The sequence below is a fragment of the Ceratotherium simum genome, chromosome 33, assembly GCF_057802395.1.
Source record: "Ceratotherium simum simum isolate JZ-2026a chromosome 33, ASM5780239v1, whole genome shotgun sequence".
Taxonomy (NCBI): domain Eukaryota; kingdom Metazoa; phylum Chordata; class Mammalia; order Perissodactyla; family Rhinocerotidae; genus Ceratotherium; species Ceratotherium simum.
In genome coordinates, this window is record NC_141932.1 from 9,745,489 (window position 1) to 9,887,537 (window position 142,049).

A 142,049-nucleotide genomic window follows, 5' to 3' on the forward strand; every position below is an offset into this window, starting at 1 on the left:
TTGAGTTTCACCATCCACTGGATTTGGGTCTGCAAATTCTTTTCTTTCTTGAATGGTTTTAAGAAAATTTAAAGTTATTCTTTTCCAGAATATTCCATGGTTTTCAGCTGGAGGGGGCGGGGGTCCCATCGAATCACCCGACTAGCCCTCCTTCCTGTTTTCTAACTGCTCTGGCCCCTCGGCGACTTCACTCTTGACTTAGACCAGCATTTGGAAGGTGATCATTTCCAGATTCCTGTGTGGACGAGACTCTTAATCTCTGGGGACCTCGGGATATTCACCTGCAGCGTCGGGTGAAGGGAGAGGGTGGGACAGGATGGTTTCTGAGCCCCTACCTCCCTCCACGCCCTGTGGTGTCCAAGTTCCCCTTCCGTGGAGGCTGCAGCTCTCCCTTACCCACTGGCTTCCTTTGGGGCTTCCTCGGCCCCACCCCACGTTCGGGGCATTTCCTTGCCTGACAGAGGGAGCTGGACCTGGGCTCTGCCCTGGCGCCTCGAGGCAGACATGGTGCCCCTGCTGCTGCTGCCCCTGCTGTGGGGGGGTGAGTGGCTGAGGGATGAGGGACGGGACTGGTGGGGGAGGGGCTGGAGCTGCAGCTGAGCCTCTGTGTCCCCCCAGGGTCCCTACAGGAGTATCCAGGGTACCAGCTCCATGTGCAGGAATTGGTGACAATGCAGGAGGGCCTGTGTGTCCTCGTGCCCTGCTCCTTCTCCTACCCCTCGGGTTCCAGCTATGGTAAACTCTACATATACTGGTTCCGGGATGGGGACAACAGGCGCCTCCATAGCCTTGTGGCCACAAATAACCCAGAGCAACAAGGGAATACAGAGACTCAGGGCCGGTTCCTCCTCCTCGGGGACCTCAGGACCAACAACTGCTCCCTGAGCATCAAGGACGCCAGGAGGAGTGACACAGGTGTCTACTTCTTCCGAGTGGAGAGAGGATATTATGTGAACTATAATTACAGAGATAAGAAGCTGAATTTGCAGGTGACAGGTACGGCAGGGGCCCCAGGAGAGGACCCTGGGACATGGGGACCCTCGTCTTAGAACAGGAACAGGACACTGGAACATTCTCTGCTCCAGACCTTTGGGCTGGGATGGTCAGAAGGATACAGGACCTAAGGTCAGCTCAGGCCCTGAGGCTCTGGTCCCTCTCAGGGTCCCCACCTCCCTGGGGCCCAGGCATCTCCCTGTTTCCTCCTCAGACCTGACAGAGAAACCCGACATCCACTTTCTGGAGCCTGTGGAGTCTGGCCGCCCCACAAATCTGACCTGCAGCCTGCCAGGGTCCTGTGATGGGGGAAGACCTCTCACGTTCTCCTGGGTGGGGGATGCTCTTGACTCGCTGGACCCTGGGACCCTCCAGTCCCCGTGGCTCACCCTCACCCTGAGGCCCCAGGACCACGGCACCAACCTCATCTGTCGGGTGAAACTCCAAGGAGCTCAGGTGACCACGGAGAGAAACATCCAGCTCAATGTCTCCTGTGAGTGTTGGAGGGATGGCTGGTCCCTGAAGGCAGAGGGGTGTGTGTGTGTAGGGAAGGGGAAGAGAGCAAGGGCGAGCTGACCTGTGAACACTGGTGCGTGGATCTGGAGTCCAAGTGGGGAGTGGGCAGGATGGACAGCAATCCCCACCTTCCCGGTTTCTACCACACTCCTTGGATGCTGGGTCCACTTCCTTCCCACTCCTCGCCTCTGAAGCAGGGACATATCTTTCTCTCCCAGATGCTCCACAGAACCTCACGATCCGCGTCTTCTCCGGAAATGTCACAGGTAGGAAAGATGCTCTCTTCTCTGGGGCTGTGATGGGAGTGGGGCCTCTGCCAGCTCACGGCTTGGAGAAGAGACCCTTGACCCTCACTACTCAGCCCCCTGGGTCTGGGTCTGCCTGTCACCCACCCTCACTGCCATCTCATGTCGATGGGACCTGTATCGTTGTTGGCTCATCCATGTTCTTTCCTCTAGCTTTTATTTATTTATTATTATTTTGAGATATGATTGACATATAGCATTATATTAGTTTGAGCTGTACAACATAATGATTTGATATTTGTGTATATTGTGAAATGATCACCACAATAAGTCTAGTTAACAGCTATCACCATATGTAGCTACAGAATTTTTTTTCTTTTTTGGTGAGGAAGATTGGCCCAGAGCTAACATCTGTTGCCAATCGTCCTCTTTTTGCTTGAGGAAGATTGTCCCTGAGCTAACATCTGTGCCAATCTTCCTCCATTTTTGTATGTGGGATGCCGCCACAGCATGGCTTGATGAGTGGTGCGTAGGGCTGCCCAGGATCAGAACCTGCGAACCCCGGGCTGCTGAAGCGGAGAGCGCGAACTTAACCACTATGTCACTGCGTCAGCCCCTAGCATTTTATTTTCTTGTGATGAGAACTTCTAAGATTTATTCTCTTAGCAACTTTCAAATATGCAACACAGTATTGTTAACTATAGTCGCCATGTGATATGTTACCTCCCCAGGACTTATTTATTTTATAACCGCAAGTTTGTTCCTTTTGATCCCCTTCATCTTTTCATTAGTTTTTAAGATTATTTTTAATTGTAGTTAAGAACACATAGCATAAATTTTACCATGGTTGCCATTTTTAACGGTACAGCTCAGCAGTGTTAAGTACGTTCACAGTGTTGGGCAACCAGTCTTTTCTTGCAGAACTGAAACTCCATACCCATCAGACACTAACTCCTAATTCCCCTCTCTTCCTCCCAGCCCCTGGCGACCAGCATTCCTCTTTCTGTCTCTGTGATTTGGACAACTCTGGGTTCTGCTCCCTTTTCTTGAGTTTGTCTGCTCTCACCTCCTATGATATGTACCCTCTTTCATCTCTGATGTGATCATCTTTTCCAGAAGCCTTGAATGCTCCCATTCCCCATGGCTCCACCCTGGTCCCTTGTTTCATTCTCTCTCCCCTTTCCTGGGCATATTCATTCCCTTCCATGTCTCCCCTTCAGATCCCAACCCTACCATGATGCCTCCATAACTTTATATCCAACCACGGATCTACACATTTAGCCACCTCTTGCTGATGCCTCTCAACTGCCCCCAACCAACCCCTACTTAACCCAGAAGTGGTGTGGACATAACGCTAGACGCTCCCTTTCTCTCTGCTGCACCTCACGAGTCAGCGAGTCTCCAGGACTTCACTTCATAAATTACTTCCCTCTTCTCCTTGCCCTTGGCCCAGACCCAGCTCCTGTCTTTGTCCTCGACCCTGGACCATTGCCTCAGCCTCCCTGTCTCCTGTCCATCCCTCGCTTCCAGGCCTCACTTGGCCCCGGCAGGATCTTTCTAGACTCAGCACTGATTCTGTGTTTCCCCTACTCACAGACCTTACGACTTTCCCATGAGCACAGGACAAATGCCCTCAGCCTGGCACTCAACACTCCAAAACATCTGACTTGCTTCTCTCACGTCACTATCGTGTGTTTGGTTTCCTGGTCCTCCCTGCAAGCAGCAGACACAGGTGCATCCCATCATCTGCCAGCCTGACTCAGCTCTGGGTGCATCTCCACCTGAGCTGCACACACATTTCTCCTCATCCTTCCATCTCAGCTCAGCCCCCTTTTTCTGGTACCCTGAGCTGACCATGAGGGTTGTTGCCCCTTCAGCCACGATTAACCCACCTCTTGCTCTTGTGACATGGCCCTGCCTTTCTCCTTCTGGCTCTGTAGGAAGAGCGAGGGGGAGACAGACCCCTCAGCTCCCCCTACCTTGCTGTGTTTCTCTCACCCAGCCCTGAAGACCCTGAGCAACAGCACATCGCTGCCTGTCCTGGAGGGCCAGTTCCTGCGCCTGGTGTGCGTGGCTGATAGCAAGCCCCCTGCCAGGATGAGCTGGTCCCGGGAGGGAAAAACCCTGAGCCCCTCCCAGCCCTCAGCACCTGGGGTCCTGGAGCTGCTCCAGGTCGGGGCTGGAGATGGAGGGGAATTCACTTGCCGAGCTCAGAACCTGCTGGGCTCCCAGCATGTTTCCTTCAGCCTGTCTGTGCAGAGTGAGTTGCAGGACAGGTGCTGGGAGCGGGCAGCCTGGTCAGCTGTTTGGCTGTGGGAGGGGCTGGGGTCTGGGGGCAGAACTTCACTCTCTCCCCTTCCCCAGGATGCCCCTCTTCATGCAGCTGTGTGACTGGGGAGCAGCAGTGCTCCTGGCCCCTGGTCCTCACCCTGATCAGAGGGGCCCTCATGGGGGTTGGCTTCCTCCTCACCTATGGTCTCACCTGGATCTACTACACCAGGTGAGGAGGCCTGTCCCTCTCCAGGGAAGTCCAGTGACTGGCCCCTGACTTCCAAGTGGGCTGAGTTGTTCTGCCACCTGGAGTCAGAGTTAAAATGACCGAATCTGATCTGAGACCCGTGTTGGCTCTGCAGGTGTGGAGGCCCCTAGGGGGCAGTGCTGAGAGGCCTCACTAAGGATCCTTCCTTCTCAAAGTGGGACTGAGGTGTGGACACAGAGTCCAGAGGGACAGACGTGGGGACATCGCTGTCAGCTTCTCCCGGGAAACACTCGACTCAAACTCTATCTCATTTGTACCCACGGATTTCAATTTGTGGAGGTGACTGAGTGACGACATGGACAGTTCAATGCCACTGAAAGATTTTTATTACTTACATTTCTGGAGAGGAGGTGGCACATCACTCCCTGCAATGCCACAGGGGAAGCACCAGGTTTGGTCAGGAGACAGAAGCAGGCATGGGGGAAGCCTAGCCCAGGGCCTTTATTGGGGTTTCCTCAGGAAGGAAGTTAGGGCAGGCACATGGTTTAGGATTAGCTGGTTTGAACAATTCTGGGCGGCTTTGGCTAATAGGGGTGGTCTCTAGTTGTCTGGTACCTGGTCTTTGGTAATTAGGGCAGAGGAAATAGTGGTTTGGTGGGTGGGAGTTAGATCAAGAGTGTGCCTGGGGGACATGGACTCAGGATTGGTTGGTTTGCATCTGAAAGGTGTCTCCTGGCAGAGCCCTTTGCGGTCTCTAAGATTTGGCTACTCCTCAGAGTGGGGCAAACTCCCCCTGGACAGAAAGCTTTTATGATGTCAAAACATCATAAGATACAGAAAATAAGAACATGATCATTTCACACACACCCCACTGACTGCCCCCTTGTTTCTGCCTGCTCCTCTCCCCATCTCTTACCAACCCCTCCTTGTTGGTCCTGCCCACCGCCCCTCCCACCCTCCTCTCTCTCCCTCCCCAGCCCTACTAAGGGAATGAACTTGGAGCCTTACCTTCCTTTACCCAGAAGTTACCTGGTTAACACCTGAGTTTCTGGTCTCCCAAACTTCCCCATCAATGGAGACATCCATACACAGCAGAGTCAGGAGCACGGCTTTTCTTTCCCGGTTTAAAGACGCCCATCTCGTAATTATTATTATAAAAGATGACAACGTTTATTTATAAATAAAAGTTTTAGTAAGCAATACAACTTAAGAAGCAATCTTACCATTGAGTGTCTCCGTGGGAGTTTCTAGAGCAGAATTATGTGTGGATCTCCTGTTCTTTTTTTGCTGAACTTGTTTCCACTGCAGCTTTTTGTCTATTCATTGTTTTCTTGATGCCTAACTTGTATTGAGTAAAACATGCAAATCTAAAGAGAACAACTGGAGGAATGTGTATGTATGTGCACACCCACACTTCCACCACCAAGCTCCACATACACGTTCTTCCCACCCACCCCTGTGGTCAGGTCAGGCTACCAGAGAGAAAGGGGCTGAGCTGAGCTGAGGTTGGAAGGATGAGAAGTGGGCGGGAAGCTTGGGTGGGGACGTGCCAAGAGCTGAGCCAGCCTGGCAGGTGAGGGGTGCACCTGTGTCTGCCGCTTGTGGGGAGGACCAGGAGAACCCAACACACATGATGGTGGGAGAGAAGGCAGCTCAGATACCCAGATACAGCCTTGAGTGCAGGCTGAGGACACTGGGCTTTGTCTTGTGACCCTTCAAGTCAGCACAGTCCCGAATGTACCACCTCCCTCTTTCGTGTCCCTAGTGTTTGTGCTTCCTAGAAGTGGAGTCAAACTTTATATACACTCTAGTGTCTGGCTGCTTTCTCCCAGTATTATGTCTTTCAGATTTATCCATGTTGTTCCATTTATCAATCACTCATTTTTGCTTTTGGTATCATTTTTCCTTTTAATATTGTATTTTATGTGTGTATATAGTTCCAGTTATTTATCTATTCTCCAGATAAATAAATTCAATGGCATTGAATTTGTTTCCAGTTTATGGCTTTTCAAAAATAATTTTGATATGAATTTTGGGATGAAAATGGGAGCACTAGCACTTTCTTCCTAGTGGTTATGTGGGTGCTCTGTGGTAAGGTAGGCATGTATTTAGCTGTAGAAGATGCTATCAAATGGGTCTCCTGAATGGTCAAGTGAGTTTACATCCCCACCATCACGTATGAGAGTCCTCATCTCTCTACATCCTTAGCCGCACTTTTATTGTCTGCACGTTCACTTTTAATCATTGCAATCCCTTTGTGGTGCTATCTTACTGTCGTTTTAATTTGCATTTCCCTAATGAGTCATGATGTTGAGACTTTTTCATATATTTCTTAGCCATTTGAATATCTCCCTTTGTGAAATGCCTGTTCTGGTGTCTTGCCCATTTAAAAATAAAAATTGGGCTATCCGTTTTATATTGATTTTTTTCAAGTTCTTTATTCTGGATGTGAGTCCTTTAAATTGTGACTCTCTTTTCCTACTTGTCACTCTCTTTAGTGATGAGCAAGAGTTTTAAAATTTTTAATGAAATCTCTTTTGTCAGTCTTTTCACTTATGTGTAGTGCTCTTGCTGTCCTAGTTACGAAATCTTTGCATATCCCAGTATCTTAATGGTCTTATCAAATATTTCCATTGCTTAATTTTTATTAACTTATCATCTAGTAAAATTTATTTATTTTTTGATGTACAGTACAATGAATTTTAATGGATATATGGATTTGTTTCACCAACACCACCACAGTTAGAATATAGAACAATTTCATTTCCCCAAATACTCTCTTGTGCTGTTCCTTGATAGTTACACCTTCCAACCAGCCTTAACCCCTGGCAACCCCTGATCTGTCCTGCATCTATTGTTTTATCTTTTCAAGAATGTCATACAAGTGAAGTTATGTGGTGTGTATCGTTTTAGGGACTGGCTTCTTTCACTCAGCACAATGCCTTTGAGATTGATCGTAGTTCATTTCTTTATACTGCTGAGTAGTATTCCATTGTACAGAAGTACGATATTTATTTATCCATTCACCTGTGAAGGACATTTGCATTGATTTCAGTTTTTGATGATTATGAATAATGCTTCTCTAAACATTCATGAGCAAGTCGTTGTGTGGACATGTTTTCATTTCCCTTGGATAGATTCCTAGGAGTGGGATTACTGGGCGATATGGGAAGTTTATATTTAACTGTATAAGAAACTGTCAAACTGTAGTTTGTGGTTTTCCTGGAATTGGCCCATTTATTTAAGCTGTTAAGTTTATATGCATAGAGTTTCTAGTACTAGTCCGTTGTTATCATTTCAATATCTGTGGGTTAGGTAGTGATGTCCTTTCTTTCATTCATGATATTAATAATATGTATCTTTTCACCATTTTGTTTAATCTTGTGAATCTTGTTAGAAGTCTGTCAACTTGATTGCAATTTTTAAATTGCCAGTATTTGCACTCATTGTTTTTAAATTGCTTTTCTCTTTTCAATTTTCTTGATTTCTGCTTTATCTTCATGATGCATTCTGCTTGCTTGAGTACAATGTATATTCTGCAGTTTGTGGGTGTAGTGTTTTATATCTGTAACTTAGGTCACATTGCCTTATTGTGTTCAAATCTTTCATTTCTCTATCTATTTTTTTTGCTTGTTCTATTAGTTACTGAGAAAGTCAGATCCATCAACTTGTGCTTTGTATGTTTTGAAACTATGTTATTAGGTGCATATAAATTGAGAATTATTGTGTATTCTTGTTGAAGTGAACTTTCTCTTTAGAAATACTTCTTGCTGATATCCTTATAAGTTTTTTGATTACCATTAACATATCAAGTCCTTTTCCATTCTTTGTTTTTCAGTCATTCTGTGTTCTTATGTATGAAGTATGTGTGTCAAATAGCTAATGTTCTTTTTTAAAATCCATTCTGGCAAGCTTTGTCTTCTGTTTGATTTGTTTTGTCTTATTACAGATATTGTAATTTCTGATATAATTGGTGCTTCCAGGGACTAGAGGCAGAGAAAAATGGGCAGTCATTTTTTCACAGGTACGGAGTTTCAGTTTTGCAAGATGAAAAAATTCTAGAGATCTTTGCACAACAATGTGAATATTCTTTTTTTGTGTGTGTGAGGAAGATCAGCCCTGAGCTAACATCTGGTGCCAATCCTCCTCGTTTTGCTGAGGAAGAATGGCCCAGGGCTAACGTCCATGCCCATCTTCCTCTACTTTATACGAGGTGCTGCCACAGCATGGCTTGACAAGCGGTGCATCGGTGTGCACCCGGGATCTGAAACTGTGAACACTTGGGCCGCCAAAGCGGAGCGCACGCACTTAACCACTGCGACACCGGGCCATCCTCTGAATATTCTTAACTCTACTGAACTGTATATTTAACAATGGTTAAGATGATAAATTTTGTGCCATAATTAACAATTTTAAAAAAATCATTTTCTTTTCACTTGAAGAACTTACATTAGTATTTTTATAATGAAAGTCGACTGAAGTTCATATGTTCATTTCTTTTTATCCTGAAATATTATTTCAATTTACTTTTTGAAGAATATTTTGTTTGTGTGTGGAATTCTGGGTGATATATATATATATATATATATATATATATATATATATATATTTTACTCTATACATATATTTTATTGACACAGATTGATTACACACAAATCAAGTCAATTATTTTTCAGTGAAAATTATAAATTTGCTATCAAATTTTTAAGTGTGAGCAACGGAGAATAAAAAGCTTGTGAACAAAAAATTAAAATGGGAAATAAAAGATAACTTTGTTTTAAATACATGGTACAAGAACTAGAGTAATATGAAAAAGTCAAAATACAGTGATAAAGTACCACAGATGATCATAATAATATTATGAAGTCTACTTATTGTGATTTTAATAGCATGTAATTATAAATTCTTTTTTTAAAAATTGATGTCATAATAGTTCATAACATTGTGAGGTTCCAGTTGTACATTATTATTTGTCAGTCACTGTATAAATGCCCCCCTTCACCCTTGTGCCAAGCCCCCAACTCTTTTCCCCTGATAACCACCAAACTTCTGTCTGTCTGTATGTTAGTTTATATTCCACATATGAGAGAGGTCATACAGTGTTTGTCTTTCTCTGTCTGGCTTATTTCACTTAACATAATACCCTCCAGGTCCATCCATGTTGTTGCAAATGGGATGATTTTGTCTTTTATTGTGGCTGAGTAGTATTCCATTGTATATATATACACCACATCTTCTTTATCCAATCATCTGTTGATGTACACTTGGGTTGCTTGCACTTCTTGGCTATAGTGAATAATGCTGCAATGAACGTAGGGGTGCATAAGCCTCTTTGGATTGTTGATTTCAAGTTCTTTGGGTAAATACCCTGAAGTGGGATAGCTGGATCATAAGGTATTTCTATTTTTAATTTTTTGAGGTATCTCCATACTTTTTTCCATAGAGGCTGCACCAGTTTGCATTCCCACCAGCAGTGAATGAGGGTTCCCTTTTCTCCACATCCTCTCCAACATTTGTTATGTTTTGCCTTGGTGATTACGGCCATTCTCACGGCTGTAAGTTGATATTTTAGTGTAGTTTTGATTTGCATTTCCCTGATGATTAGTGATGTTGAACATCTTTTCGTATGCCTATTGGCCATCTGTATATCTTCCTTGGGAAAATGTCTGTTCATATCCTTTGCCCATTTTTTGATCAGGTTATTTGTTTTTTTTTGTTGTTAAGATGTATGTGTTCTTCACAATGGAATACTACTCAGCCATAAGAAACGATGAAATCCAGCCATTTGTGACAACATGGATGGACATTGAGGGTATAATGCAAAGTGAAATAAGTCAGAGGGAAAAGGTCAAATACCGTATGATTTCCTTCATTAAGTAGTAGATAATAACAACAATAAACAAACACATAGGGACAGAGATTTGATTGGTGGTTACCAGAGGGGAAGGGGGGAGGGAGGAGGGTGAAAGGGATAATTCGGTACATATGTGTGGTGATGGGTTGTAATTAGTATTTTGGTGGTGAACATGATGTAATCTATGCAGAAATAGAAGTACAATGATGTACACCTGAAATTTTTACAATGTCATAAACCAATGTTACTGCAATAAACAAAAAATTAAAAAAAAAAAGATGTATGTGTTCTTTATATATTATGGAGAGTAACCCCTTGTCAGATATATGGTTTGCAAATATTTTCTCCCAGCTGGTGGGTTGTCTTTTCATCTTGATCTTGGTTTCATTTGCCTTGCAGATGCTCTTTAGTCTGATGAAGTCCCACTTGTTTATTTGTTCTTTTGTTTCCCTTGTCCGAGTAGACATGGAATTCGAGAAGATCTGTTTATGACCAATAACGAATAGTGTACTGCCTACATTTTCTTCCAGGAGTTTTCTAGTTTCAGGTCTCACCTTCAGGTCTCTGATCCATTTTGAGTTAATTTTTGTGTATAGTGAAAGCAGATGGTCTACTTTCATTCTTTTGCAAGTGGCTGTCCAGTTCTCCCAGCACCATTTAATGAAGAGACTTTCCTTTCTCCATTGTATTTTCTTTGTAAACACGTTCTTTCTTTCTTTTTTTTTTTTCAGATATGAGGGCTTCCTTGATCAAATCTTCTGGGGGGGGTCTTGTGGCAATGAACTCCCTCAGCTTTTGTTTATCTAGGAAAGTTTTTATTTCTCTATCACATCTGAAGGAGATTTTCGCTGGATATAGTATTCTTGGCTGAAAGTTTTTGTCTTTCAAAATTTTGAATATATCATTCCACTCTCTCCTAGCCTGTAAGGTTTCTGCTGAAAAATACGCTGAATGCCTGATAGAGCTTCCTTTATTGGTTATTCTCTTCTGCCTTGCTGCCCTTAATAATGTTTCTTTATTGTTGACATTTGCCAGCTTTACTAATATATGCCTTGGAGAAGGTCTTTCACATTGATGTAATTAGGAGTCCTCCTGACTTCTTTTACACGTAATTTCAGCTCCGTCTCCAGGTTTGGGAAGTTCTCACTTCTTATTTCTTTGAACAAGCTCTCTGCTCCTTTTTCCCTCTGGAATACCTATAATCCTTATGTTGCATTTCCTATTTGAGTCAGATATTTCTTGGAGAATTTCTTCAATTCTTTTTAGTCTAAGTTCTCTCTCCTCCTCCATTTGAAGCATTTCTGTGTTCCTATCCTCCAGATTGCTAATTCTATCCTCCCTATTATCAGCCCTGTTGTCTAAGGACTCCAGATTTTTCTTTATGTCATCCATCGTGTTTTTCATCTCTAACAATTCTGTTTGGTTTTTCTTTATAGTTTCTATCTCTTTTCTGAAGAATTCTCTGTTCAGTAATTTGGCTCCTGATTTCATTGAACTGTCTTTCAGAATTCTCTTGTAACTCATTGAGTTTTCTTATCATGGGTGTCTTGAATTCTTTGTCATTTAGATCGTATATTTCCATGCCTTCAGGATTGGTTTCTGGGTGTTTGTCTTTTTTTTTTTCTTTTGTGAGGGCGATCAGCCCTGAGCTAACATCCATGCTAATCCTCCTCTTTTTGCTGAGGCAGACCAGCTGTGAGCTAAGATCTATTGCCAATCCTCCTTCTTTTTTTCTTCCCCAAAGCCCCAGTAGATGTCATAGTTGCACATCCTTCTAGTTGCTGTATGTGGGATGCAGCCTCAGCATGGCTGGAGAAGCAGTGCGTCAGTGCCCACCTGGGACCCGAACCCCGGCCGCCAGTAGTGGAGCGCACACACTTAACCGCTAAGCCACCGGGCCGGCCCTGGGTGTTTGTCTTTTTCCTTCCGGTCTGGAGTATTAATAAATTTCTTTATACCATTGGATGGAGTGGATTTGTGCCAGCGCATAGTGATAGTTTCTGGATGCAGGTTCCACCTGCTGCCACTTGGCGCGAGCAGGAGCTGTGCAATCTAAGCCCGCTGCCATGATCCCTGTTGGCTGTGTCTGTCTAAGCCTGGGTCACTCCTTGGGATGACAGTGGCCCTGTGGGGTCTCCCACTGAATGGGAAAGTAGTCACATGGGTGGTGCAGGGCCATTGCCACCTGCTCCCACTGACCCTGGGGGTCGTGCTCCCTGCTTCTGGGCCACAGTGGTACTATGGGTGTTCACAGCAGCTGGGAGTTTGTTTGCCCTGACTGGGATCTGAGCCACCTTCTGCTCCTAGGTCGCACCAGCTGTTGTGCTTGGTGGGTGGGACTTCCCCTCCGGGACTGAGCCAAAGCCACTCCCTGGGACTGGGTGGCATTGTGGGTTCTCCCACCAGAAAAAAGAGTGATCACATGGGAGCTCAGGGCTACTGCCACCTGCTCTCACAGTCCCACTGAGATACGCTTCCCCCTTGGGGCCAGAGCAGCACTACGGGTGTTCAAGGCAGGTGGGAGCTTGTTTGCCTGTATTGGGATCTCAGCCGCCCTCTGCTCTTGGGTCACACCAGACATGGTGCTTGGTGGGCGAGACCTCCCATCTGGGAGCGAGCCAAAGCCATTCCCTGGGACCACAGTGGGGTTGTGGTTTCTCCCACTAGATGAACGAGTGATCACACGGGGGCTCCGGCCACTGCTGCCTGCTCTCATAGTCCCTCTGAGACACGCTTCCCCACTTGGGGGCTGCAGCAGTACTATGGGTGTTCATCGCAGCCGGGAGGTTGTTTGCCTGAGCGGCAGCTCAGCTGCCCTCTGCTCCTAGGTAGCACCAGCTTTTGTGCTTGGCGAGCAGGGCTTCCCCACTGGGTCCAAGCCTGTGCTGCTCTCTGTGGGCTGCATGGCCCTGCGGGCTTCCCCACTAGATATGGAAGTGATCACACGGGGGGCTCAGGGCTGCCGTCACCTGTTTCCACAGTTGCGCTGAGGTACGCTCCCACCTTCAGGGCCACAGTGGTGCTATGATGGCTCCAGCTGGGAAAGCAGTCGCACACGTGTTCTGGGCTGCCTGGCGTCCAGAGGGTGCTCACCTATCTCCACTACCTCCTCAGGGTGGGGTAGTTCATCCACTTTCAGATATACGCTGCTTGTGTCTCTCAGATGTCCTGGTGTGCTGTGTGGGTATTCTCCACTGATCGATGAATGTTCTTTTGCTTGTAGCTCGAAGGGAGAGAGACACAGGGAACAGCTCACTCTGCCGTGTTGCTGACGTCACTTGCCTATATATATATGTGTGTGTGTGTGTATATATATATATATATGTATTTTTTTTTGTGAGGAAGATTAGCCCTAAGCTAACATCTGTTGCCAGTCCTCCTCTTTTTGCTGAGGAAGATTGGCCCTGGACTAACTGCCGTGCCCATCTTCCTCCACTTATATGGCATGCTGTGGCAGCATGGCTTGACGAGCAGTGCATCGGTGCATTCCCGGGATCCGTACCTGCGAACCCCAGGCCACTGAAGTGGAGTGCAAGCACTTAACCACTAAGCCACTGGGTCGGCCCCTGGGTGATGTATTTTTTAATCCCTTTAAAGATATAATTCCATTGTCTTCTGACTTATAGTTTCTTGTGTGATGTTATCTTCATTATTATTGTCAGTCCATAAAGGCAACTGGTTGTAATTTTTTAAAATATTTGCCCCCTTTTAAAACTTTCCTATTGTCTTTTGACAATAAGCCCCTACTGCTAAGTGGAATGGGGGAAGGGATGAGGGTGAGGGGTTCCGGTGGAGGTTGAGCTGGGCTTGCTGGCTGCCTCACTCCCTCCAGGCAATGGGTGCAAGTGGGCCTGCCTGACTTCATGCTCTATACCTCCTCCTACCCCTGGAATTCTGAGACTGACTGTTGAAACTAACAGTTCTTGGCCAAGCCTTTCATGTGTGCGAGCAATGAATTCCATCATCTCCTCTAGTGGCTATAACTGACTCTAGAGCCAAACGTTCGGAATAGAATCCAAGTCAATTTTACCACTTTAAGATCACCAAACCAACCACTGCTCCCTGAGGATCAGCATCTCTCAGATTGTTGGGGTAGGGAAACCGGGAGGTACTTGTTTCTCTTAGAGAAAGTCTCATGTGAGATGTACTCTGGACTATAAAAAAGCTGATGGCACCTTTTCCAGCAGAGGGTGGCCTTGGCCATGCTTTCCTTCCAGGCTTGGGGTGACCCAGACCCTTGCTGAGCAGTTCAATTAAAGAGACACCCTTTGGCCTGTGGGACTTTTGTTTGGTGTGTGCATTCATCTTTCCAGGAGCCCCATATCAGATTCCTACAAGTGCAAGGCAGGTATGGTAGGTGAGTTTAGTAGGTCTAGTGTAAAGAAAATGATAGGGAGTGTTGTGATAAACAGCCCCTGAATTTTGGCCTGAGTGCCCCAGAGACACCTGCACACAGTATGGAGTGTAGCAAAGTAAAAGAGGCTGCCCTTGGTCATCTCCAGCTGATCACTGTCATGAGAGAATGCCATATCTTCCAATCTCTGAAGAAAATTTAGACTTTCCTATTATTCTAAGAGACTTCCCAATATTTAAATGTTGGAAACTAATTCGTAGTAATTATTAGGGAAATACAAATCAAAACCACAATGAGATACCACTTGACACCTACTGGGATAATTGTTACGTAAAAAGAAAATGAGAAGTTTTGGCAAAGATGTAGAGAAATTGTAACCCTTGTACATTGCTGCTGCGACTGTACAATGGTGCAGACACTGTGGGAAACAGCATGGTGATTTCTCAAAAAATTAAGCACAGAATTACCATATGATCCAGTAATTCCACATCTAGGTGGATGCCCAAAAGTATTGAAAGCAGGGGCAAACATATATTTGTACACCCTTGTTCAGAGGAGCATTATTTACAATAACCAAAGATGGAAGCAAGCCAGATGTCCATCGATTGATAAATGGAAAAACACAATGTGGTCTATAAATACAATGGAATATTATTCAGCCTTAAAAAGGAGAGAATTTTAACACATAGTGCAATATGGATCAACCTAGAAGATCTTATGCTAAGTGAAATAAGCCAGACACATAATGACAAATATTGTATGATTCTATTTATATGAGGAACATGGAATAATCAGATTCCTAGAGACAGAAAGTAGAATGGTGGTTGCCAGGGCTTGGGGTGAGGGAGAAAAGGGGGGTTAATTTTTAATGAGGACAGAGTTTCTGTTTCAGAAAATGAAAAGTTCTCGTGATGGATGGTGGTGATGGTTGCACCACCATGTGAATGTACATTAGCCATTGAACTGTATTCTTAAAAACTGTCCAAATGGTAATTTTTGTGTTATGTATATTTTACCAAAAGAAAACATTTTATAAACACTTTCAGTCAAACAAAATAGAAATACAAACTAGACATAACCTATCCAATGGAAGCCAAATCAAAGAAAAACACTTCACAACCACCTGAGTCTTCTCTCTGCCCTGGAACCAATCATCTTTCCTATGGTCCACACCTCTCCTAGTTGGAGCCCTTGATAATCACCTCCACATATTTCCTGCCTCTTTGAATCATACCACATACTCAAGGGGGTAGTAACTTTTTTCCCACTTCTTTCTCTCCATTTCAATTTTATCAAAATGGTACTACACCAGCTGATATTTTCCAGGATAGTAGTAGCAGATTTCACTTTTTATGGTACAAGCTGGTGGGCTTCAAATCCAGCATCCTTCTCACATTTTCATATCCACAGGAAGTAACTGGATCTCCCACGCTTACTAATTACAGACAACCCAAAGCTGCCAACCCACTGCAATATGTGGGAGAGTTCCTGGGAGTGATGGGGGATCATCATACGCAAGCTGATGTCTTTTCCCCCAACATGACAACAAAGACGTGTTTCCTGCATCTCCTCAGCACTAAATACAAGTGTATTTTGTGTTACACTCTTCACTCAGGGTTTGGGGACAGCAGAAGGGAATGGCCCTCCAGGCCAGGAAGCAGTTTAAATTGGATACTAGGCTTCATGTTGCAAAAATTCATCATTTATCCCCAACATAGAAAGTCTTTTCCTGAATGTCTCTCTCCTGTCACCATGCTGCTGGGGCCAAGAGGCCATCTCCCAAATCCTCATCCCATTGTCATGGAGTCTAGACCTTTCAACAATGCTTTTTCTCTCCTCCACAAGGGGGAGCCTTATGGTTCATGTTCCTTTATCATCCAATGTCATTTTAGCTTCATGTTCATCTCGTCCGCCAAAAGTTTACATCCAAGATGATCATTAGTAATTTTATGTCATGTGACTATCACCTCAATAAAAATATTATCATTGGTTGCTTTGAAAAAATCTCTATGTAAACACACTCCTCTCCCTAAGAAGAACTCTGTAACTCTTCTTAATGTGAAAATGGTTGCTTCTTTCCCCCAGTTCATTTGTTCGGATTATTTTGATTTTACTAGAATGGGCATTGTGCTGCTGAAATGGGCCTGCTTGGCCGCCTGCCTGTCCTTGGGGCTGGTCTCTCCTGGTACAGTTATGGAGAAATTTCCTCGTCTGCCCTTCTGTCTATACCTTGCGGCTTCTGGTTGCAACTTCCTCTCCTCTCAGCCGCCTCATCTCCTTCTCACTTCTATCATACAGGACACAGTATGGGGCTTAGGGGAGTGAGACTGCCCCAGGCAACATCTGGAATGTCCAGCTTGAGAGATGCCTCCAGTGTTCGGTGAGATGAAGCCTAGGATGTGGGTGGAGCTGGCACTGCAGTCATCTCTGTCTCTCACCCCAGGGAACAAGTGACTAGAAGCACTTGACCTTCTCCTACACCTTGGATCCTGGAGTCCTGAGACTCACTGTCACCACATACATGGTTACTCTGCTTTAGCGGCCACACATGAACAGGATGGAAGTAGAAAATATAATTCCCAAGGTCAATGTCACCTCCTCAGTTTCCCCTAGAACAATAACTGTGCTCTGAGCACCAGGGCATTGCTGATGGGCATCAGTGGGAAACATATTAAGAGGATTTGGTATAACATACAGCTGTTTACCTATGGAGTCACTGTGAGAGTGATAGGTGGGGCAATTCTCCAAGCGAGGGCTAGAGGTAGAGAGTGGGATAGAATCACAGATGGGGTGAAGATGGGATCTTCTGATAGTCATGGTTTGGAAGGGACCCTGGAAGCAAATGGAGAGGAACCACCCATTACCATCTCTCAGACAGCTGCTGCCTTCTCCTCTCAGGGTCTGAGATCCGTGACTACTTGGGGGTCATCTTCACTCCTTGTCTTAGTGGTCACCTTCTCTTCCTCTCTTCAGGTTCCCTTTCTGGAGCTGGAGTAAACATGGAGAGAACCATGATGTCCAGGTCCTGAGGAAGTAAGACTTCTGGATTTCCAGGTCCTAGGGTAGGATGTCCAGGTCCTATGGAGGCAAGAGCTCTGAGGGGTAGTGGCCAGTGCATGGATCAGGGGCAGGGGCATTGTTGATGGTCAGAGGATTCCTGTAGACTCTCCTAGTCCAGGAAAGTCTGGATCTCAGCACCCGCAGGCTCCCTGCACATGTCCCTGACATTTTTGGTGCAGATTGCGAGTCAGGGGCTGGGGAAAGATTGTGTTAGTTCTGTGAGGGCATGGAGGCAAGGGATGGGGCTGCAGTCTAGAGATAGGAATATTACCTCCACTTTATCCTCCTCTGATGTGGCCCTGCCTCCTGTTCCTGTACCTCTGGGATGCAGGTTGCTCCTGGTACTCACGGTGCTCAGGGGAAGCCCTGATGGGCCCATCTTCCTCCTCACCCGTTGTCTTAACTTGATGGACACCAGGTGAGCAAGCCCTGCCAAGCTCCATATAATCAACTTCTAGAATCTTGTTTCTTCCTACCTTGAATCTTAGAACTGAGTCACTGAAATTTCACTTGGAGACACACCTGGGATGCCAGACTAAGCTCCCCTCTTCCCTGTGGATTGAATAGCCCTGGAAGGATGTCCTCTTAGCTGTTCTCAGCCTCACTCTCATCCCATCCCAAGCCTTCTTAGCTTCATCTTCCTGCCCCATCCTGCTCCCCTCCCCAGACCCCTTCCCTGTTCCCCCTCCACTTACACCCTCAATCAGGGCTCAGAACATCAAATCTCTCTTCTGTATACTGAAAATCCATGTATCACTCTGTCTCCATGGGAACCCAAACCAAGGCATATTTGATCCCTGGAGTCTCCTAAGGACCATCCTTAAACCAGTTCCTTTTTCTCTCACAGTTCTCCATTCTCTACATGAGTCTTAGACGTCAGGATTCAGGGCTGGGTGTTTGGTGGAGGACTATCCATAACCCTCTCCACTCTTGTCAGAGAAAAAATCAATTACTATTCGTTCTTTTCACAGTCCATACCAGTTAGCCTCTCTTACCTAGATATTCTGAATCCTAACATGAGCTAAACCAACTATACAAATTCATTATTTTTGCATTTTATTGAAGTAGTGCATTATAAAGTGTATGTATTTAATGTAGTGTGATAGATGATAGATAGATAGATAGATAGATAGATAGATAGACAGATGATAGATAGATAGGTGATAGACAAATAGATAGACAGACATACAGGTACTGATATAGATATAGATATGTAGACACATATTGCCGTGAAACTACCACCATTTCAAGACATATGCTTTAAATATATTCCATATTCTAGATGGTTTTTCCATGCAATATGGGCTGTACTACTTCTCAGTCCACATCCTCTACACTTAGAGAAACCATTATTCTGATATTTGTCATCACCAATTAGTTTTTTGCTTGCTAAGAATTTCAATATATGGAATCCTGCAGCATGGAACTCTTTTGTACCTGTCTTCTTTTCCTCAACATGTTGTCTGTAAAATCTAGCCATGTTCTTAAGCATGTCTGTAGTTGACTCTTTATTGCTGTGTATTATTTCATTGTATGAATGTACCACTATTTATTGATCTCATTTTATGTAGATGGACATTTGTGTTAATTCCAGTTTTGGGCCATGATGAATAAAGCCAGTAGAATATTTTTGAATCTAAGAATTCAAAATTTCAAGAATTAAGCATTTCTGAATTCTAAGTCATTTTTCATTTTAATACTTACAGTTCACTTTAAGTCAGCAGTAGCGGTGCCCTTCCAATTTTTTGATCATGTGTTTATTTTTCATATTTATTCTGAGATATAACAAACATCCAAAAGAATGACTGAAGCGTATTTGTTCTGTTTGAGGAATAATTATAAAGTGGACCTCACGGAATCCCTACCCAGGTTAAGAAATAGAAGATGGCAAGAAGCCCCAGAAGCCAGCTTTGTGTCCCTCCCCACCAATCCTCCTCAAGGACCTTAATATTTCTTTTTCCCTTTACAATTTTAGCATTATGAATATATCAGTAAACAGTACACTTTGGTTTTGTCCTTTTTAAACTTGATATTAATGGAATCGTACTAACATATGATTTTGCTTCTTTCCCTCAAACTTTCAAAAGACATTGTTTTGTGTGGCAGTGTTTAGTTGACAATTGTACACCTACAACACAATGAACACTTTTGACCATTGACAGACATTTATAGTGTCTCCAATGGGGTTATTATATACAATGCTCCTATGAGGGTTCTTGACTATCTATCGGGTGCACGTGGGAAACAGTTTCTCTAGACTGTCACCGTCTGATAGAAATATAATGCGAGCACCCAACGTGAGCCATATGTGTAATTTAGAGTTTTCTAAATGCCACATTAAAAAATTAAAAACAAATGAAGTTAACTTTAATGATCTATCTGATTTAACCCATTCTATCCAGATTTTATCATTTTGAAATGTAATCATTATAAAACTATTAATGCAATAGTTTGCATTCATTTTCTTGTACTAAGTCGTTGAAACCGTGTGTGTTTTACCCTTTTATAGCACATCGTTTAGCCCCTTGCAGCACACATCGTTGTAGCCACCTTTCCAGTGGTCGACTGCCACCTGTGGCGATTGGCTACCATATTGGATGGCGCTGCTCTAGAACATAAATCCAGGAGTGGAATTGCTGGATCGTAGTGGAAGCCCACCCTCAGTTGATGTGTCATCATCCTCAGATGATGCTATTTTCCTCTGAAGTGCTTGTACCAGCTGATATTTCCACACCATTACTCACAGTTTCACTAACACTTGGCATTTTCAGATGCTTTAATATTTGCCAACTCGGAGCACCTGAAATATCTTATTATTGTTTTAATGTGCATTTTCCTGATTGCTAATGAGGTGAAGTTGCTTTTCATTGGTTTACTGGCTAGTTGGATGCTCTCCTTATGAGGCATCTGCTCATTTCAGCCCATTTTTCTGTATTTCCTTTTTCTTCTGTATTGGTAGAAATTCTTCTATTCTGGATACTGGTACTTCAATGCTTATATGTGTTGTAAATATCTTTTCTCATTTGATGGCTAATGATTTAGCACTCCCTATGGTGTCTTTTATGAAGAGCTCTTAATTTTAATATAGTTCAAGTTTTCAATGTTTCTCCTTACAGATAGTGCTATTTATGTCTTGTTCCAGAATCCTTCCCTCTCAGGAGGTCATGGAGATATCCTGCTATATTGTCTTTTAACAACTCTGTTGTTTTGTCTCTCACACAACAGTAGGTCTTCAGTCCACCTCCACTTGAGTTTTGTGCCTGTTTGAGCTAGGAGTGCAATTTCATGTGATTGCATTTAGATCCTTAGTTGCCCACATATGTCACTGAAAAGTCTTTTTGTCACTTTTTTGTCATTTCCTCTATCATAGGTGATGTTTCCCGTGGTTGAGGCCTACTTGTAGGTTCTCTATCCTGTTCCATTGGTCTATTGGTCTTTCTCAATGCAACACCATCTTATTTTCTCTAATGTTGTAATGTATCTTGATATCCTGCAGAGCCACTCCTCGCATATTCTTCTTTATCGTTGCCTTGGCTATATGTGGAAATTTCTACTTCAATATCAACTTTACAATGGAGTTATCAAGTTCTACAAAAATCACCTGGGAGATGGGTGACATATTGCTTTGATTCTACATATTAATTTTGGTAGAATTGAAATTTACACAATATTGTTTTCAAACTCATTAACATAGTGAATTTTTAGATTTATTTACATCTTTAATGTCTTTCAATACAGATTTATAATTCCCTCCATTGAGGAGGTGCACATTATACCTTTGCTATCCAGATCTCTAAATAGTTAGACATATTCTGGGCATATCATAATTTCTTATGCTATCATCAATGGCACCTTTTATAAAATACAATTTTTTGTTTATTACTGTGATTTGGAAATGCAATTGACTTTTCTAATTTTTTTGGGACTTTGTAATTTAATTTTGTCTCTAGCAACCTTGCTAACTCTCTTATTAAGCCCCCAAATCCATGTGTATATACTTTTGGATTTTTCTATATATGCAATCATTTATGAAGAAAGACTTCATACATGATTGAAGTCATACATGATAAGTATGACTTATGAGGAAAGATTCATACAAGAAAAACAGATTTCTGTTTTTCAATTCTTATATCTTTTGCTTAGTTTTACTGCCTTCCTAGGATAAGCCATGATGCTACTCCGTTAGCTGGGATGTTTTCTGTAGACACCCTTTATCTTGTTAGGGAAATTTTCCTTTATTTCTAGTTGGCTGTCAGTTTTACGATGAAGGCATTTAAAATCACCCCATGCTCATTTTTTTTCTCTTGAGATTTAGTCAGTCAAGAGCCAATCATGAAAATAGAAGCCACATTATGTGTTTCAACAGAGGGAATTTAATGTAAGGAATTTGTTATGTAGATGTTGAAAGGCCAATGGAGCACAAAGAGAGCATTACCTAAGCATCTTGGAACACTCTAATCTAAGTACTCAGCTTGAGATTGTTTTTTATATATATTTTATAAATTTTTCTTTTTTATATATTTTCTTTTGTATATATTTTTCTTCAATTGACGTATAATTGACATAACATTATGTTCATTTTGTTACCCTGGCCTCTGACTCCATAAGACATTAACCACAGCCCTGCTCAGGACAAGCCTAACATGTTGTCTTTAGCTTACAGGAAACCACAAAGAAAGGAAGGAGAAGATGGTTGAACCAAACTTCAGTGTCCAACATAATGATTCAATATGTATCTATATATTGTGAAATGATCACCACAACATGTCTAGCTAACATCCATTACCACATACAGCTACAAATTTTTTTTCTTGTCATGAGAACTTTTAAGTTCTACTCTCCTAGCAACTTTAAATATTTAGTACAGTATTATTAAGTATATTATTATAGTTAATAGTATTATTAACTGGTATTGTTAACCCTAATAACCATGCTGTATGTTACATCCCCAGGATTTATTTATTTTATAACTGGAATATTGTACATTTTGACCCCCTTCAGTGAGTTTGCCCACCCCCACTCCCTGCTTCTGGCAACCACTGATCTTTTCTCCGTATCTATAAGTTTCCTTTTTCTTTCTTTCTTTTTTTTGAGGATTCCACATATAATTGAGATCATATGGCATTTGTCTTTCTCTGTCTGACTTATTTAGCATAATGCCCTCAAGTTCCATTCGTGTTGCAAATGACAGGATTTCCTTCTTTTATATGGCTGAATAATATTTCATTGTGTGTGTATATATATATATGACATTTTCTTTATCCATTCATCCATCAATGGAAACTTGGATTGTTTCCATGTCTTGGCTATTGTAAATAATGCTGCAATGAACATGGGGGTGCAGAAATCTCACTGAGTTAATGTTTTCATTTTCTTAGAACAAATACGCAGAAGTGGAATGCTGGGTCATATTGTAGTTCTATTTTTAATTTTTTGAGGAACCTCCACACTGTCTTCCATAGTGACTGCACCAGTTTACATCCCACCAACAGTGCACAAGAGTTCCCTTTTTTCACATCCTTGCCAGCACTTGTTACTTCTTGTTTTTTTGATAATCCCAGCTTGAGATCTGCTAGACCACCAGCTGCTGTGAATTTGTGCTGCACGACCACATGGATCCTGGCCTTCTTCACTTCCTGCTTTGCCCCGCCATCTTCCCTGCAGCACGTGAGGAGAGGGGGATGCAGCCGGTGTTCTCTTGTTCCCTGGAACCCCACGGCAGCGGCAGTCCTGGGTTCTGTGGAGCCTGACATTTACACAGAGGTTGAGATCACTGCTTAGAAAACAAATACAAAATGTGCCACACATATGAATATTTTTGAAATGAGAAAACACATCACATCAAATCAAATCATAAAAGCTAAAATGCTCCAAGGGGCGGCCCAGTGGCGCAGTGGTTAGGTTCACATGCTCCACTTCAGCAGCCAGTGGTTCATGGGTTTGGATCCCAGGCAGAGACCTACACACCGCTCATCAAGCCATGCTGTGGCAGTGTTTTACGTACAGAATTGAGGAATATTGGCACAGGTGTTAGCTCAGGGACAATCTTCCTCACCAAAAATAAATAAATAAATAAATAATAAGTAAATAAAATGCTCAAAACCCAAATATCAAACAACTTAGAAAAATTAGAGACTATTTTTATTGATAGTATGGAATACCTCTCTGGCACACCTGCATAACACATTTTCCTCACAGTTTTTCACTCATACTCTTTGATCACCACTTTAGATGAGAATAATTTTGTTATGTAGTATATTAACAGATGTTAATATTATATTAATAAATATATTAAATTATAAGTATATTCTACATATATAATAGAAAGCATAGGAAGAGAATTCAGTATTTCCTTTGGCTCAACTGATTGCAATTTCTTTTTATCTTTTATAGTTTAAGAAACTTTCTTTCAATCCCACAACTTGTCACTAGGAAGGTCTAAACTGTTTAAGATCCTTGTCAGATTTGGGGAACACTGATCAATTTCTTTCATAAAAGAGCAGGAGGATTACAGGTTGTTTCCACACATTGCCTGGGCCCTCGCCGGGGCTTTGAAAAAGGGATGGTGCCCATGAGTGGCCCTGAAGATTGAGCTTGTGTGCTGAGGTCTAGCCTTTTGGGAACCCCGCTGAATGGGGACATCCTGTTTTGTGCCAGCCTTTGCTCCATCACTGTCCCCAACACCCTCAGATCGTTAAGACCAGCACCCAAATGTGCCAGCTTTGTGCCCTTCAGAGCAAAGGGTTTTAACCCTTTGCTTTCCTCCTTGAGTTCCTCCTTCCACTGGATTTGGAAATGTTATCCTTTTCCAGAATGTTACGTGGTTTTCAGCTGGAGTGGGGGGGGGGTTCCCATCGAATCACCCAACCAGCCCTCCTTCCTCTTTTCTAACTGCTCTGGCCCCTCGGTGGCTTCATTCTTGACTTAAACAGCATTTGGAAGGTGATCATTTCCAGATTCCTGTGTGGACGAGACTCTCAATCTCTAGGGACCCCAGGATATTCACCTGCAGCGTTGGGTGAAGGGAGAGGGTGGGACAGGATGGTTTCTCAGCCCCTACCTTCCTCCACGCCCTGTGGTGTCTAAGTTCCCCTTCCGTGGAGGCTGCAGCTCTCCCTCATGCACTGGCTTCCTGTTGGGGCTTCCTCGGCTCCACCTCACATTCGGGGCATTTCCTTGCCTGACAGAGGGAACTGGACCCGGGCTTTGCCCTGGCCGAGGCAGACATGGTGCCCCTGCTGCTGCTGCCCCTGCTGTGGAGGGGTGAGTGGGCCGAGGGGGGAAGGACGGCTACTGGTGGGGGAAGGGGCTGGAGCTGCAGCTGAGCCTCTGTGTCCCCCCAGGGTCCGTGCAGCAGTATCCAGGGTACCAGCTCCGAGGGCAGGAATTGGTGATCGTGCAGGAGGGTCTGTGCGTCCTCGTGCCCTGCTCCTTCTTCTACCCCCGGGATGCGAGGTATGGTGAACTCTACATGTACTTGTTCCGTGATGGGGACAACCTGCGCCGCCGTAGCCTTGTGGCCACAAACAACCCAAGGCAACAGGGGAATACAGAGACTCAGGGCCGGTTCCGCTTCCTCGGGGACCCCAGGACCGACTACTGCTCCCTGAGCATCAGAGACGCCAGGAGAAGTGACACAGGCGTCTACTCCTTGCAACTGCAGAGAGGACATTATGTGAACTACAATTACAGAGAAAAGAAGCTGAATTTGCAGGTGACAGGTATGGCAGCAGCCCCAGGAGAGAACCCTGGGACTTGGAGGCCCTTGTCTTAGAACAGGAACAGGACACTGGAATGTTCTCTGCTCCAGACCTTTGGGCTGGGATGGTCAGAAGGGATACAGGACCTAAGGTCAGCTCAGGCCCTGAGGCTCTGGGCCCTCTCAGGGTCCCCACTCCTCTGGGGCCCAGACATCTCCCTGTCTCCTCCTCAGACATGACAGAGAAACCCGACATCCACTTTCCGGAGCTTTTGGAATCCGGCCGCCCCACAAATCTGACCTGCAGCCTGCCAGGGTCCTGTGATGGGGGAAGACCTCTCACGTTCTCCTGGGTGGGGGATGCTCTTGACTCGCTGGACCCTGGGACCCTCCAGTCCCCGTGGCTCACCCTCACCCTGAGGCCCCAGGACCACGGCACCAACCTCACCTGTCGGGTGAAACTCCAAGGAGCTCAGGTGACCACGGAGAGAACCATCCAGCTCAATGTCTCCTGTGAGTGCTGGAGGGATGGCTGGTCCCTGAACGCAGAGGGGTGTGTGTGTAGGGAAGGGGAAGAGAGCAAGGGCGAGCTGACATGTGAACACTGGTGTGTGGATCTGGGCCCTGGGAGTCCAAGTGGGGAGTGGGCAGGACGGACAGCAATCCCCACCTTCCCGGTTTCCACCACCCTTCTTGGATGCTGGGCCTGCTTCCTTCCCACTCCTCGCCTCTGAAGCAGGGACATATCTTTCTCTCCCAGATGCCCCACAGAACCTCACCATCCACGTCTTCTCCAGAAATGTCACAGGTAGGAAAGATGCTCTCTTCTCTGGGGCTGTGATGGGAGTGGGGCCTCTGCCAGCTCACGGCTTGGAGAAGAGACCCTCGACCCTCACTACTCAGGCCCATGGGTCTGGGTCGGCCTGCCACCCACCCTCACCGCCATCTCATGTCGATGGGACCCGTATTTGTGTTGGCTCATCCATGTTCTTTCCTCTAGCTTTTATTTATTTATTATTATTTTAATTGAGATATGATTGACATATAACATTATATTAGTTTGAACTGTACAATATAATGATTTGATATTTGTGTATATTGTGAAATGATCACCACAATAAGTCTAGTTAACAGCTATCACCATATGTAGCTACAGAATTTTTTTTTCTTTTTTGGTGAGGAAGATTGGCCCAGAGCTAACATCTGTTGCCAACCTTCCTCTTTTTGCTTGAGGAAGATTGTCCCTGAGCTAACATCTGTGCCAGTCTTCCTCCATTTTTGTATGTGGGATGCCGCCACAGCATGGCTTGATGAGTGGTGCGTAGGGCTGCCCAGGATCAGAACCTGTGAACCCCGGGCTGCCGAAGCAGAGAGCGCGAACCTAACCACTATGCCACTGGGTCAGCCCCTAGCATTTTATTTTCTTGTGATGAGAACTTCGAAGATTTATTCTCTTAGCAACTTTAAAATATGCAACACAGTATTGTTAACCATAGTCGCCATGGGATATGTTACCTCCCCAGGACTTATTTATTTTATAACCGGAAGTTTGTTCCTTTTGATCCTCTTCATCTTTTCATTAGTTTTTAAGATTATTTTTAATTGTAGTTAAGAACACATAGCATAAATTTTACCATGGTCACCATTTTTAACGGTACAGCTCAGCTGTGTTAAGTACGTTCACAGTGTTGGGCAACCAGTCTTTTCTTGCAGAACTGAATCTCCATACCCATCAGACACTAACTCCTAATTCCCCTCTCTTCCTCCCAGCCCCTGGCGACCAGCATTCCTCTTTCTGTCTCTGTGATTTGGACAACTCTGGGTTCTGCTCCCTTTTCTTGAGTTTGTCTGCTCTCACCTCCTATGATATGTACCCTCTTTCATCTCTGATGTGATCATCTTTTCCAGAAGCCTTGAATGCTCCCATTCCCCAGACTCCACCCTGGACCCTTGTTTCATTCTCTCTCCACTTCCTGGGCATATTCAGGGCATATTCATTCCCTTCCATGTCTCCACCTCAGATCCCATCCCTACCATGATGCCTCCATAACTTTATATCCAACCATGGATCTGCACATTTAGCCACCTCTTGCTGATGCCTCTCAACTGCCCCAAACCAACCCCTACTTAACCCAGAAGTGGTGTGGACATAACACTAGACACTCCCTTTCTCTCTGCTGCACCTCACGAGTCAGCGAGTCTCCAGGACTTCACTTCATAAATTACTTCCCTCTTCTCCTTGCCCTTGGCCCAGACCCAGCTCCTGTCTTTGTCCTCGACCCTGGACCACTGCCTCAGCCTCCCTGTCTCCTGTCCATCCCTCGCTTCCAGGCCTCGCTTGGCACCAGCAGGATCTTTCTAGACTCAGCTCTGATTCTGTTTCCACTACTCACAGACCCTACGACTTTCCAATAAGCACAGGACAAATGCCCTCAGCCTGGCACTCAACACTCCAAAACATCTGACTTGCCTCTCTCGCGTCACTATCGTGTGTTTGGTTTCCTGGTCCTCCCAGCAAGCAGCAGACACAGGTGCATCCCATCATCTGCCAGCCTGACTCAGCTCTGGGTGCATCTCCACCTGAGCTGCACACACATTTCTCCTCATCCTTCCATCTCAGCTCAGCCCCCTTTTTCTGGTACCCTGAGCTGACCATGAGGGTTGTTGCCCCTTCAGCCACGATTAACCCACCTCTTGCTCTTGTGACATGGCCCTGCCTTTCTCCTTCTGGCTCTGTAGGAAGAGCGAGGGGGAGACAGACCCCTCAGCTCCCCCTACCTTGCTGTGTTTCTCTCACCCAGCCCTGAAGACCCTGAGCAACAGCACATCACTGCCTGTCCTGGAGGGCCAGTTCCTGCGCCTGGTGTGCGTGGCTGATAGCAAGCCCCCTGCCAGGATGAGCTGGTCCCGGGAGGGAAAAACCCTGAGCCCCTCCCAGCCCTCAGCACCTGGGGTCCTGGAGCTGCTCCAGGTCGGGGCTGGAGATGGAGGGGAATTCACTTGCCGAGCTCAGAACCTGCTGGGCTCCCAGCATGTTTCCTTCAGCCTGTCTGTGCAGAGTGAGTTGCAGGACAGGTGCTGGGAGCGGGCAGCCTGGTCAGCTGTTTGGCTGTGGGAGGGGCTGGGGTCTGGGGGCAGAACTTCACTCTCTCCCCTTCCCCAGGATGCCCCTCTTCATGCAGCTGTGTGACTGGGGAGCAGCAGTGCTCCTGGCCCCTGGTCCTCACCCTGATCAGAGGGGCCCTCATGGGGGTTGGCTTCCTCCTCACCTATGGTCTCACCTGGATCTACTACACCAGGTGAGCAGGCCTGTCCCTCTCCAGGGAAGTCCAGTGACTGGCCCCTGACTTCCAAGTGGGCTGAGTTGTTCTGCCGCCTGGAGTCAGAGTTAAAATGACCAACGCTGATCTGAGACCTGTGTTGGCTCTGCAGGTGTGGAGGCCCCTAGGGGGCAGTGCTGAGAGGCCTCACTAAGGATCCTTCCTTCTCAAAGTGGGACTGAGGTGTGGACACAGAGTCCAGAGGGACAGACGTGGGGACATCGCTGTCAGCTTCTCCCGGGAAACTCTCGACTCAAACTCTATCTCATTTGTACCCATGGATTTCAATTTGTGGATGTGACTGAGTGACGACATGGACAGTTCAATGCCACTGAAAGATTTTTATTACTTACGTTTCTGGAGAGGAGGTGGCACATCACTCCCTGCAATGCCACAGGGGAAGCACCAGGTTTGGTCAGGAGACAGAAGCAGGCATGGGGGAAGCCTAGCCCAGGGCCTTTATTGGGGTTTCCTCAGGAAGGAAGTTAGGGCAGGCACATGGTTTAGGATTAGCTGGTTTGAACCATTCTGTGGGGCTTTGGCTAACAGGGGTGGTCTCTAGTTGTCTGGTACCTGGTCTTTGGTAATTAGGGCAGGGGACATAGTGGTTTGGTGGGTGGGAGTTAGATCAAGAGTGTGCCTGGGGGACATGGACTCAGGATTGGTTAGTTTGCATCTGAAAGGTGTCTCCTGGCAGAGCCCTTTGCAGTGTCTAAGATTTGGCTACTCCTCAGAGTGGGGCAGACTCCCCCAGGCCAGAAAGCTTTTATGATGTCAAAACATCATAAGATACAGAAAATAAGAACATGATCATTTCACACACACCCCACTGACTGCCCCCTTGTTTCTGCCTGCTCCTCTCCCCATCTCTTACCAACCCCTCCTTGTTGGTCCTGCCCACCGCCCCTCCCACCCTCCTCTCTCTCCCTCCCCAGCCCTACTAAGGGAATGAACTTGGAGCCTTACCTTCCTTTACCCAGAAGTTACCTGGTTAACACCTGAGTTTCTGGTCTCCCAAACTTCCCCATCAATGGAGACATCCATACACAGCAGAGTCAGGAGCACGGCTTTTCTTTCCCGGTTTAAAGACGCCCATCTCGTAATTATTATTATAAAAGATGACAACGTTTATTTATAAATAAAAGTTTTAGTAAGCAATACAACTTAAGAAGCAATCTTACCATTGAGTGTCTCCGTGGGAGTTTCTAGAGCAGAATTATGTGTGGATCTCCTGTTCTTTTTTTGTTGAACTTGTTTCCACTGCAGCTTTTTTCTATTCATTGTTTTCTTGATGCCTAACTTGTATTGAGTAAAACATGCAAATCTAAAGAGAACAACTGGAGGAATGTGTATGTATGTGCACACCCACACTTCCACCACCAAGCTCCACATACACGTTCTTCCCACCCACCCCTGTGGTCAGGTCAGGCTACCAGAGAGAAAGGGGCTGAGCTGAGGTTGGAAGGATGAGAAGTGGGCGGGAAGCTTGGGTGGGGACGTGCCAAGAGCTGAGCCAGCCTGGCAGGTGAGGGGTGCACCTGTGTCTGCCGCTTGTGGGGAGGACCAGGAGAACCCAACACACATGATGGTGGGAGAGAAGGCAGCTCAGATAGCCAGATACAGTCTTGAGTGCAGGCTGAGGACACTGGGCTTTGTCTTGTGACCCTTCAAGTCAGCACAGTCCCAAATGTACCACCTCCCTCTTTCGTGTCCCTAGTGTTTGTGCTTCCTAGAAGTGGAGTCAAACTTTATATACACTCTAGTGTCTGGCTGCTTTCTCCCAGTATTATGTCTTTCAGATTTATCCATGTTTTTCCATTTATCAATCACTCATTTTTGCTTTTGGTATCATTTTTCCTTTTAATATCGTATTTTATGTGTGTATATAGTTCCAGTTATTTATCTATTCTCCAGATAAATAAATTCAATGGCATTGAATTTGTTTCCAGTTTATGGCTTTTCAAAAATAATTTTGATGTGAATTTTGGGATGAAAATGGGAGCACTAGCACTTTGTTCCTGGTGGTTATGTGGTTGCTTTGTGGTAAGGTAGGCATGTATTTAGCTGTAGAAGATACTATCAAATGGTTCTCCTGAATGCTCAAGTGAGTTTACATCCCCACCATCACGTATGAGAGTCCTCATCTCTCTACATCCTTAGCCGCACTTTTATTGTCTGCACATTCAGTTTTAATCATTGCAATCCCTTTGTGGTGCTATCTCACTGTCGTTTTAATTTGCATTTCCCTAATGAGTCATGATGTTGAGAGTTTTTCATGTATTTCTTAGCCATTTGAATATCTCCCTTTGTGAAAAGCCTGTTCTAGTCTCTTGCCCATTTAAAAATAAAAATTGGGCTATCTGTTTTATATTGATTTTTTCCAAGTTATTTATTCTGGATGTGAGTCCTTTAAATTGTGACTCTCTTTTCCTACTTGTCACTCTCTTTAGTGATGAGCAAGAGTTTTAAAATTTTTAATGAAATCTCTTTTGTCAGTCTTTTCACTTATGTGTAGTGCTCTTGCTGTCCTAGTTACGAAATCTTTGCATATCCCAGTATCTTAATGGTCTTATCAAATATTTCTCCATTGCTTAATTTTTATTAACTTATCATCTAGTAAAATTTATTTATTTTTTGATGTACAGTACAATGAATTTTAATGGATATATGGATTTGTTTCACCAACACCACCACAGTTAGAATATAGAACAATTTCATTTCCCCAAATACTCTCTTGTGCTGTTCCTTGATAGTTACACCTTCCAACCCACCTTAACCCCTGGCAACCCCTGATCTGTCCTGCATCTATTGTTTTATCTTTTCAAGAATGTCATACAAGTGAAGTTATGTGGTGTGTATCATTTTTGGGACTGGCTTCTTTCACTCAGCACAATGTCTTTGAGATTGATCATAGTTCATTTCTTTATACTGCTGAGTAGTATTCCATTGTACAGAAGTACGATATTTATTTATCCATTCACCTGTGAAGGACATTTGCATTGATTTCAGTTTTTGATGATTATGAATAATGCTTCTCTAAACATTCATGAGCAAGTCGTTGTGTGGACATGTTTTCATTTCCCTTGGATAGATTCCTAGGAGTGGGATTACTGGGCGATATGGGAAGTTTATATTTAACTGTATAAGAAACTGTCAAACTGTAGTTTGTGGTTTTCCTGGAATTGGCCCATTTATTTAAGCTGTTAAGTTTATATGCATAGAGTTTCTAGTACTAGTCCGTTGTTATCATTTCAATATCTGTGGGTTAGGTAGTGATGTCCTTTCTTTCATTCATGATATTAATAATATGTATCTTTTCACCATTTTGTTTAATCTTGTGAATCTTGTTAGAAGTCTGTCAACTTGATTGCAATTTTTAAATTGCCAGTATTTGCACTCATTGTTTTTAAATTGCTTTTCTCTTTTCAATTTTCTTGATTTCTGCTTTATCTTCATGATGCATTCTGCTTGCTTGAGTACAATGTATATTCTGCAGTTTGTGGGTGTAGTGTTTTATATCTGTAACTTAGGTCACATTGCCTTATTGTGTTCAAATCTTTCATTTCTCTATCTATTTTTTTTGCTTGTTCTATTAGTTACTGAGAAAGTCAGATCCATCAACTTGTGCTTTGTATGTTTTGAAACTATGTTATTAGGTGCATATAAATTGAGAATTATTGTGTATTCTTGTTGAAGTGAACTTTCTCTTTAGAAATACTTCTTGCTGATATCCTTATAAGTTTTTTGATTACCATTAACATATCAAGTCCTTTTCCATTCTTTGTTTTTCAGTCATTTTGTGTTCTTATGTGTGAAGTATGTGTGTCAAATAGCTAATGTTCTTTTTTAAAATCCATTCTGGCAAGCTTTGTCTTCTGTTTGGTTTGTTTTGTCTTATTACAGATGTTGTAATTTCTGATATAATTGGTGCTTCCAGGGACTAGAGGCAGAGAAAAATGGGCAGTCATTTTTTCACAGGTACGGAGTTTCAGTTTTGCAAGATGAAAAAATTCTAGAGATCTTTGCACAACAATGTGAATATTCTTTTTTTGTGTGTGTGAGGAAGATCAGCCCTGAGCTAACATCTGGTGCCAATCCTCCTCGTTTTGCTGAGGAAGAATGGCCCAGGGCTAACGTCCATGCCCATCTTCCTCTACTTTATACGAGGTGCTGCCACAGCATGGCTTGACAAGCGGTGCATCGGTATGCACCCGGGATCTGAACCTGTGAACACTTGGGCAGCCAAAGCGGAGCGCACGCACTTAACCACTGCGACACCGGGCCATCATCTGAATATTCTTAACTCTACTGAACTGTATATTTAACAATGGTTAAGATGATAAATTTTGTGCCATAATTAACAATTTTAAAAAAATCATTTTCTTTTCACTTGAAGAACTTACATTAGTATTTTTATAATGAAAGTCGACTGAAGTTCATATGTTCATTTCTTTTTATCCTGAAATATTATTTCAATTTACTTTTTGAAGAATATTTTGTTTGTGTGTGGAATTCTGGGTGATATATATATATATATATATATATATATTTTACTCTATACATATATTTTATTGACACAGATTGATTACACACAAATCAAGTCAATTATTTTTCAGTGAAAATTATAAATTTGCTATCAAATTTTTAAGTGTGAGCAACGGAGAATAAAAAGCTTGTGAACAAAAAATTAAAATGGGAAATAAAAGATAACTTTGTTTTAAATACATGGTACAAGAACTAGAGTAATATGAAAAAGTCAAAATACAGTGATAAAGTACCACAGATGATCATAATAATATTATGAAGTCTACTTATTGTGATTTTAATAGCATGTAATTATAAATTCTTTTTTTTAAAATTGATGTCATAATAGTTTATAACATTGTGAGGTTCCAGTTGTACATTATTATTTGTCAGTCACTGTATAAATGCCCCCCTTCACCCTTGTGCCAAGCCCCCAACTCTTTTCCCCTGATAACCACCAAACTTCTGTCTGTCTGTATGTTAGTTTATATTCCACATATGAGAGAGGTCATACAGTGTTTGTCTTTCTCTGTCTGGCTTATTTCACTTAACATAATACCCTCCAGGTCCATCCATGTTGTTGCAAATGGGATGATTTTGTCTTTTATTGTGGCTGAGTAGTATTCCATTGTATATATATACACCACATCTTCTTTATCCAATCATCTGTTGATGTACACTTGGGTTGCTTGCACTTCTTGGCTATAGTGAATAATGCTGCAATGAACGTAGGGGTGCATAAGCCTCTTTGGATTGTTGATTTCAAGTTCTTTGGGTAAATACCCTGAAGTGGGATAGCTGGATCATAAGGTATTTCTATTTTTAATTTTTTGAGGTATCTCCATACTTTTTTCCATAGAGGCTGCACCAGTTTGCATTCCCACCAGCAGTGAATGAGGGTTCCCTTTTCTCCACATCCTCTCCAACATTTGTTATGTTTTGCCTTGGTGATTACGGCCATTCTCACGGCTGTAAGTTGATATTTTAGTGTAGTTTTGATTTGCATTTCCCTGATGATTAGTGATGTTGAACATCTTTTCGTATGCCTATTGGCCATCTGTATATCTTCCTTGGGAAAATGTCTGTTCATATCCTTTGCCCATTTTTTGATCAGGTTATTTGTTTTTTTTTGTTGTTAAGATGTATGTGTTCTTCACAATGGAATACTACTCAGCCATAAGAAACGATGAAATCCAGCCATTTGTGACAACATGGATGGACATTGAGGGTATAATGCAAAGTGAAATAAGTCAGAGGGAAAAGGTCAAATACCGTATGATTTCCTTCATTAAGTAGTAGATAATAACAACAATAAACAAACACATAGGGACAGAGATTTGATTGGTGGTTACCAGAGGGGAAGGGGGGAGGGAGGAGGGCGAAAGGGATAATTCGGTACATATGTGTGGTGATGGGTTGTAATTAGTATTTTGGTGGTGAACATGATGTAATCTATGCAGAAATAGAAGTACAATGATGTACACCTGAAATTTTTACAATGTCATAAACCAATGTTACTGCAATAAACAAAAAATTAAAAAAAAAAGATGTATGTGTTCTTTATATATTATGGAGAGTAACCCCTTGTCAGATATATGGTTTGCAAATATTTTCTCCCAGCTGGTGGGTTGTCTTTTCATCTTGATCTTGGTTTCATTTGCCTTGCAGATGCTCTTTAGTCTGATGAAGTCCCACTTGTTTATTTGTTCTTTTGTTTCCCTTGTCCGAGTAGACATGGAATTCGAGAAGATCTGTTTATGACCAATAACGAATAGTGTACTGCCTACATTTTCTTCCAGGAGTTTTCTAGTTTCAGGTCTCACCTTCAGGTCTCTGATCCATTTTGAGTTAATTTTTGTGTATAGTGAAAGCAGATGGTCTACTTTCATTCTTTTGCAAGTGGCTGTCCAGTTCTCCCAGCACCATTTAATGAAGAGACTTTCCTTTCTCCATTGTATTTTCTTTGTAAACACGTTCTTTCTTTCTTTTTTTTTTTTCAGATATGAGGGCTTCCTTGATCAAATCTTCTGGGGGGGGTCTTGTGGCAATGAACTCCCTCAGCTTTTGTTTATCTAGGAAAGTTTTTATTTCTCTATCACATCTGAAGGAGATTTTCGCTGGATATAGTATTCTTGGCTGAAAGTTTTTGTCTTTCAAAATTTTGAATATATCATTCCACTCTCTCCTAGCCTGTAAGGTTTCTGCTGAAAAATACGCTGAATGCCTGATAGAGCTTCCTTTATTGGTTATTCTCTTCTGCCTTGCTGCCCTTAATAATGTTTCTTTATTGTTGACATTTGCCAGCTTTACTAATATATGCCTTGGAGAAGGTCTTTCACATTGATGTAATTAGGAGTCCTCCTGACTTCTTTTACACGTAATTTCAGCTCCGTCTCCAGGTTTGGGAAGTTCTCACTTCTTATTTCTTTGAACAAGCTCTCTGCTCCTTTTTCCCTCTGGAATACCTATAATCCTTATGTTGCATTTCCTATTTGAGTCAGATATTTCTTGGAGAATTTCTTCAATTCTTTTTAGTCTAAGTTCTCTCTCCTCCTCCATTTGAAGCATTTCTGTGTTCCTATCCTCCAGATTGCTAATTCTATCCTCCCTATTATCAGCCCTGTTGTCTAAGGACTCCAGATTTTTCTTTATGTCATCCATCGTGTTTTTCATCTCTAACAATTCTGTTTGGTTTTTCTTTATAGTTTCTATCTCTTTTCTGAAGAATTCTTTGTTCAGTAATTTGGCTCCTGATTTCATTGAACTGTCTTTCAGAATTCTCTTGTAACTCATTGAGTTTTCTTATCATGGGTGTCTTGAATTCTTTGTCATTTAGATCGTATATTTCCATGCCTTCAGGATTGGTTTCTGGGTGTTTGTCTTTTTTTTTTTCTTTTGTGAGGGCGATCAGCCCTGAGCTAACATCCATGCTAATCCTCCTCTTTTTGCTGAGGCAGACCAGCTGTGAGCTAAGATCTATTGCCAATCCTCCTTCTTTTTTTCTTCCCCAAAGCCCCAGTAGATAGTTGTATGTCATAGTTGCACATCCTTCTAGTTGCTGTATGTGGGATGCAGCCTCAGCATGGCTGGAGAAGCAGTGCGTCAGTGCCCACCTGGGACCCGAACCCCGGCCGCCAGTAGTGGAGCGCACACACTTAACCGCTAAGCCACCGGGCCGGCCCTGGGTGTTTGTCTTTTTCCTTCCGGTCTGGAGTATTAATAAATTTCTTTATACCATTGGATGGAGTGGATTTGTGCCAGCGCATAGTGATAGTTTCTGGATGCAGGTTCCACCTGCTGCCACTTGGCGCGAGCAGGAGCTGTGCAATCTAAGCCCGCTGCCATGATCCCTGTTGGCTGTGTCTGTCTAAGCCTGGGTCACTCCTTGGGATGACAGTGGCCCTGTGGGGTCTCCCACTGAATGGGAAAGTAGTCACATGGGTGGTGCAGGGCCATTGCCACCTGCTCCCACTGACCCTGGGGGTCGTGCTCCCTGCTTCTGGGCCACAGTGGTACTATGGGTGTTCACAGCAGCTGGGAGTTTGTTTGCCCTGACTGGGATCTGAGCCACCTTCTGCTCCTAGGTCGCACCAGCTGTTGTGCTTGGTGGGTGGGACTTCCCCTCCGGGACTGAGCCAAAGCCACTCCCTGGGACTGGGTGGCATTGTGGGTTCTCCCACCAGAAAAAAGAGTGATCACATGGGAGCTCAGGGCTACTGCCACCTGCTCTCACAGTCCCACTGAGATACGCTTCCCCCTTGGGGCCAGAGCAGCACTACGGGTGTTCAAGGCAGGTGGGAGCTTGTTTGCCTGTATTGGGATCTCAGCCGCCCTCTGCTCTTGGGTCACACCAGACATGGTGCTTGGTGGGCGAGACCTCCCATCTGGGAGCGAGCCAAAGCCATTCCCTGGGACCACAGTGGGGTTGTGGTTTCTCCCACTAGATGAACGAGTGATCACACGGGGGCTCCGGCCACTGCTGCCTGCTCTCATAGTCCCTCTGAGACACGCTTCCCCACTTGGGGGCTGCAGCAGTACTATGGGTGTTCATCGCAGCCGGGAGGTTGTTTGCCTGAGCGGCAGCTCAGCTGCCCTCTGCTCCTAGGTAGCACCAGCTTTTGTGCTTGGCGAGCAGGGCTTCCCCACTGGGTCCAAGCCTGTGCTGCTCTCTGTGGGCTGCATGGCCCTGCGGGCTTCCCCACTAGATGTGGAAGTGATCACACGGGGGGCTCAGGGCTGCCGTCACCTGTTTCCACAGTTGCGCTGAGGTACGCTCCCACCTTCAGGGCCACAGTGGTGCTATGATGGCTCCAGCTGGGAAAGCAGTCGCACACGTGTTCTGGGCTGCCTGGCGTCCAGAGGGTGCTCACCTATCTCCACTACCTCCTCAGGGTGGGGTAGTTCATCCACTTTCAGATATACGCTGCTTGTGTCTCTCAGATGTCCTGGTGTGCTGTGTGGGTATCCTCCACTGATCGATGAATGCTCTTTTGCTTGTAGCTCGAAGGGAGAGAGACACAGGGAACAGCTCACTCTGCCGTGTTGCTGACGTCACTTGCCTATATATATATATGTGTGTGTGTGTATATATATATATATATATATGTATTTTTTTTTGTGAGGAAGATTAGCCCTAAGCTAACATCTGTTGCCAGTCCTCCTCTTTTTGCTGAGGAAGATTGGCCCTGGACTAACTGCCGTGCCCATCTTCCTCCACTTATATGGCATGCTGTGGCAGCATGGCTTGACGAGCAGTGCATCGGTGCATTCCCGGGATCCGTACCTGCGAACCCCAGGCCACTGAAGTGGAGTGCAAGCACTTAACCACTAAGCCACTGGGTCGGCCCCTGGGTGATGTATTTTTTAATCCCTTTAAAGATATAATTCCATTGTCTTCTGACTTATAGTTTCTTGTGTGATGTTATCTTCATTATTATTGTCAGTCCATAAAGGCAACTGGTTGTAATTTTTTAAAATATTTGCCCCCTTTTAAAACTTTCCTATTGTCTTTTGACAATAAGCCCCTACTGCTAAGTGGAATGGGGGAAGGGATGAGGGTGAGGGGTTCCGGTGGAGGTTGAGCTGGGCTTCCTGGCTGCCTCTCTCCCTCCAGGCAATGGGTGCAAGTGAGCCTGCCTGACCTCACGCTCTATACCTCCTCCTACCCCTGGAATTCTGAGACTGACTGTTGAAGCTAAAGGTTCTTGGCCAAGACTTTCATGTGTGTGAGCAGTGAATCCCATCATCTCCTCTAGTGGCTATAACTGACTCTAGGTCCAAATGTACAGAATAGAATCCAAGTCAATTTTACCACTTTAAGATCACCAAACCAACCACTGCTCCCTGAGGATCAGCATCTCTCAGATTGTTGGGGTAGGGGAACCGGGAGGTACTTGTTTCTCATGGAGAAAGTCTCATGTGAGATGTGCTCTGGAGCATAAAAAAGCTGATGGCACCTTGTCCAGCAGAGGGTGGCCTTGGCCATGCTTTCCTTCCAGTCTTGTGGTGAGCCAGACCCTTGCTGAGCAGTTGAATTAAAGAGACACCCTTTGGCCTGTGGGACTTTTGTTTGGTGTGTGCATTCATCTTTCCAGGAGCCCCATATCAGATTCCTACAAGTGCAAGGCAGGTATGGTAGGTGAGTTTAGTAGGTCTAGTGTAAACAAAATGGTGGGGAGTGTCGTGATAAACAGCCCCTGAATTTTGGCCTGAGTGCCCCAGAGACACCTGCACACAGTATGGAATGTAGCAAAGTAAAAGAGGCTGCCCTTGGTCATCCCCAGCTGATCACTGTCATGATAGAATGCCATATCTTCCAATCTCTGAAGAAAATTTAGGCTTTCCGATTATTCTAAGAGACTTCCCAATATTTAAATGTTGGAAACTAATTCGTAGTAATTATTAGGGAAATACAAATCAAAACCACAATGAGATACCACTTGACACCTACTGGGATAATTGTTACGTAAAAAGAAAATGAGAAGTTTTGGCAAAGATGTAGAGAAATTGTAACCCTTGTACATTGCTGCTGCGACTGTAAAATGGTGCAGACACTGTGGGAAACAGCATGGTGATTACTCAAAAAATTAAGCACAGAATTACCATATGATCCAGTAATTCCACTTCTAGGTGGATGCCCACAAACCTTGAAAGCAGGGGCAAACATGTATTTGTTCACACTTGTTCAGAGGAGCATTATTTACAATAACCAAAGATGGAAGCAAGCCAGGTGTCCATCGATTGATAAATGGAAAAACACAATGTGGAATATAAATACAATGGAATATTATTGAGCCTTAAAAAGGGCAGAAATTTTAACACATAGTGCAACATGGATCAACCTTGAAGATCTTATGCTAAGTGAAATAAGCCAGACACGTAATGACAGATATTGTGTGATTCTATTTATATGAGGAAGATGAATAATCAGATTCCTAGAGACAGAAAATAGAGTGGTGGTTGCGAGGGGCTGGGCTGAGGGAGAAATGGGGGTTAATTTTTACTGAGGACAGAGTTTCTGTTTGAGGAAATGAAAAGTTCTCGTGATGGATGTTGGTGATGGTTGCACCACCATGTGAATGTACATTAGCCATTGAACGGTATTCTTAAAAACTGTCCAAATGGTAATTTTTGTGTTATGTATATTTTACCAAAAGAAAACATTTTATAAACACTTTCAGTAAAACAAAGTAGAAATACAAGCTAGACATAACCTATCCAATGGAAGCCAAATAAAGGGAAAGACTTCACAGCCGCCTGAGTCTTCTCTCCGCCCTGGAACCAATCATCTTTCCTATGGTCCACACCTCTCCTAGTTGGAGCCCTTGATAATCACCTCCACGTATTTCCCGCCTCATTGAATCATACCACATACTCAAAGGGATGGTAACTTTTTTCCCGCTTCCTTCTCTCCATTTCAATTTTATCAAAATTGTACTACACCAGCTGATATTTTCCAGGATAGTAGCAGCAGATTTCATTTTTTATGGTACAAACCGGTGGTCTTCAAATCCAGCATCCTGCTCACATTTTCATATCCACAGGAAGTAACTGGATCTCCCATGCTTACTAACTACAGACAACCCAAAGCTGCCAACCCACCGCAATACGTGGGAGAGTTCCTGGGGGTGATGGGGGATCATCATACGCAAGCTGATGTCTTTTCCCCCAACATGACAACAAAGACGTCTTTCCTGCATCTCCTCAGCACTAAATACAAGTGTACTGTGTGTTACACTCTTCACTCAGGGTTCGGGGACAGCAGAAGGGAATGGCCCTCCAGGCCAGGAAGCAGTTTAAATCGGATCCTAGGCTTCATGTTGCAAAAATTCATCATTCATCTCCAACATAGAAAGTCTTTTCCTGAATGTCTCTCTCCTGTCACCATGCTGCTGGGGCCAAGAGGCCATCTCCCAAATCCTCATCCCATTGTCATGGAGTCTAGAACTTTCAACAATGCTTTTTCTCTCCTCCACAAGGGGGAGCCTTATGGTTCATGTTACTTTATTGTCCAATGTCATTTTAGTTTCCTCTCCAGCTCGTCTGCCAAAAGTTTATACATCCAAGATGATCATTAGTAATTTTATGTCATGTGAATATCATCTCAATAAAAATATTATCATTGGTGGTTTGAAAAAATCTCTATGTAAACTTAACACTCCCCTCCCTGAGAAGAACTCTGTAACTCTTCTTGAATGTGAAAATGGTTGCTTCTTTCCCCCAGTTCGTTTGTTTGGATTATTTTGACTTTACTAGAATGGGCATTGTGCTCCTGAAATGGGCCTGCTTGGCCTCCTGCCTGTCCTTGGGGCTGGTCTCTCCTGGTACGGTTATGGAGAAATTTCCTCTTCCTCCCTTCTGTCTATACCTTGTGGCTTCTGATTGCAACTTCCTCTCCTCTCAACCGCCTCATCTCCTTCTCACTCCTATCAGACAAGGCACAGTATGGGGCTTAGGGGAGTGAGACTGCCCCAGGAAACATCTAGAATGTCCAGCTTGAGACATGCCTCCAGTGTTGGGTGAGATGAAGCCTAGGATGGGAGTGGGGCTGGCAATGCAGGCATCTCTGTCTCTCACCCCAGGGAACAAGTGACAAGAAGCACTTGACCTTCTCCTACACCTTGGATCCTGGAGTCCTGAGACTCACTGTCACCACATACATGGTTACTCTGCTGTAGCGACCACACATGAACAGGATGGAAGTACAAAATATAATTCCCAAGGTCAATGTCTCCTCCTCAGTTTCCCCTAGAACAATAACTGCGCTCTGAGTACCAGGGGATCGCAGATGGGCATCAGTGGGAAACATATTGAGAGGATTTGGTATAACGTACAGCTGTTTACCTATGGAGTCACTGTGAGAGTGATAGGTGGGGCAATTCTCCAAGCGAGTGTGAGAGGTAGAGAGTGGGATAGAATCATAGATGGAGTGAAGATGGGATCTTCTGATAGTCATGGTTTGGAAGGGACTCTGGAAGCAAATGGAGAGGAACCACCCATTACCGTCTCTCAGACAGCTGCTGCATTCTCCTCTCAGGGATCTCAGATCCATGACTACTTGGTGGTCATCTTCACTCCTTGTCTTAGTGGTCACCTTCTCTTCTTCTCTTCAGGTTCCCTTTCTGGAGCTGGAGTAACCATGGAGAGAACCACAATATCCAGGTCCTGAGGAAGTAAGACTTATGTATTTCCAGGTCCTAGGGTAGGATGTCCAGGCCCTATGGAGGCAAGACCTCTGAGGGGTAGTGGCCAGTGTATGGATCAGGGGCAGGGGCATTGTGGATGGTCAGAGGATTCCTGTAGACTCTCCTAGTCCAGGAAAGTCTGGATCTCAGCACCCGCAGGCTCCCTGCACATGTCCCTGACATTCTTGGTGCAGAGTGTGGGTCAGGGGCTGGGGAAAGATTGCGTCAGTTCTGTGAGGGCATGGAGACAAGGGATGGGGCTGCAGTCTAGAGATAGGAATATTACCTCCACTTCATCCTCATCTGATATGGCCCTGCCTCCTGTTCCTGTACCTCTGGGATGCAGGGTGCTCCTGGTACTCATGGTGCTCAGGGGAAGTCCTGATGGGCCCATCTTCCTCCTCACCCGTTGTCTTAACTTGATGGACACCAGGTGAACAAGCCCTGCCAAGCCCAATATAATCAACTTCTAGAATCTTGTTTCTTCCTACCTTGAATCTTAGAACTGAGTCACTGAAATTTCACTTGGAGACAAACCTGGGAGGCCAGACTAAACTCCCCTCTGCCCTTTGGATTCAATAGCCCTGGAAGGATGTCCTTGTAGCTGTTCCCAGCCTCACTCTCATCCCACTCCAAGCCTTCTTAGCTTCATCTTCCTGCCCCATCCTGCTCCCCTCCCCAGACCCCTTCCCTGTTCTCCGTATACTTGCACCCTCAATCAGGGCTCAGAACATCACATCTCTCTTCTGTATACTGAAAATCCATGTATCACTCTGTCTCCATGGGAACCCAAACCAAGGCATATTTGATCCCTGGAGTCTCCCAAGGGCCGTCCTTAAACCTGTCCCTTTTTCTCTCACAGTTCTCCATTCTCTACACAAGTCTTAGACGTCAGGATTCAGGGCTGGGCGTTTGGTGGAGGACTATCCATAATCCTCTCCACGCTTGTCAGAGAAAAACTCTATTACTATTCATTCTTTTCACAGTACATACCAGTTGGCCTCTCTTACCCAGATATTCTGAATCCCAACTTGAGCTAAACCAACTATACAAATGCATTATTTTTTCCTTTTTATTGAAGTAGTGCATTATAAAGTGTATGTATTTAATGTAGTAGGATAGATGATGATAGATAGATAGATAGATAGATAGATAGATGATAGATAGGTGATAGACAGATAGATAGACATACAGGTACTTATATAGATATAGATATGTAGACATATATTGCTGTGAAACTACCACCATTTCAAGTTATATACTTTAAATATATTCCATATTCTAGATGGTTTTTCCATGCAATATGGGCTGTACTACTTCTCAGTCCACATCCTCTACATTTAGAGAAACCATTATTCTGATATTTGTCATCACCAATTAGTCTTTTGGTTGCTAAGAATTTCAATATATGGAATCCTGCAGCATCGAACTCTTTTGTACCTGTCTTCTTTTCCTCAACATATTGTCTGTAAAATCTAGCCATATTCTTAATCATGTCTTTAGTTCACTATTTATTGCTGTGTATTATTTCATTGTGTGAATGTACCACTATTTATTGATCTCATTTTACGTAGATGGACATTTGTGTTAATTCCAGTTTGGGGCCATTATGAATAAAGCTAGTAGAATATTTTTGAATCTAAGAATTCAAAATTTCAAGAATTAAGCATTTCTGAATTCTATTCATTTTTCATTTCAATACTTACAGTTCACTTTAAGTCAGCAGTAGTGGTCTTATCCCATTAGTGGTGCCTTTCCAATTTTTTGATCATGAGTTTATTTTTCATATTAATTCTGAGATATAACAAACATCCAAAAGAATGACTGAACTGTATTTGTTCTGTTTGAGGAATAATTATAAAGTGGACCTCATGGAATCCCTACCCAGGTTCAGAAATAGAAGATGGCAAGAAGCCCCAGAAGCCACCTTTGTGTCCCTTCCCCACAATCCTCCTCAATGACCTTAATATTTCTTTTTTACTTTACAATTTTAGCATTATGAATATATCAGCAAACAGTACCCCTTGGGTTTGTCCTTTTTAAACTTCATATTAATGGAATCGCACTGACATATGATTTTGCTTCTTTACCTCAAACTTTCAAAAGGTATTGTTTCGTGTGGCAGTGTTTAGTTGACTATTGTACACCTACAACACAGTGAACACTTTTGACCATTTACAGACTTCTACAGTGTCTCCAATGGGGTTATTATATACAATGCTCCTATGAGGGTTCTTGACTATCTATCAGGTGCATGTGGGAAAGAGTTTCTTTAGACTGTCACCGTCTGATAGAAATATAATGCGAGCACCAAATGTGAGCCGTATGTGTTATTTAGAGTTTTCTAAATGCCACATTAAAAAATTAAAAAAAAATGAAGTTAGTTTTAATTATCTAATTTATTTAACCCATTCTATCCAGATTCTATCACTTTGAAATGTAATCATTATAAAACTATTAATGCAATAGTTTGCATTCATTTTCTTGTACTAAGTCGTTGAAATCATGTGTGTTTTACCCTTTTATAGCACATCGTTTAGCCCCTTGCAGCACACATCACTGTAACCACCTTTCCATGGTCGACTGCAGCATGTGGCGCTTGGCTACTATATTGACAGCACTGCTCTTGAACATAAATCCAGGAGTGGAATTGCTGGATCGTAGTGGAAGCCCACCCTCAGTTGATGTGTCGTCATCCTCAGATAATGCTATTTTCCTCTGAAGTGCTTGTACCAACTGATATTTCAACACCGTTACTCACGGTGTCACTAACACTAACACTTGGCATTTTCAGATGCTTTAATATTTGCCAACTTGGAGCACCTGTAATATCTTATTATTGTTTTAATGTGTATTTTCCTGATTGCTAATGAGGTGGAGTTGCTTTTCATTGGTTTACTGGCTAGTTGGATGCTCTCCTTATGAGGCATCTGCTCATGTCAGCCCATTTTTCTGTATTTCCTTTTTCTTCTGTTTTGGTAGAAATTCTTCTTCTATTCTGGATACTGGTACCTCAATGCTTATATGTGTTGTAAATATCTTTTCTCATTTGATGGCTAATGATATTTGATACGGTGTCTTTTATGAAGACCTCTTAATTTTAATATAGTTCAAGTTTTCAATGTTTCTCTTTACAGATAGTGCTATTTATGTCTTGTTCAGGAATCCTTCCCTCCCATAAGATCACCGAGATATACTGCTACATTGTCTTTTTTTTAAAATAATTTTATTTATTTATTTTTCCCCCCAAAGCCCCAGTAGATAGTTGTATGTCACAGCTGCACATCCTTCTAGTTGCTGTATGTGGGACGCGGCCTCGGCATGGCCGGAGAAGCAGTGCCTCGGTGCCCACCCGGGATCCGAACCTGGGCCTCCAGAACCTCTAAGCCACGGGGCCGGCCCAACATTGTCTTTTAACAGCTCTGTTGTTGTGTCTCTCAAACAGCAATAGGTCTTCAATCCACCTCCACTTGAGTTTTGTGCCCGGTATGAGATAGGGGTGCAATTTCATGTGATTGAATTTAGATCCCTAGTTGCCCACATATGTCACTGAAAAGTCTTTTTGTCACTTTTTTGTCATTTCCTCTATCATAGGTGATGTTTCCTGTGGTTAAGGTCTACGTGTAGGTTCTCTATCCTGTTCTATTGGTCTATTGGTCTTTCTCAATGCAACACCATCTTATTTTCTCTAATGTTGTAATGTATCTTGATATCCTGCAGAGCCACTCCTCGCATATTCTTCTTTATCATTGCCTTGGCTATACGTGGAAATTTCTACTTCAGTATCAACTTTACAACGGAGTTACCAAGTTCTACAAAAATCACCTGGGAGATGGGTGACATATTGCTTTGATGCTACACATAAATTTTGGTAGAATTGAAATTTACACAATATTGTTTTCAAACTCATTAACATGCTGAATTTTTAAATTTATTTACATCTTTAATGTCCTTCAATACAGATTTATAATTTCCTCCACTGAGGAGGTGCACATTATATCTTTGCTATCCAGATCTCTAAATAGTTAGGCATATTCTGGGCATATCATAATTTCTTATGCTATCTTCAATGGCACCTTTTATAAAATACCATTTTTTGTTTTTTACTGTGATTTGGAAATGCAATTGACTTTTGTAAATTTTTTTGGACTTTTTAATTTAATTTTGTCTCTAGCAACCTTGCTAACTCTCCTATTAAGCCCCCAAATCCATGTGTATATACTTTTGGATTTTTCTATATATGCAATCATTGATGAAGAAAGACTTCTTTTTTTCTGTTTTTCAATTCTTATATCTTTTGCTTATGTTTACTGCCTTCCTCGGATAAGACCTGATGCTACTCCATTAGCTGGGATGTTTTCTGCAGACACTCTTTATCTTGTTAGGGAAATTTTCCTTTATTTCTAGTTGGCTGTGAGTTTTATCCTGAAGGCATTTGAAATCACCCCATGCTCATTTTATTTTCCCTTGAGATTTAGTCAGTCAAGAGCCAATCATGAAAAGAGAGGCCACACTATGTGTTTCAACAGAGAGAATTTAATGCAAAGAATTTGTTATGCAGATGTTGAAAGGCCAATGGAGCACAAAGGGAGCATTACCTAAACATCTTGGACCACTCTAATCTAAGTACTCAGCTTGAGATTGTTTTTTATATATTTTTAATAAATTTTTCTTTTTTATATATTTTCTTTTGTATATATTTTTCTTCTATTGACATATAATTGACATGAAATTATGTTCATTTTGTTACCCTGACCTCTGGCCCCATAAGACATTAACCACAGCCCTGCTCAGGACAAGCCTAACGTGTTGTCTTTAGCTTGCAGGAAACCACAAAGAAAGGAAGGAGATGGCTGAACCAAACTTCAGTGTCCAACATAATGATTCAATATATATCTATATATTGTGAAATGATCACCACAACATGTCTAGCTCACATCCATTACCACATATAGCTACAATTTTTTTTTCTTGTCATGAGAACTTTTAAGTTCTACTCTCCTAGCAACTTTAAATATTTAGTACAGTATTATTAAGTATATTATTATAGTTAATAGTATTATTAACTGATATCGTTAACCCTAATGACCATGCTGTACATTACATCCCCATGACTTATTTATTTTATAACTGGAAGATTGTACATTTTGACCCCCTTCAGTGAGTTTGCCCACCCCCACTCCCTGCTTCTGGCAACCACTGATCTTTTCTCCGTATCTATAAGTTTCCTTTTTCTTTCTTTTTTTTTTTAGGATTCCACATATAAGTGAGATCATACGGCATTTGTCTTTCTCTGTCTGATTTATTTAGCATAATGCCCTCAAGTTCCATTCATGTTGTTGGAAATGACAGGATTTCTTTCTTTTTTACGGCTGAATAATATTTCATTGTGTGTGTGTGTATATATCACATTTTCTTTATCCATTCATCCATCAATGGAAACTTGGATTGTTTCCATGTCTTGGCTATTGTAAATAATGCTGCAATGAACATGGGGGTGCAGATATCTCATCAAGTTAGTGTTTTCGTTTTCTTTGAACAAATACGCAGAAGTGGAATGCTGGATCATATGGTAGTTCTATTTTTAATTTTTTGAGGAACCTCCACACTGTCTTCCATAGTGACTGCACCAGTTTACATCCCACCAACAGTGCACAAGAGTTCCCTTTTTTCACATCCTTGCCAGCACTTGTTACTTCTTGTTTTTTTGATAATCCCAGCTTGAGATCTGCTAGACCACCAGCTGCTGTGAATTTGTGCTGCACGACCACATGGATCCTGGCCTTCTTCACTTCCTGCTTTGCCCCGCCATCTTCCCTGCAGCACGTGAGGAGTGGGGGATGCAGCTAGTGTTCTCTGGTTTCCCCTGTCCCCGCAGCAGGGGCAGTCCCGGGTGCTGTGGAGCCTGACATTTATACAGATGTTGAGATCACTGCTTAGAAAAAAAAAAAAATAAGAAACATGCCACACATATGAATATTTTTGAAATGAGAAAACACATCACATCAAATCATAAAAGCTAAAAAGCTCCAAGGGGCGGCCCAGTGGCGCAGTGGTTAGGTTCACATGCTCCACTTCAGCAGCCAGCGGTTCATGGGTTTGGATCCCAGGCGGAGACCTACACACCGCTCATCAAGCCATGCTGTGGCAGTGTTTTACGTACAGAATTGAGGAATATTGGCACAGGTGTTAGCTCAGGGACAATCTTCCTCACCAAAAATAAATAAATAAATAAATAATAAGTAAATAAAATGCTCAAAACCCAAATATCAAACAACTTAGAAAAATTAGAGACTATTTTTATTGATAGTATAGAATATTTGTCTGGCACACCTGCATAACACATTTTCCTCACAGTTTTTCACTCATACTCTTTGATCACCACTTTAGACGAGAATAATCGTGTTATATAGTATATTAACAGATGTTAATATTATATTAATAAATATATTAAATTATAAGTATATTCTACATATATAATAGAAAGCATAGAAAGAGAATTCAGTATTTCCTTTGGCTCGACTGATTGCAATTTCTTTTTATCTTTTATAGTTTAAGAAACTTTCTTTCAATCCCACAACTTGTCACTAGGAAGGTCTAAACTGTTTAAGATCCTTGTCAAATTTGGGGAAACTCTGATCAATTTCTTTCGTAAAAGAGCAGGAGGATTACAGGTTGTTTCCACACACTGCCTGGGCCCTCGCCGGGGCTTTGAAAAAGGCACGGTGCCTATGAGGGGCCCTGAAGATTGAGCTTGTGTGCTGAGGTCTAGCCTTTTGGGAGCCCCGCTGAATGGGGACATCCTGTTTTGTGCCGGCCTTTGCTCCATCGCTGTCCCCAACACCCTCAGATCGTTAAGACCAGCACCCAAATGTGCCAGCTTTGTGCCTTCAGAGTAAAGGGCTTTAACCCTCAGCTTTCCTCCTTGAGTTCCTCCTTCCACTGGATTTGGAAATGTTATCCTTTTCCAGAACGTTCCGTGGTTTTCAGCTGGAGGGGGGGTTCCCATCGAATCACCCAACCAGCCCTCCTTCCTCTTTTCTAACTGCTCTGGCCCCTCGGTGGCTTCATTCTTGACTTAAACAGCATTTGGAAGGTGATCATTTCCAGATTCCTGTGTGGACGAGACTCTCAATCTCTAGGGACCCCAGGATATTCACCTGCAGCGTTGGGTGAAGGGAGAGGGTGGGACAGGATGGTTTCTCAGCCCCTACCTTCCTCCACGCCCTGTGGTGTCTAAGTTCCCCTTCCGTGGAGGCTGCAGCTCTCCCTCATGCACTGGCTTCCTGTTGGGGCTTCCTCGGCTCCACCTCACATTCGGGGCATTTCCTTGCCTGACAGAGGGAGCTGGACCCGGGCTTTGCCCTGGCCGAGGCAGACATGGTGCCCCTGCTGCTGCTGCCCCTGCTGTGGAGGGGTGAGTGGGCCGAGGGGGGAAGGACGGCTACTGGTGGGGGAAGGGGCTGGAGCTGCAGCTGAGCCTCTGTGTCCCCCCAGGGTCCGTGCAGCAGTATCCAGGGTACCAGCTCCGAGGGCAGGAATTGGTGATCGTGCAGGAGGGTCTGTGCGTCCTCGTGCCCTGCTCCTTCTTCTACCCCCGGGATGCGAGGTATGGTGAACTCTACATGTACTTGTTCCGTGATGGGGACAACCTGCGCCGCCGTAGCCTTGTGGCCACAAACAACCCAAGGCAACAGGGGAATACAGAGACTCAGGGCCGGTTCCGCTTCCTCGGGGACCCCAGGACCGACTACTGCTCCCTGAGCATCAGAGACGCCAGGAGAAGTGACACAGGCGTCTACTCCTTGCAACTGCAGAGAGGACATTATGTGAACTACAATTACAGAGAAAAGAAGCTGAATTTGCAGGTGACAGGTATGGCAGCAGCCCCAGGAGAGAACCCTGGGACTTGGAGGCCCTTGTCTTAGAACAGGAACAGGACACTGGAACGTTCTCTGCTCCAGACCTTTGGGCTGGGATGGTCAGAAGGGATACAGGACCTAAGGTCAGCTCAGGCCCTGAGGCTCTGGGCCCTCTCAGGGTCCCCACTCCTCTGGGGCCCAGACATCTCCCTGTCTCCTCCTCAGACATGACAGAGAAACCCGACATCCACTTTCCGGAGCTTTTGGAATCCGGCCGCCCCACAAATCTGACCTGCAGCCTGCCAGGGTCCTGTGAGGGGGGAAGACCTCTCACGTTCTCCTGGGTGGGGGATGCTTTTGACTCGCTGGACCCTGGGACCCTCCAGTCCCCGTGGCTCACCCTCACCCTGAGGCCCCAGGACCACGGCACCAACCTCACCTGTCGGGTGAAACTCCAAGGAGCTCAGGTGACCACGGAGAGAACCATCCAGCTCAATGTCTCCTGTGAGTGCTGGAGGGATGGCTGGTCCCTGAACGCAGAGGGGTGTGTGTGTAGAGAAGGAAGAGAGCAAGGGCGAGCTGACCCGTGAACACTGGTGCATAGATCTGGGCCCTGGGAGTCCAGTTGGGGAGTGGGCAGGATGGCCAGCAATCCCCACCTTCCCGGTTTCCACCACCCTCCCTGAGGGCCAGCTCAACTTCCTTCCCACTCCTTGCCTCTGAAGCAGGGACATATCTTTCTCTCCCAGATGCTCCACAGAACCTCACCATCCGCATCTTCTCCAGAAATGTCACAGGTAGGAAAACGCCTCTCCTCTCCCGGCTGGGACCTGCCCCTGGGGCCACCTCTGAGCACAGAGCAGGGATCAGAGCTTGAATGGGATCAGATATGGGAAGAGCAAGGATAAAAATGACCACCCTCCCTCCCTCATCCACCTTGTGCCCGTGTGCACCCGTGCATACTCACACACATACACACACACAAACACACTCTGTTCAAAGCCCATTTCTCCCCACCATGGCACTGCTCTATGGTTCTCCTCCTACCCCTCCACCCCAGCATCCTTAGTCCTATTTCCTGCTGCATTCACGGAATCTATTTCCTGAAGCCATGAGACTCTTTGTTCTCGAACAGTCCAGGCATGTCCCAGTGGGACATTGAGCCTCCCCTGAAGATGTGAGTTCCAGACACTTTGGGCCAACCTCCTAGGTTGTAAAGGCCCAGCCTTTGAACCCAGACTCAAGACAATGGGCCAGGGGAGGAGAGGGAGATGCTAACCAGATGCTGGAAGGAGAGAGCGATGGAGACTGTCATCCTCCCACAGCTCACTGGCTCTCGCGTACACACACTCTCTCTCTCCAGAGCTGAAAAACTCAGGGAATGGCTCATGTCTCCAGGTCCTGGCAGGCGAATCTTTGCCCCTGGTCTGTGTCGCCAATAGCAACCCTCCAGCCACACTGAAATGGGTCAAGGTGAATGGGAACCTGAGCCCCTCTCAGGTCTCAAAGCCTGGGGTCCTTGAGTTGTCTCGAATACAAATGGAGCATGAAGGCAAATTCATGTGCCAAGCTCAGAACACACTGGGGCACCAGCTCATCTCTTTGAACCTCTGTGTGCACTGTGAGTGGAGGTGAGGGGAGAACCTGGGAGGCAGGACACCTGGGTCCTGTGGAGGGAAGAGGCACCACTGACCCTTCTCCTCTCTCCCCACAGACCCTCCACAGCTGCTGGGACCCTCCTGCTCCTGGGAGGATGAGGGTCTGCACTGCAACTGCTCATCCCGAGCTCAGCCAGCTGCCTCCCTGCACTGGTGGCTGGGGGAAGAAGTGGTGGAGGGGAACCACAGCAATGCCTCCCTCACAGTCACTTCCAGCTCTGCGGGGCCCTGGGCCAACAGCTCCCTGAGTCTCAGCAGGGGGTTCAGCTCTGGCCTCAGATTCAGCTGTGAGGCCAAGAATGACCATGGGGCCCAGAACATCGCCATCCTGCTGCTGCCAGGTCAGGGGTCTGTTGGGGCAGAGGATTAAGGGGAAAGGAATTATGATCCTAGAGAAGATGAAGCTTGGAGGGACAGAGGCTGGGGCCTGGACAGAAGGTGATTGCTAGGACAGGGTGCTCCATCTCTTGCCTGAACAGGGGGCCCTGGAGGAAGTTCTGCAAGGAGATGGGAAGACAAGAGACTGAGTCCTGGGAGTGCATCATCTCATGCGCATCTTCTCTGCAGGGAAATCAGTATCCCCGACAGGAGTGCTTCCTGCAGCTCTTGGAGGCGCTGGTGCCATGGCCCTGCTGTCACTCTCTTTGTGCCTCATCCTCTTTTGCATGTAAGCTTTGTCCTTGGAGGTACAGGGATGCGTGTGGTAGGGAGGGTGGAGAGAGGTGACTGAATCCCGGAAATGCAGAGCTGAGTAGAGTAGATCTAGAGGCATCTTTTTTAGGGCGTGGGTAACAGCTTTATTGAGATATAATTCCCATACATTTAAAGTGTACAATTCAATAGCTTATAGTATTTTCACAGAGTTGTGCATCCATCACCACAGTCAATTTTAGAACTTCTTCATTAGCCCAAAATGAAAAAGAAACCAAAAAAAAAGGAAGAACTCCACATTCCTTGGTTGTCATTCCGCCCTCCTCCTCCCGGCAGCCCAAGCAACCACCAATCTGCTTCCTGTCTCTCTAGATTTGCCTACTCCAGGCATTTCATATAAATGGAATCATATGCTACGTGGTCCTTTGTGATTGACTTCTTTCACTTAGCGTGATGTTTTCAAGGTTCATTCATGTTGTGCCATGTGTCAGTTCTTCATTCTTTTTCATTTCCAAATAATGCCCCATTGTGTGGATGGAGCACATTTTATTTATCCATTCATTCATTGATGGATATTTGGGTTGTTTCTAGTTTTTGGCTATCATGAATAACACTGCTATGATCACTCATGTACAAGTTTTTGTGTGTAAGAGGGGTCTTTAGTGGTGGAAAGTCAGTCTTGGCCAAACCCCTGGTCCTCCAGGAGGATGGAGTACTCACTTTCATGTCAGGAAGGTCTCCAAGTCTGGTTCCAGGGTCTGGACGCAGTGTGATGGTTTCTTCTCTTAGAATGAAAGCCCGCAGGAAGCAAGCAGCCAGGAAACGAGAGGGCGTGGATGATGAAGACCCTGTCATGGGTACAGTCGCCTGGGTGAGTGATGTGGGCGTCTTCTCATGCAGTGAGGGGCCCTGTGAATGTTCATTCAGTGAGTCTATACTGAGCTTCTCAGCATTTGCCTAAACCTGCTGCTCCCTGCTCACCTGGGCAAACACCTGGGAGGTTACTTCTCTTCTGTTCTTCCCTTTCATCTCCCAGAGTCAATGGCCCTCTGCTCCCCTCCTGCTCCAACCCTGCTCACCACTGAGCTCACCTCACCTCTTTGCCAGATACAGGCTGCCAGAACCATCTTCCAAAATCTATGACTTTCCAGCCATTCTGGAGTTTCAATGTTGTTTGCTCCCATTGCTTGGAGAATCAAGTCATGTTCCTTGGTCCGATATTTGAGGTCCTTCTTGAGGTCTCTCCCAGTGGCCACTCCAGCCTCTGGTTCTGCCCCATGGTCCAGCCACACTCACTGTCTCCATACAGTGACTTCCTTATGACTTGGAGCCTTTGCATGGACAATTCCTCCCACCTGAAGTGCCCTTCCTTCCACATTTCCAGCAGACCACCTCGTCTCATTCTTCTAATTCCAATATCAACATCTCATACTCTGGGAAACCTTTGTCATTTCCCTCCCTGTCAATGTCCATCCCTCCTTCCTCTGTGTCCCCACAACCCCATGCCCATCCCTGTGCAGAGGGATGCATCACACATTTCATACATCACTATATTTACCTGTCTTCACCCTCTGATTGTACTTGTGAAGTCCTTGGGGGCAGGGGCTAGAATTTTCTCTCACTCAGTCTCTGTCCTGTGTGTCCCCTCGCCCCTTATAGAAAATTGGGCCATGTTGGAATGGAATTATTGCACAGGCTTTGTTCATGACGAAGCTGTTATCACTGGAACAAGCATGGTTCACTTTTACTTACTTCTTTTTATTCATAAGGGGATAAGTAACTGTGAACCCACCATCCAACCTAAGACCTCAAACACTGATAACTTCCATCTGCCCATGTTGATCCCTGACCCATCCTCAGTGACCACTGCTCTGAGCCTTTTGTTGCTAGTGTTATCACATATATGTGTACCTGAAATATACACTATTTAAATTGCTTCTGAACCTACAAAGGGGGTCACGCTCCATGGACTCTTCTTGGACTAGCTTTGTAGATTCAACATTATGTTGCAAAGATTCATCCATGCTGTTGCACAAAGTTGCAGTTCCCGTTGTATAATATGTCATTTCACGATTACATCTATTTCTAAGCTCATATTGGTGGACATGTGAGTTGTTTCCAGATGTTACTATTACGAACATTCTTATTCATCTCATTGTATTCACATATAAGAGTTTTTCTTTAACATTATTTAAGAATTTAATTACTAGGTCCTTGGGTATGTGAATGTTCATACTTACAAGATCATGACAAATGGTTTTCCAAAGCAATTGCATCCATTTATAATCTCATCTATGCCTATGAGGTTCTGTTGAATACATTCTCTCCAGCACTTGGTTTTCTCAATTTTTTTCTCACCTCACTATCTCAGTATGGTGTTCATTTTCATTTCCTTGGTTGCCAATGAGGATGAAAATCTCTCTGCGTCCTCACTCGCATATGAACATCTCCTCTATAAAATACGTGGTCACATTTATAGCCCATTTTCCTTTTGAGTGGTTAACCTTTTCTTATTGAATTTGTTAGAGAGCTTCCTACATGTTTATACAATCTTTTTTGGTTATAGGCATTGTAAATATCTTCTCCCAGTGAGTAGCTTAAGTTCTTAATTGTAACATAACCGTATTCACCAAGCTTCTCTTTTCAATTGAGTGCATTTTGGGTGTCATTTGAGAAAATCTTTCCCATCCTAAAATTAGAAGGATATTCAAATATAGCTCCTACTAAAAGTTTTATGTTTTCTTTTTGACATTTAAAGAATCAATCTACCTGGAAGTGATTTTTTTTGTGTGATGTGCAGTGTTGATCTATGTATTTTCCTCCTTCATTTGTAGAATATTCTCTCCCTCCCTCCTTCCTCCATTGATCTGCCATGCCACTTCTGTCATACATTAAAATTTTACACAAGTGTGGGCCTCTTGGTCCAATGGTCAATTTTACTGTCCCTGCATCAGAACTGTCTATAGAGTCAACAGAATCTATAGACTCAAAAGTAAGTCCTGATATCTGATAGAACAAGATCCCTTCCTTAATCTTCTTCAATAATGTCTTGGCTATTCTTGGCCTTTTGTTCGTCTATTTAAATGTTAGAATTAGTTTGTCAAGTTCCAGAAAATGCTCCTGTTGGTGTATTGACTGGAATTACATTGAATCTATAGATCAATTAGGGAAGACTTTACTTGTTTATGAATTCAAGTTTTCTTATCCTCAGAAGCAGGTATCTCTCTATTGGTTTAAGTCTTTTTTAATGTTTTCAAAAAAGATGTAGAATTCCTTCACACAGGTCTTAACACCTCTTTTGCTATTTTTGTTTCTAAATACTAGTTTTTGTTACTGTTATAAATGCTATTATTTTAAAAGTGCGTTTTCTGATTGCTCATTGCTGGCACATAGAATGAAAATATCTTTCTAAAATATGTGAGGTTGTTTTTTGCAATTCAAAAAGTCACAAATTGGTCTTGGGTGTCATTTAGAATCTTTTGCTTTGGTGGCTGGAGGATTCTTCGATCTTATTCATACGCCTGCTGAACGGTTCTTTTTCAGAGATACAGGTACCATCTGAAAAATCTGTGATATTCTTGTTTTTAACTGTCATGGCTCGCTGAATCAAAGCAGATGAATTGGATGCAAATGTAATGTCATTTCCTTCAAGAATCAGCTAGTCCTTTTGGGCTTCAGGTTCTAAACAAGAAACACCTGGCTTCATGAATTTTCTTCAGATCTTCTTCTAAGAGATTTCAGATTTCAACAAAAGACTCACTCTCCTGAATAAGTGATGAGGAAGTGAGCACACTCGGACTATCCCATCTGGCAACGGAAGTCCATGTAACGTAGATTGTGGGCAGGATGTGACTACAGATTGAACAGTAGCCACTTTTTTCATTTCTTCACCATTTGTCCACACACAGCTTCTCCTTTTACTTTCCTACATTGAAGGGGTTGCATTCCTCTGCTGAGTTCCTCTAGGGTCTTCACTATGAATGCTCATCTCTGTGTAGCGACACCCACCTCTTCTGGGGTGTCAGCTGTCTGGATGCTGAGAATTCTCTTCATTCTCTCAGTAGATGCAGCAAAGAGTGAAACACAGTGATATATTTAATTGATCTTATATTCTTCCAACTTGTGAACCTTTCCCGTTAGTTCTAATAGTTTGTGTATAGACATTGAAGTATTTTTCATAGACTTTTTTTTCAATTTAAAAAATATTACAAGTTGGTCTTGGGTGTCACTTAGAGTCTTTTGGGATTTCAAATTAGTTGATCATATCATCTGCAAAATACAGCTTATTTCTTCCGTTTGATCCTAAGTACTTCCTTTTTCTTGTCTTAATATCCTGGCTAAGCCTCCGAAGTCAAATAGAGGTAGTGATCATGAGCATCCTTTATTACTCCTGTTCAAAGAAAATACACCCAATATCTTGCCATTTAAGTTGGTTTTTGGTTGTAGGTTTTTTTATAGGTAACCATCATCAAGATAAGGAAGTTCCTTTTGATCATTAAATAACTTTTAAAATAAGTTTTTATCATACATTTCTGTTGAAATTTTCAAATGCATCTACTGATATGATTTTCCCCTAATCTGGTGAATGACAGTTAAAGATTTTCTAATGTGAAACTATAGCATTCCTGAGAAAGAACCAAATTATTCATGGTGTATATACATATGTATATACCGTCTAGGTAGATATAGTAGATATATAAATTATTATATATAAATAAATTATATATATATATAATTTTTTTTTTACACCCTAGTAGATTCAGTTTGTTATTCTTTGGTTTAGCACGTTTGCAGCTATATGCATGGGCAAAATAAGCCTGTCGTTTTCCTTTCTTATCCCATCATTTGCTTGTTTGGAGAATATTCCTACTTTTTCTATTATCTGGAAGAGAGTATATAAAATTGGAATGACTTGTTCTTTGAATGATAAATAAGTGTCACTAGTAAAACCACCTAGACCTGCTGTTGTCTCTATGTGCAATTTTTCTAATTCAGTCATTTTATATGTCTTCAGTGATTTTTTTTTTCTAGGAATTTGTTCATTTCACCAAAGTTTTATCATTTTTTGACAAGAGGTTATGGGTAGTACTGTCTTAATTCTGTACTTTTGGTTTTAATTAGGACTACTTCCCTTTTTACATCCCTGACATCAGTTATTTGTGACTTCTCTCTTCTTTTTCTAGACAAATCTTGTAAACTTTTTACCTATTTTATTGTTAATTTCAAAAAAAACCCCCAACTTTGGGTATCGTTGATTTTCTCACTGTATCTTAGTTTTCTACCTTATTTATTTTTACTCTCATTTTCTTAGCAGCTTCCTTCTACTTGCTTTTCTGATGCTCTTTCACTAACTTTTTATGCTGAATACTTAGCTTATTAATACATCTTCCTTCATTATAAAAGTATTCATGGATAAATTTATATCAAAACACCACTTTAACAATACCTATTTTTAAATTTTTTGCGACTTAATCTGTGGGCTGGTGTATGATGAATTTTTGTAAATATTTCCTGTGTGCTTAAGAAGAAGGTATATTTTCTATTTCTTAAATTCTATATAAGATCAATAGGCCAGTGTGTTAATTATATTGTTCAAATCCAAGTGTTTACTAATTGGTCTTCCTAACCTGTCAATAATTGAGAGAGGTGTGTTGAAATCCTGCACTAGGATAGCATATTTGTCAATTTTTCCCTGTGTTCTATCAAATATGTTTCTTATAGTTGATGTACTTTTACATTAAAACCATATATTTTAGGAGTCTTATATCTTGTCAATGAATTGAATATTTTATCACACATAGTAATCCTCTCTATTCCTATTGATACATTTTGTTTCAAAGTCTATTTGGTTGGATCTTAATATAGATACACCAATTTGTCATTGGTTAGTAAGATGCCTGATATTTTCCATCCTCTCCATCCCCCATTTTATTTATGCTTTAGCAGTGATTTTTGTAAACATTATATAACCAAGTTTTTCAAAATCCAGTTTGACACCTTTGTTGAGTCTACTCTATTTGTGTTTATTGTGATTATTGGTATATGTGGGCTTCTTTCTACTATTTTACCTTTTTCTTTCACTTGGATCAATTTTTTTCAATATTTTATTTTCTCCTTTCTTACTTAAAAATTTAATATCTCTGCGTTACACCTAAGAAAAAGAACTTGAGCATGCTTTTATATCTATTGGTCTCTCCTCCCTCCACCTTCCACAATTTTAGTTCTTTTCCTAGATCTCCAGTTTTCATTCTGGAGAATGAACATACCTAAAATTTTCCTATTCTTTGGTCTCCTTTTTTTTTTTTTTTAATACACAGCTACACATTTTACTGAGGTATTTTGTTACCTTTATATCTCATATTTATTGCAGCATTTCCTGCTTTTGTTATTTTTATTTGAATTCTTTTTGCTTGAATTCTTCCTCCCACTGTATTTTCAGTTTCAGTTTTCCTGTGTTAAGACTTCTGAGGACTTGTGTATCCGAAGATTTTTTTTATCCGCCTACATTTGAATTTCATTTGGCAGGATATAAATTCTAGGATCAAAGAGATTTTCTTTCTCTGCTTTAAACACTTTACTCCACTATTTCTTGTACCCAGCATTGCTGTTAAGAAACCTTATGTCAGTCTGAATCTTGCACATTTCTAGGTAATCCATTCATTCTCCCTGGAAACTTTTATACTTTCTCTTTTGATTTTTGTAAGATTCACTATAGTGTATTAGGGTGTGGGTTTTCCCTTGTCTTTTTTTCCTGCACTTGTGGGGTCCTTTCAGCTGACGTGATTCATCTTTCTTTAATTCTTGGAATTTTCTCTCCACTTTTTTTTTTCAAATATTTCCTCTTCTTTCTGTTTCATTTCTATTGCATTTGGGATCTATTATAATCTGAATGTTGAGATTTTCTTTTCTTTTCGTGAGGAAGATTGGCCCTGAGCTAACATCCATGCCAATCCTCTTCTTTTTGCTGACGATGACTGGCCCTGGGCTAACATCCGTGCCCCTCTTCCTCCACTGTGTATGGGACTCCGCCACAGCATGGCCTGACAAGCGGTGCATCGGTGTGCGCCTGGGATCAGACCTCCAGGCCGCCGCAGCGGAGCGCATGCACTTAACTGCTACACCACTGGGCCGCCCTGAGATTTTCTATTTCTTATCCTCTATCTACTTTAACTTTTCTTTTGTATGGTCAATTCTGCATCCTTCCCTACTTCCTTCTAGGGGAGACTTCAAACTACCCTTCCTGCTCACGAACTTGCCTCCGATTCTATTTGTTCTATTCTTCATCCCATCCATCGGGTTCATCCTATTTTATTTTTCAGACATAATATTCCACTTTTTACATAATTATATACATAGTTCCTTTTTAATAATTACACAATTTCTTGTTTTACATACATAGTTTCTGATGTACATAATGTCTTATTCCTGCTTTCGTGCTGCTAATATCATGGCTTACCTCTCTTAGTGCATTTAATACATTTAGTGTAAACTCTTGACCAAAGTGTTCTAATACTTGTGCTTTGGAGGTTCCATCAGCTTGTTCTTCTTCTGGGACATTTACGCTCTGCAGGTGTCCAGTCTTCTGACCTGTGAGCCCATATTCCTGGGGGATCTTTGCTATGTTGTCTGGCAGCATTGACTGGATGAGGGCGAAGGGCAGATGCTGGTCTATGTCACCTCAAAGGACAGAAGGGGACAAGCCCTCAGGCACCAACCACAGCCAATCATTCCCACTTCCCACCTCCCCAAGAAAGCAACTCAAGTTGCCCCTTTGCCTTCAGACCCTCAGGGAGAAGTAGCATCAGGCGGGGACTCTCCCTGGATTTTGATCCACCAGACTCGGGAGTTTGGAAAGGAGAAAATGGACACAAGAATCCCAAAGGCCAATGAAGCTCCTCCTCTGCTCTCCTCTGTCCCCCAGTGGGCCTTTGATGCTTATCCACAGATACCTGTGTATCACTGTCCTGTCCATGCTCTGAATTCTGCAGCACGGGGGCAGACAATGATTATCCCAGGGCAAGGGTAGAGGAGAGAAAGGATCAGAATTCAGGCAAAGTTGAGGCAGCCTATCCTCTCATCAACAAGCCGATCTCCCCAGCCCTGGGCTGCAGCACCCCGCGTCCCCAACTCCATTCTTTCAAATTAGCCTTTACTTTCCCTTATGGATTCTGGTGTGATTGATAAATCAATCGATTGACTGATTGGTTTATAAAATTTTGTCATCCCATAGTTCTGTGTGTAGTTCCTCTGTTGTTGGATCTTGGGAAATAGAGCCAGTAGAATGTGTGAATTCACCGTCCTGACAGGCACTGAGGTAGAGAGAACTTTGCTTTTCCCATTATTTTATTTTTTACCTTTCTGTGCACTTTCACACCATAGGCAGAATAGTAAAGTGATGAACTGCATAGTCCCTGGAGTTTGACTTCCTGCGTTCAAGTCCTGGATTCACGACTTCCAAGCTGTGTGACCTTGGACAAGTTAATTAACCTCTCTGTGTCTTTGCTTTCTCTTCTGAAAATAAGTCCATTGAGATGCCAGTACCTGTCTTACTGGGCTGTTACAAGAAGTGCTTAGAAGAGTGTCTAGCTCATGGGGACAACCCTTACAACTGTTACCTAATATTGCTGATCCCTCTTTAACAAGGAATTGCATGAAGGAAGATATCCTGGACTGTTTCTGTCCCTCTTCCATCCCATTTGCAAGAATGGCACCTAACTCATAGGAAGCACTTAGCAAAGAGGTATTAAGTGAAAGAATGAACACATCACTCTCTCCTGTTTATTAATCTAAGCTGCGTCTTGTTTTATGATTGTTAATTTAATCCTTTTTTCATAGACAGTAAGGCTATTAACGGACACGTGTCCTTATTTTCCCCTCTTTGGCTGCAGTAGGGTCAATGGACATAGCTGCTGCATCATTTCATCTTGCACATACCTAATATGGGCAGCTCTCTCCAGATAGTCTATTTTTTTATGACATGATGAAACCATTTTTTTCCTCATGTGGAATCCTTTTTCCCCCCCTTTCTGAGCTACTATTGGAAGGCTAATGTTGCTTTCAACAAACTTTTCTATAGCCTGATGGTGTAGGGGTCGGGGCAGACGTGGGAGAGGAAAGGGAATTGCTCACCAGTGTCTGGGTACCATCTTTACTGGGGATGTGGGTTCTGCTCTATTTTCATTTTTGTTTTATGGAACCTGGGTCCAGGATCCAGAAGTGCCATATCTTTTCTGGTTTCTGCATAAAATATCTCGTCACACACGCTGAAGTTATAAATTTGCTTTGACTATAATCTTGATCCTTGTCTGTCATCTGGTCCTCCTAGCAGACTGTAAGCTGCCTGAGGTCAGGACCTGTGTCCACTTGCTCACACTGTCCACCTGCACCCTTGCCCAGGACCTGACACAGGGGACACTGCCAATTACACAGCAAGCCTGGGCTTGATTCCTGAGCTTCATTTACCAGATGAGTGGCCTTGGGCAAGTTACTTCACCTCACCCCACCTCAGTTTCCCTATCTGTACAATGGGGATAATAAGAGTATCATTCATACTGTGGGTTATTATTATTATTATTTTTTTTTTGGTGAGGCAGATTGGCCCTGAGCTAACATCTGTGCCAGTCTTGCTCTAGATTGTATGTGGGACGCCACTAAAGCATGGCTTGATGAGTGGTGTGTAGGTCCGCACCTGGGATCTGAACCCAGGAACCCCAGGCCACTGAAGCTGAGTGCGTGAACCCCTATGCCACCAGGCCGGCCCCTCCTACTGGATTTTTGTGGGGATTAAATGCGGTTAGTAAGCACTTGGTATGGCCTAACCAATTGTAGTATTACAAAATTTTAAAAGAAATAAGCAAATAGTTGAGTTCATAGGAAATGTGCATGGAATGAAAGGAAGAATGAGTAAATTTACCATCAGCCCGACTTCCCTTTGGGGACCATGCCCACCTTTATGCTTTCTCTGACTCCCTTCTCTCTCTTTTACTCAGGGTTCCAAGAAACAGCCCCAATCAGATGGCCCCCCAGACCAAGCGTGCCCTGCTGAGGATGCCCATCCCTCAGTGGAGGAACAGGAGCTTCATTACACCTCCATCAGCTTTCACGAGATGAAGTCGTGGGAGCCTCAGGACCAGGATGCCACCAGCACCAACGAGTACTCCGAGATCAGGGCAAGCAAATGAGAACTCGCCCAGAGCTCGGTCCTGGAGGAGGAATCACAGCCTCTGTGGGGGAAAGGAGAAGTCAGGCACTAACTGAAACCTGAGGAGCCCTTGTGGCATTATTAACATGAACTACCGTATGAGCGTCCCCAGGTAGAGCAGAAAAAAGACAAGTGATGGGATGAGAGACTTGGGCTCAAATGCAGGCTCCAGCACTTCCTAAAGCATTGTTATCGAGCAATTCACTTCATCTCTTGGTGCCTCAGTTTCCTGTTCTGTAGATCAGAGATTGTGCATCCTACCTCAAAGGTGGTTGTGAACGTTAAAGAAATTAACACATGGAAATCAATCAACAGAGGTCCTGTCCTACAGCATGTTCTCAGTGCCTAATGGTCTCTCTTCCTTGAATAGAAAGGTCCTACTGGCATGTTCTCCTGAGGCTGGGGTGACCAGTCACAGGGGACAGCATAGCAATTTATCAACATCATTCTCCTTCCCAGAACTCTTTGAGGCCTCCCCAGGGAACAACCAGCCCCTCAGCCCAGCATTTGGTTCATGTTATGGCATCTTATTATCTCCCTGGGGTCATCTCCTTACCCCACTTCTGCCTGTCAATTCTTCCAGCACATTCCTCCACATCCTGACTTCCAGTCCCTTCCCTATCTCATTTAAGGACCCCATAGGGATCTTTCCAACAGCCAGAGAGCAGTCCCTGACTCTTTCCTGCACAAACCCATTCATGACTCCCTGACCTTAGATAATACAACACAAGCATCTGCTCCTGGAATTTGAAGTCCTTCATGACCTCACTGCTATCTACTCATCCATCCTCTCCTCTTGGCCAGTCTTCTTTAAACCTTCCATGCAGGTTCATACCAACATCTTTGCAATTTGAGGGCCCTCTCCTGGAGGTTGTGCCACTTTGCTTTCTTCTGGTTTACACCATCTTGTCCTTCAAACCTGAGTTCATGGACAGATTTGGGTTGAGAGGGTGGGTTGAACAAAGAGCTCATAGTCTCTGTCCTCTAAAGTTGAACAAATTTAATTTCTTTTAAAGAAAGCACTGAAACAAAAACAGCCAAAAATTCACCAGCAGCACTGTAGTGTAAGTGCCTAACAATAAGCTGTTTTGATTGTAATAAGCTTTTGATTGCTGACATATCCATTTCAAAGACATGTATCTTGAATAAACGTATGTCCAGCTACACAACTAGATAAAGAGCCAGGCCGCCTCACCCATGAAGTTCCTGTTTTAGAAATCCCTGGGTGACCTAGATAACTGACCTCTTGAGTTATCCCACTTTCCCCTTCCTTCCCTTTAATTTCTTCTCTTAACTTTTAAATTTGCCAACAGTGAACCTGCAAAACCCTACACACCCCACCCTTAACCCCAATAAAGGCAGAACCCCAGGTCTTCACCATCTCTCTCTCTCAACCAGTGACTTCACTGAGTGGCCCTGGGGCATGCTGTGTAGCCTCCAGGACTTGTGAGTAATAAAACTTGTTTTTTCAAAGTTTCCTGATGGTTGTTGCTGAACTATGTCCTGCAGTCATAATAAGAATCACAAGGGCTGGTTCAGCCACAACCTTCGCTCCACTCGGGGAAACATCTGTGGACCTCACCTCAAGTAATATGGGCTCAGGTGAGTGCCCTCAGCAGCAAAGCATCCAAACCCAAATAAATTATTTCCTAAACTTTAGAAAGTGGCCGTGAGGAAAGAAGTGGACAATTCCAGTGTGGAACTAGGACACTGATCCCCAACATCCACTCCCCAAGCCCCATTTTCAGCACCGTAAGGAGTTGAGTCTTGACTCTGGTTTTGGTAATGAGCATTCTGATCAAGCCTCCTGTTGAAAATGACAAAATCTTTTGGAAAAAATGAAAAGGAAAAAAAATCCCTCACTTGAAAAGTACAGAATATTTGAAAAGAAACTGGGACTATACCAGGCCAGATTTTGGGGAAGAGCTTGAACCCAGAGAATTAGGCAGAATATCTAAGAACATCTAATTATGGCATTTGCCCATACTGAACATGTGAGCTTTGGTTCTGTGGCCTTGTGTGGTCCTGGAAGTGAAAGTCAAGACTCTGGCTCTCCCGAAGGTTGGAAGTTTCATTGGAGACCACCCCCACATTGAGTTTGTATTGAAACTGGTGGCCAGGGAGCCATTAATGATTGGGTAGCCAGTGTAGGGGAGGAAGAACTATTCCTCTACCCTTTAGGTCCATCTGGCTGGTCTAAGAATTTAAATTGATGTGAGACAGAGTAACAGGAGAAAATCAAACAAAGTTTAATAATATGTGTACGTGAGAGAAACTCAGGAAAACTGAGTAACTCACCAGAATGGCTGAAGCCACCATGTTAAATACCATCTTCAACTCTAGACAAAGGAGGATGTTGGGGGTAGTTGTTTGGGAATTCAAAGAGGAGGAACGCAATTCATATGGAGATGGAAAAGCTAATGTTTGATAAACAAATGTTGACCACGCCTTGCAAAGACAATGAAAGATGGAGAGGACTTTGATTAAAAAGCCCTTATTAGGGGGCCAGCCCAGTGGCGCAGGCAGTTAAGTGCGCATGTTCCGCTGCGGCGGCCCGGGGTTCGCCGGTTCGGATCCCGGGTGCGCACCGACGCACCGCTTGTTAGGCCATGCTGTGGCGGCGTCCCATATAAAGTAGAGGAAGATGGGCATGGATGTTAGCCCAGGGCCAGTCTTCCTCAGCAAAAAACAGGAGGATTGGCAGATGTTAGCTCAGGGCTGGTCCTCCTCACAAAAAAAAAAAAAAAAAAGCCCTTATTAGGTTCCTCCCTGTCTATTACACCTAGTTCACATACTATAGTTATTTTATGGATTAGCTCCTTCCTGGAACAGGCCTTCTATCTTAAATTCTTTTAGGCAGTTAGGGGGAAGATCAAAGTTTCTTTCAGAGTCTCTTGTCCTAAAAAATAATCAAGCCAAGGAAACACATTTTGGGGTGGCCAATTCTGATCCCCCACACTGGTAACTAAAGTTTTTTTTTTTTCCAGGCAGTTATTAACTATGGCCTTCAGTCGTTTCCCCGCCCATTGTTAGCTATGCTGGTTATTCTTAAAAGTCATGTGGATAAGCGATATGTTACCAGACTTATACTAATTTCCTTGTCGATAACATCTCTGACATTTGAATCACCATGATAACGGGTGCTAAAGTTGTTTTTCAGGAACTGAGAGTCAACTCCTTGTCCGGTTTAAGTCGGTTGAGACCACAGACCCACCAACTGGGCCTGTGTGAATGTCCAATAGGTGACCCTTTGACGTCAGGGGGGCCAAAAACTCCATCCGCAGATCAGATCATGCTAATGCTGCTATTTTGAGAACATGCATCCTATGAAGAGCCATGAAGCTTGACTACATTTGCACACATCATTGATTACCTTGCCTTTCCTTCCCTTCAATCATCTATCCCCACACTTCAGACCACTCTGGCTTTTTATCCCATAAACATCCCTAATCCCCATTTTGGAAGAGGTGGATTTGAGCCTTATTCTCCCATCTCCTCCCTTGGCTGCCTTGTGAATAAACCCTTTCTCTGCTGCAAAACTCGTCATCTCAGTGATTGGCACACTGCCTGGTGGGCAAAATGGGCCTGGTTTGGTAACAGTATCAGGGTAACTGTGAGTCAAAGAAAACCAAAGACAGAGAAAATCTGAACAGGAACCAGAGAAAAAAAGACAGATTATCTTCAAAAGAAGAGCCATTTAATTGACTGAATTGTCAGTAGCAACCAAGGAGAGCAGAAGAAAGCAAATACTACCTTTCAATATCACTTTATAATCTATACTCAATAGAAATCATTAAAAAATGAAAAAGCAATACAAATCTCATGAAAAAAATAAATAGGCAAGTTCATTACCTATTGAATAAAAATAAAAGGTAGTTTTAAAATTCCTGACAATAATAACAGCTAAGTCCAAAGTGTGGGGGGAGGGTAAATGGATTTTACATTTCCTAATATAATCATCATATTATCCAGGAGGAGAGAGAGGTTTTCACTTACTAAAGACTTTGATAAGTTAATTACACATGCAGCAATTTTTATGGTAATGACTACTAGAAAAGAATCAGAATGTATAACTTACAAACTAGAAGTCATTAAAAGTGTACTGTAAAAAAACTTAGTAAACCAAAAGAAGACAAGAACGGAAAGACAAACTAATGTGCAATTGGTGGTACATACAGAAAATAAAATATAACATGGGATACTTACATTGACTATAATTGGATAAGTGCTTCAATTAAAAACAGAGAGTCAGCTTGGATTAGCATTCCAACTATATGCTTCTTACAATATATGCACCTAAATTGTAAGGATAGAGATGGCCAAAAGTAAAAGGAGACAAAATTATATACTATGCCAACGTTAGTAAAAAGAAAGCTGGCATAGTCCTATTACGGGCATACAAAGTACACATCACTACATTGTTCCATTTACATGAAGTTCTAGAGCAACTATCTTGTTTAAGAATAGACATGCAGGTGTTATGCTTATAGGCAAAGACAGGGGAAAAAGATGGCCCCAAATGACAATATAGTGGTAGCCATGAGAAGCTTGGATATGGGAAATAAAGAGAGATTCTGAGGTTCCTGGGAAGCCTTCAAGTTCTAGTTCTTTCTCTTTTTTTTTTTGTGAGGAAGATCAGCCCTGAGCTAACATCCAATGCCAATCCTCCTCTTTTTTGTTTTGGCCAAGGAAGATTGGCCCTGGGCCAACATCCATGCCCATCTTCCTCTACTTTTTATATGGGACGCCGCCACAGCATGGCTCGACAAGCAGTGCGTCAGTGCACGCCCAGGATCCGAACCTGCGAACCCTGGGCCGCTGAAGTGGAGCGTGTGCACCTAACCGCTGCACCACCGGGCCAGCCCTCAAGTTCTAGTTCTTGACCTGAGAGATGAACACACAGTGTAAATTATAAATATATATTTATATAATATAAACTATATATTATATATTTATAATATTTATATTATAGACTATAATATATTTATTATACGTCACTTATATTTATAATATTTTATATATTTATATAACATAAAGTATAAATATATATAGTTTGCATGTCAACTATAAATACATTATATCTTTATATAGTATAAACTATGTATTATATATTTATATTTATAATATATATATTATTTAATTTATAATATAGTATATATGATACAAACTATGAATATATATAGTTTAGACAATGTCAACTATAAACATATTTTTATAACAAATATATATAAACATATTTCAAGCTAGGAAATGTCTTACGTTCTGATGGCCATCTTTTGTGGAAAAGTTTGAAGAAAGAATAACATTATTAAAAGAGATGATGACAAAAACTTAATAAAAACTCAGTGTCAGTGCCAAAAATCGTGATGGATTTGACAAAGCCAACGTTGAAAATATTGTGATAAAGGACACTCCAGACAAAGTTGTTAGATGACAGACTGGAGGTATCTGCAAGATATAAGACCAGGAGAATGACTGGGTTGTGAGGAAACAGGGGAAGAGCATGCTAGTTGGAAGGGCTTGTCTGAGTAAAGGCCAGGGGCGTTTCTTGTCCTGAAATTGTGAGGGCAATGTGGCTAGGGTTGGGTAAATGCTGCAGAGAAGTTCGTCCTGGCAGAAGTGGGGCAGCCCAGGTCCCCAAAGCCCCTCCCTATCCTCACAACAGTCCCAAGGGCTCCTCAAGGCAATGGTGTCCTGCCCCCTTATACAGATAAGAAAACAGAGCTCCACAGAATGTCCTGGTTTGTGATGAAGTTAGTGTCAAATCTGCTCTGTTCACTTTTGAATCTCCAGCACCTAGCAAAGTGCACAGCCAAGATAAATGCTCAACGTTTATTTATGAATGTTTCAAGCCGCTTAGCCTCTCCCCAGATACAGTTTATTTCATAAGGCAAATTCCCATATTGTGAGTTCCAGTGAGAAAACATGCAACATGCGAACAGCTAACACAGTTTCCAGCCAGCAGTGGACAGTAAATACATTGGACCAATATTTCTTCTTGTTGTTGTTACCAGTCTCCGTACATTCTTCCCTCTTACGCCCAGCTTCTTCTGTAGCCTCCTGTTTCTCCACAGCTGGCCAAATATCCTCCAAAACCCAGCCTCTCTTTAGGTCACAAAGAGATCTTAATTCTTAGTGGTGGCCTGACTAACTCCCCTAAGACACACAGAAATTCAATGAAGAATTTCCTCTTCTAGGGACATTCCAGTGGCAAATGCTAAGTGGAATCCACTCCTTCACTAATAGCGAGCATGTTGCGTGTCCACTAGCAGCAGAGGTTCCTGAACTAGTTGGAAGATGGTGTTGGGGGCTGGTCCTTGGAGACATGACCTTGATCCCTGTAGACTCCCCCTCCTGTGGGGGCAAGGTGGAGGGTATCTCTCCTTCTGCTTTCTGCTACCACCATCACTCCTGGACTATTGTCTCATGGTCTCTATACCTTTTAAATAAAATACCTCCCCAGTGTGTATAATCTGCTCTTCTGAGACTAGTGTAGAGTTGATTCAGGAGCACTCTATGATGTCAGATGTGTGGGTTACAATCCCAGCCCCAAAATGTGCACCAACGATATGAGAACATGTGAAGGTTACTTACCACATAACTGTCAGTTTCCCATTCTGCCAAATGAGGAGAATTGTTAACCAGCATTGTCGCAGATTGGTTGTGAGAATTAAATGGGAAAAAATATAAAAAGGCACAGCCATGAGTCTGGCACACAGGGAGATTAGTGAACATCCATCTCTTTCCTAATCTTTCATCCACGGGGAGATCCAGGCACATACTTGCTACTTAAAGTGTGATCCAAGGGCCAGCAGCATCAACATAACCTGGAACCTCAGAAAATGACTTGTTCTTCCCTGCCTGTTAGCCAGGCTGGCACCACAAGTTCAAAAGAATATTAAGGCAACATGAAGGGTGAGAGGAAAAGCAGAGCTGAGCCCAGCCCACTCTTATCCCTTCTTCTGGCTCCTCCTTCCCAAGAGGGACCTGGCCTTTCCAAAGCCCCTCCGACTTAGGTGCCCTGCTGGTCTCAGGCTCGGGGGACCTCGTGCCTGTGAATTGGGGTCCATGGCAGAGGAGGGAGTTGCCCGGGCTCAGTGCCCAGTTATGCTCCAGAACCATGGACAGCGCCAACCCATCGGGATGCGCTTCCGGGGTCCAGCATGGGGGATGGAGCGCCCCCTGGCGGCAGAGCGCTGTCTCATTGGAAGGTAACAAGGCTGGAGAATGCCGCCAGTGACATTCTGTTCTACAGGATAGAGGTGCTGGTCATGGGGCAGCCAAGATCCTCCTCAGGCTCCCCCGACCCCCACCTCGTCCTAGGGAAGAGGAGACTTAGCTTCAGAGAGACGATGCATTTCACAGGCCGCTGGGTTCCTTGCCACTCAAGGCTGACTCTACCCTCACCTCCTCCAGAAAGCCTTCTCTGTGTCAGACTCCTCCCCTTCTTCCCCTCAATTTCCAGTAAGTCGATATTTTGCTTTCGCTTTTAATCCCTTCCTTGTACTGTCACGGAACCCTGGATGACAGAGAACATGATTTGTGATCCTTTTCTCTGCCTGGTGCTATGCCAAATCCTAATTCAGCTCAAAAGAAGGAATGAAGTTATCAGAAGTCTGGTTGAGATGTTGCATTTGGAGCTGATGGGTCATAGAAATAAATTCTCAGTTTTACTTCATTCTACATCAAGGTTAACTAAGCAGATTGGGAAAAGGATCCTGTGGCCTCTGGACCACAGTATGTAGAGAATTGTCATGAAGGGAAGAGCAAGCCAGGCAAAGTCGGGGAAATATGGTGGTGGGGTAAGAAGAGGGAGATTCGATAGACAGCATAAATAGGAGAGGCCTTGTGGGGCTGGAGGAACTGTTTAGAAGTTATAACTTATTCTGAAGGTGTGAGGAGCTCACGAGAAACCTGAGGATGGGCTGAGATCCACACACATCTGCTGGCTTCCTGATCTCAAATTGACACCAGAAACCCACAAACATCACACCAAAGTCTGGGGCTGGAGCCAGGGCGTCAGTTCTCGGTTCCAACCTCTAGCCTTAAGGGGCCCCTTGCAGTTGAGTATGAGTTCAGCCACCCCATCTTGAGATTTCTTATGTAACCAGGCCTGGGCTGAGGGCAGAATGGAGAGAGGATTCAGTTTCAGGTCGGTTCTGGCTCCTATACCCTCCTGCTCTGAGAGACGCTCCAAGAATTCTAAGTGAGCAGAGAGAGACCACGCTCCGTCTGTTTTCCAAGGGGAGTGGGGGTTGACACTTAGAGGAGGCAATATGAGTGGGAAGTGGGATAGGAGGGGCCATCTTGACAGGCTGTCACTAGACCTGGGATGAGAAAAATTCAGCCTTCACTTCTCTGGCAGTCACTGGGGAGAAGGAGAACTCCTGATAGAGGGAGGATTTGGGACAGCCCAATACAGAAAGAGTCTCTAGATGTCTGCTTCTTCTGCAGCTGTCCCTCATCTCCAGATAGAAGGGGCTGATCCTGTAAAGTCAGGGGTCCCAGATGTGCCCCCTCCAAGCCCACGCTGCTGCTGCCCCTGCTGTGAGTGTGGAGGGGTCAGAGGGCTGAAGGAAATGTGACTGCATGGAGGGTCCTTGGTCTCCATTTTGGGGTACAACTTGGAGAAGCATGCAGGGTAGGAACTGCAGGTATGAGAACTGGGGACATGGTGTAGGGTGAAGAGCCTGCGTATCATGCTTCGACCTCCTCTCATCCTGAATTATATTTGGTTTACTCTAGACTAGTCTACAGCTTCTGATTTATGGAAGGGGCCAACACATAGCACAATCCTCCTATGCCCACAAACAGACCAGGTCAAAAGTTGCAGGAGAGAACCAAGGACCTTGGACTGATGCCACCTCCTTGGGGACCTCCACCTATGACCGATCCCTGAGAAACAGAGATGCCGGGATGGGAGACAGCCAGAAGTTTTCCTTTGTGGGGAGAAGGCTTTTGGGGAGATACTGTCACAAATAGATAACACAATCTCTGAATGTGACCTGTAGGGTAGGAGCCTCAGCCAGGGGGTTGCATTGAGGGAAGGCATGAAGGGTCTTCCTGGTGTCATACTTTTCTGAGCTCTGAGTCTCTCCCCTTTCTCCCCAGTGCTCACCCAGATATCTGACATCCATCTCTTGGGGACCCCGGAGTCTGGGAACAGGGGGATCCTGACCTCCCAATGCCAGGTCCTGGTGAGGGGGTAGGACACCTAGCAACTTTTACTGGCAAGGGGTCACCCTAAGACACTCCTCCCCAACACATGTGTTATGGTTGTGATGATGCAGAAGGATCTGTGCATCCTTGCACCTTCTCCACCCCAGGATCCCCAGGCAGAGTCAGATCCAGTTCATGGCTGCTGGTTCTGGGAAAGAGCCATCCTCACCTGGATGCTCCAGTGACCACACATAAGAGAGTCTAAAATGTGTAAGAAGATCAGGGCAAATCCACCTCCTCTGAGACCTCCAGAGCAGCAATTGCCCCCCAAGCATGAGAGGTGCCCCGATGTGGGACACAGGGACACTCAAGCTCTCTGTGAGCATGACAGGTACTAGCTGGGCATGGCTTTAGAAGAGGACATGGAGGATGTGACGTGTGGGGACATGGGGGGTGTGGTGTGTGGGGGCCAGAGCAGGGAGGGCATGGGGACTCTCAACTTACCTGTTGGGTGACTTGACCTAGAGCTGGTGCAGCCACAGAGCAAACAGCTCTGTGGTGTGGCTCATGAGTTGGGGATAGGTTAGCTGGTCCTGGGAGAAACAAGGCCTATGGGGGAGCCTCTCAGTTGGTGGCATCCTAGAACCTTAGGGGCGGAGGGGTTCAGAGCATGCAGGAAGGCTCAGCAAATTCTCTAGTTCAGATGTCATGGTTCTGACAGTGGCTTGCCAGGTTATTTCAAACCAACTTTCCTCGTGGAAAAGAAAAAAAAAACTAGAAAAGCTGGATAAAATTTTTTAAGCATTTTGGGTCAACAGAAAGAAAATTTGCACAGTGAAGATGGAAGAAGCCGGAAGTCAAAAGATATGAACCAAATATTTGGAACCACCATTGTCCTCAGATAGATTGCTGATTCTGAGCAGTCACTGAGAAGCTGAGTAGAACGTTTGTGAGTCTCATGGGGCTAGAAGGATAAAAGATGTAGTTGAGGGCTTGCCGAGGAGGAGGGGCCCTGGTAAACATTGCAGTCTTGTGGTTGGCATCCTAAAGAGTGAGGGCAGACTGGAAATAGATGAGACTCTGTAAGGATTGAAGCTGGGTTTTGAATTCCCTCCATCTCTGATCAGATTGAAGTTGATCTGCCTGCTACAGGCAAGAGTAAATGCGCTCTGGAGGAAGAGAATACTACCTGGAGTCTAAAATCATCTCTACAATTTATCAGAGCTGTATCAGGTAGGGTGTGGCTAGGGAAATAGAGCCACCGAAGGAAGTATGAGAATAAAGGATTTATTAGAGGACCTAGACCTTACACAAGGTGAGAGGAGTTGGGAAGTGATGTTTTGGAGTCGGCAGGAGGGTAGGAGAGAGTATCACTGAGCACAGTGAAGCACAGGTACAGGTGGACATGACAGACCTTACAGAGAAATGTGAAAAGCCACCAACATGGGACCCCCAAAGGGGGAGCTCACAGAGAGCACTATGGGAAGCTGTTGCCTCTGTGGGCACATGGCTAAGTGGGTAGTGGTGGACTTGAGGCTGGTGTTGGTCATGAGGGCCAGAAGTTGGGAGAATGAGCTGCATGTGGAGCGAGGCAGAGTGAATCGCCTCACATATTATGTCTAATTTGATAGTTGGTTACAGCAGGAGGGTAAATCTGGTACCAGTTACTCCATCCTGCCTGGATCTTTTTTAATGTATTCCAATTTGACAGTGAAATTCTCCATTTTAGCTTCTATTTTCTTGAACATGTTGATGACAAAGTCCACGCTTGAGACTCCTACATCTGGGTCACCTGTGATTGTGTCTACACCCTGACTTTTGCTTGGTGTTCAGTCATTTCATCCTATGTCCTGGCATGCTTGTAAATTTTTTATTGAATGTCAGGTATTTTGTATGAAAAATTGTAGAGATTTTCTGAGGCTGTGGCTGAAAATTTTTTTCCCTCTGGATTCTAGAACAGTCTAGAACAGCACTTCTAGATTCTAGAACAGTCTAGATTCTAGAACAGTCTCGAACAATGGAATTGTTCCGTGATGATGGAAACATTCTGTATCTGTGCTGTTCCTTACAATAGCCACCAGCCACGTGTGGCTCTGGAGCACATGAAATGTATTTAGTGTGACTGAGGAACTGAGTTTTAAATTGAATTTTAATCGAATTAAATGGAAACAGGCTCGTGTGGCTAGGGCTTCAGTGCCTTTGCTTTCTGGCAAGCAGACGGAGCAGGGGTCTTCTTAATCCAGTCTGGATTAAGGATTGAGTGAGTGTGAAGCTGGGTTCTGGTCTTTTTGTGGGTGGGTCTACTTCCAGGTGACCCTTGCTTCTAATTTAGAACCCTACTTGGGTCCTGACTGAGGTGTTTACTGGGTCTTTCCTTATGAGACCCTGAATTTCAATTTTTGTTTACCCTGTCCCATGAGACTGCCTGGGGAGAAATATGAGTACAAGGTTGGGCTCACATCATGCTCTTCCCTCCCCCCACCCCGAATTTTGGCCCCTCAAGTCCTGCCTGCCTCTGTAGCTTCAGAATCCATTTCCGTCTCCAGCCTCCTGACACTGCTGAAAGCTCACTGCAGAGTCCTAGCCACCTAGCTATGCTTTCTGCTTGCTTCCTTAGACCTCTGGCCCCTTCAGCAGAATCAGCTTCTTTTTCCTGGGATCCTGGCTGCTTTGGTAGCACTTTGACATCTTCAAATAGATTCTGTGTGTGTGTGTGTATTTTTTTGTTGTTGTTGTTTTCCCAGTTGGTCTCAGTGGAAGTGTTGTTCTGACATGAGATATCTCATCATGGCTAGAAACCTCCCTTGCTTTCTTTTGGTCTTTGCCCAAAAGTCACCTTCTCGAAGAGGCCCTGACGCCCCAAACTAAAATAGCACCTCTTCCTAGCCTTTACCCTTACGGTGCTGTATTTGTTAGTCACAGCACTCATCATCAGACTTCAAATTATATATTTCACCGCCTAGTGCCTCTTTCCCACAAAAGACTGTAAGCTCCATGAGTGAGAGGTTTTTGTCTTTTTTTTTTCTTCCACCAATGTCTAGAAATGCCCCTCACACATTAGGGGCTCAATAAATGTTGAATGAGTGATGCTGTGTTATCTGGTGGGAAGGGAGATCTGGTCTCTGCCCTCAAAGCTCAATCCAATTAGGGAGAACAAGACCCAAAAGAGTGTGGATGGCCACACATGAGGGCAGGACCCAGGGGCTGGGGTTTGGGAGAGTCCTCTGTCCCAGGCTGGGCAGGGTGGGAGGAGAGAATCAGAGAGGCTGCTGGGAGGACCCTGGAGGATTTGAGCAGGAAGATGGGCAGGGAGGGCATTCCTGACAAGGGACCAGCCCCGCAAAGCCTGGAGGTGGGAATGAGAACATCAAGGCTCCCGAGGGTGGGGCAGGAAGCTTCTGGCTCACACCTGTCTGCGCGGGCAGGGCAGCAACCCTGAAACCCAGAGCCCCCTGGTGGCCAAACTTTGACGTGGACAACTCGGTCGGCCATCATTTACTGAGCACGTGATCAAATCCTCACGACAGCGCTTTGATGGGGGGCTTCGATTCCATTTTCAGAGGAGGAACTGGAAGACCAGAGAGGTTAAGTCACCGACCCAGGCTCACCCAGCTCTGCCTCGAGAATTCGAGGTCGGGGAGGCCACCAGCCGCCCCTCACCCATGACAGAGACACTGGAAGAGATTCAGGTGGGGGTAGGACACGATTCCACAGTCTTGAAGAGTCCCAGGCAAACCCGGATGTGAGCCACCCCCCCATCCCCCCGCCCCGTTCGGTCCCCCTCCAGCTAGGTGACCACTGGGCCACGGGCTACAACCAGTGCAATCGTAGCGTGATGAAATAAGATGGTGCAGCGCCCGCAGGATGCGCAGCGCTGGAAGAGACGCATCACGATTACTGTAAATGACGTGTGCCCATCCGGTCTGTGGTTTTGCTTATCACGCTACAGGCAACCCTGATAATCAGGGACACGGCAGATGCTCAAGAAGGGTTGGGGCTATCTGAGCATGCCCAGAACCGGCGGAGGAACCGGGCAAGCAGCCCCCGATTTCCCAATGGCTCAGGAATGGAAAGTTATCAGAAATGGAAAGGGTCACCTGAAAGGAAGTGGTTCACGCCCTTCCTCTGAGACCCAGGAGTCCGCGCCCCCAGCCCCTCCCCAGCCCCGGGAGTCCAGACCCCAGCGCCCTCCTCCCTCAGACGCGGGAGTCCTGGCCCCCGGCTTCTGTAGGGTTACAGGCAACCCGTTCCGTCCCCCTCCCAACCTCACGCCGAAGCCCAGGGCGAAGGTAACCGGGTTTATTCAGTGTCGTTTACAGGCAGCCCCGCGCTCCCAGGCGGTGGATCCCGGCGGGAACCGGAGTCCCTAGAAGGCGGGGATGCGTCCGAGGCGGGGGCCCGCTCCCGCTCCACGTCTGGCGGCGGCCCCGCCTCGTCCAGCCCCCGGCGGCCCTTGCCGATGGCCAGGCGGGGCCGGCCGCGGTTCAGGCCGTCCAGGAGCGCGCAGGCCTGGCAGAGCGCGCGGCTGGCCAGCGCGCCGCAGCGGGGGCAGGCGCCGGGGGGCGGGGGGCGCGCGGCCGGGGCCAGCGCCAGGCGCTCGGCCGAGTGCACGAGGTCCAGCACCGCCGACGGCCGCGCCGCCTCCAGGAGCTTGAGCAGGTGGCGCGCGTGGCCGCGGAAGGCCTCGGGCGCGTAGACGCACTCCTCGGAGAAGTAGTCGAGGCGGCGGAAGTGCGCGTACAGCACCACCTCCTTCTGCGAGGCCAGCTGCAGCGGGCGGCAGCGCGGCAGGGCGCCCCCCTCGCCCGGCGAGCCCAGGCCCCCGCCCCGGGCCAGCCGCGCCGCGTCGCCCCGCAGGAAGTTCATGAGCACCGTCTCCGCCATGTCGTCCGCGTTGTGGCCTGGGGGGAGAGAGAGGGGGAGCAGGTGAGGCGGGGGCGGGGGGCGTTGCTGGTCATGGAGACCCCGGGGCACCGTGGTGCAGCCAGGCCCCAGAGACAGACGTGAGGGCGGGGGTGGCGAGTGGTGTGCACGGAGTGGGTGACCGGGCCATGGAGACCACGTCCCCCCACCCCCCCACGCTGTGGGGCAGCCAGGACCTAGCGAGAGACTGGGAGCAGGATCAGGTAGGAGCAAGGGGTGCAGGTCATGGCGACCCCGGGGACCGCGGGGCAGTCAGGACCCAGAGAGACAGGGAGGGGGCCTGGAGAATGGCACAGAGTGGGTGACCCGCCATGACAACCCCCGGGCACTATGGGACAGCCAGGTGGAGGCTGAAGGTGGACACAGCGAGAAATGAGAGGGGACACAGGCTCCGAGGAGCACCTTGGGGGTGCCCTCAGTTGCCACCCACTTATTGCAAACCAGGCCCTGTGCTGGCTGCCCTTTCACCTAGTGAGGAACAGGGCTTCACGCCACCAAGATCATTGCAGCCTCAGTTGAGAGTGTCCTCCAGACTGCACAGGAGTCAAAATGGCACTTAATGGAGACTCTCAAGTGAGCTGTTGACACAAGCGCCTCTGGGGATGCAGATCAGCGTGTTTAGAAAGACCAGGGAGAAAGTGAGGGAATATTTACACGAGAGTCACCGTAAAATTTAAGCTAAATCTCTACCCATCCTGCGTCTTGTCATCTTATCCTTGAGTCTATATAGTAAAACACTGGTCTTCTTAGGGCTTCTCAAACTGGCCCTGCTTGCCCTCCTCAGGACCTTTGCATGAGCCGTTTCCTCTGCTCAGAACACGTCTCCCACCTCCTATTCAGCCTTCACCTGTCACTCACACGGCCTTTGGGGCTCAGCTCACTCAGGAAATGCTTCCTCAATCCCCACCTTTCTCCCTGCACTAGGTCCTCCTGTTACAAACTCCCAAAGTCTGTGTAACTTTCCTTAGTAGCACTTGGGTTATAATTATGAATGTGAGAAATGGGCGGGAGCAGAGACTGTCTGTCTTGTGCATCATTATAAGGGCAAACATTTGTATGTTTACTGTTTTCCAGTCTCTAAGCGCTTCACACATAACTCATCCAATTCCCAGCAACGCCAGGACCTAGATACTACTACTATCCCCATTTTACAGAAGAGGAAAGCGAGATTAGGTCATTTGCTCATGGCTACATGGCTTGTATCTGGTACACAGTACATAGTCAGTAATTATTTGTTGCAGTAATGTTTGGGACGGAGTAAGCGAGTTATCAGAGAGGAGAAGCAGATAGAGAGGAGCTAAAAGACGCCGTGCGCTTCAGAGATGGCTTCTGATGGGAGATATCCCTTCACACCCCGCCTTTTATGGAGGGAGATACAAAGAATGTCATTTTCTTAAAAAGGCAGGGAACCACAGCTCTAGCCCCTAGAGAGTACCCCTCCACCCCTCTATTCGCCAGTGTGCGTGAGCAAGATGATGGCAGTGACTTAAAAAGTTGCCACGCCCATCCTAGGGAAGCGCACGTACTGTGCCCATGACCTTCAGTGGGCATGCACACTTCTTCTCCTTACTGAGATCTTCCACCTAGGGCACACCCAGAGTCTCCTTGACGGCTCCTCGGACACGCGCCCCAGCGCCCTTTCAATTCCCGCCCCTCGCCCGCGCATGCGCCCCTCTCCCTCCCGCTGCGCGCCTGCGCTCACCCGTCACGATGTGCGTGGCTCCCACCAGGCGGGCACCCTCCTCCAGCGCCCGGCGTCGCAGCACCCCGCAGAAGGTGCAGCAGGCGCGGCTGCGGCCGGAGCCGGCCGTGCTGCGGGCCACGGCGTCCATCGTCCAGCCCCCGAAGAGGTCTGCGTAGGCCACGACGGTGAGCGGGAGCTCCCAGCGCGCCGCCTGGCGCCGCACGGCCGCCAGCGCCGCGTCCCGGTAGCCGCCGATGCCCTCGTCCACGGCCACCAGGCGCAGCGAGATGCCCAGGCGCGGCGCCAGCGCCCGCAGCACGTGCGCCAGCACCGTGGAGTCCTTGCCGCCCGAGGCGCCCACGGCCACCACGGCGCCGGGCGGCAGCAGGCGGCCCGCGACCACCGTGTGCAGCACCTCGGCCTCAAAGGCGGCGCAGAAGCAGGCGCCGCACAGCGCGTGGCCAGAGCGCGGGCGGCGGAGGGCGGCGCGCGCCGTGTGGCAGGTGGCGCACTGCGGAGCGGGCATCGCGGGGTCCGGGCTGCGCGGGAGGGGCCGGCTTCTCCTGGACGGGGAGAGAGAGGAGGTGGGTTACATGTGGATTCCAGATTTCGGGGTCGTTGCCTCCAGTGAGGCTGCCTGGATAGCACCCAGAGTAAACCCATTGTCTGGAACACTCTTCGCCCAGCACTGTGCAGGTCTGGCACCTTCAAGTGCCAGCTTAAGCTTTCATTCATTCATTCAACAAATATCCATTCAGTGCCTCCTGTGTACACAACATGAGCCAGGCACTGGAACAAAGCTGGAAAGGTTGCCGACACTGAGTTCTAGTGCAGGAGCCAACCCATGGATAAGTAAGTAAATAACCAAGATACCTTCCAAATATGAGGAGTAATATGAGAGAATTATCCTCTGAGCTGAGGCCAGAAAGACGAGTAGGAGACAGACATTAGATCAGAGTGGGAAGAATGTTCCAGACAGAGTTAATAGCAAATGCAAAGGACGTGAAGGGCAAGGCCTGGCTGTGTACAGTTGGTTGGAAAGTGCGTTGGGGCTGAAGACCGGAGAGGGTCGGGGGTTTAGAGGTTGGCAGAGTGAGGAGCTGGACTTTATTCTGCATGAGATGGGAACCACTGGACGGCTTTCAGCTGTGGAGTGACAGGGTCTGATTTGCATTTTAACAGGATCCCTCGAGTTGCTGGGTGTGAATAGAGGGTGGAGAGTGGCAAGGGCAGACCGGTGAGAAGGCTCCTGCAGTGATCCAGGTGGGCAACAATGGTGGCTTAGAGCAGAGTGGAGGCAGTGGAAGTGGAGACAAGTGGTCAGATTCTGGATCTCTTCTGGAGGTAGAGCAGATGGGACTCACACAAGACTTGGTTGGGGGAGGGCAGTGGATGAGAGCAATAGAGGACTCGGGACAACTCCGAGGTTTTGGCTTGAGCACTTGCAAGGATAGTGGGACCATTTAGTGGGGAGGAGGTGGGGATGGGGAGGAATGGGAGAATATTGTGAGAGGGGTAGGTTTAGGGCAAAGAATCTGGAATTTCGTTTGGGCACGGTAGATTGAGGTCCTTTGCTCTGGAAGTCTTTTCTGAACCCTGGGCTGGGTCTGGCGCCACCTCTGGGCACCCACGGCCGCCTGATCACCCCCCACGCCAGCCCTGACCTCTCTAGGTTGTAACCAGGACAGAGGAGGGTGCGCTCGCACCGCACCCAGGTTTGGGGGTGGGAACGAGGAGTCAGACCCGGCCGCAGAGTCCAAAGCGGGTCAGCAGGGACACGAGCTGCTTAGGGCACTCGCGCCTGGAGGGCCGCAGGGACACAGGCGTTGAGGGATCACGGAGAGAAGTGCCATCTCTCCAGGGATGCCCACCGGAACGCGTGGGAGAGAAATATGGAGACCATCAGCTCCTACTCGGCAGCGCGACAAAGGGCCGGAATTGGCCGGCCGCGGGAGGGGCCACTCACCTAATTAGAACCCACGCTGGAAGGTCCAGGCTCCAGAAAACGCGGAAGCGGGTAAAAAAAGACTACGACTCCCAGAAGGCTTTGGGTCGGCCCGCCTACGACTCCCAGGTGTCCATGCGGCGGCTCAGCCTGTAGCGCTTACTGTTCTGGGACAAGCTGGGCCTACAACTCCCTGCGAGCCTCGCGGTGACGTCACGCTCTCTGCCTACGGCTCCCAGAGTACTGCGGGCCAGTCTAGCTCGCTTCCCCTCTGCGCCTGCGTAGAAATAGGGGCGGTGTCCCGTTTTCTGTGCGCTGCTGCGCGCTGTGTGGTTTGTTCTAAAGATGCGATGGATGTTTTTCAGATTTTCTGCTCTTGTGGGAGTATGATAGAGTTTATGGTGCGGATGGAGAGGCGTCGGGGTGGGGAGAGAAAGGATTGGAGTTGCGAAAGGGATAGCTAATGCGCTCTCTGGACAGGCTCCAAGGATTGGGCCGCGTGGCCAGGGGACACAGCGCGGGCTTCTGCGCGCCCCCAGAGGCGTGGGAGCGGGGGCGCGCCCAGGCCCAGGCCCGCGGCTGTCGGCCTGGGGGCGCTGTGCGTGGGCGGAGCAGATCGGTAGCGGTTTGCCGTTCTCTACGCGTGCCTCGGGGCGTGAACCCGGTGAGCAGTTATGCGCTGGTTGGGGTCAGTGACGAATGCGCACGCGTCCTGCCTGGTGAAGCTGAAGGCAGAGCTCGGGATGGAGGGCAGGTGAGACCCGTGAGACAGATAGTTCCCCGGGGCACAAGCCCCCAAGACCAAAAACCGGAGCATCTTCCCAAGAGTCAGCCGGAGCTCTGCTCTCCAGGCCCAATCCCTCAGCCTCCTTCCAGCCCCCAGACTGCCCCGTCTCCTTCATGTTATATTCTGAGATCCTTTTGTCCCGACCCCTATGAGGCCCTTGATAGCGAGGATGGAGAGTGAAGGATGATGGGGGGCATTTGGGTGTCTGAATCTGTCGCAAGGTTGAACCCTGGTCATTGGGCTCATTCATTTAACAGTCATTTCCTGAGCTTCCTGTGCGCCAGGCCCTGTCCTCTGGGACACAGGTATGTCAGGCCCTGGGAAGATAGGGATGATAAAGCTTGCTGTGGAGGTATCAGACGTCAGGGGCTGCAGGAACCCAGATGTTACAAGTGCTGCTAACCAGGACACTGTTAACGGCACCTAAAGAGCAGTTAGCTTGTGCCGGACCGCACCATCTGACGTTCCTCATCTGTAAAATGGGGATGATAATAATAGGACCTGTCTCACAGAGTGTTTGTGAGGATAAATGAGTTATCATGGAAAGTGTTTATTGACCAAACAGTAAACTTCCGTGATTTTCATCTTGTTTAATGCTCATCATCAAGGATGGCTTCCTGGGGCAGGGCCGTGGCTTAGCGGTTAAGTGCGTGTGCTCCGCTACTGGCAGCCCGGTTGGGACCCCTGGCGCCCACTGACACACTGCTTGTCCGGCCATGCCAAGGGGGTGTCCCACATACAGCAACTAGAAGGATGCGCAACTATGACATACAACTATCTACTGGGGCTTTGGGGAGAAAAAGGGAAAAAAAGGAGGAGGAGGATTGGCAATAGATGTTAGCTCAGGGCCGGTCTTCCTCAGCAAAAAGAGGAGGATTGGCATGGATGTTAGCTCAGGGCTGATCTTCCTCACAAAAAAACAAACAAAAAACAAAGATGGCTTTCTTTTCGAGCCAGGCTTAAGTTTTCTTTTAAAGCAAGCAGTGAGATGGGGATTTCAAAACCGCAGGCAACCTACAGATGGTCTAAGTCACTTCTCAGGTGGGGTGATTTTGTCCCCAGAAAACATTCGGCAATATCGAGTCACACCTGAGGTATGGGGGCAGGGGTGACTGGCATCTGGTCAGTAGAGGCCAGGGATGCTGCAAAACATGCTGTGCACAGGATGCCCTCCCACAACAGTATTATCCGGCCCCAAATGATAATAATAATGCCAAGGCTGATGAACCCTGGCCTAAGTGGTGTTCTGCTGTACCTTGATTTTCTACCCAAAAACTAGTATGCAAGTTCAGGTGTTTCTGTGTCAGTTTTAGTGTCCTGCTTTGAAAGTTTCTTTAATTAAATATTTAAGCAGATCTCAACACCACTCACAGACTTCTGAGTGAGAAGTTAGTAAAAAGAAGCTTTACCTCAAATTAGGTGTCAGTGAAGAAAAGAGGATGTGAAAGCCAGCTGGCCTGGGTGACACTCTGCACCACTTGCTTAGCTCTGTGACTTTGAGTAAGGGACTTAACCTTTCTGAGCTTCAGTGTCCTCATCTGTTCAGTGGGGATAATAATAGCAATTATTGGGAGAACTGAATGAGTTAATATAGGTAAAGCATTCAGACCAGTGCTGTAAAAATGGTGTGGGGGGCAGTGTTTAGGTTCCTTATGTCTCTTCCTTGGGGCAGCAATAATTGGCAGTGTTGAGAACTGGGCCAGTTCCTCTAGTCCTTAGTGGCCACGTTCATCAACAAGCTGGCACAGTTTGGGGAGAGGTTTCTCATGGATGCTTTGCAAACATTTTACATTTCATTTGTTGCAACACATTCACTTAATATTCTAGGGGAAAGACTGAGTTGGTGTCAGGGGGCTTCTGGAGAGGGCAGATGACTGCCTGTAGCTTTTTATTGGTTACAGGGTAAAAGTCGAGTCCCTCGGCCTGGTGTTTGCGACCTGGCCCCTCATGACTTTTCAGCCTCATCTCTCACCACTGAACCTCTGGCAGGTCCCCACATTTCCCAGCGAAATAACTTTTTCTTCCCGGTGTCTGCATGTGCTGTCTCCTCTTCCTGAAGATTCTCCCTCCCTCACCCGTCTTCTCCACCACACTGGTTCCTGTTTCTCATCCAGGTAGCTTCTTGGATGTACTTCCTCCAGGAAGTCTACAGGACCCCCGCTCCCCTGCACTGGATTAACACACAACCTGTGGGCTCCCATGCCCCTGGCCCCTCACTTTGTCAGAGGCCCTGTCACCTTGGGCTGTGGCTGTCTGACTGTTTCAGTGTCTCTGGGTGCTCCTTGAGGGAGGGTGTGGTTGGATTTGAATCTGGCTCCCTAGCATTGCTGGGCACAAGGCCTGGTACAGAGCAGGAGAGGTATTCCAGGCCCTTCCTGAGCTGCTCCCAGCTTACCTCTCCTTTCTTGTCTCCCACTGTTATTTACACCCCAGTGAACACAAAGCTCAGGCAGGAAACTATTGCCATGAGATATGGTGGTTAAGGACTGAGGTGGCCTGGTTCAGATCCTGGGACTACCATCCTAGTTGTGTAACTGTGCACAAGTTACATTTCCTCCCCTGTAAGATAGAGATAATTATAGTACAACCTTCAAAGGATTAGAGCAGTTGTTCTCAATCTGGGATGATTTCAACCCCCAGGGGACATTCAGCAGAGACATTTTTGGTTGTCACAACTGGAGTTGAGGAGTACTGGCATCCAGTAGGTAGAGGCTGGCAGTGTTACTCAATCTCTGACACACAGGACAGCTCCCACAACAAAGAACTAACTTGCCCAAAATGTCAGTAGTGCTGAGGGTGAGAAGAGATAATAGTTGTCAAGTGCTTAGAACAGCTCTTGGGCCATAGTAAACACTCCATAGATATTAGTTTCCATTACTGCCGCTACTTAAGCACACCAGGCTCTCTGGTGCCTTCACCTCTCTGCCCAGAATGCCCTTCCTCCACTTGGCATGGGATTGAATGCCTGCTTATCCTTCAGGACCTACCCAGAAGGCCACTCTTTTGGGGAAGCCTTCCCTGACCTCTACCACCCTTGTCCCCCAAGACACCCTCAACTAGGCAGTGGGAAGAACTTTTGAGTCACACACGCAGGCCTGGACTCAAATTCATGCTCTTTTCTTACACCTGAGTGACTTTGGGCTATAGTGTCCTTATCTATGAAATCAAAGGGTGGGTTTGAGGTTGAAATGGGCCAGCACCGGGGAAGTATTTGATTAATGTCAGGACTCCCTTTGTGGAATATATTCGTCAATAAAACCTAAAAGCTTAGTGTTGGTTTAGATTGGGTAAATTGTTAACAAATACGTTTTTAAATAAGATTTGTTGTGGAAAGAATAGGAACTAGCAAAACTGTCTCTATCACCAGGAGAGTTAAGAAGGAAAAAATGTTATGTGCTATGTACACGAGACCCACATTTAATGATTAAAGACTCAGAAAGTGTGAAAGTAAAAGGGTGGCAAAAGATATACCAGGAAAATAACTCAAAGAAATCTAAGTTTAGCTACATTAACCACAAAACAAAATAGATTTTGAGTCAACAAGCACTATCAGTCACAAAGTACCATCACAAATGAAAAGGAATAACCAGGATGACAAAGCACTTGTAAACTTGGATGCACCTAACAACATAGTCTCCAAAGAAATAAAGCTAAAGCTAAAGCGATGACAAGAAGAAATTGACACATTCCAGAAGCTCTGTAACATTTCAATACATTTCTTTCAGTAATTAATCAAGTAGGAAGAAAACTATAAAGCTATGGAAAATTTGAAAAAGACACTAACAAGCTTGAAGTAATGGACAGAAACAACCCTGTACCTAATGATTTGAGAAGACAGGTTTTTGCCAGGCACACAGGGACTATATACAGATGTCCTAGGTGTGGCTGTTCAATATGGCACCCCCTGGCCACATGTGGCTGGTGAGCATTTGAGCTGTGGCTGGTCTGAATTGAGCTGTGCTGTAAATGTAAAATACATACCAGATTAGAAGAGTTTATGTGGAAGAAGGATGCAGAATATTTCACTCATAATTTTTTATCTTGATTATGTATTTTTGACATATTGAGTTAAGTGTAATGTTAAAATTATTTGTACCTGTTTATTTTTACTTTATAGATGTGGCTAATAAAAATTTAAAATTACATCTATGATTTGCATTGTATTGGACAGCCCTGCTCTAGACCACAAGAAAGTCTCAGCAAATAGCAAAGTCACCATGTCCCACTCTCCAGGACAAGGGACCTTAATCAAGAAGCTTAATACATGTACTTCTGATCCAATAAATGAATTTCCCCATTAGCCTCTATGATTTAGGAAATTATTAAAACAATTTTTCATAAATCTTGAAACTAGCTGAGACATAAGGGGTCTGAGAGAGAGAGAATGTGTGTGTGTGTGTGTGTAATAGTCATCTTAAAACATTTGCTTGGGAGACCTCAAAACCATTCTGAAAAACTTTGTCCCACCACCTCACTCATTTTAAGTTGACACCTGAAATTTTCAACATTAAGTTAAAGTTTTTGTTGTTGTTACTTGGAGGCAGAAAACATTATACATTTTATAAGGTGACATGAGAAGAGGACTGGCTGTTAATGGAATAAATATTTCATGACCTGACTCAATTAAATAGGTTTTAATTACCTTAAAGAATAATGCACAGTAGTTCTAATGGAGATCATTAATTTTTACCTGGGTATTTTATCCAGCGTAACTTGAAAAATATATGACTGAAAACATTCCAGTTAAAAAAAAAATTAGCTTCACTAACTTATAATGTTTTGGATGTTCTGAATACAGAACATCCCAACATGAGCCAAGTTTCACCTTAACGGAAATGAGTAGAACAGAAATACATGACACCATGCAGGGAATCTTCAGACACTTGTGTGCATATCCCAGTAGGAAGACCCCGGCTTTGTTAGGTAAAACAGGTTCCACAACCCAGAAGACATTTCATACCTTCTCGGGGGTCAGGAAGTTCAGGGATTGTCTCAGAGCAAAAGCACAATCTGGTCTGGGGCATGTATTTCTGAGCCTGACAGATTCAGCTAGAGAGAGATTTTCCTGATGAAAAAAATAGGTTTCATTCTTAGAGAAGAAACTCATTTCTAACATTACATTTTCTTTGGAAAGAGGGGCTTCTGGATGGTTTGGTTTCCACCACTTCCTTCTTGTCTGCAATGTGTGTTCAGGATAGTGTGGGCCTTGGAGAGTCTATAGCAGGTGACTTAGGTCAGCCAAAGGCCCCCGCTGCCCCGACCTCTCCTTTTTCATTGAAAAGAGGGGCCTGCTAAACCCGGGTTGAGGCAGAGAGCACTAGGCTCTTCCCGTCTACCACGGCCTCCCTCAACCTGACTCAAAAAACAGAGCTGGGGTGGGGGGGCTTGTGTTGGGAACCTGCCAAGGATGAAGGGGCCACTTTCCGAGGGGAACCAGGGAGTCCAGACTCTTTGTGGGGAGACCCTCCTAGAGGCTCCTAAAGGGATGTACAAGCACATCATGGCAGCCAAAGAGCATGCTTTCTATAAATGAAAATATAACATTAAACAAAACAGTCCCACGTCACTTGGAAAATGTGGGTGTACGCTGTGATAATTTGAATCCTGTAACATGTATGAGAGTTGCTGCTAGCTTAAGACAGAATTTTTTTCTTGAAATCTTTTGGGAAACACAAAAATATATAATTGATTTTATCATACTGGGTGCACCTTTCAACAGTAGTACAATGAGTATTTTTTTGAGGAAGTAATGAGAACATACTCTTATGCTTCCACACCTATGGTCACCTGATTATACTGTCAAATTCTTTTCTTTTTAAACCATTGTTTATAATTAAATTTTCACCATCAAGAGCCCCAAATACAGTAGCACTGTGTCTTAAGTTATAATCCTATAGTTGCAATAGAGATTAATCATAAAATGAGGAATAAAGAAATAATCATTTGTTGAAATCTACAAAACTCTCAGGCCCTAAAATGCCTCTCTTGTTTCCTGTGGAGTCAGAGGGATCATTTTTCTGAGTTCTCCAGGAGACAAATCACACTTTCAATAGCAACAGCCTTTCCTGTCCCAGCGTGAGGAGAAGGAAGTCTGGAAATGTGAGTCTGGGTGGCCCCATGCTGGACAATGTGTAACCAACACACTCACTCTGTTGGTGGCTCCACAGAAACCACCAGATACATCCGACTCCTGCGTGAAGAATCAAGCTCCTGAGATCACATATACCATCTAAGACTCATCACTCCTCCAAGCTTACCGACCACCTGCCCAGGAAAGGGAAACAGAGTCACCATCGAGGTTTTGTTGGCATGTTCTGTTTACAGAGCAGCTGGACACTGGCCAGTGTGGCATAACTCAGGCGTGGCCCAAACCTGCAGCATTCACAACTGGGAAATAGGGATTATCATGAGCCCTGCTAGTTTCAGCCTGGAAAACACGTCCATAAATTGTCACTGGGCCAATTCTTCTGGGATATTTCAAAGACTGGTCTTGGTCTCCAAAAGGCAACACCAAATCCAGCTGAAGTTTCCGAGTTGTATTTGACGATTGTCTTCTATGAATGGAGTGCATGGCCACCATATCTGTTGGGGTCTAGTTTCATCTCATTTTGCTTAAAGGGGAGGTGTCTGATCTAGGAATGCCACTCAAAAGCCTGGATGGTATTCTATGAAATATTCTTCCTTCATAAGCTGCCTTTCCAGCTGAAGAGCTGGGAGAAATTCTACCAGCAGGTAGGTCTTCCTTCCTTAAGGAAAGTAGTTCTTTATTCAACAGAGAATTTGCTACTGAAATTGGATTCTTGTTTCCTCAATGCTCTACAATTTAAGGATTTTCTATCCCTGATCACGTTCTGTCTTGCCTCATGTTTGAGATTCGATGTTGAGCCTGCTTCTGTAATGAGATTTTTCTAGTTCATCTAAAAATGTACTTGCCGATTTAGTGACAAGGACACCAGCTGGTATGTAACTTTTCAGTGACTTTTGATAAGCCCATTTATGCATCTATTCATATTCTTCACCTTTGGCTTCAGAATGATCCTTGGGACCAGCATGACCAGCACAAGTCCTACTTATTTCTGTTCACGGGACCCATTTGCTTCCAGCTTAAAGGCATCCCCTCGGATGAAACTGGAGAACAGAGCTCCTGAACTCATCCCATTCTCTTCCATCTTTTCCCAAGATTGCCAGTTTTCCACTGTAAATATAGCACCCATCTCTCCAAGTGTAAATTCAAAATGACTCATCATGCATCCGCTAGGAGCCCTTGAAGCACAGAAAAAAATAATCCCAGGATTCCTTCTTCACACGACAGCCAGAGGCAAGCCTTCAGGGTCCATGTATCAGTCCTTGTCTTCACTTAGTCTTTGGAAGAGCAGGAATTCAGAACGCTAACGCTCCCTGGTCCTTCTTCGGGAGCAATGCTGACACCACCTGAGGCCTCAAGGCCAAGAAGTTTCTTGGGGGTAGGGGAGGAAGAAGAGGAGGAAGAGAGTGAGAGAGAGACAGAGACAGACAGAGAAAGAGAGAGACAGAGTCATTCTTCCCCTCCAGGTCACTTTCCTTCGGTGAACATTTCTCATTGCCTGTCAAGCAGTTTCTCAACCTCAGCACTATTGACATCTTTTGCTTTGGTGGGGTGTGGGTGGGGCTGTCTTGTATACTGTAGGATGTTCTGCAGCATCCCCGGCCTCTACCCACCAGATGCCAGCAACACCCACCCCCCACCAGTCATGACAATCAAAAATGTCTCTAGAGCCATCTTTTAAATATGTGAGTCAAATCATATCACTTCCCCACTCCCTCATCATGACCTGGAAGACCCTGATCTAGCCCTGGTCACCACTCTGACTTTCTTTCATACCATTCTTTCCAATGTTCTCCCCCTTCCTATCTCAGGGCCTTTACACTTGCTGTTCCCTCTGCCAGAAACACTTCCCATGGCTGCCTCCTCCACCACACTCGCAGAAAGAGCCTCCCACCGTTTCTTTACTCTTAACTCCTTTTCCTCCTTTACACTTTTTATTTATAAGTTTTTATCACTCTCCGAAATTGTCTATTTTCCTGCCTTTCTTCTGGTTTTATGGGGGCAGAGGTTTTTGTTGATTTTGTTTCTGGCTATTTCCTTGGTTCCCACAGTCATGCCTGGCGCAGTGTGGGTGCTTAGTAAATATAGATGAATAAATAAATATTCATAACACTAGACCTTCTTAGGGGCAACATGGGGACCCCTAAGTGAGTCATGCCCAAGGTCTGCCCTCGCAGGGCTCCCAGGCTGGGGAGGGAGAGACCTGGACACAGGTCACTCCAGTTCTGGTGACCAGAGCTGTGACAGCAGAGATACCAGGGCCCAGGAGACCCCAGAGTGTAGACGAGAGTGAAGGGCTTGGAGGAGACTCCCTAGTCAAGGAACGCTTGTGATGGCTCTTGAAGGATGAGTAGGAGTTTATCAGGTAGAGAGTAGCATCTATCTGGATTCATCCCTTCATTCATTCACTCATTCATCATCCATTTCCTGGGGCCTCCTGTGCTGGGAAATGCCAGGAACCCAGAGATGAGTCAATCCTGGACCCTGCTCCCCGCAAGCCCCTAGTCTGATGGGGGAGGTTGAACAGACAGTCACAATCCAGGATGATCAGATAGTGGCAGAGGGAGATACAAAGGCTGTGGAAGGCACTGGGTGCTACTTGCTGCTTGTGGCAGGGAAGGGAAGGGCACCCAGAATGAGCAGGAATGGGGTGGGTCTCTTCCACACAGGATGCTGGAGATATGAGAGAACCTGCTCCTGGAATGATGCTGAGTCTGTGTCACACCCTGACCTGTGCTCATTGCATGTCCTAGCACAACAACCCAATGAGCCTGATCCAGCTATAAGCTCCATTTTATAGACAAGGACATGGAGCCTTAGAGATTAAGTCACTCGCCCGGGGGAGCAGCCCAGCTGGCATCCAGTGTGACCAGAGGGTTTGGAGAGGACCAGGCTGGAAGAGATGAGGCTGGAGATGTGCACGAGGCAGGTTCTTCGCCCAGGTGGTGTGCCTTTGAGTGGCCTCAGCCAGTCTCTCATTCTGGTCTCCCCTCTGTGCAAAGCCAGTCAGGGAAGGATGGGTGCCAGAGACTGGGATTGAGCCACGTGGGGCAAAGGTGAGGGCATTGCAAAATGGGAGGAATGACCTTCTCTTTCCTTTCCCAGAGTGGAACAGCAGAGGTGGCTCCTGTTATTATTTCTGGTGGTACAACTGCTGCTTATGGGCGCATTTCTGTACCAAAACCGCCACCACCACAGCTTCACCTCCTTCTTCCACTTCCTAATCCAAGAAAGGCCAGAGGGGAGAGAAGAGCTGCCCTTTTTGGTTCAGATCTCCCCTCCAGGAATCCGTTACCAGGACGTGTACTCCAACCTCAGCCAGATCCAACCTATGGACATCAGTGAGGAGGATCTGCCCAACTGCCCCATCATCTCACCCTACATCAGTAAGCTTATAGGGGCCTCCTACACCCCCAACCCCAACTGAGGCTTTGAGGAGCTGGCAGGAATCCCTGAGGAGTGGGACAGGACCTGGAAGCAGAAGGCAGTGGGCCTGATGGCTGGGGGTGATGGAGAGCTTGCTGGTGGTCTCCTGCTGTATCATAACAAATCACCCCAAAACTTAGTGTCTTTAAACAATCATTACCTCTTAACGTTTATGCGGGTCAGGAATTTAGGGAAGGGCTCATCTGGGTAGTTGTGGTCCGGGTCTTTCATGCAGTTGCAGTGAGATGTGGCTGGAGCTAGACCAGCAGGGGCCTGAAGCACTCAGGAGCTGGCTGGGCACCTCACTCTCTTCATGTAATCTCAGGGTCTCTCTGTGTCGACTCTCCAGTGGGCTCGTTCAGGCTTCCTCACAGCATGGTGGCCTCAGAGCGAACAGATTGCTTACATGGCAACTGAAGGCTTCAAGAGCAAGTATTCATGTAGACAAGGCAGAAGTGGTATGGCCTCTTATGATCCAGCCTCAAGAGCCACATAATGTCACTTCTGCCATACTCCATTCATTGACACAGTCACAAAAGCCCACCAATTTTAAGGAGCGGGGACACAATCTCACTTTCAATAGGAGGAGTGTCAAAGTCACATTGTAAAAAGGGCAGGTTGGATAAGAGGTCTTATCCTGTGGTCTACCACAGAGAGGCAGGTGGCACAGCTGGGGATGAGGGGTGGACGGTGGAGCCATCAGTGAGGGAGGGAACTGAGAAGGAGGGCAGTCTGAAATGTAGGAAGAGTGAGCAGCCTGAGAACCATCCAGGAGGAGACATCTGAAAGGCAGGTGGGGGTTCGAGCTCAGGAGGCAGATTTAGGCCCATGGGCATCCACAGGAAGAAAAGCAACAGGAGATGCTGAGCTTGCTGAGGGAGGGAAGAGAGAAACATGGGGACCAGGGGAGAGATGAGGGAAGGATCAGAGAAAGAGCTACTGAGAGCTGGTGGGACAACCAGGAGGGCAGGACATTTTTGAGCCAACTGGGGCAGCTCAGAGCCCTTTGTACTAGCATATCAATTTTCCTGGGGCTGCTATAACAACGTACCACAAACTGGGTGGCTTAAAACCACAGAGATGTATTCTCTCACAGTTCCAGAGGCCAGAAGTCTGAAATCGAGTCTGTTAGCAAGGGTTGGTTCCTTCTGGAGGCTCAGAGAGAAACCATCCTATACGTCTCTCCTAGCTTCTGGTGGTTGCTGGCAATCCTTGATGTTCCTTGGCTTGTGGGCACATCACTTTAATTTGTGCCTCCATGGCCACCTTCTCTCTGGGTCTTCACGTGGCCTTCTTTTAAAGACACTAGTCATTGGATTGAGCGCCCAGCCTAATCCAGAGTGAGAGCATTTTAACCAGTTATGTCCATGAAGACCCCACTTCCAAGTAAGGTCACATTCTGAAGTTCTGGGTGGACATGAATTTGGGGGGGATATGATACAACCCAGTACAGCTGGATTGTGGGCTTTCTGGGGTAGATCCCTGACCATCCCTGGCCTCTGCCTCTCTCAGATGGCCCTTTGAAGGTGATGATCCCAGAAAACCTGACGATGGAGCAGGTGGTGGAAAAGAACCCACTGGTGGAGCTGGGAGGCCAGTACCGGCCACCTGACTGCTGGACACGGCACCACACGGCGGTAGTGGTGCCCTACTATGGCCAAGCCCAGAACCTGCAGCACCTGCTCTTCCACCTGCACCCCTTCCTACAGCGCCAGCAACTGCACTATGCCATCTATGTGGTGAACCAGGTACGGCAGGAATGGGGATGGGCAGGGGCAAGAGGGCAGAGGGGTCTGAACGTGGCTTTGGAGAGTCAGGGGCTGATGTCATCACTCTCTGAGCTGAGAGTGTCTGGGTCAGAGAGTATCTGGGGGGCTGGATGTATGAATCAAGAAGAACTTGAATTAGGGGAATTCAGAGCTAAGGGCTGGACTGGCTGAGTCTGGAATCAGCTTGAATGGCTGAGGGAAAGGTCTGATCCCACTGAGTCTAGGCCTCTCTGAAACCAGGGCTGGCCAGATTGGGCAATAAAGCTAAAGGGTAAATTAAAGCATTTACCCCTGGGCTTGGGGTCAGTTAGATGCTTGTTTGAATGCTGGCCTTGCCCATTACTACCTGTGTGGTCTGAGTATGGGATCCATCATTTACTCATCTATCCATCCATTCAAGAATTCAACACACTGTTACTCGGTATTACTATGTATAAACTTAGAGAACTTTCTCATTCATGAGACAGGGATGATAATAACACTTCCATCATTGGGTTGTGGGAAGGATTCATTGAGTTAATGAATGTAAAGCAGTGAGGCCAATGCCTGGCACATAGTAGGTGCTCAATAAGTGATAGTGATGATGATGATGATGAAGATGATGGTGATGGTGATGATGGTCATGATGGTGATGTTGGTAATAGTGATGATGGAGGTGAGGTGATAATGTTAATGGTGTTGAAGATGAAGAAGATAGTGATGATGGTGGTAATGCTGATGATGAACATGATAAACAGTGATGATGGCAATGATTAAGGTGGTGATGATGATGAAGAAGACAATGATGGAGAAAGAAGAGCAGAGGAGAGGCAAACCCTGTCATGATTCCTCAGCATCAAATCCAGACTTTGTTTAGTAGGAACAGAAACAGAGACACAGGTGGTCCCTGATCACTCCTAACCTCTGCCTCCCTCAGATAGCTTCTTGAAGGTGATGATTCTTGAGAACCTTGAATATGGCTGAGGAGGGAGAGTTAAGAGGCTGAAGCTACTGACTCTGCCTAGGATGGGGATGGGGATCCCAAAAAGTTTCCCAGGGGAAGTAACCTTTGAACTGCACTTTTCTGGAAAAGTCTGGGTTTTCTAGCTCCATCGTAGGAATAAGAAGGGGTTCCAGGTAGGAGAAGGGCACTAGAAAAGGTGAGAGAGGATGGGCCTGGTAGGTGGGTGAACACCACTGTCTGCTGGTGAGGGCAGCACCGAGCATCTCTGTCCACCCCAGGTGAACAACACTGCCTTCAACCGGGGCAAGCTACGCAACGTGGGGTTCTGGGAGGCCATGCAGGAGGAGGACTGGGACTGTGTCTTCTTCCACGATGTGAACCTACTCCCAGAGGATGACCGTAACCTCTACATCTGTGACATCTTCCCTGCCCATGTGTCTGTGGCCATCGACAAGTTCAACTACAGGTAGGTGGAGGGAGGGGACCTCCTGTGGGGGACAGTTGGCCAGGACTTGCCCTTCCTTTGACCTCACTCTGCCCATCTGTACTGTTTAAGCCCTGTTCCCTGGGACGGAGGCACAGAGGGGACAGTGGGGCCTGGGGAAAGGCCTTGGAGACAGTGAAGAACCTTCCTCTTGGCTGTGGGTGTCAAGTGGGGGTGGGGTTGGTTATCAATGGGGGAGTCAGGGTGCACTTAATAAAGTGGTAGGTGGAGGGGTTGTTAACAGAGGTCAGAGGAGGGGAACTTATGAAAGGAAGGGCTACCTAGGGGTCAGGAAGGGGCTATCCTAAGGGTTTGGGGAGAAGGGGCCATCAATGGAGTCACAAGATGGGCCTGTCACCTGATTCATGGAGGGGCTATCCCAGGGTCAAATGAGGGGTGATCACAAGGGTCAGGGGGAGGGCTACCCCAGGACCAAGCAAGGGAACTGCCTAGGGGTCAGGGGTGAGTGGAGAAGGGCTAACCCAGAAATAAACCTTGGAGATCCTGGCCAGGAAAGAGCCAGGGCCCTTGTTGCCTGAAACTCCTTGTGCTTCCAACTCTCTGCCTTTCCAGGCTGCCCTACCGAGGCTACCTTGGAGGGGTCTTTGCTCTGCGCCCCATTCACTACCTGAGGATAAATGGCTTCCCTAACACATACTGGGGCTGGGAGCATGAGGATGATGACATCGCTGCCAGGTGGGGGCCCTGCTCTAGGGAGCCTAGCACAGGGGGCTGCAGGTCCCTCCATGGTACAGGGGACATAGGCTGCCCTGGACTGAGGGGGGACCTGAGCTACCCTGGATTGAGGTGGACACAGGCTGTCCTGGACTTAGGGGGGACGTGAGCTAGGCTGGATTGAGGGAGATATGAGCCACCTGGCCTGAGAGGCTGGGTGTGGCATGGGGACCCTCTCAGAGAAGACAGGCATCTGGCCTCCCTGCCTTCTCCCCTGTAAGGCTGAAACTAAGTGGGATGCTCCTCTCACGGCCCCATCTGCTCTTTGGCCGCTACCACATGCTGGAGGGGCAGGACCCCAGCCACAAGCAAAGCCCCCAAACGTGAGTTGGGTTGGAGGGGGGTGGCCACTCCTGGGTGGTTCCTGAGCCCTGGGCTCATCCGGCTGTCCCTCCTGCCCCTATCCCCAGTCCTGGCCTTCTGGCCCGGATCCACCGCAGGTGGCGACATGATGGCTTGAACTCATTGGGCTACAGGCTGCTCTCCAAGGAGGTGCAGCCCCTCTACACCAACCTCACTGTGGACATCAGCCCCCCAGCCCCAGGAGCCCCAGTGACAGGCTGAGGAGTGTCTGGAGGCTGGAACGGAATGCCGGAGATTAGGGCTGCAGGGCAGCCCTCCCACCCATCCCACCTGGTTTCTTATTAAAGGAGAGTTTATTTTACGTGCTTCTCTTCTCTGCCATCCCCAGTTCCCATCCTCTCATTTCTATTCATTCATTCACATGGGGTCTCACTCAAACTCACCAGGCACTGGTGCTTTCCTCTCAGTTCCAAGGGCTTCACACACACACCCACCTGTTTTCTTCCCATGCAAACTCGTGAGGTAGGCACTATTATAATCTTCCTTTTGAAAACCAGGAGAGAGGAGTTACATAACTTGCCCAATTGATGTAGAATCAAATACAGGAACCTGGCTCCTGGGCCTGTGCACTTAAAGATTATGCTATTCTGCTTCTTTCTTGTAGCAAAATAAAGTAGGGAAAGGAAGGAATAATAAAAAATGTGAGGACGGTTGAACAAATTACAGCATGTCCACACAATAGAATGCCATGCAGCCATTGAACAGATGTAGAGTGAAAAGAACAAGATGCGCACACATGCATATGATGGCATTTATAAAACAAAGAGAAAAGAGTTCCTATATAGGTATGTGATTATGAGCATATTAGTGAGTGTGTGTGGATAACAAGTGTTGGTAAACTTCTTCTGTATAGGGCCAGATGATAAATATTTTTGGCTTTCAGGCTATATGGTCTTTGCTATAGTTAATCAACTCTGCCACTGGAGCCACAAAAGCAGCCAAAGACAATATATAAACAAATGAATATGAATGTGTTCGAATAAAACTTTATTTAAAAAAACAGATGACTGACCAAATTTGGCTGATGGTCACAGTTTGCTGACTCCTGGTGTATATGATTAGAAGCCTGTGTAAAAATATGAAAGAGTCCATACTAAAAGGCTGACACCAGTTATCTACAAAATGGCTCACCACAGATGGTGGAGGTTGAAGAAAAGGGGAGGGTGGAGCTGAGCTAATCATGAAAGAAGAGAAAAACTCCACTAAGACCAGTATACATCATAGAATCACATCTATGCATTTACTAAAAAGGTGTACATTCATGTGTCTATATAAAAAGAAATTAATAATTATTGACTGTGCAACATCAGGATATAAATATTCAATAGGGAATAAATTTGATAAACACAATTAGCTTCTTTAAAAAATATATATATAACCTATCTACACCTATTATGCAGTGAATTCTGTAGCAAACACTACAGAACTAAGGACATAGCATATATATGCATGCATATCTATATAAATATGCAAACACATATAAATGTACATACATAATACTGTGTGGTCATCATTCAGTTTGCTGGCACATTGGTTATAATTAATCTAATTTCCAACACTTTCCTATAAATAATCTGATAACAATCTGTCTTGTACTACTTTCTATAGAAATACTTTTCTCAATGCATTAGTCAGGGTTTCTTCCCCAGAGTAATTTTATAATTCTTAACGAAGCTAGTACAAATATAGACAGTTCCACTCATTCTTAAAAGTTCTTTTCTGAGTAATTTCCCTCATGTAAATTAATGTGTAACTTTGTGACATGCAGTGTGTTCCTAGAGTTTTTCTGAAGTGTGAATTTTATTTCACATGCTTAGATCGGACCCATGAAATTTTTTTCTTCAAGAAATTCAGAGTTTGCTTCATTTATAAATATGCTTTTGCATACTAGGAATTGAGTTCTGGGTAAAGTTTTTCAGCAGAATAACTGCTTCTGTAAGATCTGTCTCTGGTGTGAGTTGTTTGGTGTTTATTAAAATTTGATCTGTTGTTGAAGGTCTTCCCACATTTAGAACATACGTAGGGTCTCTCTCCTGTGTGAATTCGTTGATGCACTGTGAGTTGTGGTTTCTTACTGAAGGATTTCCCACAGTCACAGCATTCATAAGGTTTCTCTCCAATATGAGTTCTCTGATGTGTAATCAACTCAGATTTCTGGATGAAGGTGTTCCCACATTTGTAACAGGCAAAAGTTCTCTCTCTAGTGTGAGTTATCTGATGTTTATGGAAATTTGACCTACCATTGAAAGCCTTCCCACATTCAGTGCATACATAAGGTTTCTCTCCGGTGTGAATTCGCTGATGCTCTTTGAATTGTGACTTGGAAGTGAAGGCTTTCCCACAGTCACTGCATTTGTAAGGCTTCTCTCCAGTGTGAGTTCTCTGGTGCATGCTAAGTATTGACTTCTGGTTGAAGGCTTTCCCACAGTCACTGCATACATGGTGTCTTTCCCCAGTATGAATTTTCTGGTGTATATTGAGGTGTGACTTTTGGGTGAAGGCTTTTCCACAGTCACTACATTCATAAGGTTTCTCCCCAGTATGAATTCGACGATGTATATCGAGTTGTGACTTCGAGATAAAGGATTTCCCACAGTTGTGGCACTTATAAGGTCTCTCTCCAGTGTGACTTCTTTGATGCACGATCAAGTGTGCCTTCTGGATGAAGGCCTGCCTGCATTCAATACATACATAGGACTTCTCCCCTGAATGGATTCTTTGGTGTAAGCTGAGTGTCGACTTCTGGGTGAAGGCTTTCCCACATTCACTGCATGCATACTGTCGTTCACCAGTATGAATTTTCTGATGTATATTGAGGGTTGAATTCTGGGAGAAGCCTTTCCCACATTCACTGCATTCATAGAGTTTTTCTCTAGTATGCGTTCTCTGATGCCTGAAGAGAGATAACATCTGGAAAAAGGTTTTTCCACATTCAGGGCATTTATGGGGCTTCTTTCTGGTGTGAGTTTTCTGGTGTGTAATCAATTCTGACTTCTGAACAAAGACCTTTCCACATTCCTTACATATATAAGGTACATTACCTGCGTGATCTGTCAGATATACATCGAGTTTTAGTTGTGGGGTGAAGGCTTTTCCACATTTGGTGCATTCCTGGAGGTTTTCTACACTATGGAATCTCTGTTGCTCAAGGAGGTGTGACTTCTGAGTGAAGTCCCTTCCACATTCGGTACATTTATCTGGTTTCTCCCGAGTGTGAATTTGATGTTGTGTGAGTGACTGTTTATGGCTGTGGACTTTTGTACATTGATTACCTTCACAGAAGTTCTCTTCTGTATGAATATTCTTGCTGCTAGCATTGGAAGAGCTATGGGTGAACAGCTGACCAGATCCAGCAATCTCATCAAGGGGTTTTGTGGTATTGCTTTGATGTCGATGATTTAATTCTAGGTTGGGCTTCAAGCTTTTTGCAAATGAGCAACGTTTATGAGGTCTTTTTTGGGAAGAAACATGGTGGGGCCCCACGTGAATTATTTTTCCTGGGTCCTTATGTTCACAATCCTTCTTTGGCTTCAGTATTTTCTTATTAGGGAAAGCCCCATGATGTGAAGGTTTATTTTGATTTTGCTGATCTTTCTTTGTACAGTCAGCATCTTTCCACAGTTCTTTTAAAATGGAACACCATGAACCATCTCTTGTGACTTCACCTGCCATATCACTGTGAAATGAAGCTTTTTCAGAAATTTCCTGTTGTGGGGTTTCAAGCCCAAACTCCCCTTCTAGAAGGAGAAAGGGAAGATGAAATAGACACAATGAACAGTTAGCAGAGGACAGAGGAGAAATCATATGGAGCTGACTGAGACTGAACATAGGGAAAATGCTGAGTCATATAATAATGGTGGTGATGATGTTGATAATGAAACAGTCGCACAGTCCTTATTATATGTCCAACACTCACCTATATATATAGCATGTAGCATGTGCCAGTGTTCTACATGATGCACGTACAAACTCATTTATCCCTCATGACAACCCCACAAGGTAACTACACTTATCCTTGTTTTACAGATGAAGAAAAGGAGGCACAGAATGGTTAAGTACAGGCATACCTTGTTTTATTGCACTTCACTTTACCACACTTTGCAGATATTGTATTTTTTATAGGACCCTCCACCAGCAAAATGATTATGACTTGCTTAAGGCTCAGATGATAGTTAGCATGTTTTAGCAATAATGTATTTAATTAAGTTATCTACATTGTTTTTTAGATATAATGCTAATGTACACTTAATAGACTACAGTATAGTGTACATGTAACTTTTATATGAACCAAAAAATTCATGTGACTTGCTTTATTGTAATATTCGCTTTATTGCTGTGGTCTGGAACTGAACACCCAATATCTGTGAGGTATGCCTGTAATTGGCCAAAATCACTTTGCTTACCTGTGGGTAAAATTAGATTTGAACAAAGGCAACCTGGTCTAGACACCCACTGATACCCTGACCTAGTGGGGTGATTGAGGATAAAACAGACAAAAATGTTATGGGGCAAGGCTTGAAAGAGGGGGCTTAGAGTATAGGTCTTCATTAGCTTTCAGATCTAAATTGTCACTAATCTCCCAGCTTCCTCTCACTTGTTGGAAACAATATCAAATTCATCAGCCCCATATATCCTCTGGAAAACTATTAAAGCATCAATCCAGACGTGGCCAAGCAGGGAAAGAATACCTATGCCCAAACTCAACTCTCCGTGAAGCTGAAATTTGTTTTCTTGAACCTGGAAATATAGACATAAACCAAGAAAGGAACACTGGAAGACTGGACAAGCAAGCCGTCCCCCAGAATACCCTCCTCATAGAAGTTAATTGTGCCTGGGTACATGGCTGCCGAGCTACATAACAGTTCCTGATTTACTTTGCATTGAGATGTGTCAGTGAGACTGTGTTTTTGCTCATGGAATGTACATACAACATTATGCACCATTTCTGGGCCAGGGTGGTAAGATCACAGCTTCTCAATATTCTCCCCCCTTTTCTGCCTAGTGGAAGCTGGCTTTGCATGCAACGCACATTCAATCACACGGATCAACAGTATCATAAATGACAGTGCAACAATGACAACGGGAAAACTTAAGACACTTGAAGAATACAAGAAGTAAGGCTTCCTGCTGTCCTGCTCTTTTCAACTGTTTTATAGGAAAGAAATTATTCTAGAAATTATTCTACTGAACCTTGGTCTTTTTATTATAACTTTCAGCTTTATGCTACCTAATATAGCCTTTTTTGGCCAAGAATGGGAGTCATTGATCATCCAATTTACTAGTATAAAACACAAAACATAGCAGATTCTCAAAAAAAAAAAAAAAAAGAAAGAAAAGAAAAGAAAAAAAAAAAAAAGTGACTAAATTTTACTATTACTTTATCTACCAGAGATTTACATACTAAGTATGATAAGACCATCACATCTTGTTTCTTTTGTCTTTCAGTCACGTGGATAAACTGTATTCCAGACCCTTGTCCTGTCCAAAAACCTCATACATCTTTCACTCCTTTTTTTTTAATACGAGAATGCCTTTTATTTTTATCATTAACTTTTTTTTTTGATGTGGTAAAAAATGCATAATATAAAATTTACCATCTTAACAATTTCTAAGCCTGAAGTTCAGTAGTTAAATACATTCATGTTGTGCAACCGACCTCCAGAACTTTTCTATCTTGCACAAGTCAAACTCTATACCCATTACACAATACCCTTTCTCCTCCTTCCCCTCAGCCTCTGGCAACCACCATTCCACTTTCTGTTTCTATGAATATGACTGCTCTACATACCTTATATAAGTGGCATCACACAGTATTTGTCTTTCTGTGACTGGCTTATTTCACTTAGCATAATGTTCTTAAGGATCATTCATGTTGTAGCATGTGTCAGAATTTCCTGTCTTTTTAAGGGTGGATAATATTACATGGTATGTATTTACCACATTTTGTTTATCCATTCATCCATCAATGGACAACTGGGTTGCTTCCACTTCTTGGCTATTGTGCATAGTGCTGCTATGAACATGGGTATGCAAATATCTCTTCAAGATCCTGCTTTCAATTCTTTTGGATATGTACACCAAGAAGCAGAATTGTTGGATCATATGGTAATTTTATGTTTAATTTTTTGAGGAATCACCATACCGTTTTCCATAGCTGTTGCACCACTTTACATTCCCACCAACAGTGCACAGAAGATTCCAATTTGTCCACATCCTTGCCAACACTTGTTATTTTTTCTTTTAATGGCAGCCATTCTAATGGATGTGAGGTGATATCTTACTATGGTTTTGATTTGCATTTCCCTAATAATTAGTGATGTTGAGCACCTTTCTATATGGTTTTTGGCCATCTGTATATCATCTTTGGAGAAATGGCTATTCAAGTCCTTTACCTGTTTGTTAATCAGGTTATCTGGTTTTTCAGTTTCATTTTTCACTCTCATATCACAATCTTACCCAAACATTGGCTTTCATTTATTCTGAGGATCTTACACTCTGGGTTCCCAGGCATAGACTTGGAACATTTTTAACTCTTTACTTTGTTTAGATCATAAAAATTTTGCTGAACCTGATGACATTTAAATCACTGCCAAAAACGTTCAATATAAAATATCAGAACTGTGCTGAAAAGCTTATCCATAACTCTCCAACATAGCTTAACAATGCTCCTTCAAAAAAAGTTCAATATCCAAAATCCAAGCACATACTCATGTCTTCTATCCCCATTAAGCTTGCTTTTCCTGCTCCTTTGTTCTAATCCAAAATTGCTTCATAGAGCAGTTAGGAGTACTGGACCCTTAAAATTACCTCCCAACATCACTCCACCTCTAGGGTGACACCTTTTTCTCTGAACTACAAAAGCACTGTGTCCCCCATTTTGATACTTATTTTTTGAGTAGCCTTCCATTAAACAGACATGATTAACACAAAAAGGCTGATGATGTTAACATCTCAGGCCACTATCCACTCTATCCAATTACAATCTCTGTTCCTTTGAATTTCAGCAGATACTTAAAATATCCTTCTAAAATAGAGCAAAATATTATTTTCTGCCTATCTTCAGAAACTCAATGATTTTTATATACTGAATGGTTTCCTCATGTTTAATAGTGGCATAATGAAAATTAAGTAGGGAGAGTACAAAGTAGTCAACCGACCATGTGCACAGCAGACCATCCTATATTAGACCACCCAATATATATTATATACATACTGTCTATATAGTAGATATTAAAAATATATGAAAACAATGTGGAAGATGAGTGATGAAACTATTCAGGTGCATTTTTAAATCGGAAATATGCAGCCATGACGATAATGTCACTGAAAAGTGTTTGTTAATCCTACATAGTAGGAAATAACGATTTTTGCGTCAAAGTCTACGGAGAAAAAAAGAAACAGTATCAATCTTTGTGGTAATAAAATCTGTCAACAGCATCTTAACTGAACTCATAAACAAATGGAATCCATAAATCCCATTAGGAACAAAATAACCCGAGCATGAGAAAATAGGGAGCTGGCTTCTGATGATACCAATGGGATTAAGAAAAAGGGTCAACTAAATTGTATGTGCAAAAAGAAAACAATGGTAGGATTTCCTAAATAACAAATTAGAAGACTGGGATGGAAGAGCTAAGAAACAGAGGAATCTCATAAAATGTATAAGGTGAGAAGAATTTCTGATTTGTGTGATGATTCCAATTTCTGATCTCCCAAAAATAAAGGAAGTGAGTCATCTCACAGGAACCATCCAACATGTAGCTAAATAGGGTAACAGAATATAGATTAGGCATGAGGACTGGAGGGGTTGATATAGGGATCATCAGAAAAATATATGAGGCCTAAGTGTTCAGAATAGAAAGTCCCTGTAGGGTGATTCCAATTTGAAGGGATGACCAGAGGGAAGTATAGACCCCCAAGCTGGAGACATCCCAATTAAGGGAAAAAGAAAAAAGAAGATCCAGTACAGAAAAGAAAAATCAATCAATTCAGGGGGCAAATAAAAAGGAAAAAAGGCCTTGAGAAAAGTACATGGACACAATGGGAAAACAATGACAAAAGCAATGCACACATGGAAAACCCAATCAGATAACAGATATAATGAGATCCTCTAACAATGTAGTTACAAGAAAAATGAAATTAAAACATGAAACAGCCCTTTCACCTATCACATGGCCATAAATGTGAAATTTGATAAATGCTAAGTGTTGGCAAGCCAGATGTGCAAGTGGAAATCCGTATGCATTCCTACATGGGAGTGGAGATTGTGTATCCCACCTGAAGAGCAATATGGCTTACTTAGTCAAATTAATTATACTTGCATCCCGTGATCAGGCAATCCCACCCGAGTATGCACCTCTGAGAAATTCTTATACATTGTTTACAAGATAATGTATGAAGCGTCAGTTGTAGAAACTGGGAGTAGGAGGCAACCTAAATGTCTATAACAGGGCAATGGATAAGTGTGGTAGGTTGAACAATGCCGCCCCCCACCCACCCCACCAAGTATCCACGTGCCAGTGTAATAGTCACTCACCTTGACGCCTCTGATGTGGGAGTTCGGCCTTCCCTATCCATGGCTCCTTTCCTTTTTCCATCCTGAAAATGATCTCTGGGATGGGAATGTGATACCCTGTTAATGAGAAAGGATATTGGATTTGGATGTTGTGGACAGGTTTTTGGGACCCCTCTCCTGGTCTAGCAGGCAAGTCTAGCAAGCAAACCGTGTAGGCTTTAAGTCAGTATAATAAAATCCATGCTGTCCTGTGAAGCAGCGGTGCAGGGTGCAGGCCATCTTCAGCCTGTGTCTAAATGACCTTGCAACCCCCCACCTCATGACTGAAGACGCCAGCTGGACAGATCCACAACAGGAAGAGATAAAGGGGTACCTCACTCTCACATTTCCCAGCTGCATTTCTTAGAGACTGAGGGACTAATTAAGGACTCTGGTCCTTGCCTCCCTCCACACATAGATAACATCAGCCTCTCTAAACTTGTTTGATGTATAACCGAGAAATTCTTGTTTATGTTACCTTCCATGTATAATCTAGAGAAAAGCCTAGACGTACTCTATCCCCCCGCCCCTTTTTAAATGTAGTTGTGGGCCGGCCCCATGGCTTAGTGGTTAAGTGTGCACACTCCGCTACTGGCGGCCCGGGTTCGGATCCCGGGCGCGCACCGACACACCGCTTCTCCGGCCATGCTGAGGCCGCATCCCACATAGAGCAACTAGAAGGATGTGCAACTATGACATACAACTATCTACTGGGGCTTTGGGGGGAAAAAAAAAAAGGAGGAGGATTGGCAATAGATGTTAGCTCAGAGCCGGTCTTCCTCAGCAAAAAGAGGAGGATTAGCATGGATGTTAGCTCAGGGCTGATCTTCCTCACACACAAAAAATAAATAAATAAATAAATAATAAAATAAAATAAATGTAGTTTAAGTTTTTTTCTTTTCCTCTTCCCTACACGTACACTGTTTGTGAAAGAGATATAACCTGCACTTAAACTCACCCACCTCAGAACAGTTCCATCAGAGCACTCTGCTGAACTGTTTTCCCGGGGTTCGAACTCCTCACACTGATTACTGAATAAACTCCTTTACTGATATCACCTAGACTATATTTTAGTCGACCATGTGGTCTTAAACTTTAGAGGCCAGTCAATGAAGGTTTGCACTGGCTCATAAGAAAAGTCAGCATCTTTCACAAGGAACAAATTAATACTCAAACGTGCCCAAAAGGAATGAACATGTCCTTTGCCTGGGACAAACCAAAGGCAACCCAATTACATACTTCAGATGTCCCACTGCATTCAAGGAAGGGAAGAAATCTCCTCCGTGGGGCCCATCCAAGATCCCCAAGTCAGGCGTACTCACCCACGGAGAAGAGGTGGCTATAGATCTCCAGCATCACATCCTGGTACAGGCATCTCTGGGCAGGGTCCAGTTGCTGCCACTCCTCCCTGCTGAAGTCCATGGTCACGTCCTCAAATGACACCAATCCCTGTAACAATACACCCCAGCTCAATGTGAATCAGACACCATTGGCAAATGGGAAGTTACATGCAGAGATGCATTTTTGATGATTTTTAACCATGATATATCATATGGCTTGCCACTAACTCACTGTTTGATATTATATTTTGGGGGATTAAAAAATTTATAGAAATATCCTGCCATTTATTATATACTTGCAATATTGTGATTTATAATAAATATCTATTTGGTCTTTGTCCCTGTTTCTAGCAGAGCTCCTAAAACCCTTAGAATTTCCTAAGAGATGAGTGATAAAGGTGTCTCTTGTTATGTTAATGAGTGACTTCCAGATCCACCCAAGATGGGCGCTGGTTGCCAGGGAAACCAACCATGTGATCAGGTTGGGACTTTCAGTCCCACCCCCTGACCTCTGGGGAGGGGAGATGGGCTAGAGGTCGAATCAGTCTGCCAGTGCCCAATGATCTAATTTATTTGCCCCTATAGTGAAGCCTCCATAAAAATTCAAAAGGACAAGGTTTGGAGAGCTTCTAGGTTGGTGAACCAGATGACTCCCATATGCCACCATGCCAGGCCTCAAACTCCAACGCGACAGAAGCTCCTTTTTTCGGTATCTCGTCCTATGTATCTCATCTGATTATTGATTCTTATCTTTTAATATCCTTTGTAATAAACCAGTAATCTAGGGAGTAAACGGGTTTCCTGAGTTCTGTAAAGCACTTGTAGATGACGATAACAAGATGGAGTAACATATGTCAAGGCTTCTAAAAATGGAGCAGGGAGGCCATTAGGGAAGTGGGGCTTATGCACGTACACCATGTCTCTACCTAGGCGGAATGTAACCTTTGAACTGTGCTTCACTGCTGTCATCCTGACCTTCCAAGAAATATGCTTACTGCCATAGATAAGAACTTTCTGCCTTAGAGATGACCTTAGCAACCAATCACATATAGCCAAGAAGTAACAGTTGTTGCTAGCACCGATCTCATGTCTTGCAAAACAAGCTGTGTGATTCATCCCTTTTTGCCTTTATAAACTCGTCTCATTTGTCTTCCTCTGAGCACATTTGAATTTCTGCTCCAATCTGTGTCTCTGGAATTGCAATTCTTGAGACCCCCAAATAAACTTTTTGCTTCTTTTGTACTTTATGCCTCTTACTCATTGACACACTCTAGCAAATTAATTAAACCCAAGGAGGGGGTTGTGGGAACCTTTGATTTTATAGCCAATTGGTCAGAAGCACAAGTGACAACCTGGAGTTGCAGTTGGCATCTGAAGTGGGGGTGGGGGGAATGGAGGCCGTCTTATGGGACTCAGCCCTTAACCTGTGGGATCTGATTCTATTTATGGGTAGATGGTGTCAGAATTGAGTTAAATTCTAGGGCACAGAATGCCCTGGTGTGACAGAGAAATGCTTGGTGTGAGACAAATCTCCACACATTTGGTGACCAGAATTGTCAGAAGTGCAGTGTTCTGTGTGACTAGTAAAGGAGACACACAGAAGTGAGTTTTTCCTTTACAACAGGGAATACTGATCTGATAAAAATTCGACCCACCTCTTGGAAGGGTAGGCATGAAAAGCATGCATGTGAGTGCTGGGGTTGGGACTACACAAAACACGGCTAAATCTAAACCTGAGAATCTGAGAAGTAACTCTTTTGGGCTCCTGAACCCAATTCTGTGTGTGTGAGTGGGGGAGTCCCCTCCTCCCAGTCCCCCACTGGCAATTCTCCTGATTCCAGCTGGGTGTCCTACAACTGAACTCAATTCTGACACTACCTGGAGATAGCATCACATCCCACAGGTTAAGGGCTCAGTCCTGCAGGACTCCCCTCCCCCTCAGACTCCAATAGCAAATCCAGGTTGTCACCTGTACTTCTGACTGACAGGCTCACAGAACTCAGAAAACCCATTCACTCCCATGTTTATTATAAAATATTATAAAAAGATATTAAAAGATACAAATCAACAACCAGATGAAGAGATACGTAGGGCAAGGTATGGGGAAAGGAGCTTCCATGCCCTGAGTGCACCACTCTCCCCGCATCTCCATGTGTTCCTCAACCTAGAAGCTCTCCGAACCCCATCCTTTTGGGTTTTTATGGAGGCTTCATTACATAGGCAGGATTCATTAAATCATTGGCCACTGGTAACTGAACTCAACCTCTAGCCCCACTCCCCTCCCCAGAGGTCAGGAGGGTAGGAATGAAAGTCCCAACCCTCTAATCATAGGGTTGGTTCCTTTGGCAACCGGCCCCCATCCTTAGGTGCTTTCCAAAAGTCACCTTATTAACATAAACCAGTTGTGAGGGAATGGGGCTTGTTATGAATAACAAGACACCCATTTCACCTTTATGGTTCTGAAGCATTTTCAGGAACTGAGGACAAGAGACCAAATATTATGACAAAAGACGCTCCCATTGCTCTTTTGCTCCCCAAAATTCCAAGAGTCCTGTGAACCAGAAACCAGGGAGGAAGACCAAATATATATGAGAAATATATTTTTGTTATCTCAATGACCCAATATATATTTCTTATAAATCACAATATCACATAGTTATATAAGGGTGTCATTAAAAGATTAGGAGGTAAATGCCTAAATATTTAGTTAAAAGGATAAAAATTGATTTTCTCTGAGGAGGTGGAATTTTGGAGAAAAGAAAATGGTGACAGCTGTTTTTATTCACAAGCCTAACAAAAATAATGACTTTCTTTTCCATGTACAAATAAAGCCAAGAACTACTTGCAAAAGAAAAAGTGACAAAAATATTTGCAAAAATATGCAAAGAGAAAAATGGGTTATTAATAATACATAAGACATCTTTGAAAATCCAGAGGCTAAGACCAACTAAAGTATAAATCTTCAAAAGACAAAAGATAATTCTCAAAAGAAGAAGAATTGACCAATAAAACTGAAAACAAAAAGGTAAAAAGTACAAATGAAAGCAACAATGACATATGATCTCTTTTTGATCAAATTAGCAGGCTTAAAAAATACAAAATAACATCATACAGTATTGGCCAGAGTAGAGTGAAGACTATAAAAGAAGACTATGTGAATGTTGTTGGAGAATATTCTAACGTGAACAGAGAAACTGATCAAAAATCTGAATTAAGACAAGGAGTATCTATTGAAATAGCAAAATCAAAATCACAGCAAGCAAACAAAATATTTTCATCATTTCATAAAAGGAAATGAGCTAATATGAAGTAACATGTATTTTAGTGCCCAACTTAAAAGATACTTTTGAACATGCTCTTAACAATTCAACCAACATCAATGCAAAATGAAAGACATTTTTCTACAATGTAATGTTTGTCACTGTTCTGAGCCTAATTGTGTCTTCCCTCCACCAAAAAAAATTCTTATATGGAATTCTTAACCCCCAATACCTCAGAATGTGCCTGTATTTAGTGACATGATCTTTGAAGAGGTAATTAAGGTAAAATGAGGTCAATCAGATGGGCACTAATCCAGTATGACTGGTGTCCTTATATGAGGAGATTAAGATACAGACACCCACAGAGGGAACACCATACGAGGACACAGTAAGAAAACATCCATCTATAAGCCAAGGAGAGAGACTTCAGAAGGACCAACCCTGCTGACACCTTGATCTTGGACTTCTAGCCTCCAGAATTGAGAAAATAAATTTCTGTTGTTTAAGCCACTCAGTCTGTGTGGCTTAACATAACTTTGTTATGGCAGGCCTAGCAAACTAACATAGTCACACCACAAACATCTAGACAATTTTGTTTTATTTATTTATTTATTGTGAGGAAGATCAGCCCTGAGCTAACATCCACACCAATCCTCCTCTTTTTGCTGAGGAAGACTGGCCCTAGGCTAACATCTGTGCCCATCTTCCTCCACTTTATATGGGACGCTGCCACAGCATGGCCTGACAAGCAGTGCATGGGTGCGTGCCCGAGATCCGAACCCAGGCCGCGGGCAGGGGAGAGTGCACACTTAACCGCTACGCCACGGGGCCAGCCCTGACAATTTTGTTTTAAATTCCTGTGTTTTAAATGTTCATTTTAAGAACGACTTTTAAATATTAAATATTTGGGGTATTATCTTTCAATTTTTAAATGATTTTTCTTAGGCACTTATTTTAATAGTGTTAATGTTCCTTTTAAAAACATGTTCTATTATCAAATGTTTCTGTCAGGTTGAGATGATTTTTAAACATTATTGAAATGTATCATCTTCTCACAATATATTGGTTCACAATGGTAATAAGCCATACATTTATTATACCTTTTCTAAACAGAGGATCTCTGTAACTTTGAGTATAATCCTATCACACAAAAATGATGCACTGTTTATTATCATGGGCACTCATTATTTTAAAACATGGAAATAAAGTGTCATGAAATACACAGAATAACTTGGAATTTCAGGAAGTCCTGAGTATACTCAAGAATCCTGCTTTCTCATTCCCAAATATCAAATATTAATATCTGTGCGCACGTTGGAAACACTATTCTCCGGCATTTTTATTTATCTTTTAAAACAGGAAAAACCACATGTTCCTTAAGAACCAGTTCTTGCTCTGGTATCTTATGACTGTATAAACTATGAGGACAGAGGGGAACTAAGCCAACCCCCACCTTGCAGATAAGGAGTCAGGTGAGGACCAGCTGAGAATATGCAAAGACCCAGTAGTGGATGAAGGGTCTTAGCCTGTGCTGAGCAGGAAGGAGTTAGCATTTCCCTGCCTGTGGCTTGGGCTTCGTACCCAGACAATGGGGAACCTTTTCTCCTTCCTTTGCCCCAAGGCCAGCTCTCTGTGTCCAACACAGCCTCCTTCATCAGCCAGTTCAGAGTCCTCTATAACACCGAAGGCCTGTGAATGAGGATACACTGGCCCCCTGTGGTCTGCTCTCAGCAGGAGGATCCAGATTGTCTCAGGCACAGGGAGTCCAGAATCTGCTGCTTCCTGAGTCTGCCCAAAAGTTCTGGAGAACAATCTCGGGGGCTGCTCCTGCTTACCTCACATGATCCATCCTGCTCCACTGGACCCAGGACCTGAGGCCTCTGGGGCAAATTCACATCAGCAGGCATGTCCCCTCTGGGCTCTCGGTTTCTCTTGCTGAGAACTCCACTTTGCCCAGGAGCCTGAAGCTGGGTGGGCATCTGCAGGCTCCAGTCAGACCTGCTGGGGGGAGTCCGGCTGGGCTGTGAAGGGAGATCCTGTGGCCTCAATGATGTGGCCTGACCCAGGGGCTCTGCAGAGACACCAGGAAGTCCTGGAAAGGCAATGACCACATGGTCACTCATCCAACATTCACTCCACATGAATTTCTGGGGACCCTTAGGTGAAGGTCACTGTGCTAGATACTGAGAGTAGACAAAACTCAGGAAAATTTAACTCTATTAGGGTTTAAAAAAAAAAAAAAGAAAACACTAAGATTTGGACTAAACTTAATGAAGGTCTAATCGCAGCTCTGCCACTTTTTAACTGGAGATATCACCTCAGTTGCAGTTTCCAAAATGAGGATACAAGTACTTATTATAGGCATTGGGAAACTTACAGGAGATGAAGCTTGTCAAGCCCTCAGCACGGGCCTGGCCTGTGGTAAACAATGAATAAAAATCAGCAAGTTGCAGAGTCAGAGATCAGGTACCTGGTTTAATTTTCACACAACCCTGTCAGCTAAGTATTAGGACCATTTTGTGGAAACTGAGGCTGAGTGCTGTTACATGATTTGCCTTGAGGTCACTCAGTCTGCAAAGGGAAGAACAGGGAATCAGTCCCACATCTGCCTCGCTGTAAACTTCACATAGTCTCCACGTCCCCCCCGTACATGGTCAGCTTCCAGAAACACCATTTCCATTTCCTATTGCCTTCAGAGAGCTGAGGCTTCAAGCTGGCCATGTCTGGGAGGCGTTATCCGAGCCTCAGGGCATTTCAGTGCCCATCCATAACAACCTAGACATCCCAGCCTTTTCTCACAAAGATAAAACTTAAATTCAACGTACTCAACCTCCACCTCGACCCAGAAACCCTGCGGACGTGCACCAGGACCCCCAATCGCTTACCATTCCTTGCCTGTCCCTAATGAGTTGCCCTGCCCCATGCCATACTATTGACCCCACTGACCTCCAGAAATCATCCATAAGTGGACCACAGGACTGCCAGAAGGTCACGAAATGCTTCTCGGTCACCAACATGGCTAGGTTCCTGAAATCATTACTCCCCTGATTACTACCTGGGGAATGTGATTTCCACAGGACCCCCAAATAATCCCCCAAACGAGGTTCCAAGTAACGCACCTCAATAGGAAACCATCGTGGATCTGCTCAACTGCCAATCCCTGACCCTTACCACTTCCACAGGGACCCAAGGAGAGGCCTCACAAACCCCCATCGCTGACCCCCTCCGCATCCAGTAGACTGGCTCCCATAGGCTACCCTTAGCACCCCACTGATTTCTATAGGGTCCCCAATCATGCTCCCCAGTGTTACAATGTGACCCTCAAAGTCCTCCAGTCCCTGAAGCTCCTGCTCCCAATCAATCACTGCCTCCAACAGGCCCCCAAGCAGTGGGTCACTTCCCCAAATGTCCCCCGGGACCATCCACTAAGGCCCTCTTAAGGCGCATGTTCACTGTACTCAAATGAGCAAGTTTCATGGCCCAACAATATAGAATCTGGTATTCAAGTACACTTGCAATTTAAGTTACAAAAATACTGATATGTATACAGAAAACACGCAAAGAGTGAAAATTAACGAGCCAATCATCCAACTTAAATTAGAAAACCCCACAGATCCCCCCCATCACTCACATCAAGCCGATTTCCCCTCACTGACTCCACAGAATCCCCATTGCTAACATTCCACATCACCTCAGCGACCCGCAAGCGACAGACGGGTTAGAACCAGCTGACAATATAAACGGAAATGGCCACTCTAGGCCACTTCCGGTTTGGGTTCGAGTCCTGTGGCCGGCTTGAACAAGGCGCATGCTCACTAGAACCTTTGAAGCCACTCCCTGCCAATAGTTAGCATGGCGTGTTGCAGTGAGCATAATCTATTCCGCGGTTCAGTTTCTCTCAGGAACTGTGTCAGGCGAACGACATGGCCGCGCCCACAAGCATTATGGAGGCCGCCATTTTCAAAGAAAGTCCATTTCGTACAGCCAGGGAAGGCACTTGCAATCTCATAGACTAAAGAAAGTTTTGGGGTTGTCCCGCGTTGGCAGGGGACCTATTGAATATTTGTGTGTATATATTTCTAGGAGAAACTGGCATTGCATAGTATGAAAAATACCTTTTCTCTGTATTATCACATTGATTTAAAATCCCACTCTCAGAATCCAGGTATCTTGCCCCCTCTTCCCTGCCAAGACTCACTCTGCACAGAGAGACTAATGGAGACGTATTGGGAGCCCAAAGGGTGCTGAGCTTGGCAGACGAACTCCTCTCCATCACCAGACTCCATTGAGGGCAGCTCCAGGACTCCAGGCTTTGAGGACTGGCAGAGGCTCGGGGCTTGGCTCTCCAGGGTCCAGCACCTGGCAGGGGCGTTGCTGTCAATCACACAGACCAGACGCAGGGATTGGCCCTTCAGAACTGATAGGGAGGAGCCACTCTCCAGTGCGCCTTTCTCCCCCTCCATCCCCATTGTCTAGTCATTTATTTATTAGTTCTGTAGCCATTAACTGCAGTAGTTATAACAGTAAAGCACAAAGATGCTGGAGCTGGACTGCCTGTGTTTGAAGCCAGATGATCAAGTTTGGGGATGTTAGTTAACCTCTCTGTACTTCAATTTTCTGTTTCATAAGGTTGTAAGGATTAAATAATTAAGTAAATTATCATATGCAAAATGGTTAAAATAGCGCTCTTACAGAATAAGAATGAGCTATTAAATGAGAAAAATAATATTTATCTTATTTCATTCATTCAACAAATATTTATTAGATTTCCCATGTTGTGCTCAAGAAAAAATTGTTCAAGTTCATTGTTTGCAAAAGTGTTTGAGGATTTCAACATTTTCCCCAAGGACCACTGGTAGCTCTTTGACCTTCCAATTGTTCTCTTTTGAAGCATCATGTCATCATTCTTGTTGATTTTCTCCTAGGTGTAATGGGTCTAACTCTACTGTGTCCTTCCAAATTCGTGGTTTTGACACATTTTTCAAACATCATTTTTATCAGTGATCTCATGAAATCTTGCATCTCTTTGCATTGTATTCACATTATATTGTAGGAGGTTTGCATCATCGGACAGAGAGACTGACTGAGGTAGATATTTGTGATTTATAATAAGAAACATATATTTAGTCTTTGTCCCTATTTCTGGCACCGAGCTCCCCAAGCCCTTGGAATTTCCTAAGTGGTGACAGCGATAAAGGTGTCTTTTGTTACCTTAATGAGGTGACTTTTGGAAAGCACCTAAGGGTCGGGGCTGGTTTCCAGGAGAACTAACCACGTGATTAGATGGTTGGAATTTTCAGTCCCATACTGCCCCTCCTCCACCTCCAGAGAGGGGACAGGGGCTAGAAGTTAAATTGCCAATGGCCAATGATTTAATCAATCCTGCCTACGTTATGAAGCCTCCATAAAAACCCAAAAGGAAAAGGTTCAGAGAGCTTCCAAGTTGATGAACATGTGGAGATTTGAGGATAGTGGTGTGCTGGCAGAGAGCATGGAAGCTCCTCGCTCTTTCCCCATACCTTGCCTTTTGCATCTCTTCCATCTGACTGTTGCTGAGTCACACCACATTCTCTGGCTCAGGAAGATCCTATAATCATCAGAAGTGGACTCTGTGGCTTCATGTAACCACAAGCCAGATAGTTTTCAATGAGGCAGCTTGGCAGGCCAGGCATCTACTGGGTCCCACGGAGGCAGGATGAGGAAGCGAGATGTTATAGTCTCAATAGATGGGGTTCTGAGAGGTGAGGAGCTTGATGAATTGTGAAAGGGGTGGATCTTCCGGACCTGATGCAAGAGCCCACGTAGCTCCAAAACCTGAGAAAGAAGAGATCCGAGCTGGGGGCAGAGGAGAAGTTCAGACAGGAAAGACACACTACAAAGGTAGAGCTCGTGGGGAAAGCCAAGAAGTGTCTGTGAGGCTGGCCCAGTCTCCTTGAGCCCAAACAGGCACAAGGAAAGCAACAAACACCCCACCCTAGCCAGGGGCTGCATCCACAGCTCCCAGGCCTCCGTCCCAGCCTCTGCCCTTGGGCCTTCCCTCTCAGAGGAGTTTAAGAGCTTGGGCAGCACTTCACAAGTCTTTTTACATGCCCAGACCTGGGCTGAGGATGAGTGTGGGATGGGAGGATTCCATCCTAGGTGAGTCCCTGCTTCCAGCTCCTCCTTCCCTGCATGGTGGTGATACCAGCTGAATACAAGGTTGACATAAGGGAAGCCATATTATAGAAAAGAAACCCTGTTGTAACTTTAAATGACCTCTGATTAACTAACCCAGACATGCTCTGTAGATTTTATGGCCCCTGTCAGCTGCTATAAGTTGATAACTTTGTTCTTTTGAGTTCCTTAGGAGTGTGATGACACTGGGCAGAGTCTATGCTGATAGCCATCATCAATGACACCTGAAAGATCAGGGTATAGGGCGTTTCTCCAGTCTCTGATGCATATCCAATAAAACAAAAGACAATGAGGACCTAACACCAGATGTCTGCCCCCACCCAGAGATCAGATGAATGCCCCTACTCGGAGACCAGCCCCCTATATAACTGGCCTGTAGTTTTTGTTCTGTAAGATGGTTCTTTCGGACATTAGTCAGTGATCTTCGCCCTTGCTAGCAAGCTGTAATAAAGTCCTTTCTCTCCTACCACCTTGCCTCTTGACTATTGGCATGTCTTGTGGTGGGCAGACCACCCCTCCTTGGGCGATAACAGTGGGAGAAGGACCTGAATTCCCAGCTCTCCTGAGAGGACATGGAGAAGGGTCTCCAGGGACAGAAGGTGGGGTCTGAGTGGGAAAGTGAAAGGAATAGAGCCCACTTTTGAAGTGTCTCTGGGGTGAATTGGGCTTAACCTTCACTTCCCCTGCGGTGGTTTGGGTGTTGCTGTTGGAGAGAAGGGTTTGAGGCAAAACCCAGAAATAGATGCCAGGTGTCTGCTGGGAAGGGCTAATCAGATCATGTCAAGGGGCTCCGAATAGGCCTTCCAGTCTCAGAGATGCCACCCCTGTTATCCCTGCAATGGGGAGGTGAGTGGGCTGGAGCAGAGGAGGGTGAGGGGCAGCTGGAACTAAATGTCACAGAGCTAAATATTGAGGTCTCCACAGTGTCCCTGTGTCCCTAGAGGAGCACGCAGGGGATGGGCTGCAGGTACCAAGGTCAGTAACAGTGCAGGGGGGATTGTGTGTCCTGGTGCTCTGTATTCTCCAACCCCCCGGATGGATGGAATCACTGGGACCCACTCTACATCTTCTGGTTCCTGGAAAGGGGCCAACATACATCAGGATCCTCCAGTGGCCACAAGCAAAATGGGTCAGAAGCTGCAAGAGAGGACCCTGGACCACTTCCATTTCCTCAGAGACCCCCAGACCAACAACTGCTCCCTGAGAATCAGAGACATCAGGAAGAAAGATGGCAGGATGTACTTATTTCGGTTGGAGAGGGGACCTGTCGTGAAGTTTAGTTTCAAGTATAAGACATTCTCTCTGAATGTGACATGTAGGAATGGGCCCTTACTCCTAGTCTGGGGGTGGGGATCAGAGTGAGAGTGGGTGTGCCTGGGATCCTGGGGCTGAGAGGGGAAGCATCTCTGGGACTATTGCAGAGGCCACTTCCAGATTGACACCTTGGAGACCCCTCTCCGTTTCTTCCTTTATCCTTCCCAGCCCTCATCCAGACACCTGACATCCAAGTCCCAGCAACTCTGGAGTCTGGCTGTCCTGGGAGCCTGGCCAGCTCCATGCCAGCAGCCTGTAATTGGAGGAAACTCCTCATCTTCTCCTGCATATCAGACACCCCAGCTCACATCTCAGAGGTCACCATCATCCCACAGCCCTGGAACCACAACATCGATGTGACCTTATCAAGGTCCCATGTGACTACAGAGATGACCATCCAGCTCAATGTCTAGCATAAGTGCCAGGCCAGGACTTCTGAGTGACTGCACGTAGTGGCTGTGGGGAGAAAATCAGAGCCTGGGGTACTTGGAGTTGGGTCATGGATTCTGGGCAGGTGAGGGGGGAAAAGAGGATGCTCAAACTGAAGCTAACCTCAAAACTGAAGAGGAACATATTGTCTTCTGAATTCAGATGCTCCACAGAACCTGAGCATTGATGTCTTCTGTAGAAATAATATAGCTATGAGAGAACTTCTCCTTTCCAAGGCTGTGATGGAGGGAAGGTGTCTACAGCACCTCAGAACAGAGTCCCCGTCTTGCGGAGCTTGAATGACAGGAGGGCTGAGATCAGAAATGCAGAATACAGGTACTAGAAGGTCCCCGAGCTCCTCTGTCCTCTGTGATCAGTCGCTACTCTCACTACCACAGCAAAGACGTTCTTCTTATCAAATCTTATGGAGACTTTCCATCCTCACTTCCCCAGACTGCTTGGGAGGATCTGTTGTTTTGGCAACTCACTTCCTCTTGATCTTCTCAGCTCCCTCCCCAAAAGCCAAATCTAGCATCAGATGTTGCCTTTAAAGACCCCCCTCAGGATCCTACCTCTTCACCCAGCCTTGCCTCTCTGCTTTTTAATACTTTCAATTCAAGTATTTTCCCCAGAGAATTTATTTGTGTGGTCTCATATTCAAAAGGTTCAAAAGAGCATGTAGAGAATGTCCCTTTCTCATCTCTGCCCCTCTAGATTCCTAGTTTCCTTCACTAGAGGTGTACATTGTAAGCTGTTTCTGATGTGTTCATCCAGAGATGCCTCATGCATATATAAAAATATCTATATTATTTATTTACGTGTACGTATAAATATGGATTTCGTGTGAACCTGCTTTTTTACACGCAAAGCATCCTATATACCTTATTCTGAATCTTATGTATTTTTAGTTAACAATAATTCTTAGAGATCCTTCCATGTCAGTAGATAAAGAACTTCATCCTTTATTACAACTGCAAAGTATCCCATTGCATATATGTATCATAATGTCTTAGTCCGCAAACAATTGCGTGCTAATGGAAAAAACTGCTGCTGCTTATAAACACTGCTGCAATGAATAAGATTGTACATATATTTTCTAAGTATGCTAAAATGTCTGTATGAATTTTAATTTCTCAGTCAGAGAGCACATAGATTACCAATTTGATAGATATGGCCAAATGACTCTCCAAGAGGTTGTACCAATTTGCGTCCCCACCTCCTGCAAAGTGTTAGGTCTCTGCTTCCTTCCAACATCAACAGTAGAGTGCATTAGCAATGATTTTGATCTTTCCAATCTTACAGATGAAAAATGTACCCCACCGTAGTTTTAACTTGCATTTCTCTTGTTAGGCATGAAGGTGAGAATTTTTTTTTTTAGTAGATTTCAGAGTCATTAATATTTTCCATTACATTCTGTTCTGCCATTCTATGAACTGACTGTTTATATCATTTTTCATTGTTATTAACTTATATTTCTTTTCTTGAGGATTTGGATAAGTTCATATATATATATATATGTATATATATAGTGTGTGTGTGTGTGAGGAAGATTGGCCCTGAGCTAACATCTGTTGCCAGTCCTCCTATTTTTGCTTGAGGAAGATTGTCCCTGAGCTAACATCTGTGCCCATCTTCCTCTATTTTGTATACAGGATGCCGCCAGACATGGCTTGGTGAGTGAGCAGTGTGTAGGTCCACGCCCAGGATCTGAACCTGTGAACCCCAGGCCACTGAAGCGGAGCATGTGAACTTAACCACTATGCCACCAGGCCGGCCACGGATAAGTTCTTTTTATATTAGGAAATACAATCATTAGTCTGTAATATGATAGTAAATATATTTTTCAAGTTTATCATTGTCTTCTGACTTAGTTTAGCTTGGATTTGCTATCCAAATTTTGTTTTATGTAGTTGAATTTGTAAGTCTTGACTTATAGCTCTTTGCTTATCACTCTGGCATTCTCAACTCTGAAATTATATATAATGTATATACTATAATATGCATACATGCAAACACATATTTATATTTATATTTAATTTACATTTATATTTACATATAAACCTGCCCAGGTTTCCTCTCTTCATCTCTGCTCTCCACACTACCATTCCCACTTCTTCCCTCTTGCCTTACAAGATTAATTTCCATACCCTGAAAATTCAAGGCCATTTCTATCCACAGTTCTTTGCTCTGCTGTCCCATCCTCCCAGCATGCTTTTCTGCTCTAAAATCATCAGAAATCTACTTTTACTTGTCCATCTCGCTCTGCTTAAGCACTTCATCCTCCAGGAAGCCCTCCCTGACTGTCTCTCATGGAACTGCTCATCCTAAGGGCATCCTCAGCCTGAGTTACTTCATCACAACACTCATCATATTGCTGAGGGAGGGTCTGGTCCTGGGCCTCTTGTCTTCACTAGACTGTGAGTCTGTTGGGAGCCGAGACCCTCTCAGTGGCATCTCATTTAGACAGGGAGCAGTAAATGGCTGCAGAATGAATAAATGCATGACTAGATTCTGGAGAAATTGGATATGTGAGTTGGTAAGGCTAACAGGAGAGGAAGTGTGGGAACTATCGGGTGGCCAGGGGACTTGACTGGGGATCTCCCAAGGATAAAGACCCTCCAACTATTCCTGCACCTCATGGAGTCTGAATCTAGACTGAGAGATCAGCTCAGAAGGGGGAGAGACCAAACTCATCAAAAAGGGGCAGGGTGGAGGGAGAGGCCGCTTCTAAACATCTGAACACTAGGCTGTGTTTGTCACTCTCTGTCTCTGTCTCTCTGATGTTCTCTTCTCCCCTCTTTCCAGAACCTGCAGCCTAGGAGAATGACTCCTCTTTATTAGTCCTCAAGGGCCAATTCCTGCATCTGTTCTGTGTGATTGACAGCAACGCCCCTGCCAGGCTGAGCTGACCTAGGAGAGCCAAGCCCTGAGTCTCTCCCAGTCCTCAGAGCCTGGGGTCCTGGAGCTGCCCCCAATGGAGTCTGGTGATGGAGGGGAGTTCATCTGCTCAGCTCAGCATCCTTAGGGCTCCCAATATGTCTCCATTAGCCTCTCTGTGCAGAGTGAGCCCTGGTAGGGAAGAAGGGGCAGGATACCTGGATTCTGAGGGTGGGACTGTGGACAGGATGAGGTCTTGAAGAAAAACTTCATTCTCTCTTCTCCCCTAGATGACTCCACTATCTCTGTAGAGCAAGGTGTTTGCAGCCCCTGGGTCTTATCCTACTTAAGGGGAACCTCATGGGGACCAGCTTTATACTCACCTATGGACTCACCTGGATCTACTACACTAGGTGAGCCCTTCCTCAGATGATCCAGTACCTGAGCCCCCAAATCCCAAGAGAAAGTGACTTTGTCTATCTTCCCCAGGGTGATTTCCCTGCAGCCCTAATCCTAAGCTCCCCTTACATTTTTTCCTACAGGTTCAGAGGGTCCCAGAGGAGCACGGCTGGGAGAGTGGACTGAACCACTCTCTCTCCTCTAGACACGGTGAAAGGCAGGAAACAGAAGCTCAGAGGGACAGAGTCCCTGTCTCCCAGGCATCCCTCTCACCAAAGCTCCCTTCTGTGCATCAGGGACACACTTGTTGACTTTTCTCAGCCAGAAATAACCTCTGTCCACTTTCATGCCAGGTCTCCTGAACTGGTCCCATGGGAGAGGATGGATGGACCAGTCCTTGGCTGGTGTGCTCTCAGACCATTTCTCTCTCCCTCCTCTACACTGCTCTGCACCACTGGAATGTACCCCTGCAGGCTACATTTTCCAGGCACTTTTATTAGCTGGCTTCCCACTAGGTTCAGTTAATGAGAGCCAAGTATTGGAGATTAAAACCAGGAAGAAAATGGAGAAGCCAAGGTATTTATTTCTTCCTCTCTCTTTGCATTGTGCAACGTCTCTGGCAGTGTCTGCATCCCCTCTGAGGCCCCAGCTCCCAAAGAGGAAAACCTGCAGTGGTCCAGCTTCCTCTGAGTTCCCCTGATCCCTGGGCTCTGGCATACTGCCTCTTCCTTTTGTCTTGGTGGTAGCCTCCTGCTGTTGCTCATTTCTAGGTTGCTTCATTGTCCTCTGTTTAATTTTTCTTTTTTTCTATCAACTGTGTAACCAACTTATTTGATTAAATTTCCTCTGCTTTAAATACTCAGAGTGATTTTTATTTTTGTAATTGGACCTTAACTGATACAGATAGACAGAAGAATGGATAGATGAATGAAAAGACTGATACGATGGATGGATGGATGGTTGGATGGATGGATGGATGGATGGATGGATGGATGGATGGATGGATGGATGAATGAATGGAAGAATGGATGAATGAGGATGTTATTCAATGAATTGACCGTCTTACCAGTCTTGGAGTTTGTCCCAGACTTTTTCATTCTTGTTCCATTTCCCAAGCATCCTCATTCTCCCTTAGTCTGAAATGTGTTTCCTTGTGCAATCAGGAATTTGTGTACCTGATTTATTTCAATGTTATTTTGTGTGATGTTCCTATTCCTTACAATTCCTGTCCTTCCCATAACCATGAAATGCTTCCACGTTATCATATTATCCTGAACCAGGAGGTTCATTTCAGGTCCTTACCTTCATTTCTCACTCTGCCCCACCTCTCCATTTCCTGAAATCTGCCTCATTGTTTACTTTATGGTCACTATTGCCCACTTTTCTAGGGTGTGCTTCTGACTATTTGGTGATTGAAAAGCCTCCTCCTGAAAATTCAAGTGGGCTTGCTGGCATTGTCCTGAGTAATTGTGTTTTCCCTGCAACTTGACTTTTCTTCATTCTCCTCCGTTTAAACAAAGTGTCCCAAGAGCCCAAAATTCTCTTTAGGTTATTTCTTAATAGATAATTTCATCAATGTGTTCATCTAGGTATAGAGAGCAACTATGCAAAGATCACAAAGATGAAATTTCTCAGAATGACAATGTGAAAGATGATGTGAGTGGAGCCATATTAAAATAGAGCCATTTCAGAGGAACTGCCTTGTATGTTTTGTTTTCTTTATCTTCCAAACTGGACCAAACTGCCAACATTCCAAGAAGTCAGTAAGGACAAGAATATCCTGTTTGTAAGGACTGATGAAATTGGAGTTTGCTGATGACCCAATCGATAACCAATCAAGGAAGTTCAAGTCTAGCCTTTTGCCTAATAACTGAATCTCAAGTCAGTCTGTGAAGTACAAACTTAGCCTTACCTCATCTAGCACGAATGAACTCTTCTTTAATACAATTCACCTCATCTTTCCTTTTTCCCATAAAAACCCTGAGCCCCTCTCCTGTAATCAGGACACTATTTGGGTTTCTACCTGAGTGTGTACTCCCCGAATTGCAATTATTTGATCCCAAACAAACGCTTTGCCTCTTAAACTGGTTTCTATTTTTGTAGTGTCAACTGAGGAAAAATCCACTACAGTTCAAACAGCAGATATTTATTTGGGCAATTAGAATTGCAATTCAGGAGACACAGATTCAGGCAGAAACCCAAAAATATGCTCCAAAGAAGGTAAAGAATGCAAGAGTTTATAAAGGCAAAAAGAGATAAATCACACAGGTTGCTTTGGAAGACTTGCGCTTGGTGCTGGCAGCAGCTGTTACTTCTGGGTTCCATGTGACTGGTTGCTAAGGCCATCTCTAAGGCAAAAAGTTCTTATCTATGGGAGTAAGCATAGTTCTTGAAAGAAGGTTGAGATAACGACAGTAAAGCACAGTTCAAAAGTTCCATTCCATCTGGGTAGAGACGTGGTGTTCGTGCAAACTCCCATTTCCTTAATGGCCCCCCAGCTCCATTTTAGAAGCCTTGACATATGTTACTCCATTTTGTTATTGCTGACCATGATAGGCTGACAATGAAATTTTCAACAGGACTATTAGAGACAGTGAATTCTTCAGTGGACCAGGGGAATAAAAGCCTTTAAATCATTGTGAAAATGTAAAAAAGAGTTATTTTTCAGAGTACGCAACTTCAGTTTTTCCTAGAAAGATCTTTCTCTCTCTCGTCCTTTCTTTCTTTCTCTCCCTCCCCCTTCCTCTATTTTTCTCTCTCTATATGTATAGCAGGTCCCCTGTCAGTATGGGACAGCCCCAAGACTGCTCTGTGAGACGCCAAGTGCCTTCCCTGGCTGTATGGAATAACACTTCTTTGAAGATGGGAGCCTCCAATGACGAGCTCAATTTGGGTGCGACCATGTCGTTCACCTGACAAAGCCGCTGAATAAAAGTGAATAATGGAAATAGAGAAGCCTTGTCAGGCACCATGATAACTATGGGCAAAGAGTAGTTTCAAAAGTGCTAGTGGGCATGTGCATCCATAAACGTGCCGGACACATCACGTCAGGAATCCGATGCAAACCGAAAGTGGCCCAGAGAGGCCAGTTCACTGATGTTGCCGCTAGTTTCTTACCCATATAGAGCTTGAGGGAAGCTGAGGTGATATGTGCTGGTTGTGATGGGGTTCTGAGGTCAGTGATGAGATGTCAGCTTGGGGTAAGTCATGAAGATTCTATGGGGAGACTTTTGGGAGAGGGGTTTTGGGGTGAGTGATGGGGGTCCCTGGGGTGAGTGATGGGGGTTCTGTGGGTGAATAATGGGAGGTCAGCTGGGTGAGTGATGGGGCATTTGTAGGATGAATGATGAGGGGTCTGTGAGGTGTGTGAAGGGGGTGTTTTTTGTAGTTTAAGTTGAAGGGTAAGCTCACTAATTTTCAACCTTTCCTTGTATATTTTACTTATGTATTTTTTGTAATTGTTTTTTTTTAATAATTTTATTTATTTATTTATTTTGCCCCCAAAGCCCCAGTAGATAGTTGTATGTCATAGCTGCACATCCTTCTAGTTGCTGTATGTGGGACACGGCCTCAGCATGGCGGGAGAAGCAGTGCGTCGGTGCGTGCCCAGGATCCGAACCTGGGCCGCCAGCAGCGGAGTGCGCGCACCTAACCGCTAAGCCATGGGGCCGGCCCTGTAATTGTTGTATATAGCTTTTTTGTAATTTTTAAGTTCCACGTGTACTTTAATATCAGTTTTTATTTTGCCTGATCCTAGAGACCTGCTCATTTGAGGCCAGTAAATGTGTATCTTAAGAGGGCCTTAGCGGATGGTACTGGAGGACATATGGGGAAGTAATTCACTGCCTTGGGGACTGTGGGGTTTAGTGATTGATTGAGAGTCTAGGAACTTCAGGGACTGGAGGACTTTGAGGGTCATACTGTAATACACTTGGGGGGCTAGTGAGTGGTAACATATAGCAGTTGGTAGCTTGGGGTGCTGAGGGTAGCTGTAATTTTAAGCATACGGGAACCAGTTGACTAGAGGTGTAGGGGATCAGTGATCAGGGTTTGTGACTGCATTGTTTCTGGGTGGTGAGTGTTGGTGGTCTTTGGGGAAAGGGTCATTTCGGCTTCCCTTTGGGTCCCTGTGAATGTGGTAAAGGTCAGTGATTGGCAGTTGAACAGGTGGATGGATGGGTTTCTATTCGGGTGCCATACGTTGATCCTTGTATTGGGGATTGTTGGGGATTTGTGAAAATCAGTGAATGACACTCCTTGGGACACAGTTATTATTAATCAATAGCTTAATAATTTTTCAGAGCTTGGGCTGTGTTAGTGTCTTAGGAGCATTTCAGGATCCTCTGCAGCCTTGGTCCACTCGTTTGGGGATTTCTGAATGTCTGTGCTATCAGTGACTGATTTGTATCTGTGGGTCAACCCATTATGGACAAACCGGAGGTAATCAGTGATTGGGGGTCCTGGTGCAGATCTGCAGGTTTTCCAGGTCACAGTGGGCGGTTGGCTAGGGTGAATTTAACCTTTATCTTTGTCAGTAGAGGCTGGGCTGTGTAGGGTGTCATTGATAGGCAGTGAAATGTCCAGAGCTCAGAATAGGCACACCAGACATGGCCGCCACAAAATCTGAGCTACCTGAAGGCAACAGGAAATGGAAATGGTGTTTCTGGAAGCTGACCAGGTAGGGGACCACATGGGACACTGGTGACTGCATGCAGTTTAAAACAAAGCTGATGTGGGACTGATTCCCTGATCTTCTCTTTTGACCTTAAGGCAAATTAAGTAACAGCACTCTGCCTCAGTTTCCTCATCCACAAAATGGCTATAATAATGATCATACTATTTAGCAGACAGGGTTGTGTGAAAATTAAACAAGCTACCTGATACTTAACTCTGCAACTTGCTGGTTTTTATTCAACGTTTACCACATGCCAGGCAGGTGCTGAGGGCTTGACAAGCTTCATCTCTTGTAAGTTTCTCAACTTAAGGCCCTCCTAAGACACATGTTCACTGTCCTCAAATGAGCAGGTCTCACTAACAAGTGATATAAAAACCTACATTCAAACTACACTTGAAGTTTAACTGTTACAAAAATACTTATATACATACAGAAAAACACAAGGAAAGGGTGAAAATTGATAATCCAGTCATCCAACTTAAATTAGAGAAACTTGCCCCCATCACTCACCCCATAGACTCCTCGTCAACTCAGCCAAAAGAGCTGCCCGTCCTTTACCTCACACAGTCCCCATCGTTCATCCAACAATGCTCTTGAAGAGATCACTCACCTCAAAGACCCCCATCACTCACTCTAAGATCTCCCCCATCACTCATCCTGAAGACACCCCTAATATTCACTCCACAGATTCCACTCCCCCATTCTCCCCAGCAAACCTACTCCAACTCATGCTTCTCCATCAGCCAGTCCATAGTTTCCTCTGTAACACAGAAGGCCTGTGAATGAGGAAACACCGGCCCCCTGTGGTCAGCTCTCAGCAGGAGGATCCAGATTGTCCAAAGAATAGACAGTCCCAATCTGCTGCTTCCTGTGTCTATCCTTGGGTTCTGGAGAACTGTCCCTGGGGCTGGTCCTGCTGACCTCACAGAGATGGTACTGGGGAACATTTGGGGAAGTGATCCACAGCTTGGGGGCCTTTAGGAGTCTAATTGATTGAGAGCAGGAGCTTCAGGGACTGGAGGACTTTGAGAGTCACATTGTAACACACTTGAGGGGGTCAGTGATTGGGGACCTATAGAATCAGTAGAGTGGGATGCTGAGGGCAGCATAAAGGAGCCACTGACCTAGAGGCCTAGGGGGTTAGTAATGGGGGTTTGTGAAGGTGATTGCATTGCTTTCTGGGAAGTGAGTGTTGGCATCCTTTGGGAATGGATGAGTGGGTCACTGTTGGCCTCTCTTTGGGTCCCTGAGGACATGGTAAGGGTCAGTGACTGGCAGTTGAGCATATTGACAATAGTTTTCTATTGGGGTGTGTTACATGGATCCCTGTGTTGGGAATTATTTAGGGTGCAGTGTTCACCAAGTGCCAGGCAGGTGCTGAGACCTTCACAAACCTCATCACGTGTCAGTTACACACCTGTGATAAATACCTCCCTCTTCATTTTGGAAACTATGACTAAAATAATACCTTTATATTCTCGCAGTTAAAAGGTGGCAGAGCTGTGATTCAATTTCTTTTAGTTCAGTACAAATTTTTTAGTATTTTCTTTCCTTTTTTTCTTTTTTACCCTAATAGAGCTAGATTTTCCTGAGTTTTGTCTACTCTTGGTGTCTAGGACAGTAATCTTCACCTAAGGGCCCCCAGAAATTCATGTGAAGTGAATGTTGGATGAGTGACCATGTGGTCATTGCCTTTCCAGGGCATCTTGTTGTCGCTCAGAGGCCCTGGGTCAGGCCACATCATTGAGGCTGGAGGGTCTCCCTTCACAGCCCAGCCTGACTCTCCCTAGTGGTTCCGGTTGGAGCCTCCAGATACCCATCCACCTTTGGGCTCCTGGGAAAAGTGGAGTTGACAGCAAGAGAGACCGAGAGTAGAAGCCCAGACTGGACATGCCTGGTGATGTGAATTTGCCCCAGAGGCCCCAGGTCCTGGGTCCAGAGGAGCAGGATGGATCATGTGAGGTGGAGCAGGAGTCCCTGGGACAATTCTCTAGAACATGAGGGCAGATGCAGGAAGCATCAGACTCTGGACTCCCTGTGCCCGAGATACTACTCAGCAGTAAAATGGAATGAACCACCGATATATACAACAGCTTGCAGGAATTGCAAAAAGCCAGACATAAAAGAGCACACAGTATGATTCCACTTTGATGAAGTTCTATTGTGGCCCAAACTAAGCTACGGTGATAGAAATCAGTAAAGCCTGCCTCAGGGAGGAGGTGTCATGAAGGAAATTTCTGTAGTGATGGAAATATTCCACATCTTGATTGCGGTGGATGTATGCATTTATCAAAACTCATTAAAACTTGTGCACTTTAGAAAAATACATTATATAAAAATTATTTATTATATATTAATATATTTGTATGTTATACATCATAAGTATATATTGTGCATATTTGAAAAAATATATATGTAAGATACTGTAATGGTAGATACAAGACATTATGCTTTTGTCAAAACCCATAGAACTGTACAACACAAAGAAAGAACCATAGTGTGAACTATGGACTTCAGTTGATAATGATGTATTGATATGGGTTCATTAATTGTAACAAATGTACCACACTAATGCAAGATGTTAGTAATAGGGGAAATCGTGAGGGGAAGGGAGGTATATATGGGAACTCTCTGTACTATCTGCTCAATTTCTTTGTAAACCTAAAACTGTTCTAAAAAATAAAGTCTATTAACTATCAAAAAATTCACTTGTTATATATAAATCCATTATTTATAAATGTACATAAATATATATTCATTATGTGTAAATTATACCACAATAAAAATGAATAAAGACACAGGCAATGACATATACTATGGTTACATTTTTTAAAGATTCAAAAATAGGTTTATCTGAAGTATAAATTTTAGGGATACATAGATGAGTGATAAAACTATAAAGAAAATGTTGAAATGGTTCATGTAAAAGCCAGGAGCATAGATACTTTTAGGAGAGATACACAGAGTGTTGTAATCAGAGAGACCCACAAAGGGGACATTTGAAGGGTGGTCATTAGTGTTTTATTATTTGATCTGTGTCGGGTTTACACTAGTTTTTGCTTTCTAACCATTTTACTAATGTCACCTATATGGTTATACACTTTATATATATCACAGCAAAAATTATAGTAAAAATTTGACAAGATAAGAGAAGTTCGACTCTCTGATACTCATCTTTTGGTGACGTTTTACAATGATTCTTCCCCCTAGAGCTCAATATTCATAAATGAGAGAACAGTTTTTTTTTTTTAAGCTCAAGAAATACTCAGTTTTATCTGCCAGAGAAATAAAAGACTAATTTGTATGATAGATTTGATTGCATCAAAACAAAGGTTGCCATCAAATTGAGGGCAACCTAGACAAATTTAATCAAGAAATGACAGAATGGGAGAAATAATTTCCTTTAGTTAAGCTCACAAGAGCATTTTAACTAGGATGTACAAAAACTTCCACAAATCAACAAGAAAAAGGAAAACAAGCCAACATAAAAATAAACAATGGATGTGAATATTTATGTCACAAATGGGGAAGCATGAATGAAAGACAAGTCCACGTTGAGATGCTCGAACTCACTGGTAGTTGAAAATAATCAAACAGAAACGAGATACTACTCCACACTCATCAGACCAGGAAATCAAGTAGGCAGATAACAGCAAGTGTGGCAGAGAGAAAGCATGAACCTCCTGCTTCAATTGTGTGAGCATAGACTGTTGAGGCATTTTGGGAGCTGGCAAAACTCTATTTCATGAACTGATTGTATTTGCTTTGTGATAAATCACTGAGCTGCACACTGAGCCATTTGTGTCTTCTTCTGCATGTTATACTCGTTACAACAAAAATTTTAAAAACTAATATTAGGTGGAAGTAGCCAGAAAAAAATGCGTGCTCTATGCTGCCACTTACACAAAGGTCAAAAATAGTAAAACCTAAACTTTGAAATTTAGAGATGCATATTTGTTGGCAAAATATATTATTCTCTGAGGTAAATAATAGGGATGAGATTAATATCTTTAGAGAATTTTAGAAGGAAAACTTCAAGGTCTATCTGTGTAAATGCTTTGAATAGATAATTCACAAAGAAAGATTACAGTTAATTAAAAAAGTAAAAGATGGGAAAGCCTGTTTATGATCACACTGAGGCAAAGTAAAGAAAGGATATAATACCATTTCTCTAATCTTGAATTAGCAAAAGTGAAAAAAGTCAGACATATCAGGCACTCTCATGTGCCACTGGGAGATTTAAAGGAGTGGGGCACTTTTGGAAAATGTCGTGTTGGTCTCAAATGGAATTGGAGGAATCATCTCCAATCCCCACTGATTGTATCAATTAGAAAAGCATTTTGCTCTAAGTTACAAAAGGGCTGACTTCCAGGAACTTTAACAAATAGGGCTCTATTTTTCTCACATAACACGAAGTCTAGAGATGGGCTGCTGCTGGCTTTAATTCAGTGGCTTGGCAGAGCCCAATGGACATTCCAGAGAGTAAAGGAGGAGAAGGGGCACAGGGGAAGCCCAGCCCCCAGACCAGACAATCCACACCCCCCTGATTTTCTCCTTCCTAGGCTGTCCATTATCTCTGACTCAGCTGCATTCCTGACCTGAGGCCCAGATCGGGTTCCTGTCTAATCAGACCTTTCCCCACTGCCCAGTTATTCCTAAACTCGGGACCCAATTCTGCTTCAGCACCATGGACAGCGCCATGTCCACTTTCTGGGGGTCCCCAAAGACCAGGCTGTGTCTTTGCTGAAAAGAGCGCCCCTCCTGTGGGCCGACCCTAATGGGAGAATTGGAAGAGGCTTGGGGAGCGGACATGAACAGGATAAGGGACTCCCAGTGTAGGTCAGCCCTTCTCAGGCTCCTTGCCACCCCCAGGACATAAGCCTTATGTTCCATGACAGAGGGACGTCTCACATACCCTTGGTTTCTTGCCTCTGAGGGGAGATTCCACCTTCAGTCTTCTCAGAAATCCCTCTCTGGCTGGGGAAAGCCCCTATTCCCCCCTCTTCTAGCTCTTACAGACACAAGGACCTCTCTCCCCAACACGCTTATATATCTGTCTCTCTCCCTCTCCCTCTCTCTCCTTCACCCTCTCTCTCTCTTCCTCTCTGTCTCTTGCTCAGTCTCTAGCTGGTACCCAAATGGAGCTCTGGAGAGAACAGAGAACAAGACTCATGGTCCTTTACTGTCTCTAGCTCTGTACCAAATCCAGAAAAATTCTTAAAAATTATGCCTCAATGTCTGTCAGATAAATGAAGGAATGAAATATCAGAAGGCTGAATGAGGCATTGTCTTTGGAAGTGATGAAAGACATTCAAAGTGTTTAGGCACACGAAGGAGCTTGCTGAGATTGGGAAAAATGTTCTGTGACATCAGAGATGGATCGCTGTCAGTGGGAGACCTACAGACTACAAAGGGGAGATAGGTAAGGAGAGGGGAATTACATGGTCACCCCATGGAGGAGAATTGTGGAGGCTGGAGGAGCTGTGGAGAAGATGGGGAGAGACATTCTGTACATGTATGTGCAGGGCTCCCAGGAAACGTGAGGAGGAAAAAGAACCCAGTCATAGGGTCTGTCTCACCCTGAACCCAAACAGCTCACCAAAGTCTGGCACTGGATTCAGGGCTCTAGGCTCAGTCCCAGCCTCTTTCCATATGGTCTCTCCATGCAGATGAATTCAAGAGTTCACCCAATGCTTCCTGAGGCCTCTGGGGAGCTCCACCCCTGGAGTGGGTCCCACACAGAGAGGATTTGGTCCCAGGAGAGTCTTGGTCTCTCATTCCTCTGTCCCCATGAGGGAGGCTCCAAGAAGACTATCTGGGGAAAATAGACGCCAAACTCCGCATCTCTCTTGAGGAAAGTGGGGGTTGGTCTTCGGAAAGTGACAGGTGGCATTTCAGGGTACAGAAAGGAGGAAGGGTCCACCCTGCTGTGGTCCCAGGGGAGAAGAGCTCAGCTTTCACTTCCCCTGCAGTGACCCAAGACAGAGAGGGGTATTCTTGTTGAAGGGAGAACTTTGGAGACAGAAACCACACATCTCAATCAGAAAGAGCTCCCAGCTCACCGACCACCCAACAGTCGCACCCACCTTGCAGTTGGGAAAGGCTCATCTGATAGTATCGAGGGAATCTAGATGATCTTCTGCAGCCCAGAGACGCTGCTGCTGTTGCAGCCACAACTGTGAGGGCAACAGGTGTGAGGAAGAGATTTCTGGGCGGTGTCAGAGACTCTATTTCCTGCAGCGGACCCTGGAGGATGGTGCAGGTACAGTCTGTAGCCTTCAGCCAGTGATGGAGAAGGAGGGCCTGCCTGTGCATCATATCCCATTCTCCAATTCAACCCATGGACCTTATGGACTGACTTTAGCCCACTCGACACTGGCCTTCAGATCCTGGAGGTGGCCAATAGACACCATAATCCCCCTCTGGCCACAGACCCTATCAAACCTGGAAGCAAGAATGTGGAGCTGACTCAACCTCCTCGGGGATGCAGGGGCCCACAGTTGCTCTCTAAGCATCAGATTTTCCAAGAGGTGGGAAAGTGGGAAGACTTTAGGATAGAGAAATATTATGTAAAATATGACTCCCAATATATAACACTGTCTCTGAAGGTGACAAGTAGCCAAGGGTTCCCAGGAGAGAACCCCAGAGACAGGAATACCCTGGCACCTTGCCTGGAGGGTGGGGGAGGTGTTCAGGATCAAGGGGCTAAGAAGCGGGGAGGCCGATGTGAGGGTTACCCCCCGGATCGCACTCTGGGGTCTGAGTCCTTTTCTCCTCTCCAGCTTGTACTAGATACCCCATCTATACCTCTTTCACCAGATGTGCAACCATCTTGGGGTCTAAACAGCACTATGCCAGCAATTTGTGTAAGATGATGTTTCTCTCCCTCAGGGTCCCAAGACCTCCTACCATTCCTAAGTACTCACCCATACGTTAGGGTCCCAAGGTCATAACCCTAGCCCTACATGCCAGATGACCTTCCTAGGAGGTACTAGATCTATAGATAGAACCATCAGAGATGTTCAGCCTATAGATGAATACCTGTATGTGATTTTTCAGGCCCAATAATAGGCAAATAGAAAGGCTTTCCCTGGCTGTCTCCATGGGAATTCATCCTCTTGGCACTCTTGACTCCGGGAGCTGGCCTGGAGGGACCTGCTTCTCCGGTACAGACAACCGTGCATGAATCCAGGAGGCAGGACTTGGGGGCTCTCGTCCTTCCTTGTTGCCTTACTTGGGAAAGCCCCTTGCATGTCTGAGCTTCAGGGTTCACCTGCCACAAGCAGAAATGGGCCTGGATGATCTCAAAGGGGCAGTCACAGCTGACTCTGTGACTCTGAAGTTTCCTCTTCTGGGCATATGGCCCTTTCTTTTTACCACAGGCTTCCTGTCTCAGCTTCCTCTGCCCTCCCACAGCTGCGGCTTTCTCTTCTCTCTCAGAGGGACCCCAAAGGCAGACTGTCCCAGGGCAAGAGGAAGAAATGCCACTGCAGCTGCTGCTGCTGCTGCCCCTGCTATGGGAAGGTGAGTGGTTAAGGGGAGACGGGACCCCACTCCAGGGAAGCCCTGGAGCTCCAGGCTGTGTTTCTCTCTCTCCCCAGTGCCCACGGCTCAGGATCAGAGCTACCATCTGGAACTACTGGAGTCTGTGACAGTGCAGGAGGGCCTGTGTGTCCTCGTGCCCTGCAAATTTTCCTATCCCAAGACTACCTTAGGAACCCTTCACATGTTTTGGTTCAGGAAAGGGGAGGATAGAAACCATGATCTTCTAGTGGCCACAAACAAACCAAAACAGAAGCTGCAGGAGAACACCCAGGGCCGGTTCTTCCTCCTCGGAGACCCCCAGGCCCACAACTGCTCCCTGAGCATCAGAGACGTCAACATGGGGGACAGTGGGACGTACTTCTTTCGAATGGAGAGATACTTCAGGAAACACTCGTATCTAGATAAGACGCTATCTCTGCATGTGACAGGTATGGTGGGGGCCCAGGGAAAAGCCCCAGAGTGTGGGGCATGGGAAATAGAAAAATGAAGGTTCTGTTCTTCCTAGGTGTGGGGTGTGGTGGGGACAGTTGTGAAAAAACCCTGGGGCAGGCTGAAAACAGGCCGAGGGGCCCCAACCTCCTCTCTCTCTTCACCAGCCCTGACCCACAGGCCCAACATTCTTATCTCTGGGTCCCTGGAGTCCAGCCACCCCAGGAACCTGACCTGTTCTGTGCCCTGGGCCTGTGAGCAGGGCACACCCCCCATCTTCTCCTGGACATCAGCTGCCATCACCTCTCTGGGCCCCAGGACCTGCCTCTCCTCAGTGCTCACCCTCATCCCAGAGCCCCAGGACCATGGCACCAACCTCACCTGTCAGGTGAATTTCCCTGCAGCTGGTGTGACTGTGGAAAGGACCATCCAGCTCAACATCACCTGTGAGTGCTGGGCCAGGTCACCCGAGTCCCTGAAGAGGTGGGGCCAAGGCAGAGCTGGGCTAGGGCTTGATGTAGGGGTCCTGCTAGTCTAACAGGAAGGGGTCCCCCTATACCAGTTTCCATGGCTCTTGGGGGAAAGGCCCAGTGCCCACCCATCTGTCACCATGGGTGTTAAGGCTGCAACATCCTTCTGTCACAGATGCTCCACAGAACATGGCCATCAGCATCTTCCAAGGAAACAGCACAGGTAAGAAAAACCTCTTCTCTCCAGAGCTGGGCTGGATGCAGGTCTAGCTGGATCTAGAGCTCCAATTGTCCGGGGACTAGGTGAGAGATAAGTGAGAAGCCAGATACTGAGGTCAGACGTGGGGAGAGCACAGGGGGAAGCCCCCACAAATCCCAACTCCCTGAAGTTAATCTTTTCTCACCCACAGCTTTCTCTGGCCAAATCCAAAGGAAGCTGTCACATCCCTCTTGTTTCACTTTCTCTCTGACGTTTTACCTCCTCCTGCTTCCATAGGCCCTCATTGGTCCATTAACTGCATTTGTTCACTATGTCCCTGTCCTGAGCCCTCTGTCCTCCATCTGCCTGACACTCTGAGCAGCTCAGGGAAATCTTCTGGACCTCTTCTGAAGGCCTGGGGCCCGACTCTCCTAGTCCCCTCCTCAGAGTTAGCGTGGAGAGAGATGCCAGCTTCACCCACCCCATATCTCTCTGTCTTTGTCTCTCTGCATCTCTCTGCCCAAAGCCCTCAAGGTCCTGCAAAATGCCTCGACCCTTCCCGTCCTGGAGGGCCAGGCTGTGCGGCTGCTCTGTGTGGCTGACAGCAACCCCCCTGCAGAGCTGAGCTGGTTCCGGGGGTCCCCAGCTCTGAACGCCACCACCATCTCCACCACCGCCATCCTGGATCTTCCTCGCCTAGGGACTACAGGAGGAGACTTCACCTGCCTTGCTTGGCACCCGCTGGGCTCCCAAAATGTCTCTGTGAGCCTCTCCGTGGTCTGTGAGTATGAAGACCCCTGGAGCAGGACACCTGGGTCCTGTGGAGGGCAGAGGCACTGCTGAAGTTCTCTTCCCTCCCCTCAGACCCCCACAGCTGTTAGGACCTCCTGCTCTTTGGAGGATCAAGGTCTGCACTGTGGCTGCTCATCCCGAGCCCAGTCGGCCCCCTCCCTGCACTGGAGGTTGGGGGAGGGTCTGCTGGAGGGGAACAGCAGCAACGCCTCCCTCACGGTCACCTCCAGCTCCACTGGGCCCTGGGCCAACAGCTCCTTGAGCCTCAGTGAGGGGATCAGCTCTGTCTTGAGGCTCAGCTGCAAGGCTGTGAATGTCCATGGGACTCAGAGTGCCACTGTCCTGCTGCTTCCAGGTGAGGGGTCTCATGTGGGGTGACACTTGGGGAAAGAGGAGCCTGGACCCTGGTTTTAGTTTCTTAGGGCTGCCATAACAAACTACCTCAAAAAGGGCGTTAAACAACAGAGATTTGTTGTCTCATAGTTCTGGAGGGCAGAATCCAGAGATCAAGGTGTCAACAGGGCTGGTTCCCTCTGAGGCTGTGGGAATCTGTTCCAGGCCTCTCCCCCAGGTTCTGGTGGTTTGATGGTAATCCTCGGCATGCCTTGGCTTGTAGAAGCATCTCCCCTATCTCTGCCTTCGTCATTACTTGGCATTCACCCACTCTGTGTGCGAATTTCCCCTTTTTAATGACGACATCAGTTATATTGGATTAGGGCCCAACCTAAAGTTCTCATTTTAACTATAACTGCTGTAAAGACCCTGTCTCCAAATGAGGTCACATTCTGAGGTAAGGGGCAGGGAATATGCCTGAGGGGGAGTGAATTTCAACATATGCATTTTGGGGCCGGGAAACAATTTAACCCATAACAGCCCAGAGAGATGGGGCATGGAGGAGAGGCACCCCAAGGTCTGGTCCAGAGTGGCTGGGGGTGTAAGATCCTCAGTCCTGTGGCCAGGGGAAGGGGCTGGGCCAGGGTCTACAGAGCAGTGGAATGCAGAGCGACTGAGTCCTGTTTGGGGAGTGGGTACACTAAGGGAACACAGAGAGAGAGAAGTGACCAGTTGGGAGGATGCCACGTATTGGGGTTGGAGTTTACTCAAAACTCAAATTATCTACAGGTAAGCCAGAACCCAGGGCTGGCAGGGTCCTGGGAGCGGTCGAGGGAGCTGGCATCATGGGCCTGCTTTCTCTATGCCTTTGTCTCATTTTCAGGTGAGAGTGGGCTCCAGGTATAGAGGGAGAGTCCTTGAGGGCTTTGGGGAGAGGTGGGAAGGGCATAAGGTGTCAGAATCTCAGAAATCCTGAGCTAGAGGACCTTGACTGGTTGGAAAGCCAGGAGCCAGGGCAGGGAGGCTGAGTGGTGGTATGAATCAGCCCATAACCAATAGAGATAAGCATGGGGTCCCTTCCCGGGGGGAGCACCTGGAGAAGGGCTCCACCTCCCCCTACCTCATTAAGCATTTCTATGCCCTTCACAGGGAGTAGGGGGTGGTCTGCCTACTCCATCTCCCAATAATCAGGCTGAAATGCCCTGGGCTGTTTCCTTAGAGTGAAGACCTGCAGGAAGAAGGCAGCCCAGCCAGTGCAGAGCATGGACGACGTGAACCCAGACGAGGGCTCAGGCTCCAGGGTGAGTGAGGGGACATGAGCTCCATTCAACATTATCTCTTGTGGATGCCCCCTCGGGAATGGCCCCTAGGAACTTCCCTATTTATATCCAACACTCCCCAGAGTTCCACAGGTGGACATTTTAAATTATTGACTCAATTTCTCTGATGCTTCTCCTTCTGGTGGGACAAGTAAGTAGTCCAGTGGGTTTGTTGGGGATGTTTATGTCTCATCTGTCAGATGATCATATTCCCCTGGAAATATCAGCCTTTTCTTCTGGTGTTGATCACTGGAGAAGAGTAATAGTTCAAACCTAGTCTGTGTCAGACCCACTGGGTACAAGGAGAGTGGTGGACACGGGCTCTAGGGTAGAGAGCACGGGCACCCCAAAGTCACAATTCATCATCTCATTTTGCATTTTCCAATCTACCACCGTGTTTATTTAATATCAACACTGAACTTATTGAGGTATACTTTACATAGAATAAAATGCACCCATTTTAAGTATATGGTTAAATGAATTTTTAAAAATGGATACACCCATAACCATGTCCCTAATCCAGGCATGAAACATTTCCATCACTCCCCCAAATTCCCTTTTTCCCCTTCCCAGTCAATCCCTGATTTCCAGCGATCACTGATTTCTATCACGATAGATTAATTTTGCCCATTCCGGAACTTCATATAAATGGAACCAGCAATATTTACTCTATATGTCTGGCTTCTATCATGTCATTAAAAGATATAAAAATCCTAAACATGTATGCACCCATAACAGAGCATCATTCATCAAAACAAATGAACAAAAACTGACAGAGATGCAGGAAGAAGTAGACACGCCCACAATCACAGCTGATTATTTCAAAACTCCTCTCTCAGTAACTGGTAGAACAAGGAGACAGAAAGTCACCTTTCTAATTCAATTTTCTTAATTCCCTGTACTGTTTCCCCTGGTTGATCTTGGGGAATGGAATGCTCAGTGTGTGCTAAGTCCCCATCAGGAATCATGGGGAGAGGAATCATGGATGTCAGGAATCAGGACATATCTTTTCCACTGCTTTACTTTCAAATTTTCAGTAAACTCTTTTTTTTTTTTTAATGAATATCTCTTGAATTCAGTAGATCACTGTCGTTCAAAGCATGTGCTCCAGAGCCAGACCACCTGCATTCAAATCCCCTTTCCCTACTGAAGAGCTTTGTGACCCTGGACAAATGATGTTCCCTCTCTGACCTCTGTTTATATTCTGTAACATGGGATATGAGGAGACCCTGTGTCACAGAGTAGTTGTGAGGAGTACTTAAAACAGCATCTGGCACATACTGAGCACAGGACTCCTTACTACAATCAGAATCCTTCCCTCCTCCAGCAAGTGAGTCCCAAGGGCAGTTTGTTGTTGTTTTATTCCCTGCTGCGTTCCCAGGGCCTAGAGGAATGCCTGACTCATAACTCACAGCAGGTACTCAATAAATATTTCTGGAATAAAACATTGAATAACCATGGTGCTGGAAAACATTTTCTATTAAAATCTCTGTCTGTGTCTCTGTCTGGGTGAGGGTCGTCTATACGCAAATACTGTAGCTATGATTATTCAAGACACGTTTCTTTCTTTCCCGTATTTTGGCTGCAGTAGATTAGCACAGCTGATCTGTCACTGATTTTCATCTTTCTTTTGCCCCCTCTGGGCAGCCTTCTCCCTCTCTTCTATTTGCTCTTCAATAGTGAAGCCCTTTCCTCCTGACCTGAGAAATGTTTTTGCCATTCTGAGCTGCTGTTTGAGTGTTTCTGTTTCATGCACCTCTAGCCTGAGGGTGTTGTCGGCAGGAAGCAGATATGAGGGAGGTGTCTAGTGACATCTTTCCTGCAGGACCTGCTCTCTGCTCTGTCTTCTAGGACCTGTCTAGAAACTGGGTATGCGGCCCCTGCCCCTGCCTTATATTTCGAAATATCTCCTATTCCAAATTGATATCTTGAAATGTATTTGTTTTCTCTTTATTTAGTACCTGCCTCTCCTAGGAAACCATCAGCTGCATGGTGTCAGGGGCTGGGTCTGCTTTCTTCATCAGTCCACACATAGCACCTCTTGCACGGCCCCTATGGAGGATGGCGCCATAGTGAGAAAGAGCTGGATTTCAGTCCTGGCTCAGTGGTGCATGTCTAGAGATGTGTGTCTTCAGGGCAATGTGTATAATCTCTCTTAGACTTAGTCTTACTATTTGTAAGATGAATATGATAATAGTAGCTTCTCCTGGCATTTTTCCTTTTTAAAATATAATGTGTTGAATATAAAAACTTATAAAGGACAGGCCAATCTTAAATATTACATTTTTGAACAAATGAAGGGGTAAATGATAAAAGTTCCATCAGTCCCAATCCCATTCTGGTCCTTGGCTACTTTCTCCCTCACCCTATTACCCAGCTCTGAATCCTTCTCTTCCTTCCACTCAGGCGCATCAGCACCAGGTCTGGACAGACTCCCCTTCAGACCACCCAGCCCCTGCTGGGGCGAGCCCCATCGCAAGAGAGGAACAGGAGCTTCACTATGCTTCCATCAGATTTCACAAGCCTCAGGAACAAAAAGACACCAACACCGAGTACACAGAGATCAAGACACACAAGTGTGGAATTATTTTCTCACAGTTCTAGAGGCTGAAAGTATGAGATCAACAAATCAGCAAGGCTGCTTCCTTTTGAGGCCTCTCTCCTGGGCTTGCAGACAGCTGTCTCCTCCCTGTGTCCTCACATGGTCTTCCCTCTTCTTGTAAAGATTTCCTCTTCTTATAGCAATACCAGATGTATTGGATTTGGGCCCACCCTAATGACCTCAGTTTAACTGAATTACTTCTTTAAAGACCCTGTCTCCAATACAGTTACATTCTGAGGTCCTGGGGGTTAGGAGTTCAACTTATTCATTTTGTGATTTTTCCACTCATAACACTCAGCCTCCAATTATTTAAAAATTGATGGCCTTGTTGGCAATGGTGTGAATCCCCAAGTATATGTGAAAGACCACAGGACTTGAGTCCAAAAGAACTGAGTTTCAAATCCATCCATGCCACTTTTTGAGTGAGTCCCTTTGTCTCTCTGTGGCTCACTTCACTGTTCTGCAAAGCAGGAGAATCACCCTTCTAATCAGATTATTGTGAAAGAGCCATGAAAACATACATGTAAAACAGTTAACCAAATCCTGATGTGAAACTTTTTGTGAACTCTGAGCCCAGGCTTGTGTCAGGACTTTTATTGGCTGCTTTAATAGAAAGTTTCTGCTAAAAATTTCTCCTAAGGTTTGGAGGGGCCAGTCTCAGAGGCCATGGAGATTTCTCCCTTAGGATTGGAAAGGAGGCAAAGATGGCTGCTCTTACCAGTTCCATCAAACAATATATTGTAGACCCTTCCCAGTACAATGAACGCAAGAAAGAAATAAGAGCTCTCCAGGTCATAAAGTAAGAAGTAAAAGAGTCTTTATTCAAAGACAAGATGCTGGTGGGCATAGAAAATCTAGTTATACACAAAGAAGCTGCTAAAACCAATAAAAGAGTTTAGAAAGGTGTTACGATACTAGTTCAAATGACACAATTCCTTTGTAATGTTATGCAATGGCCAAGGATGATTAGAAATGGAATTTTTTTTAAAGATGCAATTTACAGTAATGTGAACCTATGAAATAAGTTGAAGGAAATATATACAAGTTGTGTACATTGAAAAAATGCAAAATTTGCTTCAGGAAATGAAAGAAGACCTAAGTACATGGAGATATATACCATGTTCATGGATTAGAAGACTCAATATTGATAGGATGTCAGTTTTCCCAATTGATCAATAACTTCAATGCAATTTCAAATTATCAGTGAGAGCTTTTGCAGAAAATGGTGAGCTGATTCAAAACCATACATAGAAAAGCAAACAACCAGAATGTCCTAAGAAATTTTGGAACTGACAATAAATCCATTGAAGGAGACCCCTTTAGTTCCTGTCTCCCTGTCCCAGGATTCTCACCACCTCCTGCACAGACACCAGCTATGCAGGAGAAACATGTCCTCCACACCCAGGAGCAAGTCTCTTCTCCCAAAAAATCCTGCTGCTCCCAGTGGAGGATGATTCCCAGGCTAGTGGTCCCCAGTCCTCGTTTCCTGAGCGCCAAAACACCCAGCAGAGGGGTCTGCATGGGCAAAGCCCCAGAGGCATGGCAGAGCTTGTCACGTTCCAGAACAGTGAGGGGCAATGTGGCCAGGCAAGGGGACAGCTGTCCAGAATTCAGCCATGGAGGCCTGTAGGGCTGCTGTGGCAAAGTGGGCACTTGTTCTTTCTCCTTTCACTCTCCCAACAACCCCATCCCACGGAGGATCCCAGATGTCCTCTTGAGAGCACACAATGGTCCAGGTCCTCTACCATATTAAGTGTGCTGTCCCACCTACTCCTCATGACCTCCCATCTTGAGAGTCCTTGTAACATCCCTTCTGCCAGTTTCATCAAGATTTCTAGTTCCTCATGCATGCCTTGTCTGGCTCCTCACTGGACAGTAAGGGGACTGTCCTCGTCTGTCAAATTCACCTCATTGTCTCCTCTCAGAAGAGAGTAGGACAGATCCCTATGCATCTGGAGAAATGAAGGACAGGATAAATGACTGAAGGACGGCCTCCCCATATTGACAAGAAACATAACTGAATCTTAATGATTGAGAACGGTTGAAATGACAAGATGTCAACAGACATACCATGGAAGCACTAAAGGAAAAAGAGCTGGTGTCACTATCTTAATATCAGATGAATGAGTCCTTGAGGCAAAAAGCATTACAAAATGCGCTTCACAAAAACCAAAGTTCACTCCCCGTAAAATATAAAATTGTTAATGTGTATCCCTCTACAATGGAGTCTCAACATACATAAAACACGCATATTCACAGAACTACACTTCTTATCACAGGGAGCTCCAGGTGCCAATACAATTGAAGTCTCCCCACTGGACATTGACTCCTGGGGCAGCATCCAGGGCTGGTGTGTGACCTTGTGAGCAGAGAGGGGTTGTCTACAACGTGGGCTCTGAGGGAGGGAGGATAGTTGGTCTCCTCACGTCCCAACCCAGTCCACCCCCATCTCCCATGTCTCTGCATCCCAGCCCTGGACCAACGTCCACAGACATCTACAGCCTGTGACTCAGAGGGTCTGGCCACAAGGCACCTGTTTTCACTTCGTAGGAAATAACCCCTGAGAGGAAGAGTATCCCCAAGGAGGCAGGAAGTGTGGCTCCAACCCTGCGTAGGGTGTAAATTTGGGTGAGGATCTCACCTGCTCTGGCCCAGGGACCCCCAGGAGTGGGCATGGGTGGTAGATGGTTGACTCCAAGGGCTGTCCCAGCCCTGACAGTGTCTGGGTCTGAAGTTCTTGCTTTGAGGAGGGTCACTGTTCTGTCCTCACTCTCATCTTCCTGTTGGAGCCTCCTCTAAAATTTGCAACTCTTAGTTCTTGAGCAATAACCCTGAGACACAGACTTTCTCAGGGAAGCTGGCACTGCCAACCCCAGATATGCTGCTGGCCCTGCTCTGGTGGAAGGAGGCCCCTTATCATCTGTCTCCTGATGACTTTTCTAGTCTTGTCTTTTTATTTTCCTTAACAATTGTTTATTTAAGTACTTTTGCACAGGTAATATATTCACATGCTCAAAAATTCAAAACTCACAGCAAAATCTGTCCTCAGATGCCCAGTCCCCTCTCAGGAAGTGTCCAATATTCACTGGCTGCTCTGAGCCTTGGTTTGCTCACCTAAAGGATCTTAGGGGTCCTTCGATGTCAGTAGTACAGACTGTCCTCATTCTTCCCTGTGACTGTGCAGTATCTCATGGCCTGGATGGATCTGATTCTGTACACATCTTCTCCTAGTGGAAAATCATGGCATTCACTTTATGCTATTAACAGAAACACTGCAATGAACAATCTGGTATCTACTTTCTCACATGTGTGTGCATTTCTTTGGGATAAATTCCTAAAAGTTAAAGAGCTGGGTCATGTGTTCTTTTTTTTTTTTATTGAGGTATAATTGACGCACAGGAGACTTCATACGGAACTGAAGACTCGAATTCGTGGTTAAGCCTGAGTATTTTCATGATAGATTTGATAAAGTGTGGAAAGTTGTGGAGAGATATGATAAGACAAAGAGCGTGAGTTAAGCGGAGTAAACTGGGAGAAACTTAGCAAGGCTTCTTCCTTCAGATTCCTCTTTGTGTCCCTTGATCTTAGGAGATAAGATGCTCCTTTCCTCCAGGTACAAGGAGGGCACCTCTCAGTGAGGGCTTATGACCTGCTTCAAGAGAAGGTCAGAAAGTCCTTCCTGCACATGCCGTTTCTCAAATTCCTCCAGCTTGAACTATTCACTATGCAAAGGAGCCTCATCTTGGGATAACGGGTCCTGAACCCCATCATCCAAAATAAGTTTTGCTTGGCAAAAATCAAGTTGTTGGTATTTCTCACTCCCTCAGAAGTTTGAGGAGAGAATCCACCTCTTACTTCTCCCGGATGATTGTGCTGCTGGCATTCCTTGACTTGTGGCGACATTACTCTGTCTCTGTGGTCCCATTGCTCATCCTCCTCTGTGTGTAGAACATCACCCTCTGCTTCTCTATCAGAAGGACACTTGTGACTAGATTTAGGGACCCACCCAGATAATCTAGGATCATCTCCTCAGGTCAAGATCCCTACATTAGTCACATCTGCAAAGACCCTTCTTCCTTGTAAGGGACCATTTACAGGGCCCAGGGATTAAGACCTGGGTTTCTTTGGGTGATTGCACTTCTCACATGACCTTTTGCACCCTGGAATGCCTCCATCTGGACTCCAGAACTTCCACCTTTTAATCTTCTTTGCTCTGCTCTTCCACATCCTGACACAACTGTGGGTCACCTCATGGGGGACACATGTCTTCATGAATGGGGTCCTGCTGTTCTGTGAAAGCCACTATGAAGAGATTAAAAGTTACAGATTGGCAGAATACCTCTGTAAATATATGTCTGATGGATGACTTGTATCTAAAATATATCAAGCACTCTCAAAACAAAATATCAGTAAACAAACAAAGAAAAGAATCCAGTTTTATATATATTAAAAAAACCCAGCTACTCAACAACAACAAACACCCCAATATAAAAATTGGCCAAGGATTTCAATCGACATTTCTCCATAGATGTACAAATGCCCAGTAAAAACATGAAAACATGGTCAACATTTCTAATATTATGGAAATGCAAATTACAACTACAGTTGTACAGTGAGGTATGCTACATGCATTAGGATGGCTATTTAAAAGAAAAATAACAAACAAACAAAAAAACTGAAGTAACATGAGTTGGCGAGAACGTGGAGACATTGGAACCCCTGCGCTTTTCTCTTGAGATTGTTAAATGGTGCCTTTCTGTGGAAAACAGTAGGGCAGTTCCTCAAAACATTAAAAATAGAATTACCATATGATCCAGTAATGTCACTTCTGGGTGTGTACACAAAGAATTGAAAGTAGGAACTTGAACAGATATCTGTGCACCACGTTCACAGAAGCATTATTCACAATAATGAAAAGGAAGAAGCAACTCAAGC

General features: G+C 45.1%; 7 protein-coding genes across 14 annotated transcripts; 5 read left to right on the forward strand and 2 right to left on the reverse strand.

Annotated features, from left to right (window-relative positions):
* Positions 1–417: 417 nt before the first annotated feature.
* Positions 418–9,136, forward strand: LOC101390354 (sialic acid-binding Ig-like lectin 14). 2 transcript variants are annotated; one of them, XM_087421219.1, is made up of 7 exons: positions 418–541; positions 619–996; positions 1,208–1,486; positions 1,728–1,775; positions 3,757–4,014; positions 4,119–4,254; positions 4,388–9,136. In XM_087421219.1, exons 1-7 carry the CDS (start codon positions 505–507, stop codon positions 4,401–4,403), a joined length of 1,152 nt encoding a protein of 383 aa, XP_087277345.1. In that variant the 5' UTR covers positions 418–504; the 3' UTR covers positions 4,404–9,136. The 2 variants fall into 2 exon arrangements, with proteins under 2 accessions (XP_087277345.1, XP_087277346.1); XM_087421220.1 differs by having other exon boundaries at positions 619–735.
* A 15,502-nt stretch (positions 9,137–24,638) lies between these two features.
* On the forward strand, positions 24,639–29,775 carry LOC101390093 (sialic acid-binding Ig-like lectin 14). Of its 2 annotated transcripts, XM_087421225.1 has the most exons (8): positions 24,639–24,764; positions 24,845–24,956; positions 25,092–25,222; positions 25,435–25,713; positions 25,961–26,008; positions 28,002–28,259; positions 28,364–28,499; positions 28,633–29,775. In XM_087421225.1, exons 1-8 carry the CDS (start codon positions 24,728–24,730, stop codon positions 28,646–28,648), a joined length of 1,017 nt encoding a protein of 338 aa, XP_087277351.1. In that variant the 5' UTR covers positions 24,639–24,727; the 3' UTR covers positions 28,649–29,775. The 2 variants fall into 2 exon arrangements, with proteins under 2 accessions (XP_087277351.1, XP_014649798.2); XM_014794312.2 differs by having other exon boundaries at positions 24,641–24,764; positions 24,845–25,222; positions 28,633–29,774.
* Positions 29,776–48,954: 19,179 nt separating this feature from the next.
* On the forward strand, positions 48,955–63,576 carry LOC101389830 (sialic acid-binding Ig-like lectin 5). Of its 2 annotated transcripts, XM_087421223.1 has the most exons (10): positions 48,955–49,145; positions 49,226–49,337; positions 49,473–49,603; positions 49,816–50,094; positions 50,340–50,387; positions 50,954–51,211; positions 51,305–51,589; positions 51,816–51,915; positions 52,689–52,770; positions 61,889–63,576. In XM_087421223.1, exons 1-10 carry the CDS (start codon positions 49,109–49,111, stop codon positions 62,078–62,080), a joined length of 1,524 nt encoding a protein of 507 aa, XP_087277349.1. In that variant the 5' UTR covers positions 48,955–49,108; the 3' UTR covers positions 62,081–63,576. The 2 variants fall into 2 exon arrangements, with proteins under 2 accessions (XP_087277349.1, XP_004439199.2); XM_004439142.3 differs by having other exon boundaries at positions 48,961–49,145; positions 49,226–49,603.
* Positions 63,577–75,544: 11,968 nt separating this feature from the next.
* LOC147912792 (cytoplasmic tRNA 2-thiolation protein 1) lies at positions 75,545–79,890 on the reverse strand. The gene is made up of 3 exons (XM_087421226.1): positions 79,833–79,890; positions 77,885–78,429; positions 75,545–76,160 (listed from the first exon to the last, which is right to left on the reverse strand). Exons 2-3 carry the CDS (start codon positions 78,390–78,392, stop codon positions 75,559–75,561), a joined length of 1,110 nt encoding a protein of 369 aa, XP_087277352.1. The 5' UTR covers positions 78,393–78,429; positions 79,833–79,890; the 3' UTR covers positions 75,545–75,558.
* A 535-nt stretch (positions 79,891–80,425) lies between these two features.
* Positions 80,426–94,717, forward strand: LOC101389306 (beta-1,4-galactosyltransferase 3-like). Of its 3 annotated transcripts, XM_014794310.2 has the most exons (7): positions 80,426–80,565; positions 89,789–90,069; positions 91,622–91,857; positions 93,100–93,287; positions 93,879–94,001; positions 94,262–94,363; positions 94,451–94,717. In XM_014794310.2, the coding sequence occupies exons 1-7, from the start codon at positions 80,486–80,488 to the stop codon at positions 94,602–94,604; spliced, it is 1,164 nt and encodes a 387-aa protein (XP_014649796.1). In that variant the 5' UTR covers positions 80,426–80,485; the 3' UTR covers positions 94,605–94,717. The 3 variants fall into 3 exon arrangements, with proteins under 3 accessions (XP_014649796.1, XP_014649797.1, XP_087277350.1); XM_014794311.2 differs by lacking the exon at positions 93,879–94,001; XM_087421224.1 differs by lacking the exons at positions 93,879–94,001; positions 94,262–94,363.
* On the reverse strand, positions 84,955–111,849 carry ZNF175 (zinc finger protein 175). 3 transcript variants are annotated; one of them, XM_087421222.1, is made up of 5 exons: positions 111,756–111,848; positions 109,393–109,649; positions 104,280–104,406; positions 102,940–103,035; positions 84,955–88,054 (listed from the first exon to the last, which is right to left on the reverse strand). In XM_087421222.1, exons 1-5 carry the CDS (start codon positions 111,841–111,843, stop codon positions 88,038–88,040), a joined length of 585 nt encoding a protein of 194 aa, XP_087277348.1. In that variant the 5' UTR covers positions 111,844–111,848; the 3' UTR covers positions 84,955–88,037. The 3 variants fall into 3 exon arrangements, with proteins under 3 accessions (XP_087277348.1, XP_004439072.3, XP_087277347.1); XM_004439015.3 differs by lacking the exon at positions 84,955–88,054 and adding an exon at positions 95,374–98,140 and having other exon boundaries at positions 111,756–111,849; XM_087421221.1 differs by lacking the exon at positions 84,955–88,054 and adding an exon at positions 98,147–101,782.
* Positions 111,850–130,877: 19,028 nt separating this feature from the next.
* On the forward strand, positions 130,878–138,389 carry LOC101389053 (sialic acid-binding Ig-like lectin 6). The gene is given in 10 exon segments (XM_087421227.1): positions 130,878–130,949; positions 131,027–131,398; positions 131,567–131,845; positions 132,045–132,092; positions 132,595–132,884; positions 132,886–132,952; positions 132,955–133,215; positions 133,983–134,076; positions 134,413–134,494; positions 136,919–138,389. Coding segments are annotated over 10 exon segments (1,734 nt in total). The 5' UTR covers positions 130,878–130,906; the 3' UTR covers positions 137,117–138,389.
* The last annotated feature ends 3,660 nt before the right edge of the window (positions 138,390–142,049 follow it).

Bases quoted from the DNA above. Each gene is read 5' to 3' on its own strand.
- LOC101390354 (XM_087421219.1), top strand. From the start codon at position 505: ATGGTGCCCCTGCTGCTGCTGCCCCTGCTGTGGGGGG. The intron at 1,776-3,756 runs GTAGGAAAGATG...TCTCTCACCCAG, and splicing joins CTTCTCCGGAAATGTCACAG to CCCTGAAGACCCTGAGCAAC. The intron at 4,015-4,118 runs GTGAGTTGCAGG...CCCCTTCCCCAG, and splicing joins CTTCAGCCTGTCTGTGCAGA to GATGCCCCTCTTCATGCAGC.
- LOC101390093 (XM_014794312.2), top strand. From the start codon at position 24,728: ATGGTGCCCCTGCTGCTGCTGCCCCTGCTGTGGAGGG. The intron at 25,223-25,434 runs GTATGGCAGCAG...TCTCCTCCTCAG, and splicing joins GCTGAATTTGCAGGTGACAG to ACATGACAGAGAAACCCGAC. The intron at 28,260-28,363 runs GTGAGTTGCAGG...CCCCTTCCCCAG, and splicing joins CTTCAGCCTGTCTGTGCAGA to GATGCCCCTCTTCATGCAGC.
- LOC101389830 (XM_004439142.3), top strand. From the start codon at position 49,109: ATGGTGCCCCTGCTGCTGCTGCCCCTGCTGTGGAGGG. The intron at 50,095-50,339 runs GTGAGTGCTGGA...TTTCTCTCCCAG, and splicing joins CATCCAGCTCAATGTCTCCT to ATGCTCCACAGAACCTCACC. The intron at 52,771-61,888 runs GTGAGTGATGTG...TCTTTTACTCAG, and splicing joins TCATGGGTACAGTCGCCTGG to GGTTCCAAGAAACAGCCCCA.
- LOC147912792 (XM_087421226.1), bottom strand. From the start codon at position 78,392: ATGCCCGCTCCGCAGTGCGCCACCTGCCACACGGCGCGCGCCGCCCTC. The intron at 76,161-77,884 runs GTGAGCGCAGGC...CTCTCCCCCCAG, and splicing joins AGCCACGCACATCGTGACGG to GCCACAACGCGGACGACATG.
- LOC101389306 (XM_014794310.2), top strand. From the start codon at position 80,486: ATGCGCTGGTTGGGGTCAGTGACGAATGCGCACGCGTCCTGCCTGGTG. The intron at 80,566-89,788 runs GTGAGACCCGTG...TTCCTTTCCCAG, and splicing joins GAGCTCGGGATGGAGGGCAG to AGTGGAACAGCAGAGGTGGC. The intron at 90,070-91,621 runs GTAAGCTTATAG...TGCCTCTCTCAG, and splicing joins CATCATCTCACCCTACATCA to ATGGCCCTTTGAAGGTGATG.
- ZNF175 (XM_004439015.3), bottom strand. From the start codon at position 111,843: ATGGAGTCTGGTGATGGAGAGGAGTTCGTCTGCCAAGCTCAGCACCCT. The intron at 104,407-109,392 runs GTAAGCAGGAGC...GTATTGTTACAG, and splicing joins AGCAGGATGGATCATGTGAG to GGATTGGTGTCATTTGAGGA. The intron at 103,036-104,279 runs GTGAGTACGCCT...TCTCATTAACAG, and splicing joins TAGCCACCTCTTCTCCGTGG to GGTATCACATTCCCATCCCA.